The sequence below is a fragment of the Thermobia domestica genome, chromosome 5, assembly GCF_964235325.1.
Source record: "Thermobia domestica chromosome 5, izTheDome1.hap1.1, whole genome shotgun sequence".
Taxonomy (NCBI): Eukaryota; Metazoa; Arthropoda; class Insecta; order Zygentoma; family Lepismatidae; genus Thermobia; species Thermobia domestica.
The window spans coordinates 264,697,444-264,841,622 of record NC_137458.1 but is presented as its reverse complement, the minus strand read 5'-3'; the positions used below and the strand labels follow the sequence as shown (position 1 = coordinate 264,841,622).

At 35.4% G+C, this 144,179-nt stretch overlaps 1 protein-coding gene across 1 annotated transcript; it reads right to left on the bottom strand.

Annotated features, from left to right (window-relative positions):
* Positions 1–51,726: 51,726 nt before the first annotated feature.
* On the bottom strand, positions 51,727–127,590 carry Polr3B (RNA polymerase III subunit RpIII128). The gene is made up of 21 exons (XM_081760011.1): positions 127,372–127,590; positions 123,252–123,406; positions 116,898–117,074; positions 111,482–111,605; positions 104,101–104,268; positions 100,303–100,460; positions 98,944–99,055; positions 95,813–95,998; positions 93,319–93,432; positions 91,902–92,102; positions 88,125–88,287; positions 87,211–87,364; positions 80,858–81,159; positions 78,939–79,148; positions 77,308–77,489; positions 72,626–72,866; positions 71,073–71,237; positions 69,626–69,756; positions 62,547–62,710; positions 54,725–54,814; positions 51,727–51,973 (listed from the first exon to the last, which is right to left on the bottom strand). Exons 1-21 carry the CDS (start codon positions 127,456–127,458, stop codon positions 51,844–51,846), a joined length of 3,414 nt encoding a protein of 1,137 aa, XP_081616137.1. The 5' UTR covers positions 127,459–127,590; the 3' UTR covers positions 51,727–51,843.
* Positions 127,591–144,179: the final 16,589 nt, after the last annotated feature.

Here is a 144,179-nt window from a genome sequence, read left to right as displayed (position 1 = left end):
CCCTATACTACGAACGATACGCGATGACGGGTTTGCAACACATGTGTGAATACACGGAACTGTGGGACGCTCCGTTCGTTGCGCCATCTCTTGTCCACCCGCACGCATTAATTCCTAGACCAAATATATATATATATATATATATATATATATATATATATATTAAAAGAAGTATTAAAAGACAATTTTAAAAGAGACCAAGCACCTACATTTTATTCCTACCATTTTCTAACAGTTTGCATGGTCGAAGGAAGTGTGTCTTAAACTGTGTTCCACAGACCATATGTGGTCCTCGAGATTTTCCCTTTTGGTCCTTAAGTGATTGAACCGCAGGGGATGTAGATGCGTTTATGTGAAAATTATTCGACAGAGAACGTAAGAAGCTATAAGATCATTGTATAGAATGGAAGATGGAAGCTTTCAGCAGCAGAAACTTTTTTTTAAAATCATGGAGCACAGAAGTTAGAAAATTTTGTTACAAACACAACTATTGAACGCACTCCGAGTATGTGTAAAAGGGAGAAGGGTTACTCTTAGTACCTAAGCCTGGAAAGAATTTGGGTGGTTGGTACATTGTGATGTCGCGCACAATAAATTATCTTCGAACTGTGTTCTCTCTGCTCACAGCTGAATGCGAAATTATAATCACAATGCGGAGTATATTGAGAAGTTTTGAAAATATTTAGCGCGTTTAAACACGAACGAATCTTTGTCAACGCTCTTCTGTAGCAAGCCTAGTTTTCAGTACTAGCATGTGCTCGTTCAAATTACTAGGCTTGGGTTGTAAATAACCATAATAGAAAATCAATAGATGCAGTCATATGGAACTTTATTATTCTTGGAATAAAACCGAATATTTCTAATCTGAATTTTTATCGCGTCTCTCTACGAAAGAGTTGTTCGAAATCCATTGTTTTAGTTTAAAATAAATGAATACCTTTCATACTGTTGTTCTATGGGGAATGAGTGCGGAGCTTGGAACAGCTAGTGTGTTGTTCTGGTAACAAGGAGGAAATTGATCTTGTCTAATAACTATATTACAATGTCTTCTTTCTCATTTCAACCGTAGGTTGGTGGGCAACATGGAAATATAGAACTTTTCTCTCTCTTTAGAGAGCTGTTTTATACTTTGATAAGGTATGTTTCAGCGATAAGATATTTCGCTCTGTCTTTCTAGTTACACTGATGCCACTCATAGCGCTCCATAGCCTCCATCTTCTCGAGTGTCATGAGATACACTTTGAACCTATACTACTCTACCAGAAGCACATAAATAATGTAATCCCACAACAGACTTCACCAACAGGTTTTTGCGTCTATGTACGTTCAAACTGATGCATCGCATGACCCTCTTCTCATTTACACCAATCGTACCAGCTTCAACATGGCCTCTTTCAAGATGGCGGATGTTCTTTTCATCACTTTTAACAGATCGTATCTACCATCTCGTATTCATATGCCTCATTTCGTGTCGTTACAATAATAATTTTAAAGAAAAACGTGCATTTTCTCAGCATGTCCTTAATGTACTGACTTAATGTAATGCCCTAGTGTACCAACGCCTTGGACACTGCAGCTACAATTTTGGCTGTGCTAGTTTCCCGAGGCACTATATATACAAAATTTCATGAACATCGGGCTCTAATAGATACCTAGGGTTTCTGGTTAGTGTTGCACTCAGTTAAAATGTTAAATCAGGGCAAGAAGGACTTCGGTAATATACACGTCGTATCAGTACAGTTTGTTGTATGCTGCGGTTGCTAGAGGGTGATCATAAGTTCTACACATATTTCCAGTCAGTCTAATAGCTCTTCAAAACACTTATATGGGAAGGGAGTGTGGGAACTTTCAACCAATAACAGTGTTGCGGTTATATCATGGAAGAGGGGGCGCACCCATGTGGAGTGCAGCGGGTCTGGATCCCATCAAAAAACTTCCTAACTCAACACACATTTTTTACACTTTCTCAATAAAATTATACTTGTTTAACAGGGAAATGATTATTATTATGGCATGAGAATTTGACCTTTCATTTCATCTATACTCTTTCTCTTATAAAAACAATTTAGTTCTACCATTCTTTTTTCCGAAAATATAGGTGAAAGCAGTGGCGTATTTAGGGGGGTGGATTCCGGGCTTAAGCCCCCCCCGAAATCTTACTTACTATAGTAAAGTATATGAAATATCTTGCAGAATTTTCACATTTTCAGGCAAAGCCCCCCCCGAAAGTTAGCAAAGCCCCTCCCGAAACAAAATCGTAAATACGCCACTGGGTGAAAGTATTTCTCAATTACTTATCGTCTTTTCCTAGATACAAACTAATACCCGTTCAATACTACATAGATGTAGTGGCATGTAATATTGGACGCTCCCCAAAGCTTAGACTCCTCCCAACAAAAATTTTCGGATGCGCGTTTGCATGGAAGGATCAAAAGACGTTATTAAAACAGCGAAATGTACACTACATAATTACTTGTTTTTAATTTATCTTCATAAAGAAACAGTGACTCAAGTGATAGTGAACGAAAATCTAAATTAATAGAAGTGAGATATAATTAGGCTGTTAATAGAAAAGCTTGTTGAGATTATACAGTATATATATGGGGTGGGGGTGTTTATCTTTTAAATGTGATGAAAGTGTATGGTGATAACAACGTGCGAAGTATTCCAAGTGTCAAAAGATCTACATACTTTTCTTTCTTTTTTTCTTTCGCTTCCTTCCTCTAAATATTACTTACTGTTAATTTATGGAGTTTTTAAGTCTTCTTTCTTCATTGTCCATTATAATGGTAAGTTAACATCATCTGATTGTTTTGTCTCTCTCTTTCAGGACGTTCAGTGAATGAATGTTCCCTGTGCTTTGACATCTTGAGTGCTGAGGGTCGAAGGCAAAATAGTGTTGGCTTTATATTTTACAAGTTCTGTGACCAGAACCCTTAATACGGCATAGGGTGTATAAAAATCTCGAAATCCATGAGAACTGGATAATTTGTATGTATCGCAAGTTGAGGGAGATAACGTTTTCTTTGAAAAGTCTCATTTGCCCTAATTAAAACATCATTTTTGGACTAGATACATGTTTCGTTGTTATTGTTGAATATGCAAATCTCTCCCACACTCCCTTGTATTTATTTGGGGTTGTTCACCTTTTGAGCACTTTCTCTGTACGTATTTGATGTCCCATCCAGGGACATTTCATAATATTTGGCTCACCAACAGGGGCCATATGCAAATGAGTCCCAACAAGCCATAAGCAGTTCACACACCGGCCTGTTGTCGTCCTACTGTGCCCATCTCGAGCAGCTGTTCTATGAAAGACGACGGATTCGTACCCAGCCATTGATGGGATGAAGGCAGTATCGTAATTAATCGTTTTGTCATTGCTTGGTGGTCTAATGACCATGGCTACGTGCCCATTCTAAACGTAATCGACGATGCCGTCGCGGTTAACATTGGTACATGGTACTAGTGGTAGTGGTTTTACATCCTGCAGTTATGCCCTGAAGGCTAAAATAGGCAGGTGATTAATCGAAATAAACAATTATAAAATAATTCGTAACATGTAAATGTGGGATTAAACGAAAAAAAAAAAAACTAGACAACTCAAGGATACGATGTTGTCTACACAAACTCTCATGACCCGGAATTAAACTAGTGACTTCTTGCATCATCGGTAAGTGCTCTACTACGGAACCACTGTGCTCTCAGTAGTAGTAGTAGTATTAGTAATAGTAGAAGTTATTTTACTCGCTGGCGCTGTGGGATTAATACGATATGATTGCTCACTTGTAATACGTTAATTGCAATTTCGGACACCTCCCTTGGCGAAATGTTGCTAGAAAGGAAAACAAATCTTTGGACGTAATGCAGGCAAAGTTCATTCAAACATAATTGCTTTGATCTAATCCAAAGATAAGAGTCGTTAGAAGAATCTTCGCTGCTGGAGATAGTATTTAAAAAAAGTAGGCTTTTAAATCACAATCAAGCTGGAATACGTAGATCACAATTAAGCAAGTTAAGCATGGGCGTACAAGTGATCAACATTCATTTTGGATAAGGATGGAGTCAATGTGGTATTCTTTAGAAAGAAGCAACCAAAATAATTCTTTTGATACGTAAATTGCAGATACTAAAATGCTGAAGTTGTAAATCTCCAACATTTAAACTTGTTCCTGTTTTTCTAATTTTCATGGTGACACACCCAGTGTGTTCTCTTTTTCGGGACTCAACATACTGATCAGAAGGAAAGTCACTTACATTCTTCCTTGAGGAAGGTACTGTGTATATTACGTATTCATTTGAACAAGAAAAACAGTACACGAAATATAACCATAAACCATCAACTTACTACAAATGTTTCCTAAATATATACTAAGTAATTGCTTTTGGTTGAATTACTGTAAATGTTACTTATCTATTTTCATATGTTTCAATTTTGAGGTTTTCCAACCTCATTCCATGCAAGTTTTATTAGTTCCAGCGTTAGAACAAAATTTATTAGTGAGGAACAAGAGTTGCCAACTATTTACTTTAATATTACCGTAGGAAAAGTAACAAAATGGTTGACTCTATTGCCTTCCTAGTACATTTTAGTAAGTGTAATGAGTTAATAATAATAATACTTAGACTCTTTGTATTGAGGTTAGTTGACAAGAACATTCAGCTAACATTTGCTCCAGTTTATATGTGTATTTCTCTGCTGTTGTTTTAAAAAACTGGCTACTCATTTCTAATATATAAAAAGCCTGCTCCTCTAGAAAAACTTGCTTGCTACACCCCTAAATGACTATGTATTGATATTTGCATATGTATTGTGTTGCATATTACATTAGTATTTTAGCGTTATTTGTTGATTTTTTTGGCTTATACATATGAACTCTCCTACACTGTAAAATGTAGTAATTGTATTGCATAATAGATGTTCTTTGAATTTTAAATTTACTGCGTTCTTAATGTATACAGTGGGTATTTAATGTTTACACGCGAAATATCTAGTGGGCTTTTGTCCTAATTAAGTAAATTTTGATGGGCTTTTGTCCTACCTTAGGAAGTTGGAGTGTTTTTTTTTTTCTTAATAAAGTATACTCCAGAGTATATATATATTGTAGTTGTGAATGCTTGCTTGGTTTCAGAAAAGTCTGGTAAAATATGACTTTTAAACATTTTTTCTTTTTCTTTTCTTTTCTTTCTTTTAGGAATTTGTCATGAGATTCTCGTATCTCTTTGAGTGAACGAATTTCTTAACCAACTATTCAATTAATTCTCACAATGAAATATATTATAGTATGTAATTCAAAACTGAAGAACAGATAATAATAATAATAATAATAATAATAATAATAATAATAATAATAATAATAATAATAATAATAATAATAATAATAATAATAATAATAATAATAATTTTAATATTACAAATATAGCTGTTACCGTTGGAATTAGCTACGTTCGTAACATTATTGCCAACTAGTTACTGCATCATCACAGTTTCATGAGGTGGTGGCGAATTTCAGAATTAAGGCAAGTGAATGAAAAATGCACAAGATCTAAAATTTAAGTCTAGTGCTTATATTTTTAGTTCTTATTCCGCTTAGATCTTGTGCTGTTTAGATGTTATGAACGTTATCCAAACAACGACTTTTGGGGCATTTAGAGCACCAGAAAATCAAGTGTATTTACCAAAGATAAGAAAAAGAGACATAATGTTAGTAAGGTACGCGTAAGTATATGAAAAAGTTAACACTGTTTTTTTTTTGTTTTTTTTTTACATTATAGATAATAATTATTTACAAAAGATGAACATGAATCTTTTAAGCTGTGAAAAGAGCTTCAGATAGAGATATTAAAGATGAATTATGTCCAAAGTGACTGAAAGTGGACTTGATCCTCTTGTGCACTGAACGTACCAATTTTATTCATCAAACGGGAATCAATCTAGGGACCACGTATACTAAAAGTAACTGTGATGATCGTACGACTATGCGAGACGATTTTTTATATTAAAACACTAATAATAACACAAAATAAGAGATACACAAGTTTCGCAACTGATATTTAACAAGTTGGTAACACTGCTTCTTGCGTTAGCAGTTCAGTCGTTCGTCGAAATCTCCCGCCAACAAAGTAAGCCGATATGCTGAATATACAAGCACCTGCAGCGATCGGAAAAAGAAGAGCCGTGGAAGAAATATGGCCGCTTCACCCAAAGCAACAGGTGAAATAAATATACAAATAAAAAGGAAACTCGGAGAGTCCATCCAAGTATGTGGGCTGATGTTCAGTTTTAAGCTTCAGATAAAAACGAGCTATAGATGTCATCAGTTTGGGCACCAGACACAGAATCTATAATTAGTACTACTTCCAGTTATTAAGTGATTTTAATTATGTTGTCATCACCCGATCGCTTTAAATTACAATACACCTTTACTTAGGTTTTACATTACCGAAGACTTATGCACACTTGTTTATGATCCTGGAACTTTTAATATAAAATTCGCGATCTCGCTTCGTATGCTTATCTAATACCTAGATTATAAAAGGACAAGATTTGTAACGAAAGTGAGACTTAAACTACAATTCAGGTTTGTTACTAACAGTGGCGGAGCTAAAGAAGAGCTTGGGTAACAGGCCACCCGACCGCTATAAGAAAACCTATCACCGCTTCTTATCATAGTGGCTGTTAGTAAAAGTTGATACATACTTTGTAGTGCGATCGAACATTCAAAAATATAATTTCAATGCAATAGCAAGTACGAACAATGCCTTAGATACTAACTTTCGACTTGCCCATCTTAAAAAAAAAAAAAAAAAAAAAAAAAAAAAAAAAAAAGTTTATTAAATGACCCTGGAATGTAGTGTTCGTTATAAAACTTCATTGTAATATTTTATTCATTTCTTTTATTATTTCATGTTGGAAAGTATTATGACATTCTTTAAATGAAGTGATGATTACGATCGTTTCAGATTTTACATTTCAAGAAAAATAACTCCTCTATAAACTGGAACTTAATTATTTTCTCATTTTACCAACTCTATTTACCCTTGCAAGCAAGAAACAATTATTTTATTTCACAATTGTTTACCATCATTAGTGCGAAGGGGTCGATGATACTGAAAAAGAGTTGTCCAGGGTCTATTTTAAAGTACAATTCATACTTTTTATCTTTCAGGGCTGAGAGAAAACCCTGCAAAAATCGTATTGAAAATGATGCCCGTTGCGTGACTATCGCGGTCATGACTGCCCATCGTGGTTTTTGCCCTAATGATTTTCTATTCACGATTATTCCGCAAAAGTTATGAATCCGAGTCTACGTTGAAGAGTTCCTTGGCTGTATCTGACCCGTGAGCAAAAACCACAAAACAAAACAAAAGCAGAATAAACTCGAAAAAGCTTTTGAATTTGCGTTTTCTTCATCTTCAACTGAAACAAAACGACACACCGTATTCGAAAAACCAAAGATCTGTATATTTTAAATATTATATGTGAGACGAGAGAAAAACAAGTTTTATAACTGTTGATGCTTATATCATTAGTAGTTTATTTCTTGTTTTTTAGATAGTACAGTGAAACCTGTCTTCAGCGGAATCGAGCGGGACTCGCAAAAATTTCCGTTAAAGACAGGTTTCCGCTTAATGGAGATAGACCTTTCCGTTAAAAAAATATATATGCTTATAACGGACATAATGAGAAAATATATTGATGTACGCAACTTGTTCAATTACAGTACTTTTTCCTTCTACGGATGAATACCCAAAAAAACTTAAAATAAACACAAAATATACTGTGCACACTTTCCTTTATTTTTCCCAATAGTCAAGCAGGATTTTTTGCATACATTGCTACTACTTGGCTGCGGTATACTTCAGGACACAGAAAAGCTTTCTCTGGAATTTTGAAAGTCCTCTGAACTCTTTCCTCCTTGTTTTCATGACACGTGATGGAGATATATAACTTCTGCTTTATCTCAATTCCTTTTCTCCAGGACTTTGTTTTGTCAGTTTTCTTCTCATTTTTGTTGGCTGTCGCTAGTTGCTACACAAGTGGAACAGAAGTACGCCTACAAAGAAGACTGACAGCTGATATGCTACGTAGGAATAGCGAAAAATTGAGGGAGCTGAATATGAGTAGTGATTGACGAAGGTCAACACTGCCCATAAAGATTTAAAAAAGAACGAAGTATTTATCGCAGACAGTATATGTTTACCCTCTCACAGGATGTTTAAAAATTTTCTAAACGATGCAGTCTGAAACTCAGAATCCGCATAACACAGTTTCCTTTTAATGAAGGGACTTTTACATGTCTTTTACTCCAAAATCCATGGGACCATGAAATATTTCCCTTTAAGACAGTTTTCCGTTTAATAAAGGGTCCGTTGAAGGCAGGTTTTACTGTAAAGCATATATTACCCGCTTCGCTGGGTTGAAATAAATAATTTAAATGCACACTGATATTGCCCATTTTTGATCATTTTAATGTATGTCATCTCTCCTCATCCCCAAGTGACAGGGCTGAAAATGGACTTAAACAGCATCAGAAGTGTCACTGTTCATTTCGGCTACCGCAAGAACTATAGATTCAACAGTAGTATCTGTCATTTTTGACCATATATATATATATATATATATATATATATATATATATATATATATATATATATATATATATATATTTCCCCTACCCCGTGTTGCGGGACATGGCATCGGAAGTGTCACCGTTCATCTCAGCGACCTCAAAAATGTGAATTCAGCACTAATATCGGTTATTTTCGATGATTTTCGATGACTTCCTCCCACTCCCCTCCCCCAAGCTGTGGGTTTGAATTTGGATTTAAACGGGATCAAAAGTACCACTGTTCATCTAAGAGATCCAGAAAACTATAAATTCTTCTCTCTCTCCCCCTCCCCTAGTTTGCACCGTAAAAGTGAAATGACGAAAACATCCCAGGCCCGAACCCTATCTATGTTGAAAATTAGATCAAGATCGGTAGGGTGGTTGAAGAGTTATTAAGTTTTATTCATTTTCATACATTTGAGTTTGAGTGGTATTGAGTTTGGACCCCCCGAAATAAATTCCTCCGTACGCTACTGGGTAGTACCTCAATCTTTCGGAAGTTTTCACAGATATTGATGACACATTAGAGACAATAAATATTTTAGTACAGGTATGGAACAAAAATTGACTCTCCTCGATATCTCTCCATGCAAAAAATACCTAATTTCATAAAGCCTTTTAATATGAAATTCCGCGGGAACCCAGCCCTGTTTGAAAAATATTGGTTTGGTACGACAACTAAAATGCCTGATTTTACGTATGGTGCAAAACTACCCTACATAACCAATGGATAGACCGCGTACAACATCACCAAATTCTGTATATGTTCAAACAAAAGGCTGGGATGCCCATTCAGTCAGAAGGCAGTGTATTGTTGAATAAGGCCACGTGAAAATGGATCATGGAGCACACAAAATTAGGAGTTACTATCCTCTATGAGTTCAAACTGGAACAGTTTGCACATTTAACCACAGAAAACATCAAAAGTAGGTTTTGAACACAAGTGGTAAATGAACGCATTATAAACTGTTGGTTTGTAAACTTCCGTACCGAAGACATAACGTTGAAAAATGAGCCTCCTGACCACCGATCAACAGGTTCTTTTTAGCTAGTCAGAAACACAGTTGTAAAAGCGGGCCCTCGGAAAATGTTTCCTAAATTAATAATTTTACGTACTGCATTATGACATATAAGCTAAAGGGCATGAGTGATAAATGAAAGTTAATTGTTTTTTTTTTAAAGAATTTATGAATTAAGAATGTGGGACAAAATAAGAGAATCGCAAGAAAACCCATGGATACGATGTAGTCCACCACCAACTCATGTAACCTGGGATCAAATCAACAATCCCTATCACCAGAGGTGAACGTTCTACCACTGTGCCACGTGTTTCCAAGGGAAAGTGTTTGTGCAAACCAGTTACGCACAGACCATATTACTGTCGTTCGGAGGCTTTGCACAATCAACAAGATGAAACAGTTATCTCACGGGTGCCACACGAACTGACTCCGACCAACAAAAATCGTATCTAGAAGTGTAATACTTTCCGAGTGCACCGAATACTCGGGAAAGTTTCCTCATCGGATTTCTGCAGTTGACGGGGAAAAAAAATGTTCTGCTAAAAGAATCGTAAAAGCTCAGGAGAGTAGTTGAATCCTGATCAACAACCAAACTAGATTTCAAAACTCCATTGACATCCGCAGAAGGTGTTGTATTTGTTATGACGTCTGTCATGTTGTTCCATAATGCCTTTCATTCGAATCGAAATCTTATTGTGAATCGTTAATAATACGCTGAACACCATGAAATACTCTACAAACTTTTCCGTAAGCATCCAGCAATGGTCAACAAACATAGTGTCCTCATAGTGCACGACAATAAATACTTACATGTCGCCTGAAATTACATTATAGACTCTCCGTGAGTTCCAATATGAAACTCGTCTTCACTCGTCCTACTTTTTCTCACATCTTTCTCTACGTTTACAATTTCTTCTGGCAATTCAATAAATTCTTGGTTAGGTAAGAACTTCCTTGATAAATGAACGGTGCAATGTACGGTTGCTTACTTCTTTACTTCTTTCGTCTTAGAACCCGACTGTTGGCTAAAGAATGCTAAACGTATATGACTGTAGCTGGAACCTAGTTCAACTAACCATATATTGTAGTTTTCATTTTTCTGACATTCAAAGTAACGCACGACAAAATCGGACATTTCAATCGCATTACTCCTTTACCGTAAACTTTTCTTCGACTCTTCAGTTATTTTTTCAATGCTTCAATTGTAGAATTAAAATCAAATACTCCCTTTGGGATAACAGGTAGGCGTAGCAAACTATCTTCTTTCGGGGTTATAAGTATATTGTTAAGAATGAATATATATGGCCAAACCTACCGGTCAATCAAAGCGCATATAGTATCACACTCATCAGGCAATTCAAGGTTTGAAAATGGTGAATTTTCTACATATTGCAGAGAATTAAATAATTTCATTCACCACCAATCTTGCCCTTCACAGTTTATTTTGATTAAATTGTAAAGTTTACTAAGTAAATCATACAAAATAATAGTCAGTTTTATGAATTAAGGAACACAATAACTGACATACATAATCAAATTGAACATGGGTATAAAATTGCACTTAAGAAAAAACATGTTCTTGTGAAATACGAGCAAAATTATGAGGTGTTTTCGGAAATCTTCGAATAAATAAAATCCACCCCTCATAAGCTACTCTTTGTAGATTTTTGCATAAGAAATTACTTACACTATATATTAGGATTAGGCCTATTACTGAAATATTTATTTATAAAATATCAACAAAATCGCTTAAGTTGTATTTCGAATAATTGTCAAAAAACTCATCCCAAGAATAAACCATCTCTTGTAGATATTGTCATAGAAGCGATTTATGTATCATTATACGAAGTTATGAAATATTTATTTATGAAATATAAATAAAAATCGCCCAAGTCGTTTTCGAGAAAATCCTCCGAAAAATCTTATCCTAAGAATAAATTAATTCTCGTAGATTCTTTCAGGTCAAATAAGATGTGTCATACTATCGGGATATTAATGAAACATTTATTTACGTAATATGATTAAAATAGCCTGAATCGTCTTTGAGAAAATCATCCGAAAAAGATATTCTCAAGAATAAACTACCTTTCATAGTTTTTTTTAAAAATAAATGAATTATGTCATATTGTTAACTTGTTAATAAAATATTTATTTGTAAAATATCAACAAAATCGCCTGTCATTTTTAAAAAAATCATCCAGAAAAACTTACCCCAAGAGTATCCTACACTACCCCTTCCTGACTTTTCGCAGGGAAACTACTTATACTACAGCATGGGGCTGTTATTGAAAAAAAAAATGATTTATGAAGTAAAAACAAAATCATTAAGAGCCGGTTTTGAGAAAATCACTATTTTTTATTTTCACCCTTCAGTAAACTACCCTTATTTTTAGGGGTAGAAAGAAAATTCGAGAAACCCCATTGGTGAATTACATAAAAACCTTAACTTTAAAATTTGATTCTGATACGTTAAACGGTATGGCCTCGGGGCAGTGTACATCAGGACGAACAGACGTAGAAAATAACTTTTTCAGTATCTATAGGCCATGAGACGTATAAATCCGTTGAAGTGTCGAAGTAGACTATTTTTTTTCACGATCACCATACTTTCTTCTCTTCTTTTGGTCGCTCGAAAGTAAAAAAGGAAAAAGCTAATAGACAAAAGTGATGGAATGATTCATTACAATGCATTAATGTTAAAATTTCATTTTCCTTCAGTTAGTAATAAATTATCAAGGACACCTTTCATGTCGTTTCTGTTTTATTTTCTAATTCTATGCATAATGGATCATAATTTTAAAGTAATAACCCTCTGCAATACATATGCATGCAGATAAATTACACGTAATTAAGATTGCAGATAGACACGAGTTATATAGTGATTAAGCTACTGAGACAAGAAAAGGCGCTACCTTTAATCATAACAAAAACAACTGCAGAAGCTTCTGGTTCCTACAATACATCTACTTTGACACTTCCACATGTGAAGATTTTGTATTCATAAACATGTCCAATTATGTATCCGTATATGTTTATACATACAGTATTTAACCGTTTTTTTTTTACCCTACTTGCAAATATTCATTTATTTTGTACGTAGAAAAAGAAACTAATGATGAAAAATTATATCTTCGAACATACACAAGTAAAAAAAAAGTGAAGAAACGTATTTGCAAGTAACACTATGATTAATTATTTTTTGATGAAGCATGGTGCAGAATGAATAACGCAGAGTTGAATTCAAATTCACTCTTATTTTCTCTCAATTTTTGTTTTAAACAATTGTTGCTTTTCTAAGTAGGTCCTTATTTGTTTTGTTTCAGCCTGCAAATTCTCTAGGAATCATTGTCTACAGAGTCCATTAACAATAGTTTTTATATTTCTCTACCTTAACCAGATTTATTTCAATATGTCCATAGGGGGTATATAACTTCCTTCATTAATCTCTGTAATAATGACAAATGAGTATTTAACAGATTTTCCTTCCTCTGTAATATATAGCCCTATACGATATATATATATATATATATATATATATATATATATATATATATATATATATATATAGTTTGTTTTATTGTGTCTAAAATAGACAATTGATAATAGCTACCGCACCAATCTTAAATTGTACGAAAAAAAAACTTTCTACATACGAACATACGAACAAGAAACAAAAATAGAGTTTGGTATTTGTGTAAGAGGATAACATCACAAAAGTTGTCAATTAACCGTGTTCTAAGCAATATTTCACCCTTGAGTTAATGAAGACTCGTGGGCTGATATCTAATTATCACTGCGGCGTGACTAGAAACGAAAGAGTGCTTAGCAAACCGAGTCCGCTATCTTAGAAGTATTTAGTCACTTCTGCTTTGCATTTCTGTATATATATATATATATATATATATATATATATATATATATATATATATATATATATATATATATATATATATATATATTTGCATGCACTTGTTGAAAGAGTAGTTACAACTGTGCATTGATTGTAACCATAGATACTACACACAACCTACAACAATCTCCTTCTTTCTCATTTATTTATAATGTTGATTAGAGAAATAAACAAACTTCTTTACTGAAGAAAAAAGGGGGAAAAGCTTTGTGTAGTATCTATGCAAAAGCAGTTCTGTGTTACAAACTTTCTTTTTCTTTTTTTTTTTTTTTTTTTGCTTATTTAATTATTCCCTTAGTAGCGCACTTTATAGGCTTAAAGTTGGCGAACGATCGGTATGGTAGTAGTTACAAATATAAAGTTGAAAAATATGTTGGCCAAATATAGTTTCAAGCAGAAGTTTTTTTGATCGGAACGCACTGGAACGACGTTTCGATACCTTTTGTCAAGATCGAAAACTTTTTTCCAATTTAGTATTTTCTTTCAGAGTTGGTAACTTCTCCACAAAAAAGAAACTCCTTCGTAATATAAAATTTTCCATTGTGTCTGAATGAATTCCCTAGTAGTGATTCAAGCTTACTAAGCGTAAATTTTCGAAAGTAAAATAGTAGATTTCAATTTGGTCAGTTTAGCAGCCTTTTTAAGTTTAAATATGCATACAGTCACTGCGTTTTACAGTCTTACCAACGATCACTAATATACTATATTTCACAAAGTGTCTGTACATATAGCTTTCTGAAGATACAAGAGACTATATTTTCAACCCTTAAGCATTGCTTGAGAAATGCAGGAGGCAATGATAAATAATCATAGAATTTGCATTGCAAAGCTCTGTACTATGTGTGTGTGTATGAAACGGGAGGGCTTCACAAAACTTTGAAAGTTCTTACAGAAAGTTTTTCTTTGTATTTCAGTACTTCTAGTAGCTTTCACACTGAAATTCATTAGCCATATATGCTAATTCTATTATGCATGTTCTTTTTGCAGGAATGCTTGAAGGAATTTATTCTATGTTTGTAACCGCTGACTACACTATGACAAGTTTTTTTCTGAAGTTGCATGGGAAGAGTTCCCGTATTTGTGTGTGTGTGTGTGTAGAAAAAAGCCCTGGTTTAAAGGCCAACCAAAAATTTGCAGTCATTTATCCAACGTAGATTCAAGTGTACGTTGGCCAACCAACAATTTGCCTTCATTTATCTAAATTAGATTAAAGTGTGCGTTGGCCAACTAGCAATTTATCGTCACTTATCCAGCAGTTTAACCTCACTCGAACAACCGTAATTTTACTTTTTTTTTCATAGGAACTGTGTTATCAATTGAGCTGGTTGACAAGTACTTAGCAAGTAAACTTATGATGCCACATAGCATAGGAGTTTAAATGATGTATTAAAACAAAAGAAACAATTAAACAAATATCATACGGGGAAAAGCCCTAGTGAGATCCGTATTTTTAAAATTTTCTATTTTTTTCTTGATGTCTCTCCTAATTGTAGATTACGTCTGGCTAATGACTTCTTTGGGGTCCAAACACAAGAAACACGGATCTGTTCAACATTTTCAGAAGTTCTCGGTCTACCTGGTGATTTTGCTTTTAAAACACTACCGGTTTCCTTGAAAGACTTTAGCCAATGACGGATAGTTTTTGGTGTAGGTGGTTCACCACCTTACTGACGTCTAAAAATACGTTGCTCAGTTTTCATAAGCCAAATAACACACTGCGCTTTCTATTGCGGAGTACACAATATTGCTGAGTTGCTCTGCACTGCACGCCTGCCTGGACTGAACTGAGGAAACAGAAAAACAGCACTGGTGCCGTCTCAAGGTTAAGCAGACCTGCCAACTGCAGGGGAGCCAAACTTGGAGAGTTGATGAATCAAACACCACAAACTAGAGTAGTGTATGTCACTTTGTACAGATTCTAGGGCACATTAAAACTAGGGAGATCTTTTTCAAACACACTGTACTTAAGCGAACCGTACAAACTTTGTCTTTTTCTCCAGCTTTGGAAATTAGACCTGATTCTTTTGTATTCTGACGACCCATTTTACAATCGTCCCTCATTTCACCATGGGTTTTCTTGTTTAAAACTTAACGAGCACAGATGAGTTAAAACATTATGAAATTTTTGTTAAACATAGTCATGCGCGCAAATCGTACTTGTTTATTCATTATTTACATAGGCAAGCTACTTTACGATGTCAATCTGACAGTTTATAAAATAGTTGAGTTGATTTTGAGTTTAACGCCACGCTCAGTAGTGAGGCTATATGAGACGTGAACCTACTGATTAACGTGGAAACCGAAGTACATGAGCTCCCGCCGGGATTCGAACCCGGGTCTCCAACGCCTAAGGTGCGTATGTTATTCTGATTGGCTAAAAGAAATTAATTGTCTTTCCACATTCAAGATCAAATTGTTTCATCTTATTATACTTGAAGGTGAGTACGAATAGAATTCCAATTCTCCCCGGACACACAGTTTCAACTTCAACTAAATTAGCAAACGAGTTGCTAAAATGATATTTATTATTCATTCCGCATAACTTAGACTTAATTACAATTTAACCCATGATCTTTTTAGTAAAACATACTTTTTATGTTGGTAGATTATTTTGTTTGTTTTGTTTCTTAGCTACACTATAATGTATATTTATTCAGAAGAAAAAAAAACAGAATTAATTATCATCTGGTGTTATCAAAAAAAATCTGCATAAGTTTCGCGTGTTTCTGTTGGGAGATGGAGGTCTTAAAACTATCTTTTGTCTGGAGCTAAAAAAAATACCTTGTCGAAAAAAAACGTGATCATTTTGTATAAAAGTTATAAACAATTTTTCGCCTCACTAATTACCACACAAACACTCTCTGAATACATTTATATTTCAGTCTTCACTTTGTTATGAATAAATTCTTTGTCAGATGGATCTACCTAGATACAAGGCAGTGGCTTTCACATTTAGTAACTTTTCAAGAACTCAACCATGCTCAGTACATGACTTTTTTAATTTTCTCGTTGGGCCTTATCAACATCAACTGACAAATAAAGGTGTTGCCCTGTTTATAACGTTTTAGGTTATATAATAGCCCTGAGCTCGTTATATTAAAATTATGGAAATGTTTAAAAAATAATCCGTATATCAACTGTTCAAATAATAACACAAGAAATCGAATTTATTTGAACTACTGTATTTTTTATGAATTTCCTGCATTTTTTCATTAAATTGCTTTTGTGTATAGTATAATTGGTTACATCTACATAATTACATGAATGAGAAAATAATAGACATTATGGAAAATTTCAAAACGTAATACCAAAATGTAAGAATATAAAGTGATTACATTAGTATGTAATGAAGCATACATTTACATTGTAGTTAGCAATATCTGAGAAAATCTTCATAAAATCCTTTTGCTTCTTCTGGCATTTCAAAAAATTACATGAGTTTCTTTACGTCCTTCTTCTCACTATGCTCATCTTCTGTAGGCATGAGAACCTCAGAATTTCTTTGTAGCATATTTTTAATCCAAGATTTGAAAATGGAAACCACAGGTAACCCAGTGTGCAGTGTGCAGGTACAGGTTTTCGGTACGCTTACAAAAACAGTACATACTTCTGTAGAAGACTTTTTGTACGATATGATACGTAGCATCCCTATGTGAAATTGGATCTTTGCTTACAAAATCTTCTGAGAAGTCTCCTTCAGTGTTTTGATTTGCCAGTCTCTGTTGAGAACTTTGACAACTCCATGGGATTGCAGGATTCTTTAGTATTCATTGCGTGACAAAATAACTTCCTTTCTTCTGTACTCCTGCTCAACCGTACCGAACACACGATCAGGGCCCATGTAGCTGTGTCCTCTGATGGAAAAGAAATAACGTATAAACGTAAATTTTGTACTTCTTTCCAAAAAGGCAATAAGCATGGACATTACTACGCTGTTCTTATTTTGACCTGGACATGAATCTGAGAAAAGATGAACAATGGATGGACATGTTTCCAATTTTCTTTCAACGTCTAACAGAAAATGCAACAAAGCAGATACAACCCTGTACGTTCATCCATGACTTTAGTTGAGTTTGCGAGAGACTGATTCATTCTATGTAACAGTAGTGACACAGATGTAGACGTGAAGAGAGACTTTGTTGTCGAGTCGGTGTTTCGACTATGTGCTGTAGCAAATTTTGAGAAATCAATGTGTATCCGTTCTATCGAATTCTGACAAAACGCTCATGATTCAGTATGCTATACACACGGCACATATTGATATTTGCAAATTCTGATTTCACAGCTTGATTGAGAGAATAAAAAGCACACATTCCATATATACCTCCGTTTCTCAAAATTTGTGCTCTATCGAGTTTTGAAAAAAACGCTCCTCAATTGGTTAGCCTTATTTTAGAATTAGGAACACAGTTGTTTGGACTTACAGTGCTTGATGTTCGTCGTTTAGCGTATCGAGCAAAATCCTCATTTCCCAAAACCATTTAAGGTGGATCACTAGGTGTTCCCAGTGCCATGCTAAACGCTACTTTAATAGTGTGGCGTTGCCAGATAGTAGAGACCCGCACGGGCCGAATGTTTCGGCCCGAGCCCAATCCAGCCCGAACGTACCTAGGCCCGGCCCAGCCCGGGCCCGAAAAGTTTTGGAGATTTTCGGCCCGAGCCCGGCCCGCCCGATAAGTTTTAAAAATTTCTTGGCCCAAGCCCGGCCCGGGCCCGATAAATTTTAAAAGTTTTTGGCCCGACCCCGGCCCGATATTTTTTTTTAAATTAGCTCGAGCCCGAATCTTTCTCAAAATTTAGTACTAAATTTGACCTAACCCCCAGAAACATTTTCTAAACTGGTTCACAACATGATGCTTGCCACCTGAATGGTACCGTTGCCTCCTAGAACTTTGCCTGTCATCGAGAGAACAAAAACTTCATTTCCTGTAACAAAAATCTAACTTAATTGACTTTTAGTATAAAGTGTAGATGGTAATATTGTTTAGCGATAGGCAAAACATTCCCACCCCTTCCTGTCATATTTCGGGTTCAGTGAATGTCAAGGTCAGAGCTCAATTTACCGCATAATGCCTGCAATCCTCTATAGTGAAAGTGGAGCCGCTAAGCAACACAAACTGTAAATCGCTATTGCATTCTTTGTAACATTTTTCACGGACACACTTCTTCAACGTTTGGCTTTATTCCAATTATCGTTTAACGAAAGTCAATAATTATTAAAGAATTGCAATTGATCGGAACCAGCCCGGCCCGACCTGAAGAGAAATCAGTGTCGGCCAGCCCAAGCCCGGCCCGGCCCAAAGAAATAACAGTGTCGGCCCGCCCAAGCCCGGCCCAGCATTAAGAAATAACAGAATCGGCCCGCGGGCCGGGCCGGGCTTCGGGCCTCGGGCCGAGCCCGGCCCATGCAGGTCTCTACCAGATAGTGTCGAGTGTTTACTGATGCCAGATAATAAAGGGAGTAATCATGGAATTCTGCTTGGATTCTTACTAGAGAAATTAGTTTTCGACCCTTACCGCAATTCCGCTTCTCGAACTGCAACGCTAGAATCTAAGAATTTTCTTATTGTGACTACTACAGTAAACGTACAGATTTGATATGGCGTTCTGCGCAAGTTTCGTCTCAAAATATATTTCCTTAAGTGTAAATTAATATTTAAATAAAATATTAAACATAACACGAAAAACGGTCAAACAATATATCTATTTCGTGAGAAGATCGTTACTTTAAAATACTTTACACATACAAATAAACATTTCATAAAACGGACCACGTCTAGTAAGATCTAACAGCAAGTGCCATCTTGTGTGCTCAGTGTAAAACGAATCAAATATTTTCTTTTATTTGTTACACTTTTCGATATCTGAAGATACAACCAAATGAATCAGTGTCTTGTGCTGTAGCTGAAACATTACTCTATCTTATAATACAATCTTTATAATATGTAACATTTCATTGCGCAGTAGTTAAGGCAATGAGCTAAAATATGTACTGATTTCCGCGTGGTGATCTACCTTAACACTGAAAAACAGATAGCAAGAAGAAATTATATTATGCGTTTATGAAGCGACAGCCACAACTTAGTTTATGCCAGCCAGAAAATGTGTCTGTAAATCGTGCGAAAGGATTTAACAAAATTAATGTGTGTCATTTCTTTGATGTTCTTGAAAATCTAGTGGACGAACATGAACTCAACGGACTTCGAATGTATAATGTAGATGAAATTGGTTTCCAAACCGTACAGAAGAAAAATCCAAAAATAGTGTCAATGCAAGGAAAGAAAGAAGCGTGTTGGGTGTTTGAGAAGTGCGGAAAGAGGTGTGAATACTACAGTCGTCTGTTGTACAAACGCAGTTGGTTCATATGTTTCCCTATGATCTTCTTCAAACGAGTGTGTATGGATTGTTCACTGGCAAGTGGAGCGCCAGCAGGAAGCATTGTAGAGATTTCGGAAAGATGTTACATCAATAGCGAACATTTTCTGAAGTGGTTCAAAAACTTTGTTGTGCATGTTAAACTGTCTGAGGAAGAGAAGGTTCTTCTCTTATTAGATGGGCACACCACGCACTCAGAAAATTGGAAGTCATCAATCGGCCCAGAAAAACTAGCGTCTTTTTGCTGCTGTAGTTGCCAGGTCATACGATACATTGTCTCCAGCCGCTGGACGTTTCTGTGTTCAAAACATTCCAACATTACTACGCTGAAGCATTGGCAAAATGGTACAGAACCAATTCTCCTCCGTTTAGACAATGTCACGTGAGTAGTAATTGCCCCACCTGATCGAACTATTGATTATCCAATTCGGGATCCCCATGGACCATAGCTAATGAATCAGGGATGCTTTGGCCCGGGATTGCGTCACCTATTGAAATTTTGCTTTATGCTTATTCAGGGGCCATGCACTGTGGTGCGAATGAGTCAGAGGTACCTTGGAACGGCTATGACGTCATTGAATTGGGAGTATTGGATTAGAGGATATGATGATTCTTTAAATTTACTAAAAAATATGGTCTTGGTGATTGATTACATAATGAATTAGTACAGGTTTATGAATGCTTTTTATTTTTCGTTCCCTTTTATGGCATAAAATTTGGAGATTGTTATCCCTTTGATGAGATGGACTAACACTGGATGAATGAGAAATGAATGAATTGATGGGAGAAAAATGGAGCATAATGTTGCTCACCACAAAAATACTTTCGCGGGGTTTGAACCAGGGACCCCATACAGCAGAGGTGAACGCTCTACCATTGAGCCACTGCGCTCTCTACTGGTGAGAATGAAGTAGAGGTATTTGGTTTGAGCTAATGTGTTTGTTTAACGTCGGGGTGACCCTATTTCACTCTTGATTATACAATTTAGGACCCCACATGGACCATAGCGAATGATTTAGAGATGCTTTGGCCCGGGATTGCATTACCTATTGAAATTTTGCTTATGTTTACTCAGGGATTAGGGTTCACTCAGGACACATAAGATCACCTTGATTTACATCAGGAGTTGGGGGGTTATAGGACCTCGTTCCCTTTGATGAGTATAAAAATATTAGAATTTGGACTTTTTTTAGCTTATCCTATTATTTTGATGAGACATTTTCGTTATATAATAAAGTACAATGGTTTACTTTTTAAATTTGGGAGTATTTGATGAGTATTGATTTTGGAGCCTTATTATGTTGGAGGCGTATTTAAAATTATTCCCTTAAATTTGATAAGTACTTTGTAGTGATCCATTTTGTTCCGCTTCAGGTGGTGAACATGGATACCTTACATGTGTTGCAATCGTCCCGAGTTCGATTCTTGGTGCTAGTTTAGGAAATGTTGAATTTAACGTCCCCGCGAAAACGATGGTGAGAAATGATAGGACGAAACAGGGGAAACATGAACTTACTTGACTGAGAATTGAAGCAGGGACTTCACACATTAGAGACAAGCGTTGGGCCACCGTGCCCCATTGAGAAATTTTAATTTGTTGATTACTACGTTATAGACAATGCAATGGTCCAGAGTTTGATTCTTGGTGCTAGTGTTAGGAAATTTTAACGTCCCCTCGATCCCTTAAATGTGATAAGTACTTTGTGATCCATTTTGTTTCGCTTCAGGGGTGAACATGGATACCTTACATATGTTGCAATCGTCCCGAGTTCGATTCTTGGTGCTAGTTTAGGAAATGTTGAATTTAACGTCCCCGCGGAAACGATGGTGAGAAATGATAGGACGAAACAGGGGAAACATGAACTTACTTGACTGAGAATTGAAGCAGGGACTTCACACATTAGAGACAAGCGTTGGGCCACCGTGCCCCATTGAGAAATTTTAATTTGTTGATTACTACGTTATAGACAATGCAATGGTCCAGAGTTTGATTCTTGGTGCTAGTGTTAGGAAATTTTAACGTCCCCTCGATCCCTTAAATGTGATAAGTACTTTGTGATCCATTTTGTTTCGCTTCAGGTGGTGAACATGGATACCTTACATATGTTGCAATCGTCCCGAGTTCGATTCTTGGTGCTAGTTTAGGAAATGTTGAATTTAACGTCCCCGCGGAAACGATGGTGAGAAATGATAGGACGAAACAGGGGAAACATGAACTTACTTGACTGAGGATTGAAGCAGGGACCTCACACATTAGAGACAAGCGTTGGGCCACCGTGCCCCATTGAGAAATTTTAATTTGTTGATTACTACGTTATAGACAATGCAATGGTCCAGAGTTTGATTCTTGGTGCTAGTGTTAGGAATTTTAACGCCCCCCTTGAAATGATAATGAAATGAGAAAACATCATAAACTTACTTGCTTGCGGAATGAAGAAGAGACCTTACACATCAGAAATAAATGCTGAGCCACCATGCCACCTTCGGTGCGAGCAATTTCACGTATGAAAAGAACATGGACAGGTTATGTTACATTACATAATTCGGTGTTAGCAGTTTTTTCACACTAGGTTTATGTTTCATATAGAAAGATAAAAGGTCTGTGTTGTCATCTTTTTTACTTCGTGTACGACTTTGACCTTGAAGGAAACCTTGCTGACTCAGTGCTAAGCATTGGCATTAAAACGTATAAACATAATCTTATTGTTTAGTTGGCTGAATTTAGAGATGAATCAGACGTTTAGGGTTGTTGGTTCGAATGTAATTGTGTTCGCTGTAACTCAATGCCTGAACGATACTTAGCGAGATTTTCCAGTGTTGCCAACACTATCAGAATGAATCGATTCATTTAGACGGAGCAGTTTCGTGACGAAAAGTGATTTTTGTTTTGTACACAAAAAAAATTTCTGAAACAGAATTTTGTTTGTACATAAACATTTTTCTGAAACAGTTTTTGTTTTATACACAAAAAATTCTGAAACAGAATTTTGTTTCGTACACAAAATTTTTTCTGAAACAAATTTAGTTTGATTTTTTCCGCAAAACATTGATTTCAGAAAATTTATTTTACCGGTAAACTGATTCAGAAAAAAGAAATTGAAATCGCAGTACAGGAAAAGAATTTGATTTAGGATGTGAAATAAAACACAGAATTACTTTTTTTTTCATGTTTCTGTACATTTATTTTTAGCATGTGAAATAGAATACAGAATTTGTTTCTCTCTATCTTTGTGTGAATTTTTTTTCTTCAAAGAAAGACATGTCCGTGACGGGTACAAATTCTGTAAAGAGAAAATGAAACATATGAATATACATGGTAATATTTATTTTGTTTCCTGTGAAAGAAGAAAAACATTATTAACAACGAACAAGAACATAAACTAACTGATCAAGAGAGAGTGAGGTGAGAAAAAGAAAAGCAAATGTGACGTACCTGAATTCCTTTTTTTCTCCACTGGTTTCTGCAAGGTGATATCATGATGTCACCTGATTTGTCTCCGCTGTGGCATCAAAAGGAACTCGTGCATCGTTGAAGCATGTCTCGTGTTGCGGTTGATTCTTTGCCCATCTTTGGGAGGTGATGTTGGTGGGATTAGGGGAAAATATGGCTGTTATTCTGTTTTGGCTTTTTTTATACCCATAGGGCAATGTCTCGTATGTATCTGGTATTAATCGCCGTTTTTTATAGTTGAAAGTGTACTTCTTTTCTTCAGGTTTTGACAAGCTGATGATCGTGGGTTCTGTAAATTTTGTGTGGCGAGCTAATAGAGATTTTTTCACTGGATTGATTTACGATCATTTGCTCCAGACTATTGAAATTTAACTTTTGACTTGCAGTATAATTGAGTGTGAATCCACGAATTTTGCATACATAACTGGTTGATTTCGTGTCGGGGTCGTAGATTTCTAAAGGATACTGTTTTGAGCCACCAGACACGATTTTTTTAATGTATGCTTTTGGTCCAATTGATTCCAGCTCATTTGACATTGAACCAAGAAATACTTCTGGTTCTATTGTGGGCTCTGATAGTCGCTGCGTGAATATTACGGAATCTGTATCGAAATATAGTACTCTTTCTTGAGCAATTCTAAATATTTGTAAAGTTCCAGACGAGCTTGACACGTTGTAAATGTTCCAAGGACAACATTAGCATTGTGATTTTGTACTGGAACATCATCTTCATACTGTCAATAAAGGTATAACAACGAATCATTAACAGGTAAAATTTGGTTGACTTTTATATCTGGAGCAGTTAATTTCTGATACAGTTCTTTGGGGTCGTTAATGATGGTCGTTTGTCTGAAATTATCTCTTATAGCGAGTCGTCCCCAGAAGGCATTCAAACAGTTTTGCAAGACTACGACGTGCTGAATTTGTCATTATATTTGCTGAATCCAAAGTTATGCCTTTACGTTGTTGTACCATTTGAATATACTGCTGCTTTTCTTCATCGGTGTCGCAATTGGCGGGCCATCCAGAAGCTTCCAGCTTAGATTTAAAAAATGTGTTAATGTATTCGCTGAATAATCCGCCAGTCTTGGTTTCTGGATCGTATACGGTGATGTCGTAATTCCAAATTTCGTAAATTTCAATGATTTGATACCCAAGTTCAATGGCTTTTTGAATTTCATAGGACACCCACGTTCCTGTTAGACTTCGTTGATTGTCGGAATGTGTACATTCAGAATCTTGATTTAATGCTGTGGCACAGGCAGCACAAAGTGGAAACAACAATTTCTTATTTGAGCGAAATGGAAGTACTGGATGAAACACATTTTTGCTAGGCAAAATCTTTAACTTGACTAATCCGTTGACATCTTGAATGGAGGGCATTTCTGGATCTTCCTGTAGATATATTCGTGGGTGCCCTATTGGATACCGTCCACATTTATTCACATAAGGATACAGTGAAACGATATCCAAAAATTTAATTTCTTAGCCTTCATTTTCATTTGCGACGTGATACAATTTAATGGCATTAACACGGCCACCATAGAAGCTGTCTCTTGGATTTAATGGTGTCTTATTAGTATAAGGATGTGTGCTTAAAGAAGAGGCCAATGCTGGATTGGATTTTAACACTTGACGAAATTCACATTCCCACATTTCATGTACTTTATATCCCATGGATCGTAATAATTTCATTTTACGCTGTGTTCTCTCGTAACGATAGTTCATCGTTTCTTCGGAGTTCTCATAAATGGGCTGATCACGGCCTGTAGGGACGCATAGAATACAGGCATGGAATCTACAGCCTTCAAATTCATACACGTGTTCCTCTTTAGTGTCGGGATGTTTGTAGTAACCGTCCAGATGAAAACCAGCCACATAAACTTCTTTTCCTCTTGCAGCATGTAGAATTAGATGGGCCTCTTTTTCTTCCATGTAGGCAAGCCACTGCAAAGCAATCCGTGGCTGATTATTCCTGTGACGATATCCTCGTGCAGGAAGAATGCTAATATAAGTGAAAAAGTTTGTAAACAGAACGCTGCAGCCTAGTTGTTGCGCATCTAATCCTACATTTCCCCACTCCCTTCTCCGCGACGATGATGTTTTGCAGTGTTGCAATCTGGAGGGAGCGGAATGGTCTGAGGATTTTCTACGACATTTGAGTGTAAATGCTGTATATTGATTGCACTAAATTTTTAATGCATTTTAATATTTTCTCTTTGAATATTAAATGAATTAAGTAGGATTAGGGGTATTCCTTACCAACGTAATATATGAATTAAAAGGTGGAAAAGTTCGCAATGAATCTTAATGAAAAATAAATAAATAAATGATAACAGAAATCACCTTCTAAATATTTTCCATTTCTCCTTCAGTTTCACTCTCCCACTCATCTGAATCTGTATCGGCCGATGAGTCTGAGTCTGAATCGGTTTCACCAAATCTAGTTATCAGTTCATCTACACGCTCATCCATAAGTCCGTCTCTTTCAAAGTAAGAATCTTCAATTTTTTTCACGTGTTCAGAACATTTTACCCATTTCTGTGGTGAATATTCATTAAATAACTTTCCCAGTAATTCTTTCTTTTCATCCAGTGAATCGGAAATGCATTGCCTTGCTTTGCTCTTTATTCCCCCTTCCCCCCACAAGTTCAGTAGGATTTAAGTCTGCGTGGTAAGGTGGAAGTCTTATTATAGTGTGCCTCGCGTTTATAAATTTCTTGTCAATCGCGTATTGTTTCACATAAGGTACATTTTGAATTCTTAAGAAAAATTGTCTTTTGTTCATTCTCCACAATGTATTTACTCTATTCTCCGCTTCAATTTCGGTTTCGTTTATAGGTTTGTCTGTCGCTGATAGCCACTGTATCATGTCGCTTTTAAGTGAAGACATAGATAGTCTTTTATTGATTTGAACATTGTGATAACTGGCATTATCAACGACAACAACGCTGTTTTCGGGAAGATTAGGAAGTAGTTTTTCATCGATCCATTTTGAAAAAATTCTACTGTTCATCTCATCATGATAATCTCCACTTTTTCTGCTTAGATTTGGACAATAATAGAGCATTATCAACAAACCCAAATTCCCCTCCTGCATGGACCATAATAAGACGTGGCCCTTTTCCAACAGTCTCTGTTGCACCTATTTCACTCTTACTTTGCCAACACGCCAGTACTGAATGTGATGCGTGAATGTAGGTTTCATCTCAGGCCGGGCCCGTGAATTATTAATGTGAGGCCCGACTCGAGTTAGCATTTAGGCCCGACCCAAGGGCTCCGATTTCTCTGTAAAGTTGGGGGCATTCAGATGCAGAAGGTATATACATGAGGATTTTAAAGCAAATTGCATTCAAATTATGCCAAATAATGTATATTCATAAATACAATACACCTACATGACCTTTGGGACCTCGAACATATAACTAGGGTGATAATTAAATCAAATATTTTAATTGCAACTATACCAAATATTTTGATCCGCACTTCTGGAAGAGGAACTAGCTGAAATAAAAGAAATCGTTGGACGAAGTTTTCTCTACTAGTTATAAGTTGTTATAGTTTTTTTTTTTACACAAGTTGTATCTTCGGCCTTGGAAGTTGAATAATTATTCATTCTTACTCAGAAGGATGGGGGGCGCAAAATATTAAACATTATAACACTTGAGACATAGTTTGTACTAACAATAGACTGAAAGCAGCTTATTTGTTGTCTTATATTGACAAAAATACTTTTGTCAACTCGTCTCATTGAAGTAAGACAGAAATATTTCCCTTTCAGAAAGGTGCGCCCCCCGTTCTGTATTCGCCCCTGGTTCAGTATCGTAATGTTCTAGTAGGCTCGGCTGTCAGTTCAGTCTTTAATGTGGAATCCAGAAAATTAAGCCATTCGCCTTTTGGTTTCTCTTCGTTTTAAAGCTTAATAACGAACATACGCAGAATATACTACCGTAGAATACGAAGAGCTACCACCGCAACGCATTTTCGAAAGCGGGATTAAATGAAATGGACCACTGATATGAGAATTACGAGTCGATACTGTAGGTATAACGCTACACGGTAATATTTGTCATTTATTTTAGCAGGTGATATTTGTTGTAGCATAAGTTTGCTGAGTTAGTATCACTGGTACTTTCAAGGCCAGATCAGTGGATGGAAGAGTAGTGGGGAGGGTGGTGGAATACGAAGTGCTCCGCAGCGGTCTGCGCATCTTGGTTTGAAACTTGTCCAGTTATAGTATTGGGTTTTAAGAAATTTCGTCGAAATACTAAATTGCACGCACTCGCCAAAGTGATAGCCTCCAGGAAAGGATTGACGTGATTTTCTCGTTCAAAAATGGTCATGAAAGATATACAAGCCATTCGAAGTACGTTGACGTCCTGGACACAATAGTTCACCAATTCTTCTTGGAAAATAAACGTATCGTTCTGGTGTTCGTTGTACCATGTCATGAATTTCTCCCGTTCATCCACTTTCATTTCATCTGCACCATAATAATGGATGTCCGGTAATTTTCCCACATACGATTGATTTGCAGCAGTATTAAAAAAAGTGTAGAAAATATCCTTTGGTCGCTGGTAAATTAAATGCCTTGGATAATTTACTTAAAACCATTGGCATGAAATTTAAGGAGTCAATAAACGATAAGTGATTCACTTTCATGCTTAAAATTTTTGCTCCGTTCAAGATCAAAGTAGGTTTCAATTCATGTTCTTCCACTAAAGATTTAAGAATAAAATGACCATCATATCCCTTAGAGTTATGTGCCAAAGATACAATAAGCTTGATGTTGGGTCGTGGTTGACGTAAATACGCAAGAAAGGCATTGATCGGATCATCTTGAAAAATATGTTCCCACTGTCCACAAACTTCACACGGATGATGCATATCTTCATCTTGAACACAGTTGTAACATACTTGTTGGGCCACCAGTAAATTGGGCTTATGAATGAACGTGTCTTCATCGAAAAAAGTATCCTGTGTGGATTCGATATCATAGAAAACAATCATAGCCTTCTTGGCATGTAACACTGATGGAACTCCAGGTTTTAATTGAGTCGTATCAGGCTTCATGCAGCATTGGTGGGTAGACATAACGTGTTTATGACACACATTACAAAAATAATCTGTACAATAATGTTCTCTTTCCCTTGTATGGACAAACGAATAAATGCGTAAACATTTGACACACTGTTTCACCATCTTGCATATTGGCTGGCCTTTATGATATGGTACAGTCAGATGATTTCTATAGCATGTTTCACCATAAAATTCACGATTGCATTCTGGACACTGCTTCTCCGTATTGGTTTTACTGTATGGCGGTTTCTGCAAACATTTCTCACACATGGCCGAACAGTTCTTGACGTGTGCAATACGATGATCATATTTTTTGTGGCATGCAGCACAATAGTACTTAGTAGAAAAAACAGACGTTAATGATGTGATGATGTCATAATGTGAATTGATGCACATTAAATTGATTGGAATTTTGTCTTCGCCACCAGGCCATTCATACAGAATATCTTCCATTCATGCAGAATATCTTCTCCGGAAAAGCTGGTGTATACGGTAAGTTTATAATTGGTCGAGTAGCGTTGCAATTGTCGCAATTCTTCCACGGATCCCCCATGATCTAAATTCACTGAAGATCTGGACAAAAGTTCATGTACATCAGGGAGAACAACACACTTGCTCTGGTCCTGATATTGTCTGTACAGCTTCTTGTTCGTCTCTTTATACTTTTTCAATCCAATAGCAATCACAATCGCATAAGCCAAACATTTCTTGTCGGTGTTTTTTACACGTAAAATGCCATTCTTGCGTTTTAGTAACTCGTCGTTTGATAAAAAGACCTCGACGCACCAATCCAAATCCACGAGGCACATCCACATGATGAAAATGTACAATGAACGGTTCGTTCATGAGAAAACTATCGTTACTTTGAAGGATACGATCGAAGGAAGCCCATAAAGTCTCCAGTGTCAAATTAAGTGCACACCGAAAAGATAAATAAAACAGTTTGTTCTTCTCATCATGAGATAAAATCGATAATCCAACCATCGATGATTCGTCAACATTTTCCAATAAGTAATTCAACATCTGCTGAAAGGAGGTCTGAACCCACTCAACAATATCAGTGTCACTGGTCGGAGCATTAATTTTAATTTTCAACATTCGTCCTTCAAGATTAAAACGCCGATAATGTCTATTAATTTCTCGCAAGACAGTAAAGCCAGAAGTAGCCATATTCAAACAGGAAAAAGGTAAGGTAAGCAAAAAGGAATAGGCAAAGAAAACAAATATCTAAAACGAGAAAAAAAAGCACGAATTAAAATTGAATTCCCAAATCAGAGATCGCTAACACGTTTAACGGTATCAAAATGACTACACAATCAATCCTAAAAAGAATTATCATATCTCAAATAGTTCTACTGTTAAAACTTTTATTGTCGTCATACTGGAAATCAAACCCGGAACTAACATGTAACTGACCTAACTTTCTGTAGTGATAAAAAGAATGAATGAAATTGTTTTTCTAACTGTGCTGAGAGAATCATTGTAGCAAGCATTTTCCCCTCACACTGAACTTTAAACGTATGACGAACATGAAACGAAAACAAAATCCCATGCGCTTGCTTTTTTCGAGCTAAGACAAGAAAGACTCGAATTCGCTTCTCGGCGGGAGATCAGATCCTACATTAAACTGTAGGTCCACGTCTCACTGTTAAAAGGCACGCTGTAGGGAAACAAATTTGTGCGTAGTTTTTTGAAAAACTAAAATTTTGTATACGTTAATGGTAACTTTCAGAAACTGAGCTAAGTGGTTAGCGTTACGCACCTCTGGTCCGGATTCAACGCCCAGTATGCGCTCAGATTCAACATTAAGCTGTATTCCTAGCCCCACTACTGAAGGGACGCTAAACCAAATTCAAAAAATTTCTCGTGCTTACTTCTAATGTGTGGGATTCCTAATTCGATCCCCAGTCAAATAAATGAGGGTACCCCCACTTATTCTTCCATTTGCTAAATATTTCATGCTAAAAATAAAACAGTAACAACAATGTTATCCTCATGCGTAATACATTTCAAAAGCACTCCATTGATATTAAGAAACGCAGTTGATAAAACTCTTAATAAACTTACCTCAAATTCAAGGAACGGAGTAAAGTCACGCTGACACAAGAAGTACACCTACGTTCATTCACGATCTTCGTGGAAGTAGGACTTGAAAACTGAAATTAAGACTTTTATTTAGGCCTGAAACGTGTTCAACTATAAAGTGACATCACTATCAGCCAATCAGAAAAGAGGAAATTAAAAAATGAAATCACGGAGAACCAATGAAAACAGTTTTCATATGTATCATGAGCCGAAACGTGATGTAAGAAATGAATCTGATTGATTCTGACATTATTCACGTTTTTCTCCTTACACATCAATCGTTACGACATCTAGTATCGCAATTTTGATCGTGACATCATAAAGTTTACTCGTTAGTTTCTTACGACATTCAAATTAACACATCTAAAATGTGATTCATTTTCCTTAAACTTGATTGAAAAAATGTAACACTCATCGATATGTTACGAAACTGTTTTTGACATAAATGTAAAGTTGAGCTTTAAAACTCCGTCAGCTGAGAAAAAAATGCTGATGTAGTATAAGCAGATTCTGCAATTTCACAATAACAAACTTCTATGCGTAACAACGAGCAGAAATGTGTAATGTAACATAATTTGTTCACGTTCTTTTCATACGCAAAATTGCTCGCACCGAAGAGGCATGGTGACTCAGCACTTATTTCTAATGTGTGAGGTCTCTGCTTCATTCCGCAAGCAAGTAAGTTTATGATGTTTTCTCATTTCATCATTTCTCATCATCGTTTCAAGGGAGGCGTTAAAATTTTCCTAACACTAACACCAAGAATCAAACTCTGGACCATTGCATTGTCTATAACGTAGTAATCAACAAATTAAAATTTCTCAATGGAGCACGGTGGCCCAACGCTTGTCTCTAATGTGTGAGGTCCCTGCTTCAATCCTCAGTCAATTAAGTTCATGTTTCCCCTGTTTCGTCCTATCATTTCTCACCATCGTTTTCGCGGGGACGTTAAATTCAACATTTCCTAAACTAGCACCAAGAATCGAACTCGGGACGATTGCAACATATGTAAAGTATCCATGTTCACCCCTGAAGCGGAACAAAATGGATCACAAAGTACTTATCAAATTTAAGGGATCGAGGGGACGTTAAAATTTAATAACACTAGCACCAAGAATCAAACTCTGGACCATTGCATTGTCTATAACGTAGTAATCAACAAATTAAAATTTCTCAATGGGGCACGGTGGCTCAACGCTTGTCTCTAATGTGTGATGTCTCTGCTTCAATTCTCAGTCAAGTAAGTTCATGTTTCCCCTGTTTCGTCCTATCATTTCTCACCATCGTTTTCGCGGGAAGGTTAAATTCAACATTTCCTAAACTAGCACCAAGAATCGAACTCGGGACGATTGCAACACATGTAAGGTATCCATGTTCACCCCCTGAAGCGGAACAAAATGGATCACTACAAAGTACTTATCAAATTTAAAGGAATAATTTTAAATACGCCTCTAACATAATAAGGCTCCAAAATCAATACTCATCAAATACTCCCAAATTTAAAAAGTAAACCATTGTACTTTATTATATAACGAAAATGTCTCATCAAAATAATAGGATAAGCTAAAAAAAAGTCCAAATTCTAATATTTTTATACTCATCAAAGGGAACGAGGTCCTATAACCCCCCAACTCCTGATGTAAATCAAGGTGATCTTATGTGTCCTGAGTGAACCCTAATCCCTGAGTAAACATAAGCAAAATTTCAATAGGTAATGCAATTCCGGGCCAAAGCATCTCTAAATCATTCGCTATGGTCCATGTGGGGTCCTAAATTGTATAATCAAGAGTGAAATAGGGTCACCCCGACGTTAAACAAACACATTAGCTCAAACCAAATACCTCTACTTCATTCTCACCAGTAGAGAGCGCAGTGGCTCAATGGTAGAGCGTTCACCTCTGCTGTATGGGGTCCCTGGTTCAAACCCCGCGAAAGTATTTTTGTGGTGAGCAACATTATGCTCCATTTTTCTCCCATCAATTCATTCATTTCTCATTCATCCAGTGTTAGTCCATCTCATCAAAGGGATAACAATCTCCAAATTTTATGCCATAAAAGGGAACGAAAAATAAAAAGCATTCATAAACTTGTACTAATTCATAATGTAATCAATCACCAAGACCATATTTTTAGTAAATTTAAAGAATCATCATATCCTCTAATCCAATACTCCCAATTCAATGACGTCATAGCCAGGCCAAGGTACCTCTGACTCATTCGCACCACAGTGCATGGCCCCTGAATAAGCATAAAGCAAAATTTCAATAGGTGACGCAATCTCGGGCCAAAGCATCCCTGATTCATTCGCTATGGTCCATGGGGATCCCGAATTGGATAATCAATAGTTCGATCAGGTGGGGCATTTACTACTCACGTGTCTAGTATATTCTCTGAAGCCCTTCCTAGAACAGCAATAATGACCAATGCTATGAATTGTTTCAAAGCTACTGGTATATGACCAGTGGATCGACATGCATTCCGAGACTGATTTTGTAGTACCTACATTGATGCCAATGTTAGACAATCAGGTAGAAAAGGCAAAAGAGGCAAACGGCATAATAACTATGCACATTACAACAAATGTAACGTCAATGTCTACCACTAGTGAAAACCGGGAAAACGGAAAATCCCCAAAGCTACTAAAACGGTTCATTAAATCATTACCCTGCAAAGTCCAATAGCAGGAGGAAGTAGGCCTACCAACAGGCAACCACAGAGAACAGAATTTCTCTCATCAAGTCCTTACAAAAAACATCTTGAAGAACGGCAAAGACAATCAAGAATATCCAAACGTGTGGAGAGACCTAATCTTTCTGAACCGTGACTAGGTCTGCATGTGCTTCAGGAAACCTTAACAGAAAAAAGTAACTCGAAAAGTAGATACATCCAAATCACGATGCTCCGATCTACATATTCGTAGTGTTTCAAATGTGGCTATTGAAATCAATTAACAAGATTGGTTTCGCATTCTTTGTCAACAAAATTTAGTCGAAGATATGGTACAGTGTGTTTTGTGTAAAGTCTGGATACATGAGTCTTGTGCGAGTGTTTCAGGAGATGAACGTACATTCCAATGTGCACATAAGGTGTAGCTATCCATAAATACGGATACTTTACGTTTCATAATATTATGAACAACATTGCTCATGGATTATTGCCATTGGGTCAACAATATGGACATTTTTAATGATATATTCTTTCTCATATTAATAACACTCAGTAGGGATGCGCTCGAGTCGAGACACACTTTGTAAAATTCGAGACGAGTCGAGACAAACGTATTTCTCGACTCGAATTTTCGAGTCGAGACACGAGTCGAGTCGAGACGGCTCTTAAAAATCTCGACTCGACTCGAATGTCTCGAAAATTTTTCTATAATTTTTAATATTATTTTGAAGAAAGTATTCACTCAGAAACAGCCTTGAAACCAATTCCAGCTTGTATTCCTTCAGAAAGGTACAGAACGCATAAAATTAATAATTAATCTTTAAAGATCAAGATTTAATTTTCAGCTCAATTCAGTTAATTAGAACTAATAGTTAATGTTGTTGTATTTGGTTGTACTGCAAATATAATGATAATAATAATAATTGATTATCTAGTTTGTATAAAACTATTATCCGTAGTTTAAATCTAGTTTGTATAAAACTATTGCGATAAAGTGAACTTCATAAATTCTCTGAATGAGCAGTTGATAGTCTATAGTAATTTAGCATAGTTATAATTATTGTTTTTGTTCCCATGAACGTAATAGGGTTACGTAACTTCTGGATTATTCGCTTGCCCAACTATTTTGAGGCTTTAATATGTTGCAGCATATCAAGAGCTACGGATAATATATAATGAAACATTTGTTGTACATCACATATATATCTGATATATTTTACATAGTATATCTTATCTAATATAAATAAAATAAAGAGTTTGTTTGTGAGTTTGTCTGTCTGTTTGTGTGCGACCTGGGGACCAGACGAGTGGACCGAGAGTTCCCAAAATTTGGTCACGGGTACCTTGGTCCAGGCCCCAGATCAAGACGAAGCGTTTATTTTTAAATTTCGAACCAGGGGGGTCTCGGAGGGGACGTTTACTGGGACCGACCTGAGGACCAGACAAGTTGACCGAGAGTTGCCAAATTTTGGTCACGGATACCTTGGTCCAGGTCCCAGTCTAAGGCAAAGCGTTTTTGTCAAAATTGTAACCAGGGGGGTCTCAGGGGCGCGTTTACCGAGACATGTAGTAAAAGTAATCCAAATTGATCGACATTAGTGTCAAATCCATAGTTTTCACGGTCGCTGAGATCAATGGTGACACTTGCATCAGCGATGACTTGCAAATTCAGCTACCACTGTACGCGGGCCGGGTGTCAGCGGGTGAGGAATACCGAGACATGTATAAATTGCCCATATTGATTGATACTAGTGTCAAATGCATAGTTTTCGAGGTCGCTGAAATGAATGGTGATACTTCCACAGGTGTTGACTTCCAAATACAGCCCCCATGCTAAGAATGGGTATATTAAGCTAGTATTACAGTAAATGGACTCCTTGGATGCCAAGAACTAGTACAGATAAGTACCTTTCACTTCTGTGAATAGGTATTTTTTTAAAGGATTTTTGTAAACACTAAATTATAAAACAATGAACTACATACAGTATTTATGGTTTTGGTTCCCAACATAAAAGAAATATGAATTGTTCATGAGATATTGAAGTTTAACTTTCACTCCTGGAAAATTTCAATTTTGGAGTTAGGCCACTTGGCATCGAAGCAGTTCACTGTAAGATAAATACATTCCGCACATTAGTAACATAGGTGTTCAGGAGCCTTCGATTTCCATCCTCTCAAATGAAAGCTGAACGATTGCTTGGTACATGCTGACTATATAGGAGAAATAGTGTATTAAGTTTTCGAGCTTTGGTGCGTATCCGTATTTACACTCTGATATAACTTTAAGTTCACACTCAAATCGAGCTAATTGTTTAATACATTTCGAAAGCTTTTGTTTATATGCAGCTCATTAAGGAAAATCTATTTCATAATCGTAACATTTATGTACTAAGAAACTATGAACGTAAAGTGTACTCGACCTAGCCTCGTGGCTGCTGTGACTCAGTGGCACAGCTTTTACCCTTGGTGTGTGAGGACTCTGATTCTGTGTGTGTGTGTGTGAACTCCGTGGCTAGTGTACGCGTCTTTGTCGTGGAAGACTCGGGTTCAATTCCCGGCGCGAGCTCATGTAGTTCGGATTCCACGTTAATCAGTAGGTCTACACTTCATATATCCTCGCTGCTGAAAGAGACGGTAAAGTCAAAATCAACTCAACAATATATATGTGTGTGTGCTTATGTGAATTTCCTCGTGGCTGTATGGTTAACACATACACCTTGATCGCGGGAGACTCTGGTTCGATTTACGGTGGAAGCTCATGAAGTTGTTACCGGTATTCCACTTTAAACTGTAGATCCATGCCTCATATAACCATACATATAATATATATGCCTTTGATACACTTATTTTCCGACTTGGAAGCCATCAAAAATTTCCGAACACAGAGTCCCGTAGACCGAAAATGAGAAACATGGCTACAGAGTAAAACTGCCATAAAAATTTAAGCTTTTTAGGCTAACTTAATCCTTATATATAATGCAACTAGCTTGGCCAAGCTATAATGAAGGAAATGCTATCATTTGCAACACTCTGAGAATAGAAAATGTGCGCCAGGTATTACTATCCTCCCCTCTCCTGCAGAATGAAAACCCTGACTAAAACTCAATATTATATATATATATATATATATATATATATATATATATATATATACAGTGGCGGATCTAAGGGGGGGCTATAGGGGCTATAGCCCCCCCCCCTTGACGCTCGGGTATACACTGGATAAAATGGACTTCAGTCCTGCTTTACACTGGATAAAACGGAAAAATATGGTTTAGCCCCTCCCTTGATCATATCCTGGATCCGCCCCTGTATATATATAACTATTTTGTGTAATGTAACAAACAGTGGCGGATAGTATTCATGTTTTCTTGCAGAGGTCCTTACGAGGGTTCGCTTCCATCTTCCTCTCCCCAAGAACTAATAAATTAAAATATTGCGATTACTTGTTAATCTTGTAAAATTGCGATTACTTGTCAATCTTGTACAAAGGACGCAATTAAAGTCCCAGTGTAACACCCCTTCACATTTAGATTTTTGCCCTGGAAGAAAACCAGTTATTATTGTTTCTTGATTTCTCAGTCTCACCTACATAAACATACGAATAGAATTAAAGGATAGGACATGTTTAGAGTGCTTGCACGTGACATCTAACTATATTTCTCATCAAATGTGTCACAGATGAAAATGTCCGTCTGTACTGCCTCTATTTTCTGGTACACATGTTTCATTTATGTTATGTTGCTAAAATACGTTAGGAAACAAGTACAGACTGCGCCTGTGTGCCTGACAAAACGTAAATGTACTGGATAATTATTTCTTCACTTTCTTAGAAAAAAAGTAACACATCTCATGTCGGCTAACAAAAGGAGGTAGCGGACCAAAGATAGCCGTTGTTTACCTAAGGTCGTTACACAGCAGGGGTTTCACTCAGTCAGAGAGAGAAAAAAAATAATTTAAAGTTTCTACATTTGTTTTGAACTGCAATATACTTCTTCCTTTTATTTTAAGAACCATTTCCTTGTCATTTGTCTGCATCAGAAAAAAATGCAAAAAAATCACTAGAATGTGCCTATTTACCCAAAGTACGTACTAGATCACTAGTTCAATAGTAAAATCACTAAATCTAGTATACGAAATCATAAATGTGGCATCCCTGGGTTGGAGCGAAAGTAATGGTTGAAGTAAAAACTAGTCCGTATTTCTACTGCGTTCTGTTGTTGAATTCACAGAAATGTTCAAACATAAATTCAAGAAGTAAAACACGATCCTACAAAAGACTGTTTACTTGCTCACTGGTTTTAGTATTGTGAACTGAAACTCAAGTCGCAGTCATGTTGAATACTTCTGTCCCTTTCTAGTAGTTTCTACTTTACAACTTGAGGTAGGATGAGGGTCGAGTCAGAAGCGGTATGTATTGTTTATACTACTTACAATGTTACCCCCCCCCCATAAAATATAAATTCACCCTTTCTCCCTTCCCTTTTTCGAATACAATGAACCGACTCTTTTGCTGAAGAAAGATGCTAAGAGAAAATTGAAACATCTGTGTCTAAACTTTCTTTGAAGCGCATTCTTTTGTATTTGTAGGGTTTTGCGAGTGTTTTCACGTCAATATGAAGAGATAGTTAGCCAAATCTTTTACCATGGACTCCTGCTGCGAACTGACCGTGAGTAAACATAAACACCCGATCTCGCTGTGCTCAATTTCTCTCGCACACGTGAAATGGGTGTTGTTGTTTCCAAAACAAATAGGAAGTTATCTTGTGCTTTTGCATTTCTGCACGCACACAGGTACCATTGCTATATTTTAATGATCAGAAGAAATATCAAAACCATCCAATATATATGATACGAAACAGCTAACAGAGGGAGGCAAAGATTATAGTATACCAAGTTTTCCGCGTGGTACCATTATGGAGAATAAATATTTGATAAAGTCACGTAGATGCGCTTAAACCTATTCCATCTGTCCTTATAATTTTTCTGGTCTCATCAATTTCTCAGGAAAATACGTACAACATATGTCCAAATTCCATATATACTATTTCTAAACTAATGAGTAAACTCATTAAGAACACCAACTGATATCAATAAACAGGAAAGAAAACAATACTTTATACTTCTATCATTTGGTACACATCTCTATGAAGCACAGCTTGTTTCTTTTCGAAATAGCTCCTTCGTGTCACAGCTGTGGTTAGTTTTGTTTTGTGTTAGGATGAAAGAGAGAAATGCAACATTTGCTTCGCGGTGAAGTTATATATAGTCTATATTATTAAGATGAGCGGTGATAAGCGAGGTTTAACAAAGAGTGCCTTTCGGATGCACAATTTAACGGGTAGTTGCAGTCCGTGTTGAGAATTGAACCAAAGCTATGTAAGACATGTCAATATTGAGCTCTTTTGTGGTAAAAGTGAACTTCAGAAACACACAAAAGACTTAAAACATCAAACTAATGTAAAGCAATTGAAAAATAGCCTACCTATCGCTGCATCTTTTCTGTGGCTAGGAACATGCAGTGTGTAGCAGCAAGAATCGTGTTAAGGACTTTTTTTTTTTTCGAACATAACATTGCCTTCCACACCATAAAAGACAATATAATGTTTGTTAAAAGAAAGTGCACATAATATTTTTAAATTTTGTTTGTGATCCTATCATGCATAATTATAAATAATGCCTTTCATACTACAAGAATGAGTTCAACTATACGTCATGGCCCCTCTAAAGCGGGGCCGCGGTGGCTCAGTGGTAGATCGTTCACCTCTGGTGCTTGGGGACCCTGGTTCGATCCTAGCTCGCACCAAGTGAACTTCGTAGTGGACAAACACCGTGTGCATGGGTTTCCTCGGGGTTCTTCCGTTCCTCCCACTTTCTTCATTCCACGATTTCACTAATTTCTCATCATCACCCCTCTCCTTTAGCCTAACCGGCATAACCGTGGGACGTAAAACTCAAAGATTTCACTTCATTTTTTCCCTCGAAAGCGATATCTTTCAAAATCATTTATTGTTAGATATTGTAAATTTACGGTATCTATTTTAGTGGACGGGAAATTTTGCATCTAATCGGATAATTTCATGGCTTCTAACAGGAATTCGCAGTTACGAAATTTGCATCACTGTCTTTTGAAAGGATGCCTAGAAAAAATACTACTAGAAAATAACTGAAAACACAAAATGGATTTGATAGCCAAATTCACGTCATCTTGGTTCGTCATCATTTTTCTTTAAATATTTGTATTTAGTATTAGATTAGAGTTTAGTGTCCCTTTCAGCATCAAGGCTATATGAGACGTGAACTTACAAATTAACGTGGGTTCAGAACCATAGGAGTTCCCATCGGAAATCGAACCTAGGTCTCCCGCACCAAAGACGCGTACGCTAATCATATGAACAAGGGTGTTCGATATTTAGTAATGTGTACATAAAGTTGTGAAATTGCGCTTGTATAATGGAATGCAATTCCTTCTATTGACATAAACCTTCACAATACTTAGCTGGACAAAGTATCTTTAAAAAGAAAATGTCACTCTTTATGTTTCAGTTCCTGGTTCGACTGAAGGATGGAACAAATTGCAATGAGCGTTTTTGGATCCTACGTTGTGTAGTTGATTCATCATAAACTTGGTATTTGATACGGATATGAACTATTACACTTATTTGGTGTTTATTTCTAAATAAGTCCTAATACAATTTCATAAAGTTGTAATTCTTCTTTAGTTTGTATCACTTTACACAATGACAAATCCAAAAGGTGTGTTGTATCGGTGCAGTACCAGTTTTTCACGTTTTTCAAAATGTTCCAAAACCCAAAGAATAATCTTTAATTTCTGATATTTTAGTCGTCACAAATTACAATTTTATAATGTAGTCAATGTAACGTCTCGTTCAGCAGCGAGGCTATGTGAGACGTGGACCTACTGATTAACGTGGAATCCGAACCACATGAACTCCCACCGGGAATCAAGCCCAGGTTTCCCACGCCAAAGGCAAGTATACTAACCGTTAGCCACGAAGGAGCTCCACCATAATTTTAGTGGGCGATAAGAAATATTTCGCCAGTGCTTTTACAATAAATAAAATTTTATAAGTATTAAAGAATAGTGGTAAGAGATTTTATAATAGCTCTTTTATTTATGAGATATGAGTATTTAAAAAAAACAACTAAAGAATAGGTTGGCGGAACCACAAAAGACTCGTAAAATAAACTTTCTTATAAATACATACGCACCTTACTCACCTTTTATAATTGCTATGCTTACGTTCTCCATAAAAACAGAAATTCTCTTTTAATGATACTTTACACAAGATTGTGAAGTGGGTTCAAATTTAATTAAAGGCAAAATACAATACAATAATCCACAAATATTGCCTCAAGTGAGTTTAAAGATTTCTAAACACTAGTGCGAAATCGGGCTCTGCCGTTGCGATCGATTTACAGGTCTTGAGACGAAAGTAAGAAGGGACTTACGCACACAGTAAGTAAAAACAATTAATATGCCTGTAACTTTCCCCCAAATGGGTGTATCTTAAAACTAACCTCGCCATTATTTTTCTAATTAAATTCTAGCCCGAAATTATGTATCATATTACCCTATTCCCATTTTGAAAACTTGACCTTAATTCAAAATGGCGGATTTCAAGATGGCTGCCATCAAGGTCATATCTACCATACGACTTCCCCCAGGACTTATATGTATCCACATGGTTTTTCTTCACTTTTCTTCATTAACGCTCCGTTTACAAAGGGTAGTAAGGGACTTCTGTAGTAATCTCTAATAACCACATCACAACTCTTAAAAGTTATTTAAAAAAATAGAAAACATGCACCATGGCAAAAATTTGTCATCACAAGTAATGATGCATACATGCCTTCTATCAGCAAAAAAAGTTTCATTGAAATTGGAGCCGTACATTTGAGTGATGTCCCTTGTGGGATGTAATTGAACGTGACGTCAGAACACATCGCCCCCCTTCCCGGAATTTACGGGAATTAGGTGACCTGAGTGAGCACATGTGGTGCCAGCTCTCTCCAGCGACCTATCAAGGATCATTGCGTGTATGCCAAGACGTGTCGTCGTTTTTATCCATGCCAAAAGTCGACATACTGACAATTAGGTAGGTAGTCATGATGGTCTGGCTGATGTGTGCGTATATTTTAACTCGTACATTTTGTCTCGACTCGAATTTCGAGACGTCTCGACTCGAATTCGAGTCGAGTCGAGACAGAGACTGTCGAGTCGAGACAGAAACATATTTTCGAGTCGAGACAACATTTTCTCGAGACGAGTCGAGACAGGCTTAAATCTCGACTCGACTCGACTCGAATGCATCCCTAACACTCAGAAAAATGTATGTGATATATCGTAGAAATATTAATTTGTTTTATGCATAGGTTGCACTTCTATTTAGCTTATTTCTAAGGTGTTATTTCTGTGCTCGGTTATGTACACTCATGTCCAAACAGGGGCGGATCCAGGGGGGGGGCGATCGCCCCCCCCCCAGAAGAGAAAACTTTCTGATTTTATATATATATAAGTAAAATCCATCCCAAAGTTTGGAGCCCTTAAAAGTAGCAGTATGACAACCCATCGCCCCCCCCCCAGAAGTCGGTCCTGGATCCGCCCCTTTGTCCAAAATTATTGTCGCATATCTGTAACTAACTTCTTGTAAGAATATAATTTGATAATGATTTTGCAGGGTACTTTTAATACAGATACTATGTGTATAATCGGGAAATTTATATTTGTAGTAAATTTCATAGGAAAAGAATTATAAATACGACAATTAGAATGAATAAAACAAAATGTTGCTAAATGGTCAAGAAAGGTTTACTTTCGTTTAATTGTTCTTATTTACTGCTCTTTTGACATGAAATTTGCCACATACATGTCTTTGCCGATTATACACATACTAACATTATAAGAAATATCGGGCGAATTCGTTATCAAATTATATTCCTACAACAACATATTTATAGACATGCGACAAAAAATTTTGGACATGAGTGTACATTGTAATATTTTTTCTCTTTAAAGATGTATTATTATTCCTCACCTTAATAAAACATGAATAAAATAATGTGATATTCCATGGAAATGATAATTTATCTATATGCTTTACTATAAAATTTGCATGTACTCAAATGGCGGTGCGATTTTGGCTTCCCATAGTGCGACTTGAGAATCTATTGCGTAAATCGCACCAATCGCAGGCTTGTAAAATATTGTCATTTTTATCATGATAATGATAAGATATTGTTATGGAATCACTGTGATAGAATCGGAAAACTATAAAGTTCAATATGATCAAAAACGTCATTTTAAATTTCTTCAAAAGTTTCGAATTAAAACTATTTTTGTAAAAAGTGGTGCGATTTTGGCTACTCTCCCCGACTATTATTGACTGTCTCAAATTCAAGTGAGCGGAAGGGACGTGCATATAAGTGGTATCAAGCTTGTTAATGGTAACGGAAACGAAAAAGTTTTAGGTTCTGGGTACGGAACCTAAATGTTTTAATTCGGGTGCATCGAAAAGAGAGTTGAAATACATTTTGATACATCAGTTCTGTTCAGGGAACCAAAAAACCACAATTCAGGTTGTTTCAGGAGAATCGAAATACACTTGAGACATAATTTATAGGTTCTGTTCACAAAACCGAAGACGATAATTTGATGTGTTTCGAGAAAATAACTGAAATACACTTTGAGATCATTATTGGTAACCATGATCATCGTTAGCTAACCATGTTGACCAACTGTGTGGGTAAATTAATAACTCGTGGGTACCATATGCAGCGGTTTTGTTTTGAAACGTATTTGTCTTTTCTCTGTATTTTCGCTTCCACTTCAGTAATTATCGGTTTCGGTTCCAGAATTAGAGCTGGTTTTCTCAAACTCATTTCGGTTCAGCGCTGGAGCAGTTTTTTCTTTTTCTTTTTTCTTTCTTCAGGGAAATCGGTTCCAGTCCCGGAACCAAAACAAGCAGAACGCGTTTACACCTGTCGTTTCTGTTACCATCAGCCAATGACTTCAAAATATTTTCTCGGAAGGGGGAAGATTTTCTCAGGCAAATCCTCCCCAGGCCACCTCATTAAATATCACTGCCATTAACAACCCTCAATCGGATCCCACGTTCGTGTAGCATCGGTGTTCACAAAAAACTAACAATATCGGTAGAGCAAAAAAAATCAACAAGGTCATTAAATAAAAGGGGATAATAGAAAGGTTTTACATTGACAGATAAACGTTAGAAAGAAGTACAAAATCCTACCAAGGAAACTGGTTTTAAATAGAACTTACAAGTATTCAGTATTCTTATAATTATATATTCCCTAACGTTTGATTCACACCATATGCTAAGATTTTCAAACGCCACTTTTGTAAATAACCGTCGGCTTCGCTTTAGATATTCAAATCCACGTAGTGACTGTGAGCAATTCCGGAAAGAAATCAATTGCTCTCCAATGGTGGTCCTATCAATATTACCATCGTTTGATTGATCATCAGAAAGCAGAGATTGATTTCAATTTTCTATACTTGAAATCTCACGCAGATGCGATGAACGTGTTTCATTTGTTTATAGAAAAGAGGTATTTATTCATTCATGCATTACAAAAAAAAAAAAAATATATATATATATATTTTGTTTCCTGTCACCAGTGTAAGCATTCTGCCATCATTACAGTTCAGCTATCTCAAATTGAGAAACTTCCATATCCTGATGTTTTTATAAGAATTACCCATTCTTCTTGATCTTCTTCGTGACTAAATGATTATAGAGTACCTTTCCTTGTTGAAGATGACTCTAAGTTAGAGCTCATATAACTTGGGCTAAAAAGTCTTTCAAATGGCATCAGTGCTGGAGATGGTTGTTAATTTCTAAATTAGCAACTTTCTTATTCTACAGTACAAACTGTCACATCGTTTAGAATAAAGTTTCTCCTCAATATCACAACCAGTTCCTTTCCATTGAAAAGCTCCTCCGTGGCTAAGCGGTTAGCGTACGCGCCTTTGGCGTGGGAGACCCGGGTTCGATTCCCGGTGGGAGCTCATGTGGTTCGGATTCCACGTTAAACAGTAGGTCCACGTCTCACATAGCCTCGCTGCTGAAAGGGACGCTAAACTAAAATAAACTCAACTCCTTTCCATTGAAGTTATTTCCAATCTTGTTTTCCCCTTCTTCTCAATATCCATATTTACATTTTTTCGGTCTTTTCGTAATGTACACGTACTGGTCCATACACCATAACGCTTAATGCAATATATTTGATAAGTTCCCATTTTATGTGCTCAAAAACACACAATAAATAAGGCGTCTCTAAAGCATTCATCTGATTTGCGAAGTAGCATCACTTGGAAACGGATACACGCATTTAGATGAAATGCTTAGAGTTCGAAAAACGGAGTCTTCAGGTTCATTCACGTACACACATAGCATCCGATTGCATTAGCTTGCAAAAAAAAGTTATATAGATAGTACGGACCAGTGCACCAAATTTTTAAACTAAATAGTATTATGTTGCAGTTATTACTGGAAAAATTGTTAGGGAAATACGCCCGAAGAAAATATAAAGCGCCTTCGAAAAACTTCGAAGAAAACTTACCCCCGAAAGTAAACTATCCCACTTTTTTTTTTAATTGAGAAATGACTTATGCCATATATTGGTGTTATTTATGAAATATAAACAAAATCGCATCAGTCGTATTTGCGAAAATATAAGCCTTCAACCCTAAGAAGAAACTATTTATTGTGGTTATTTTAATTAGAAATGATTTACATAACATTATAAGGTTATTAACGTACTATTTATCAAAAATGAAGAAAATCAGCTGATTAATTTTTGAAGTAAAAAAAAAAAAAGCCCTCTAAGAGTAAACTACTCTTTGTGGATTTTTAAAGAACAAATAACATCTCATATAGTGAAGTTACTACTGAAACAACGAATCAAACAAATGGAGGGCATACCGGCTTGTTGGACACATGAGCAATGTGTACAATTTAAAGGTAAATACTCTTGGTTATTTTATAACAGTGGGGCATTAGGATGCATGACGTGTAAGGAAGTACAGACTCTAGGCGTGTTTTTTTCTGAGCAGGGTATTCATATTGCACCAGAATGGGCAAAAGCCTTGATTCATATTAAAGGGGAACGTTGTAAAGCTGATCAGCAAAAGCAGCTCAGAAAGAAAATTTATGAGCATTGAGATTCAAAAGCACACACAAAAGCGGAAGAAATTCTTAAAAGTAGGAGTGATTATCCACTGCGGAAAGGTATGGAGAAAAAGAATACAGCCGCACAGGAAGTCTCACGTCGCGTGTTTCGCACTGCTTATCACATTGCAAAACACAATCGTGCTTTTTTTAGATCATCCGAAATTGATCGATCTACAAATGCTTAACGGGTTAGATATTGGGAGCACTTTGCAGAGTAATGTCAGTTGTCTGTAAGTGATTCACTTGCAATCACTTACTTAATTTCTTTTTCCTTCTACCACCTTTTTGCGTCATGTCTCCCAGAATGAAATTTCCTTTCAAATGTCTAAACTATTATCGAATTCCTCTTCATACAATGTTTTAATTAGGTTACTTTTTTGTGTCAAAGCTTACAACTATGATTTCGCACACTTTCATGGGACTTCCTAACTAATGTTCGGAAATTTTATACGGATACGTAAACTCGATTATATTATTTTCACATAGTTTTCGGTGTAGTTATCGTTTAGCTGTTAAAAGTGTTGTAAAATTTCCGGAAATTTTGAAGCGGCTGGTAAAAAACCATTTTTTCCGGAAAAATTGGGAAAATAACAAAAATTATCGTATTAGGTTAGTTTTACTAGTAATGGAACTGTTTATTTTTTTATTTTTTTTTTGAACGCGTCAAAAATGTAAATTGAGAAATTTCAATATTGTGAATATTAAAAAAAAAAAAAAAATTCCAAAATAAAACTGTTGTAATTATTATTGAAAATTAATAGTCTGCACTCATTTCCTTTAAGTGCCTTTTAGTCGTTTACTAATGGTTGTGCATTAATTACAGAACTTTTACAATTACATACACATCTACAATCATGAAGCGTTTCTGTTGCAACAAATGAATGAAACTGAGTTCTTAATGTGCTCTTTTATCTGGTGAAATTTTGTTGATTTTAACCAAATTACTTCTTAAAAGAAAAAGCGGTAGCCAAATTTCACTAACCCTCATGCATTAAGACGTATAATTAGACATTAATATAAACTTTATGTACAAAATTTTGTATGTAAGCAAATACCTGTTTGCTAGTGCGACAAATTATCTACATATATAAAAATAAAAGTGACTATATTTGTAACTTAACAATTCTTGAAGCACCAGACTGATCTCGATAAAAATTTTCAGTGTAGATGAGGTTCGGGCCTGGGATAGATTTTATCATTTCACTTTGAAAGTGCAACTTGGAGGAAGGAAGTGCGGATATATATTGAAAATGACCGATCTTAGTGACGAACCCATAGTTATCTGAGATGAACAGTGACACTTCCGATGAAGCTTAAATTCAAATTAAGCACTGCAAACTGGGGGAGGAGGGATATATATATATATATATATATATATATATATATATATATATATATATATATATATATATATATATACGTAAAAATGATACAAAATGATCGATATTACTGTGAATCCATAGTTTTCAGGGCCGCTGAGGTGAACAGTGACACTTCCGATGCAGTTTAAATTCAAATTCTTCCACGAAACTTAGGGTCGGGGAGATATATAAATATGATCGAAAATGACCGATATTAGTGTCGAATCCATAGTTTTGGGGATCGCTGAAATGAATAGTAACACTTCCAATGCCGTTTAAATCAAAATTCTTTTTCATAACTTGAGAGTGGGGGAGAGGGGAAATGTATATATATAAAAATGATCGAAAATGGCCGATATTAGTGTCGAATTCATGGGTTTTTGGGATCCTGAGATGAACATTAACACTTCCGATGCTGTTTAAATCCAAATTTAGCGCCGCAACTTGGGGGACGGAGAAGGAGTGGATATATAAAGATGATGATCGAAAATGGCCGATATTAGTGTCGAATCCATAGTTTTCGGGGTGACTGAGATGAACAGGGACACTTCCGATGCCGTTTAAATACAAATTCAGCCCCCATTAGTTGCTCCTAAAGGGTGACATGCAAAAGTAATTGATAATGACTGATACCTGTGTCGAATTCGTAGTTTTTGGGGTCCCTACGTTGACAGTTTTGGTGCCCTTTATATCCAAAATGAAACGTATTCTAAACGTGGGAAGAACGGATATTCTGCCAGTCTTTAATAATAACTAACGGAAATTTCACATGGTAAAATCTTTAATATATTTGTCACTGCTCAAATTTATGCACTTGTGCGATGTATGGGTGTATATGTAGATAAGATCATCTCTCTTTTTGAGTTGTTCGAAAAATATAATTACAAACAATAAAGAGGGATTTTTATCAGAAATCAGAAAACTAAAAAGCAAGATTAAAAGCTGTTGCTTTAAGTATTTTTCCTGCTAGTGAAATACGTTGTATATATGCTGCAGACGCGTTACAGCAAATAAGGTTAGTATCAGTCGAAGAAATAGCTTTTAAATTATATTTTCCGGGTTTTGCCAATGTTTCCAAACAAAAGATTTTTTCTAATGGGTTCGAAATTTCCGGAAATTTTACACAGCACAAGGAAGATACTTATCTCCATAAAATATATATTTGATTTTAACATACTGGTATTAACTAAAATGATTTTGGCCCTGTTATTTTAACACTTCCCTGGCATAAAACGGTAACTTGATAATATTATTTAAGATAATTTAAATGTGTCTATATTAATCAATCTACCTAGGATTATATTTTAGGATCTTTTGTAACCATAACTCAATTCTATCACGGTGCTAACTTTAAAGGAGTGGTACAAATATATTTCTTGCCACAAAATTTATCTATTCTAATACAAGAAACATAACTACTCAATGATCTTAACTGTAAACTAGTAAATATAAAATAGTTTTCATTTTAAAAGCATAATGTAGTAAAATGTTTGCACATTTCAATTTTTCCAATTTTTCCGTTTTCTTCCAAACTCGGGAAAAAACGGTAAAAAACTTTTTTTTTTACCCAAAATTTTGTTTTTTTCCAGGCCTTTACAACACTAGCTGTAACACGAATTAAGTTTGTAGATTACATACTTCCGTAGACAACATCAGTTAGATAAGCATTACTTCAATACAGGGCAAAATTGTTCAAGATTATGTGGTATCTCTAACAGAAAAGTTAGAAATAATTGTATTACATAATCCACTAAAAAATTAAAAAAATAAATAAAGTTTCTTTCATCCAATCACTAAATTGTAAAACACAAAATATGGGTTTATTAATTAGTATGAACTACTACAACATTCCTCCTTATGATATATATATATATATATATATATATATATATATATATATAAAGCGAAAATAATTAAAAAAGCTTTCCATGTGATTCTCCAAGGGTTTTTCGTATTTTCTTCCTACCCCTAAAATTAATAGTTTACTAAAGAATGAAAAAAATGCAATTGTTTCAAAACCGGCTTTAACGATTTTGTTTATATTTCATATATCATTTTTCAATAACAACCTCATACTGTAGTGGAAGTCATTTATCTGGAAAAAATTGAGAAGGGCAGGGTATTTTGTTTCGGGCAATTTTCCCAAAAACGACTCAAGGAAATTTGACCGAATTTCACAAATAAACATTTCATTAATAACGTGACAATATTGAATTACTCGCCTCTCTTAAAAAAATATACGAGGGATAGTTTGTTCTTAGGGGCGTTTTTTAATCGATTTTCTCAAAAACGACTTGGGTGATTTTGTTCATGGTTTATAAATAAATATTTCATTAGTAATTTCATAATATAGATAATATAGTGTAACTCACTTGTCCTGAAAAATATACGAGGGGCAGTTTACTTCTGGAGTGAGTTTTTTCGGACTATTTTCTTTATTAAGAAAAAAAAAACAGACGATTTTGTTTATATTTCATAAATGTATATTTCCTTTACAACCTGACAAAATTACAATTAATTTATCCTGAAAAAATGTACGGGGTGCAGTTTATTACTGGGGGTGAGATTTTTTCGGATGATTTTCTCAAATGTTTTACGCGATTTTATAAATATTTCATTAATAACCTGACAATATGGCATAACTCATTTGTCCTGAAAAGATATACAAGGGCTGGTTTATTATTGGTGGTGAGCTTTTCGAACGATTTTCTCAAAAACGACTCAAGTGAATCTGTTCACTTCATAAATAAATATTGCAAAGTAACAATATGGCATAACTCATTTGTTCTGAAATAATACACGAGAGGTAGTTTATTCTTTGGGACGAGATCTTTCTGGACAATTTTCTCAAAAGCGACTCGTGATTTTGTTCATCATTTGATAAATAAATATTTTGTTATTAACCTGACAATATAGTATAATTTATTTGGTAATACAGTTTAACTTATTTAATAATCTCAATAATATGCTTTCTTTCGTAATATTCTTTTTTCACATTATGTCCATTTTAATTTTGTTTAATTAACTAACTGATCTTATAGGTTACATTATAGGCCCGTTATTATAGGCTATAGATTATCCTTAACTTGTTTCTAGTTTTCCTTTTTATTTTTAACTGTGGTTGATTTTTATAACTTGATACCTTTGTTTTACGAGTTTGAATAACAAAAGTACTTTATTACACTATGAGCTCGTTTTTTCATTTTCGTAGTATGTAGTGCTTCAGATCTTTGCTCTTGTATAGATAAAGGACATAAATTGCTAGTTAAAAAATGCGCTATATAGAATATAGATATGTATATAAAAACAATCAGTTTTTTGTCGTCTGATAGCCATGTTGCATCCTTGCAAGGTCAGATAATTCGGCGGGTGAGATATTTCGATATATTATTTAAGAACGTTATGCTTTCTTTTTATGGTTTATCAACCTAAAATTTGAGTATTTGAGAAATATTATTTTTTTTATAAAACTACCATTTTCGTTTTCCCGCAAAACATTAGAAAAAATGATTTTTCACTTTTTTCATAACGATATATTATACTTGTATTTTTTTTTTATCCATTTTATCTTAAAGGTGATTTTTTTTAACCACTTGTATTTCCTCCTTGTAGAGGTTGATTCATTTATATTGATCCGCATTTGAATGTGCCACTTACGTAGGAAATGCCTTGTTTCCACCACCGGTTGTGTTTGATCTGCAGACCACCTCCACTGACTATTGTCCGGCATCTGATTTCCATTGCAGGAGACTATATTGCAGCTAGACCTGTGTATTGCATCGTACTCCTCTTTACAGGCTTTTCATAGACCGGAGACTGTGCGGACTCGATGATGGGACAGATGCCGTTTGAGAAGTCGGAAATCAAATAGTCCATTGGGATGACATCTGAACTCTTGACAGGGACGTCACAGAAGGGAATAGCCGAAATTCCAATTTCCTGTTTCATACGGCGATAGAATTCCAACGATGTTTCGCCGTGTGGTTGGATGTCTTCCTGGTGTAGTTCAACCTGATTCACGTCTTGTCCGTACAATACTGGTATATTTCCACCAGGGTATGAGTCTGGTAGTACGCAGAATTGATTTTGACGTTTTGCTCCACCTTTTAGAGAGACACGTTTGTCTCTGCACGAGAAACCGGCCACAATCATTAATCTTTTGGAAAACTCTGTGCATTAGTGGAAGAACATGTCTCAGCCCTTGGTGTCAACAAGTCTGTATGTAATGGTATAAACTTTACCACAGTCTGTGAGGTAAATCCACGCCTCATCAGGGGTAATAAACTTCCACTGATCACCCGCAAGATGACGTTCATACAGCCTCCTGCTATGCCTTTTTCTCTCAGCCACGTGACACGGTTTCAGAGCTCCACACTGCTCTTGCGAATGGAGTAAATCACTGTGAATTGCGCAGTTGATTGTCGCCTGCAATGTGTGGCATAGGCTGGCCATCGCACGCTGTGTGGGGGGAATTTTTGGAGCACGCCATACCTCGAAACACACGCAACAGCGGAGGAGTTATCTTCACGGAAGGCCGGTTTCTAGCTGTTCATGTTGGTATTCTAGTCCAGGACTGTGCCGTATATTTCCGTATAATACGATTCACAGGAGGCAATTACAGAATCCATACAAGCCATAGAGGAAATTTCAAATCATTGTAACATTATACGAAGAAATGCCTAGGTCAAGAAAAACTTACTTAGGTACGAGAAAGAACTAACTGAAAAGTTTGTTCAATTGCTGACGTTATTTCATCCATTAATAGATCTAAGAAACCAATAACATAGAGAAAAAATGTTAACTGTTAACTGCAAATACATGGTCTACAAAATCTTTCAAACTGGTGGGAGCTTACCGACCTCGTTTCGCTACTGATATTGTTGTTTGGTCATTTGTTGATCCTTTTCTATACTACAATACAACAAACACAGAAATAAAAACGGAAAAAATTGGTTCTTGACTTTAATCTTTCGTATATACAAACAGAAACTTTTTCTTTTTTTTAAAAAATCACTTCATATTATCACACAGTGCACTTGCATACGCACATGATAACACAATTATAATTAATCACAATACTTGTCCAACTTCAACCTAGGTATAATGTTCATGGATTGCAGTTCCTGAAACAGTAGCTTGCACGCGTACGGAATTCGTATGGAAGATACGGAAGCACTTGAACGGCAATTGTGACACCTGAAAAAAGAAGAACAAATGTAAAAAGAAGCCCATTTTATTGAAAGACAAATATCGTTAGCTAACGTTTACTATTTTCAAAATAACAGGTGAATACGGATGGCATGGTTCCGGCTCCGATTCCCAGTGGAGACAGAATTTTTGGTGTGGACCCATTACGGAATTAGGAGGCTACTTGAGTTAAAGGATTCAAAATTCAATCTACAAATCCAGAAACAACAGTGATGTGTTGATCACATACGAGGTGCATTCAAATAATAGCACCTCCATTTTTTTCTCAGGACTGATAACAGATAGAAACGTGCTGCTCGTTCTCAATGCGTGACAGAGATGGCAACACTATACAGCATACAGAACGCTAGCAGCAGCGGTGGAAATTATGACTAGTTTTAATACTTACGATAATCGTAAAATGATAATGTACAACAGCGTGTAATCACTAGTTTTCTTCATTTGCGTGATGTGACACCGCTTGAAATTCATCGCCAGTTGAATGAGACATATGATGATGGTGTCATGGATGTCTAATTTGCGTTCGTCGGTGCGACAGTTCAAAGAAGGCAGAACGTCGTGTCACAAACTAAAACAATCTCGGCCTCACACAAGCCAGTCTAACGATAGTATGTACACATCCCACGGAAATGCCGACTTTGGAGGTGATGTGTTCCACACTTATTCGACGATCCTCCTAAACAACTTTCTTCATTCGTTCGATCATGACGTCAAACCGGCCTTTGAGACGCCGAGATTGTCTTGGTTTGTTGTCACATGACATTCTGCTTTCTTTGAAGTGTCGTACTCACGAACGCACATTACACCCTGGCCGGTGAACAATGATTTCTGACAGCTCAGCTCGCGAGGACGACTGAGAAGTGCGATGTTGTCATGTGCTTCTCGCGCAAGGGGAGAATCGTCTGCTTCCTCGTTGAGGGTGAGAGCCGGCAAGAGAAAGTTTGGCAATGTGCGGTGGTTACCATGGAGACGCGATAGGTTCTGAGCCTAAAAGGTTGGTTGACCTGCTGTCTTCTGCTCGTTCGCCGTGAGCTTGTGCAAAGCTGTCAGAAATCATCGTTCACCGGCCAGGGTATAGACACATTCATGACACTATCATCACATGTCTCACTCAACTGGCGATGAATTTCAAGCACTGTCACACCACGCAAATGGGAAAATGACGAGTATCGTATCAAAAACAAACACTACTCTCATTGCTGCCACTAAAGTTGTGTGTGCAGTACGGTGTTGCCATCTCTGTCAGGCAATGACAACGAGTGCTCGCGTTTTTATAACAAACAGCATGTTTCTATGTCACCAATCATGAGAAAAAAAATGGCGGTGTTATAACTTGAATGCACCTGGTATTTCTAAGAGCTGGCCGATCTAGAATTTCCTGAGTAACAAAGTCATTTATATATTTTTATTGTTCAATGTTTCAGCCAAAACTCTTCTAATGTCGTCAAAAGTGTTAAGAACAAGAACTAATGAGAAAAGGCAAGTATGAATGATATAGTGTAACCTCCCTTAACAAACATTTTAACAATGGACACTTATTTGTTCAGGCAAAAATGTATGTAAAATTATGGGACATAACTCTCTCTTTTACGGATACCTTCCGATACGAACAGTTTCTCCCCTCCCCCCCCTCCACGAAAATTAAGTAAAATCTATACAAAGGGCAGGAAATTATTCCTAGTCCACAATACACTCTATACTGTATTTAGCGTAGATAAACCATTTCCCATAAACTACTATACGGAACAAATGCAAACTGAATTTATAATTCCTTTTTCTGTCCACAATAACTTTTCTTTATTTAACAGTAATATTGCATCTTCATACTGCGTTACTTGTACATTTAGTAATCTGGATGTGGATTAAAGGATTTTACAAAGGGTATGTCATATACCTGAGAAGAAAATTACACATTCCTTATTGCATATTTTGCATTCCTTATAAACCGATACGAAGGTGAGCATACCTAAATCATTCGAACATTTCGAAGTTGCAACTAATGCCTTTACTACATACTGTATACAATTAACTCATGAACTGTGAGCAATCGAAATTTGTGTAGCCTCTGTGATGAATACATCTCACTGACAAATAATCATTCATCGGTGTTTGTTATTCAGAGACTTCGAGGTATTTATATTTCTTAATAAACCAAACAATCGAGATTTAGAAATCAAAACGGAGAAAGAAGTTGAATCAAAATGTTGTTAGATAAGGAGACAATAGGAATATTTTTATGTAGGGCAGGAATGTTTTTAACCGAGTTCACATTTTTCATTTTGTTGAAATTAAACAAAAACGTTACGTCCTTTTATCTAATTTTAACTTAAAAGAATCTATAGAATTTGTGTACTCTGCAATAAAGTACATTACACTTAATAGATATATTATATATTGCAAAAGTATATTCAAATATTAATATTAAACTTGGCAATACAGTACTACACGTAGTGCTTTCGTAGCAGGATCCACACGTACAAACCTGACTGAAGTTTAAATACCTATTGTTTCCACATCTTCTGATAGGACACTTTCTACTAAATTAACAGCATATTTCTTATAAACCATGACCCGAATATCAAGGTCTCATGCCGCTTCGTTACTTCCCCACTCCTTTCTTTCTTTCCCGCTCCTCCGGATTGACGGGCTAAAATGGCCACAGATGCCGAAAGCCCAGAAAAATAATAACTAATTTAGACTGTAAATACAATATATGGATAGAGAAATCCGGTAACTTACCATCCTGAATATCCTAACAATCCACATTGATTGCAGACATCAACGTCAAAAGCGTCACTGGAAATCATCAGTCTTTCAAGTAGTAACATACTGTGAAAGAAATAAGAAAGAACATCATATTCGGAAAATGAAAGCCTAACAAGTGTTAAAATCAATGAATGTATTTACACTTCGCGGAAAGTCTGTTCCTAATTTCTATGTCTTTCTAGTAAACGTACGCTCAAGTCATGGATCTTTCATCGTTCACGTGGGAGACAGAAATCTCAAATCAATTTAAAATCTGATTTTACAATGGTATTTGCAATTTTAGCACACAATCAAAGCTTTCGGCATGAGAAGTCAAGACGTGTGTAGATACAGAAAGTTTTACTGCTGGAAAAATCAAGACCCAAAAGATTCAACTGGTTAGAATTCATACTAAAAATGCGAAGTTTTCCAAATGACTGAAAAGAAAGAGAATGAAAGCGATAATAATAAGGGCAAAGCCTGTAGTTGCAACGCGGCTAATCATTCGTGACAACGTAAAGAAAGTACATGAAGAACGTACAAAATATTTTAGACGGAAGAAAAAGGAAGTATGATTCGATAAATAACATACCAACACGAAAGAAGCTATTTCTTCATCATCACCATCTTTATCTTTTACCCTTTAGGGTGTTGAGTCCTAAGTCCATCATTTGTATTTTACTCGTATCTGCAGCTAATTTCTTCAATTCTTTTAGTATCTTCCCCTTCTTATTTGCTATCTGCTCGATGTTGTTTATCCACATTTTTCTTGGTCGTCCCCTCGTTCTTCGACCTTCTGTTCTGGCTTCTAAGATTCTTCTGGGTATTCCGTTCGCTTCCATTCTATTTACACGTCATATTCACTTCAGTTGTTTGTTTTCGATATTGCTATTCAGGAGTGTTTGTTCCAACTCTTCTCTGATTTTTGTATATCTAATTTTATCCCTCTTTGTCTTTCCCGCAACCCTTCTTAAGTATTTCATTTCTGTTGGCTGTATTTTTGATTTGTGTCTATTTGTCATAGTCCAATTTTCTGCTTCATATTCTATAATTGGTTTGTATCCTGTCTTATAAATCTGCAGTTTTGTTTTTCTTTCCACTCCTCTTTAATTGGTGACAGTTGGGTATAACTGGTAAAATGTATTTGTTGCTTTATTTATTCTATTCAATATCTTTTGATCTATCTTCCCTTCTTTGTGCATGATTGTTCCCAAGTATTCGTAGCTTTCCACCCATTCAAGTTTTTACCCTCATGTGTGATCCTATTCCCTGCTGTTTCTCCGCTCTTGTTTATCCTTATCAGTTTACTGTTCTTATGATTTATCTTCATTTCATTTCTCTGCAATTCTTCGCTCCATATATTTATTCCTTCTTGTAGTTTTCTAGGAAATTCAGTTATCAAGACTATATTGTCGGCAAAGACGAGGGACTGTAAATTCCAATTTTCGTTCTTGATTGTTTATTTTTACATTTCCACAATAAAAGTAATGAAAGAAGCTACTAACATTTTAAACATTGAAATTTATAAAGATTGAAAACACAAATTTACTTTTATTTTTAGGCGTAAGCATAAACAATGTAAAAGGTTAGAATAAGTAACAACAATCAAAGTATAATATTAGCATAAGGGAGTCAAATGAAGGAGTAGCTAGGTTCAGAAAAGGGATATCAACCCAACTGAATGTAGTGATGAAAGAGGAGAGGAACATAATAGAAATCCTGGGAATGTTCTAGAGACGGAAAGGATTTTCAATAAACTCACAAATAATATGTACGGGAAAAAATAGTATGAAGTATAATCTTTAATTCAACTCAAAAAATACTCGCCTTGATCTTGCAAGGGGGGGGGGGGCACTTTATACGAAGATCTTATATGAGCAATGCAAGACCTTCAGTCGAGAAATCGTACCTTTTAGAAATTAAAACAGTGATTAAAAAGCTAAAGAACAATGAATTGCCGGGAACATATCAGATTTTATCTGAAATATTTAAAGGTAAGAGAAATTCCTCTAATGAAACAGCTATGAAGACTAATTTGGCAGAAATAAGAAAATTTTAGAGAATGGAATGAGTATCTACAGTGCTTATATTTAGGACAGAGAGAAAATAGACTCCAGTAATTAAGAGAAAATTTTACTATTCCCAATCTGCTATAAAATTTCAACAAATATTCTTGCAGCTTGTTGTTCACTTTGTTGAAAGTGCCATTTTTCAATCACATCATATATTAAAGTGTGTTTTTTCGTTCAACGTGCAGAAAATTTTACAGAAGTGCATATTTAGTTTTAAATTACTTACAAAATGCACAATATATGTGGAACAGTCAAGTGAAAACCGAACACCCTCTATAAAACATTCCTCGCAAAAGTTGGCAAAACTGCTGTTACTTATCGATACTGCCATCTCTCTGGAGGAGAAATACATAGTGACAACTAACAGGTACACACAGTTGTTCTTTATTGCTCTACAGGTGAGCGCAGTGAAAAGTGTGTTCGTCAAGCATTAGAAATGGAGGTAAGCAAAGGAGAGCAGAGAGGAGTGGTTCCTTTTTTTTTTTTTTTTTTTTTTTTTTTTTTTTTTTTTTTTTTTTTTGTTTGTTTGTTTGTTTGTTTGTTTGTTTGTTTGTTTGTTTGAGGAACACCCGAAACTCATCGTCGCATGTCTGGATGGTGAACACTGCATGTCACTGGTAAGTGTACAAAAATGGCATACCAAGTCGAATGAGTGGAGAATCCCATCGAGCCATTATCCCGATGTCTTATCCGGGAAAACCGACGAATCAAACAGGAAGAAATTCGATGTTGGAATTAGCCATGGCTCCGTGCATGCCATTATCAAAGAACACCTGCAGTTCCGAAAATTTTGCGCGAAGTGGATTCCGCATCAACTGACGGAGGGGCAAAAGATTGAGAGAATAGCTTTACGTCTGATACATTTGCAGCGGTACCACGAGAAAGAGTATGCGTTTTTGTTCCGTATTGTCACAGGAAACGAAAAGTGGTGCCACCTTATTGAGCCCGAGAGCAAACGGCAAAGCTAACAATGGAAATACCCCAATTATCCCCCCAAAGAAATTCAAAGCTATCCACACAAGTTCCGGTGAAGTCATGATGACCTCCTTCGACTGCAGGCGCCCTTTGGTTTCTGATTTCCTCGAGCGTCGGTTACAGTAAAGGCGAAGCGCTATGAAGACTGTTTGCAGAAACTGAGACGTTCCATAAAGTCAAAGCGCCTGGAATGCTTTCGGACGGAATCATTCTTTTGCATGATAATGCCTGTCCCTATACTGCCAATCTGGTGAGGGATACACTTCAGATCTTTGCCTGGGAAACACTTCAACGTTCTCTGTACAATCCAAATCGTTTCCCTTGTGATTTTCAATTTTTGGCGACCTGAAGGAAGACATTCGTGGACGTCCGTTTCAGTCGGACGAGGAAGTGCAAGAGTGGATGAGGTTGTGGATCCGTCAGCGACCTAACTCCTTCTACAAGACTGGAATTGATCGTATCAACTCTCAGTGGGATAAATGTATTAACGCGTCTGGCAATTACTTTTGAATAAAAAAAATATTCTGTTGGTACTTTCTCGCGTGAATTCGGTTTCCGTTTGACTGCTCCCCGTACATTAAACGAAGTTAGGAAAAATAAATTGCATCATTCAACTAGTAGTGCCACAACATTCTTCATCCGAGTAATACTGGTACTATTTTATCATAGGATGTTAGATTTATACTAACTTCAAGTCGCCGAGGAAGACAAGAGGACTTGTTGAAATTTCACTCACATTTTAGAAGTACGATATTTAGAAGCATATTTTTAAATGTTAAATTTCAATTTCGTCATTGTGTATTTAAGACTGACACTTCCATGGTATTTCTACTACAAATTAATTTTATTATATGTACATATTTTAAAATGTTTCGTTTCAAACACGTTATGCATACTCGTATATTTCACTTGGTAATGTAGCAAGTACAGTTAACTGTATCTAGTATAGACAGAATTTAGTTCTAAGACTACATTATACTATATGAATACCAGTAAATATAAAGGGTGACTATAATCTGGAACCACGTTAAAAAAAAAAACATGAACAGCGCTAGTGACAACGCTAAACGCGGAGAGCAAGGGGAGAGGTCCCTACTGGCTACTACTACTTCTCTCAACATATTGCATTGTAATGTAGGTCAAGTAATATAAAATTATCCTTTTCAGTATAGAAAAAAAAAGCTCCCCCAAAACTTCTCTGCCCCTCTGTCTGCCCCCTAAGAAACTAAAGTTAGTGTCGTCACTGAACAGCACATTAACTATCTTAACAAAAATCATGTTCAACATGTCTGTTATCACTGACAGCACATTTCCTCAAACGTTCCATCGTATTTCTTTGAATTATCCATTCTGAAAAAGATACTAATTGTAAACTTTCAAAGTATCACCTCAGATTCAAAAATGTCTTAAAGTCCATGAGCTTTAAAGTCACGAGCCCTGTCTTCCTTCTCCAAATCCAGCGTTTGAAGAATGTCATTTAACCTGTAGATACTATTTCGGCATAACGAGATGATGCTTCCTTAGATCTTTTAAAACTATGGCCGGCCGTCGATCACATAGTGTTGGTATCTTTTCTCAGTTTTCAACAAATTGAGGTAAATTTCTGAAAAAGCTATCCGAAGACGAACAAACTATGTGCATGTTCCACAAACTATACACACTATCGACATTTTCTTTATTGCCTGTTTCCTTTTGCCAACAGGCCTTATTATAACATGTAAACACAGATTTCAAATTTTGAAAGATTTGCGACTTAATGTTGCGAACTAATGAGGGTTGATAATTAAAGGAGCAGTTCGAGTTAAAAACAAGTTTGGTGAAATAGAAAGTGTAACAAAAAATAAGAGACCCATATTTATTTAAATCTTGATAGGCAGTCTCGTTCGGCTTCTCTAGGCATTTGTTTTTGATGAATCGCAAATGCTGACGTCACTCGTGGGCTACGCAAGGAACTCAATGTTAGTCAGCAACCACTCCCTTGTACGCAGCTGATAAAACCTTTAATAGTGCAATGGATTTAATAGATTGTGTTTTGGGTTCGTTAGCAGTCTTGCTTTGTGTTGAATTCTTGAGGGACGTTTTTGTTAGTTGTTTTTCCTACAGCATTAGTATAAAAAAGAATAGAGAGACAGAGCAGTAATTACGTAGTGTTGTGCGAAGTAGTGTTTCTTCCACACATGTTTTTTGGTGGTGGCACTGTCTCCCGGAGCTCTGAGAGTGCCCCCAAAAGACATCAAAATAATACGTCTATAATATAATAAATACAATAGTATTGTGTGAAAATCATGTGCCCCTCCGAATATTAACACTCTCTCCCTGGAACTCAAGTGTTAGAACAGCGCGTGCTATGTCTGTGAATTGAGGTAGAAATGCCTAACACGTGCTGTTTTCAGTTGTAATTCTTGTGCGATTAAAGCTGAGATTTTTTTTCCAAGTCGTGAGAAATCACCAGATCGATATAAATTATGGCTCAAGAAAATCAATAGGAAAAATTTTGTGCCAAATGAAAACACTCATGTTTGTTCCAAACATCTTGAAGAGTCCAACTTTGAGCAGTCATGTTTACTGAAAGAAAAGCTAATGTCAGGAGAATTATTTACACGCAAACTGAGAAAGAATGCTGTTCCAGGTATATTATTGAAAGGTATAGAATCCGAGCCATTGAATAAGCGCCGATCTATGTCCAGTTACCAAAGTAAAAATATAGTACAAGACGCAATTGACGGTTGTAGTCGAGACGAGGCATTAGGGGGTAATAGCAACGGTGTCACTCATGATTATGACGGTACTGCTTTAGAAATAAATGTAAATACAACTGCTATACAATGTGAATTGGGGAGTGAAATATACCAGTTCGTAGAAAGAATCAGTGACGACGACAGTGTTCCTCAGGACATTGATTTCGTTTAATTTTTCTGTAAGTGACAATGATGCGACAAGTGTAACTAAGTGGCAATGACGAAACGGATGACGAGAGTTGTTTCGCGGAGAGCGATGCGAATAAAACAAATTTAACCGGTAAAGTATTTTTCGTATTCTGACAAACTTTACAGATGTTATTTCATGTTTGGGAATCGGAAGCATGATTAAAGAAAAGGTAATTAGGTGTTGCAGCAATCTCGTCCGCCATCTATTTACATTGTATTGGTTTCGAAATTTTAGTTTCTTTTATCAAACGCTGAACTTAAGACTTTCTAGGAAAAAAATACGTTTTATAATATTGTAAACTTTTCTGCAGCCCACCATCACATGTTATCATTTTCTACATGCAGATGACATTTCTTTGCAATCAGTTCTGGGAAAGGAAACTGCACCTTAGAACGTGCTACTGCACCTCTCTCAAACGAAATGCTTGGCACTGTGTATGGAAGCCTGCTCTCGCTGCTTGACCACGTATGACGTCATCACAAAATCTTTTTCCCTCTGTTACTCGTTAACGACTGAACTTATCGCGATAAAACAAACACCATTCCTTTTGTAATTTTCAACTCTACAAATGGAAATAATTTGTAAAAAATGCATTTCTAAGTCGAACTGCTCCTCTAAACAGCACCTGAAATCCTATAGGTTTATCTCATTGGCAATAGAAAAAGAAAATGCCTTGTCAGAGAACAGGTGGAGTTCTCTGAACTTGGAGCAAGAACGTTTAGTTTCAAAATCGTTCTCTATTAGAATATGCAGAATTCTGCAATTTATGCTTTAAAATAATAATAATAAAAAAAAAAAGTTTTCATATTTCAAACTTTTCAGCATCATACTCCACAGAAGCATGACTTCCTCACGAATTACAACAATGCAGGTAAGCCCAGTTCACTTATCAGTGGTCTATTATAACGCTATTTATTGTGAACGGATCCTGTTCTATAATTTATTTATTTTGTTTTTAACCCAGAAGAATTCAAGAATTTTTGTTCGTAATTGGACTAAAGAGTGTCGCTATGACACCTTTGATGCACTGAACCTTTGAAGATATCTACTCTGGCTTTAAACCAATGAGCCTACATTTACAAAGAAAACAACAACACTTGTCCAGTTAGATGTCATGCAAGATAATCCCTTAAGCTTTTCATATCTTGTTGGTACATTCGAACCATAACTATATAGAGTTAATCACAAAAATAACATACATAATTTTTGTTACGATAAAAGGATAATCTAACTGAACGTCATGGAAAAAATGAAATTATATCTTACAGTTTAACGTCTCACGATCATGCCCTTAGGCTAATGGAGACGACGATTACAGCAAGTGAATAATAATGGAAGAACTGGGGGAATGAGAAAGTAGGAGGAAACAGGAGTACCCCGAGAAAACCCACGAACACGTTGTTGTTCACCACAAACTTATTTAGCCGGGAATCGAACCACGGATCCCAAGCACCAGAGGTAAGAACTCTACCACTGCGCCACCGTCCTTCCCCCAAAACACGTCATGGAGAGAATGTAAATTGTTACGAGGGAGCAATGGGATCTGGACCCATAATTTCCTGATGTTAGTCGACGACTCAAGGGCGTCCGTCGGAACTTTTCGTTTTCCACCAAGATGAGGAAATACATGAAGGAGAACGCTAAACTATTAATAATGCAATGGTAAATAATGCGGCGCCGGTGGTGTGGTGGTGGGTTTTCTTGGATCTTTCATCAACGCCATGGTTTGGTCGTTTCCGACAAGGCTACAGACTGATTACCTGTAATCAAAAATTAATACCACAATTGTCTTCAAAATGTATAACTAGTCTCTATTTATGACAAACTAGAATCTAAATTACCTGGCACCGTAGCCAATTAAGCAGTCCCTTTCCATCTCACCCAGCCGAAGACCACCTTCTCGAGATCTTCCTTCTGTAGGTTGCCGCGTCAGTACTGCACGCGGACCTCTAGCTCTGGCATGCATCTTGTCCAACACCATATGTTTCAGTTTCTGGTAATACACCTGAAAATATTACGTGAACTAATGAATAAATAACGTAAAAAGTGATAAAAAAAAAGTACATATTTCGATGTTGGCTTCGTACTCTGCACTAACTACGAATAAATTCCAGTAATCTGGGCGCTCAAACTGAGTGAAATGTGTGTGGCAAAAAGCATCAGTACGACAAAAGCACGGAAAGATGTCGACATCCTGACAAAATTACTTTCTATTTCGAATGTGAAGACGAACAATTCATGTCATGATTAGTAAATATTGATTATGTCACTACGATCCAGGATCCAAAGACGACTCAATAACCATTGGAATAGAAGCACTCATGCTCTCCTTACCTCAAGAAGATAAATTTGTATTCTGCTAGGAAGGACTTTGCGTCCTTTTTCTCGGATAAGGATTAATCATAAATTATATGTTCAAGGACCAGACAGCTAATGCAAAGTATTATACATTAATATTCACCCATCAGAAGAACGTTTTGTAGCAACGTAGCATAAAACTTCATAAAGAACTTTTCAGTCTTCAGGGCTATATTCTTCCCAAACACTGCATATACAAGTTAAATCATTGATTTGGACTTTCAATATCTTGATGATTCTACTATCATCCCAACCTGATTTAGATCTGTTTCCCCAAACACATACTATAAAAATACATGACCTGCAGAACAGATGTAGTTTAGTATGAAATCAAATACGTATGTATTTGACTCTCACAACAAGACAAAAATCTCTAACTATTTACTTAAGTAATCTAGAAGTTTTTTACAATAACTGGAATAATCTGTCCAGTTTATTTGTCCTTCCTTCAAATGAAATTCACTTGAAAGCAGCAGGAATAAAACATGAAATACCCATCTAGAACATACATTCTTTCTCATGTTAATTTCATCAATTAAATCAGTTTTAAATGTTTATTTCAATTAAATTAAGCAAAGAGTAATTTCAGTGTCAACAAATAAATGAAACCTTTTAAGTTTTATGTCCCACGGTTATGCCGGCTAGGTTAAAGGAGACGGTGAGGATGAGAAATAAATGAAATGATGAAATGAAGAACGCGGGATGAAACTGGAGAACCTCGAGAAAACCCAAGCACATGGTGTTTGTCTACTACAAAACTTACTTGGCGCAAGCTGGGTTCGAACCACAAACCCCGTGCACCAGAGATGAACGCTCTACCACTGAGCCACAGCGGCCCTTGAATGTCAACAAAGGGCAGGTTGTTGAATAGAAATGCATCTGTTGACAACATAAGCAGTGTGTCTTTTTAAGTCGAAGTAATTCTAATCACCAATTGCTAAGAAATTTGCAAATTCAAATCTCAGAAATTTAACAATTGAAGTAGGTATATTCCTACATCACAAGTAGCTACGAGTAGTTAGAACATGTACAGCAATATTTTACATTAACAAACGCGCTGATGATAGACTGAATCAAAGAATTTCAATTATTAAATATTATTTGTTACATTATTTATATAATTATATACTAAACATAATTTGTTACGTTATAGTAGTTATTAAATATAATTTTTCTTCGCGCTGTTCCTCCTTTTATCTGCAAATATATTTAATAAATATTAAAAGTTAAAAACCTGGAAACTCTGAAATAAAATATTAGATTAGTGAAAGATCTTAATCCTATCTTTACCAAAATAAACCTCTCTTTATTTATTATCACAACAACGGTAGACCTGCCTACAAAACGCAAGAAAAATAATCTTACGAAAAGAAACAGCCTCGATATAGATTAAATATTGAGTTCGTGAATTAAAAGCAGCGAAATTACTTTTAGAATCGACAACATAGGAAGTTAATAATAATAATAATAATAATAATAATAATAATAATAATAATAATAATAATAATAATAATGCACGACTAGATTGCAAATTCAACGTGTTATCGTGTCCATGCTTAACCACTACACTACCCAGCCCGTTCTCTGAGCAGCTGTACATTCTAACACTCTTACAGTCGATACTCAACCACTTAGACTACATGATCTGAAACACTACTCTTGTTAGGCTTCGACAACCCAGTGTCTACAAAACAATACATCTTTAACGGTTGAATCACATATTATACATGCTACATGGTGGAAATAACAAATCTTATATTACACCAGTTCCCCTATAGTTGCGAACTGAACGACATATTGAAGAGAGTTCTGGTACACTTAATGTGATCTAAGTGTCTCAGTACAGATTTCAAGAGCAAAAGTACGTATGGCTGGGGTAGTAGTTGTGCATCGGCATGGGTAAGCTGGAAACCCGGATTTGATTCTCAGATCCTCAGTCCCGTTGGGCATTTTTTAGAACTCTTATATCGTTGAATTTGCCCTGGAATTAGTATGATATAAAATCGATTATTTTGTCCATTTAACCCACAAATCCCCAGTGTATCACAGGTGTTACATTGATTTCCCGTTGACTTTATAAAGTTAGTTTCAAACGTTTTACACAAATACCCATTGCACTTTACAAGTCACACATAAACCTTTGTAGCAAGCTTTGTTTCGCTTCTTTTCTTCAGGTTTTAGCAATTTTATTCACCTTTTCTTGTTAGTAGGTGCATGTGGCTCGTGGAGTTCTCGAGCGCCTTTCAGCTTCCGGAGATATATATATATATATATATATATATATATATATATTCTTATGATAAGTAATTTTTTAAATCCCTAATAATTTATTTCTCCTGTATCTAGAAGGGTCAGCAATTACTCTCGTAAAATAGTAATTGTTCATGTACTAAATTAAGGGTATAAACTACGTTTGTTTCTCGCTGAGTTACAGGTGTCACATTCGGTTTCCAATTCATTCGAAAACATTTTTTTCGATATTTCTGTCATCTAAGGTCTTCACTTAGTGAACCATGAAAGTTTTGTTCAAAAATTCTTACTTGACCTATGTTTGGGTTAATATATCCTATTAAATTTATTTATTTATTTATTTATTGAACGAATTCCCACATACAGCATAACTTTGCCATTTTACACAGGAAAACAATTCTGTGATTGTATATTTTGTGATTTCGTTTTTTATTAATTTATGCTCATCATTCTTGTAAATACTGCCATTATTAGCAGGTTACTTGCTTCAATTTAGACCCTTCTATTCATTACAGTCCTTCGCTAATCTCTTTGTCCTGATCCAAGAATTGCCTTGTTTAACGTAGTCCATTAGGTGTAGTATTTTCCCCTCTCTCTTTTACCATTTACGACACTTCAAATTTACTATTTTTATTTTGTTTTATTTTATTACTATTATTTTTTGCCAAATTATGTCTTATCCAGACTTATTTTTTTGTAAGTGAACTACACTAGATTAACGATTATCCGAGCTAATGTGGACTTGACTAAACCCAGGATAATGGGGCTCGAATAATATAGACTTTCTCCAGAATGAAGGGCTGTATTGTACACACAGTAGTAAATACATGAGATACAGTATAATAAATAGGTCTACTTTAATTGCTGCTGTACAGCACATTCGATCGTCCTAGTGCAAGTTAAAATAATACACAACAAAACTGAAAATTGAAGAAAAAATAAAATACTCATATTACAATAGTTTTCATACATAAAACAGTTCTAAAGCTTCAAACATGATTGTTCACAGCAGTACACACGATTGCAGAGCTGTTCCATTACTACACTCAGAGGCGCGACGGTTTATAAAGGACCAAACTAGACAAGGAACGAAAACAACAAGAACGGCTTGAAAGCCGTGCGCGTATAATTTATGCTAGTGATTCCGGGGTCGGGCGTTCGAAGTTTCTTCATATATAAATATATATTTTAAATAGCACCTTAGTTAGCCCAAACTCGGTTAGTCGGGGCTCGGATAATCGATGCTCCACTGAATTGCTCTTCTTATCCCAATACACTTTCACTGTTTTGCATTCCACTTAGTTATTAAAAAGCCAACGATGTTACATATTAAATTTTATTATATATCAATATTGTAACAATAATTTGTAGTAAACAGTGTCTTTAAAATACTATTAAATTATTTATATTGAAACCTTATGTTTAGAATTTGGCTTCGATACGCTGAACACTATTGGCCTCTCGGCGAGTGTACGTCACGACGAATAGGTGGACAGATACTGAAAAATGACTTTTACGGCATGTAGGGCTATGAAGCCTGTAAATCCGTTAAAATCTCGTTTATTTTTTTTTTTATGATGATGATGATCTGAAAGCCATAGTTGGAAGACTTGTATTAAATGTGAATAAAATAAACTTCAATTGGGGGGAAAAAAATTGAAATCTTTCAGTTAAGTTCTACGATTATGCTCGTTTGGCTAAAGGAGACTCATGATTTAGGCAAATGAATGATGGAAAAATTGACGGAATGAGAATGTGGGAGAAACCATAAGTATGTCGAGTAATCCCACAGACACGATGCTGGGATGCTGGTCTGTTCACAAACTTAAGATTGGGCCGGAGATCGAACCAATGACACTATGCACCAGAGGTGAGCGCTCTACCACTTAGCCACCGTGCTCCCTGGGACAAAATCAAATATGAAAAAAAAAAAAAAAAAAAAAAAAGGAATTCCTATTTCAATATAAGTTATTTTATTTCGAGAAACAGTGAAAGTGTTCTAGTGTATAAATTATATGCGTTTCAAACTTAAAGGAAATGCACATGATTCTTTGCAGTTTTCTGAGTGAGTTGTCATGGTAGGTAATAGCTGAATCCACAATCACAACATTATTGAAGGAGTTTAAATTACTAGAAAAGATCGGACACAAATGATTCTTGCGAAGAGTTCAGCTCATGAAAGTGTTTGGACACAAAAATTTGTGTGGGTTGAGTAGAACTGATATAGATGTTCCCGGAATACTTAGTACCTATCTTTCCATTTGCATGGTATTTGAGAAAGAAGACTATATCTAATATAAATATAAGATATTATGGCTCACGTTACTCCTGCGAGTAAATATGGTTCCAGAGAAAACTGAGATACAACTAAATAAAGTCCTAAACAGGTGTAGCTGTGTGGGTACAAGGTAAGATTTTTAGCCCTAAATATACATCGTTTGATTTTTACCTAGAAAAGCACTCACTTCATTCACACAATCGCTTTTCTCAACCTAAGTCTTTATTCTGTCTTAAATGTATTCTTTCTGCTGTATTCTTTCGGATCTATACTGAAATTTTCATATTTATTTCCCTTGCTTTCCCTCAATTTCCATGACTAATTTTTTTTTCTGATCCACGACATCCAACACTATCATTTATGGTCAAGTTTAGGGGAAAAAAATTAAAAAAACAAGTAATTAAAAAAGTAAATAAATAAATACATTAATTAATCAAATAAATAATCTACATTAACCGCATAGCAGTTCAACGATATCCTTACCTTTTAAACACATTATATATCTTATAATAAATAGTTATAAATCAAACTTCCTGTATTTCGAATACAATAAAATACTAGTACCAAACGATATCTAATATCTCGCCATTTTGAACATTCACGAACACAAGCAAGTAAACATATGTAATAATTTGATCTCTCTCTTTGATTATCTACAAACAACAAACAAAACTAATTTTTTTCTTCTGTAGCGTTTGAATTTTTTGTTTAATTTGCTCTTGAGTTTTAATACATTTTCGTGGTCCTTAAGAGTCTATATTTCTAAAGCTAATTTCCTCTTCTTAGCCTTTTTCTTATCATTATCTTTCTGAATCTGTCTTAATTCTTTGAGGCGTTCTTCATACCTTGTGCGGGCAGTTACTAAAATTCCCCTGATTCTTCTGTGAAATATAAGAGATTTTCATGTCTTTACGCATATTATGAAGCATTTCCCTGACTTTTAAGGTCAGTGCGAACCTTGTCAAGTTCCTAAAAACCTACTAAAATACTTGGTATGTCACAATTTTCTCTTAACACCAGAGCTATTGAAGGAAGTGATACATTGTAATGTTAACTATTCTTCCTTATACTCAATTTTGAATTCTGCACGTCTACAGGTCTTTGGATAGCTGGAGTGCACGGTATTTGCTGGCTTAATGTCTCGCACTTCTCATATTCCTAACTTATCTCTAATCTTAAGGGGCTACCTCCAATTTTTTTTTCTTTCTACGGGAAACGTCAAGAACTAATTAAACATGTCTCTACTCTTAAGGGCTTTCGAATGGCCATATTATTTTAACAATTACAAGCCCCACCCGTTTTCCTCGCCCTTCCAAGAAAGAAAGAAAAAAATAACTCTGAAACACGTCTTTATTTATTTTAAATTAAAAACCTAAACACCAATTTTTTATGCTTCTAACCGTAAGGGATTTCCAGATATGGGGCATCTTATTTTAACAATTGCAAACCCGATTTTTTTTTCTCCCCTGGGAGGGGAAATATCAAAAAACGCTGACACACGGCTATAATTCTTTTATATGAAAAATCTAAATATCAAATTTCATGTCTCTAACCTAAATGAATTCAAGATATGGTCATCCAATTATAACAACTGTAACCCCAAAACAAGGGTCTAATTATCTTAAATGAGAAGTCCACATATATACCACATTTTATGTCCCTAACATTCAGAGATTCCGAAATATGAACATTTTAAGATCACAACTGCCACCCTCTTTCCCGCTTCTCCTCGTTGAAGTACCAAAAACCCTTCATTAGGGAGACCTTGCATTACAAATCCTATACCCTGTCCAAATTTCAAGCTTCTAGCTTAAGCGATTTGGTCTGGGGGTTCATCAGTCAGTTAATGAGTCAGGACTTCTTATACATAGAACATTACTAACTTAAGCAAAATATGTAGAACAATACTAAATCAATCCACCTTTCTAAAAGTTAAATAATATTTATTACTTTTAAATATGATTTCTAAATACACTTGAATTCTTTCATGAATAAAAGTCAGCAATATAAAAATACAAAAGCAACTAAGCTTACCGGACCGAAATAGATATATGCAGTCAGAGGCTCTCCTGTGATTCCTGAATACAACATGTCCTTTCCTTGGTAGTTGAAACCATTGCGGATAAGTTCTTCAGACACATCCCTCACTTTGGAACCTCCAAAGGCTGAAAATCACACAGTAAAATTAAATATATATGAACTTTAATAATAATAGCAATAATAAATACGAAAACTGTTAAAATAGGAAAACTAATACCAAACATAATGTAGATAAAAGTGAATTAAGTAGAAATAATTCCTTGTCAATGCTGTAAAAATTGTCAATCTCTCTGTCTGAAACAAACAAACAAACAAACAAAAAAAAAAAAAAAGCTAAGTACAGTAGTTTTAAAATAACAATCTACTTTAATTTTGTCACAGTTATTGCTTAAAAGCATCAGTCAGATCTATAAAATTTTCACTTACTTAATACAATAAGTCTAAATTTATATATTTAAAGAACTCGTCGGTCTCTTTTAAAATTTCACATTTCCAATATAGAGGAACTAAAATCGTGCTATTCCTTATGCTATGGTTTGGTACTTAAAACCTATGTTTTGTAAACTGTATTCACTGATAAATACATTATCTAGTATGCATACTTTATCAAAATCTTTTTTAGAATTTTTTTCTACTCTCTGCAAGATCATGTGATTGTATAATAGTGAAATCAAATGCCCATCCATCTGTTTCAAAAGCCGTATTTTCACAACACATACGACAGTTTGGTATTTTGTCTTGAATTAAAGACCTCAGACAAAGAAAATTCACATTTGTTTCACTTCCACTTACGGATAAGAGTGCAACTTTTTATAGAGATATTTATACCTTCTATACAGGAATTCGTGTACAAGATTGTACATGTTACGAATATCATAGGGATTGGGAAACGAACTTTTAGAATGAGTGGAACTTTGTCATTCTTAAGGAAATAGAGCATCTTTAAATCTATTATAAATTTCAATTCCAGCATCCTGCTAGGTCTGGGCGTGTACAAGGCCCGTCAAATGGCATTTCATTTTTCACTCTACCATTTTTCATCCTGGGAATTTTCCAATCAAAATTGAACTCTATATTTCTATGGTGGCAGAATGCAAATCCCGTAAAGGAAGCTAATGAGGCAAGGAATTCTTTACATTTGGCTAGCAAACCAGCAGGGGATTGACATCGAACTGGTTTCAAACCGACAGTGTATCCTCGGATAAAGAACTATTGGAAACAACCTGGTACGAAAATGAATCATCTTATCTCTTACAGATAAAGGAGATCTGATATACGTTAAATGGCAAATACGTATAGTACACAAATGAACAACGGTGTTATTAACAATATAGGATTAGCACGGAACAATTTTCAACCATCCGCTAACAAAATAAAGTTTTATCATAAGTTAATATATTTATTAAATGAAGCTAAATATATAGTATAAAAGAGACCTTACCTGTACCATAATGAAACTTTCCTTCCAGAACTCCTGCTTTACCAGCTAACAATTCAATCAATTTACCAACTGTCATACGAGACGGAAAGCCATGAGGATTCATGATCATGTCTGGACATATGCCCTGGTCATTAAAAGGCATATCTTCCTGTTCAACTATCAGACCTGGAAATAAAAATAATTTAACTCATGCGATAGTGAAATCCGTCTATGTTGGACAGCATCGGCACCACTGAAGAGAGGTCAACTTACAGATATAAATGTATTTTGAAATAAAAACTATTATAGACTGTAATGTAAGCGCTTCTAATGCAGTAACTAATTATTGTCAGCGTATTAGTCTGAATTTTATAAATAATATTTAGTAAAAATTTATACACTATAAAAACATTGTGTATATATAATAAACATGAATATTAGTTTGTCATCCGCATACTATGTTTTAAATGTTGTCATTTAAGAAGGCTAATTAGCTATAAAACGTTACGGCACTCTTTAATCTTTCCTCTCTTTCATCTATGACGGTGGATCCATATAAGATCGTCAGTTCCAGAAAATACTTAAAACATCCATACTATCTCAATCATCTTCGCAGTAGCGAAACATCAAAAGTAACCTTGTTTTTTATTTGGAAACAACTTCTAATGTGTGTTGACAGCAAGTAGCGCAACGAAAAAGAAAGAAGAATCTTTTTTTTTATTATTCTTTTTAACACCTGGCAAAATTAATCCGATCGTCAATTGTCAGTTTCTTACAGATCCTCTAGAAGGAAAGGGATTCAAATACGTGACGAAAACAAAGGAGACCTAAAGCTCAATAAATCCACCTGGATATTAAATATCTCACAGATGTGAATTGTACGTGTAAATATCAATAAAAGACAATATCTTGACACAAATTAAACTGCTTTTAAAAAGTTAAGTAAATGATCACCTAGAAAATCTGTAACTTTTTTCTATGATTTCCGTTTCAGAATAGAAGCTAAAATACACAGTCTAGCACACAACTTAAAAGTTTGTACTATATTCTCTATAAAGAAAGCTGGTTCACTGTTTTCAACCGGTTTTAATAGTATAACGACCATTAAATGTGTATAACTACGGAAAACACCAGTTTGTAACGAGCTTAACGCTTGTTTTGCATATTTTATATGTCGTTATAATCTACAGTTTGTATATTTATATAATCTAGGTTACTGTTTTATTAAAATCCATATAAACACTTCATTTCGATATTACCCTTTTTTATTGTAGTACGTAATAAGTTAAACATTTACACTCATCGTACATGTAAATTTCACAAGATGGATTCTCTATATATTATCTTACACGTTTTTCGTTGCTATGACGACTTACAAAACATGTCATATCACTATCACAACAGAACATCAATCATAATAATAGAAAAAAATTACATCTATTACTCTTTATATTCTCTTCTTCTTCCTTTTTGAACAGCTTGTGCATATTTTAAAAGCACATTTTGCCCGTAAATACAAGTTATATTATAAAAATTACACAATACCGTAACAATAGTGTTAACCACTTATTTACCTGTTACTCCTTTCTGTCCGTGTCTACTGCTAAACTTATCACCCAGTTCAGGCCTTCTAGTTTGCCTTAGTAACAACTTAATTAAGAAGGCATCTTCATTGTTTGATGAAACCATAACCTTTTCCACATAGGAAGGAATAGGTCCCTTGTAAGTAATAGGTACATCACGATATTCTGGGGGTCCTCCCATTGGGTTAATTGGATTCAATGTCACTGTTGGCATTGATTTGTTTACAAGAACCTAGAACAACCATCAATTTATAAAGTAATTCTTATTAAATTATGCATTACATTTTGTAAATGCTCAACATTCGAAGTAATTATTTACCTCAGATATTGAATTACATTTTAAATACTCAGCATAAATCTTACAAGCGCGTTAAAAATTTCGAAGTGCATAGTGACTGTTATGCATATTCGTGACAGCAATACTTATTGTTTGGAGAATACTCAATATTGTATTGTATCAAGCACTGTGTCAATCTATCCGAAACTAGTTGCACGATGAAAGAGTACAATATTTGAGAACTTTTTTCAAGGGACAGTTTTCTAAGCAAAACTTTCTTAGAAAAAATAAAAATAACAAAAATAAGTTGTGGAAAATCTTGATTACTACAGATTTCACTGCAAATATTTACCAATTATTATGGACAAAATTACCTACGTGTAAGGTGTAAGAAATGTGACTTACCTTTATTTAACTTACGGTTTTAAATTGTGTTATATTCAGAGCATTCGTAGATTCCACTGAGTGTTCAATGAACACAGAGTCAATCCATTGTAAGTGATCGAGCATGTGCCTCTCGACCATCTCCAAAAATATCTAATTTTTCAATGAATATTTATCCTATATCAGGGTACTTCAAAACCACAATTCATTATTTTTTACAACATTCCATAGCGACGCAGCGGTTACCGCCATTTTGCTTTTTTCTATTTCAGGCATTTACGTTGTTTTGAATAACTCAGCATGTATTTGTCCTACCAAATTGAACATTGCTGGACGTCTCCAACTCGTGCAGAGCTAACATTTTTGCCTAAAACCATTTGAAGGGGGTGAAATCAGGGCCTACAGTAGCAACATTTTTGGACATTGAAGACATGTTTGGGAAGAGGAAACAACTGATGTAGAGGTCTAAATTTGTGTGTGCATGTAGTCCGGGATCATAAGTTAACACAGAAAAATTTACAGACCTGTAGCTGCTCTCAAAGGCCTGAAAAAAATCGTAAATTTGGGGAATTATGCCAATTTAGCATATTTCACTGTCCAATATCTTCAATGGGTCTGGATAAACAAAATCTGAAATTTTGGGAAAAGTTAGTCCTTTAGTATACCATAACACACACAACAAAAGCGCGTTTTGTATTCTTGAGCAGAAGGGGGTCAAAGTATTAAATAATGACGTCATATTCTAGGAGGGGTTTTGTTCACAAATTCAACTAGGAATTCGTTGTTGTGAAGTAAAATAAAGTAGGATGAATGGATAGCCCAGCCAAGGATCTCAAGCTCGTTTCTTTCCTCTAGTTATAACATTGTCTTATCACATCCACAGCAGCACTGGTGAAGAATGCCGCTATCGACAGAAGGCGAGGAAAGTCAAAATGCACAATTGACAAAAAGTCCATAAGTACTCGTTGTTCTTGCTGTTTGCTATATCAATGATATTCAATCCTATTCATTCTTGTTTTAACTGTCAACTCATGTACGAGACTGTTGTCCTTTCGTTTGATCTTCATTCTGCAGTCAGTGTTTACAGTGAGTAAGTGTTCACTGACTTGGGAATGTAGATCAAACTAAAGGACAAAAGTCTCCTACATGAGGTAACCTGAAATATGACGTCATTATTTAATAATTTGACCCCTTTTTGCTCAAAAGCACAACGCGCTTTTTTGTGTGTTATGGTATACTAAAGGACTAACTATTCTCAAAATTTCAGATTTTTTTTATCCAGGCCATTGAAGATATTGGACAGTGAAACATGCTAAATTGGCGTAATTCCCCAAATTTACGATTTTTTTCAGGCCTTTGGGAGCAGCTACAGGTCTGTAAATTTTAGTGTATTAACTTATGACCCCGGACTACATGCACACACAAATTTAGACCTCCACGCCAGTTGTTTCCTCTTCCCAAACATGTCTTCAATGTCCAAAAATGTTGCTACTGTAGGCCCTGATTTCACCTCCTTCAAGTGGTTTTAGGCAAAAAAAAAAAAAAAAAAAAAAAAAAAAAGTTAGCTCTGCACGAGTTGGAGACGTCCAGCAATGTTCAATTTGGTAGGACAAATACATGCTGAGTTATTCAAAACAACGTAAATGTCTGAAATAGAAAAAACGCAAAATGGCGGTAACCGCTGCGTCGCCATGGGATGTTGTAAAAAATAATGAATTGTGGTTTTGAAGTACCCTGATATAGGATAAACATTCATGAAAGAGTTAGATTATTTTTGAAAAGGTTGAGCGGCAATTTTTCTTTTTTCTCGATCACTTAGCATGGAGTGACACCATATACTTAGTAATTTTATACAGTTGGGAGTTCAACATACTAATACACCTAGTTTCCTTTTTCGTTTCCTTTAATCAACTTTCTAATTTAAGAAAGAAAATTCTAAATAAGAGATGGAATGAAATTTTTAGTTTAACTCCTCACGATTATGTTCTGAGGCTATGGAAAACGGTGATAATGATAATGAATAAAACGGGGACGGAGAAAGTGGGAGGAAACAAGAGAACACCAAGAAAATCCACGTACAAGATAAAATGAAGAGAAGAGAAAACAGAGAAATTAGGTAATTTTTCAACAATTCATAAAGTCTGATTTTTTCCTTTTCATTTTCAAGGGACGAAAGGATTGAAGAAATTATGGTGATCGAGAAAAAATCGAATTCGAGATTTCGACAGTCCTTGAAAATAAAAAAGTAGTATACATCAGAAACATAAAAAAAAAAGACTTTTCGACATTGTCCGTCTGTTCGTCCAATCGTTCTGATGTACACTCCCCAAGACGCCATACCGTTCAACGTAACTCAACCAAGTTTCATACTTTAAGCATTTATGTGATTCTCCAGGAGAAAAGGTCGAATTTCCTTCTTACCTCTAAAAATAAGGGTAGTTTATTTGAGAGTAAAAATAAAATATTGTGATTTTCTCAAAAACGGCTCTACGATTTTGTTTATATTTTATAAATCAGTTTTTCAAGAACAACCCCATCATGTGATATAAGTAGGAAAAAACGAGAAGGATGAGTTTTTCGAACGTTTTCTCAAAAACGAGTCACGCAATTTTATTTATATATTTCATTAATAACGTGACAATATGGTCTAACTCGTTTGTCCTGAAAACAATCTTTGAGTGGTACTTTATTCTTGAGTACTTTTCGGACGAGTTTTCAAAAATGACTCACGATTTTGTTCATATTTCATTAATAAATGTTTTATTAATAACCTGACAATTAGAACGGTTCTTTTAAATTATTGAGCCATTAAAATGCCAACCTCGTTGAATAAAAATCCATTTATTTATTCTTGTTGTCCTGACAACGACATTCTAAAATCCTATTATTTAAAACATATAAAACATATGAATATCTTTTTATATCGATATTATAATTAACATATTTCTTTTTCTTCTTCGAATTACATAATCAGCTTAGTACATATTTTAAAATATCTTATGCCCTAATAAAATAAGGATTTACAAGTAGTAAAAATATACAAATATACAACGTACTGTTGTACAATATGGTATAACTCATTTGTACTGAAAATATTTACGAGGAGGTAGTTTATAATTGGAGGTGAGTTTTATCGGACCATTTTCGCAAAAATGACTCAGGCAATTTGTTCGTATTTCACAAATACATAGTCCATTAATAACTCTATAATGGTGTGTAAATTATTCCTTACGAAAACAGATAGTTTACTCTTGAGGATGAGTTTCTTTTCAGACTACTTTCTTAAAAACAGCTCAGATGATTTTGGTCATATTCCATAAATAAACATTTCATTATTATTCCAATAATGTTGCATAAATCATTTCCATGAGTTTATCTACAAGGGGTAGTTTACCCTTGAGACTTTAACAATTTTGTAAAATCCCACTCATGTAATTTTATTATTATTTTATAAACAAATATTTCCTTAATAGCTCTAACATATAGCATAAGTTATTTCTTACAGAAAAATCTCAAGGAGTAGTTTACTTTTAGAGATGAATTTTCTTTCTCTGGAGTTTTCCGAAAACGTCCTATAATTTTGATCGTATTTCACAATAATGTTTCATTAATAACTGTAGGAAAACATGATTTAATTTAAGGATTTGAAACGAGAAAGCTTAGTGCGGTGACCCGTACCTTTTATTTAAACGAAACTCTTATTTATCCTTTCAAGTAAGTAACCCGTCTAAACACCTACAAGATATAAACGGTTTGCACCTTAAGCCGTCCAAAGATGCAAGTTATTTTTGTGCCACTATTGCGAATGAAAGTTCCCGTCTAAAGACGCTAATACATTTCTTAAACGTTGGAAACTTTGGTTGAACTTTTTAGGTTTTTTTTTTTTTAATTTTTTTTTTCCTGGCAACTTTTTCATATGATATGAGAATTTGCATTTGGAGTAAAATGGCGTAAAACACGAAAATTAATATTTTACCATCTTGAATAAATTATAAAGCAACTCGTAAAATACCTGTCTATTCTCCACTTTCTCTCCAGGCGCAGCTATTCCATCGAGATCCAAAATATCATGTCTCCAAACAGGTTTCTTCGTGTCTGAGTCAATCAATGGTCCCATTACTCTGTCGAAAGTTTGATTTGCGTAGCGCTTTAATGTACATTTTGCATTACGATAGACCAAACACCTACCATACCCTACAAACAAAATAAAACGCTTCAGTACCATAGGAAGCAAAAAATATTTCAATTTTAAATCCATAATATTTAGGTTTTTTTTTTTTTTTTTTTTTTTTTTAAATACGCATTTAATTCAGATAAGCTGGCACCATAAATGTTCAGGAGTCCAAGTTTTTGTGTTTTTCATCGTTATGCAACTCCAAGATTATGGAAGATTGAACCTACTATTAAACTGTTTACTGTTGATATATTTGAAGACTACCAAACACTCAGCTCATTGTACTTGTTTCCAATCTCTGATAGTTGCCAGAACATGAAGATTCAAAACCATGTTCAAAACTTATAATCTATGTCATAAAAGCCACCTTTCTAGTATATTGCAGCTTGCTCTCAACGCGACAGCTGCTGCAATTATGGCACTGAATTTTGCATCTGTCACTGTAGCGGCCGCAGCAGTGGTAGAAGGCTATGAACTATGATGGCGGCTTGAATGCAATGCAATTGGCAGATGCCCTCCTAGTATATACCGGTCACTATCTCGCCTTCAACAGAGACCTCCCCACATTTCCCAGCACAAATGTTTCAATTGGCTTTAAAATATTAATTTCATGAAGTAAGAATGCAACGATAAGCTGAACTCTAATTCACCTTCAGCTTATAAATATATTTTATATGCTTGTATGGCTATCCTGAAAAAAACACAATTAATTCCAGGCCATGAGTGGATCATCACCAGAGCACAGAGAAGATGTGAAAGAAAAATTCAAGCGGTCCATAGCAATAACGCACATAATACAAAGGGAACTTGTATTAAGTCAAGGTACTCAGCTAAGTATCTCACGTACATATAAAGACACTTTGAGGCCAAGATTATCTAAAACATTAAAACCTGAATAACGATGTATCTATACAAAAGTCACTTCCTGGTAAGTGATTGTACCTCAGGAAATCACGTAGATAGCAATATGGAACTTAAGGCAATTTGTAGCAAACACACCGCGTTTCTGCAACCTTTATCAGTATACCTCTACGTCAGTATCTTTTGTAACATGAAGAACCTGTACGTTAAATTCAGTTTCTGCTCATGTATTATGAAGTCAATGGCCAGACTGTCCACGATAGATTACACATGCTTTCAGTCTGTCAGTCTAATTGGTATTTTAATATAATTACTCAATGCTTTGTATCTTAGGGATCTCTAGTGAATCTGGAATTTTCTCTGATCACTTTCATCTCATATGATACCATAAAAAATTATGCTTTTTATTTTAAACAAGTCTGTTTACAAGTCACATCAACAGGGCTGTCATATCAACATATTACAAGTCATATAAAAAAAGAAACTTACTGAAATTTATTACAAATTACCTCAAACCCCATATCATTACCTATAAAACACCTTAAGCTACAGTCATTTGTTGGATGAGAAAGTTTTTATAACTGTAAAATAAAAAGGAAAAAACCTACCTCTATCAACAGAAGCTTTGTTAAGGATCAAAGCATCTTCAATGTCGTAACCGCTATAACTCATGACAGCTACAGTGGCATTTTGGCCGGCAGGCAACTTCTCAAAATTGATTAACTCAATAGTTCGGGATTTTACCATTGGTGCTTGAGGATACACCAAATTATACATCAACGTGTCAATTCGGTTTCTCTGATTATAAGCAATTGTCCCTGAAATCAGATTATGACATTTAGTTTCTTCTTCCTCTACTTTTTTTTTAATATATTACACACTCATTCCTTGAGAAAGAGAGAGAGAGAGAGAGAGAGAAATCATTCGCTAAAAAACAAAGAACAAGCTTAAAATTAACATTATTTCCCTCCTACGACTCATTCAAACTTGTTTAAACACAAGGAAAAGGAAGAACTAGTAATAATTTAAGAATGATGCAGAAGGATGCTGGATTTATTATACAGCTTGCTTATACTATTGACAAAAATATAAAAGGTCACCTACCATTTTTTAACTGAAGTATTGTTTCATTAGTGGAGATATTTTATTTAAAAAAATCCGTTGAGTATTTCACATAGAATGTCGCTTTTACCCGTTAAAATTATCCATAGTGAGCAGAAACGATTCCCTGGTGCACTTATTATTATTATTATTTGAACATGAAAGCTCCGAGGAAAGATAATCATATGTTGACATTGGTCAAATAGTAGAATGCTGAAGTTAGTTGCTAACATTGAGTACTGATGGCAACTTCTTGTATATTTTGGTATGAAACTTGTTCCTTTTCCTGTGTATTTGATTTTTGTTTGTTTGTTTGTTTTGTTTTGTTTTCTTTTTTGTTTTGTTTTACAGATTTGGGTGGATTAAGTTTATTTTCCAATGAAATGAACATTATAGTCAGAGTGAAAAATGAAAATGATTAAATAAACTTGATATTTTTTTTATTTTGCGATATACAAAAACATTTCTATACTAAAGTATGAAGGAAATTGACATCAGGTCCTTGCACTTTAGTTCAGCTTAACCCTATTTCACCAAGAGAAATATACGACAACTTTTCCCGCTAACTTTCTAGCTTGCATTGAAATAAAATAAATGTATGCACTAGAAATATACTTTATTTTCACTCTAGGCAAAAATTTATATCGAAAGTAGATATGTCTCTCTTTTATATTGGAACTAGCAGCGTTCACCCCGCTTCGCTGCGGTCACCCCGGAACGCAATAAACTTTGTTACTTAGATAATTTTTACTTTTTCGCTTTCAAGTGATATGATAAAAACCATAGAAGATTGCAGTAAATGTTAACATTATATCGCCTGTCATTTATGTTAACCCGCCCCGCTTCGCTGCGGTCACCCCGGAAGTTTTCGCTTTCAAGTGATATGATAAAAACCATAGTAGATTGCAGTAAATGTTAACATTATATCGCCTGTCATTTATGTTAACCCGCCGAGTGACACGGTCATGCGGGTTGCATATAAATACGTTTATTTTTACCTATGATGAACTAACAAAGGATTTGTACGTTATGGACACTTGAATGGTCAATTATCTCAAGACACTGGTAATTAAAAATTAAAGTGATATGATAAAAACCATCTAGGGTCCAAATCCTAATAACCCCCCAAAAATAAAAGAAATTGGTTCAGCCGTATTAGCGTGATGAGGTAACAAAGGATTTGTGCGTTCTCTTTTATATATATAGATTATCAATAAGTGTGTTGAATGGTATGGTATTCTCTTCCATCCAACCATCAACAAATTCTATTTCTGTTTTGGCGGTCATAGAAGACCTTTCAATGTCTGGGAGAGACTTCATCCAACTGTATAACGCGATTTTTCCATATCGCAACTAATTCTAGACTATAGCCACCTTGCATATTCTTAACGAAACTAATTAATTATAGTTAGAAATTTGAACTTACCCATCGCTTGTTTCCCCATAGCACATTGGTAAGTATTCCTGGGGCTCTGATTGTGATGTGGATATGGTACTAACCCAGCACACACACCCAACAAAGTAAATGGTTCTATTTCCAAATGTGTTGTTTCTTCTGTGATATCCGATTCATACAATGCAATATTGCTGTCGTTTTCTTCATTTACATCCAAATACTCGATCAGGCCATCATGTAAAAAGTCCTCAAAGGATTTGAACCCCTGATTCAGATGCCTAATATCTTCATCCGTCACCATGGGTTTCATATTGTGAACGATTATATACGGCCTGGAAGGGAAAAAATACAATTACTTGAATGCTTACGTACATGCAAAATCTTTCTCAACTTGCCATTATTTTATTTATTTATTTATTTATTGTAAACAACACGTCATTACAATTATCATAGGTATTTTGCCATTACTGGGACTCTACATGCTGCAACTGAGAAGAAATACCAGTAAGTGAAGCAATATTTCAAGTTTGGGAAGTATTCTTTCTCCTAATATTATGTATACATATCCAAAATATAATTGTGTCTGAGTTTTTCTAAGTTCCTTAAAATAAATCACTAGGATTTCCCCCATCAATAAGCAAAATGGGAAGAATAAACCTTTAACCCACTTTAGTAACAATTTAATAGCATCTACATATCCTTAAAGAAAGAAAAAAAAAAAAAAAAAAGGGAAAAATGCTCAGATTATTCATTTCCTTGGTGCTTGGGAAATCGTCGGATACAAACGGCAATCAGCGACTTTCTAAAGCATGACTTCTCCTGAAGGAAGAAAGAAGGAAATGAATCAGAAACTGTAAACGAAGAACAGCCGAGAAGTTAAACAACATAAAAAAATAAAAGCAGCCAGTGGGATTCGAACCAGGTTCAAAAGATTTGAATTCCAACAGAAAGAGAGAACTAAACTTGCACGGCTATCGAAACATAATATAAAACCACCTTTGAGTTGCACTGAAAGCGAGGGAACTCTTTAAATCTTTTTTGTAAAATTTTCTTTGAGCAATAAGCGTGTTTTCTTTAACTAAACGAATACTATCATGCTCCGAAACTAACACTGCATTAAGTAATGGAATAGGACCTGAATATTTAAGAACAGCAAAGAAGAGGCTGTGTTGGAAAAGTTTCACTATTCTCTTTTTCTTATGACTTCCCCTCCTATTACTTCGAGTGCGTTGTTGCCAAACTCACATTTTTAAGGGACTTAGAAAAAATCAGGCGCGCAATTATGTAAAGGTGACCAAGAAAGTTGTGTCGCTTTCCATCCACCACCTTCGAACATTGATATGTCATCTAAGACGTACCTCGAAAATCAAAAATAGTCCCCAAGAGCATCGACGACCTTTTGCCAACGTTCTGGAAGGCTATGGATTCCATCGCGGTAGAACTTGGTAGATCGTGAAGAGAACAAGTTATCAAGTGCATTTTGCACCTCTACTAGGGATCTGAACTGGCGTCTTCTAAGGTGATTGTCCAAGGAATGGAACATGTGATAATCGGACGGTGCAATGTCCGGGAAGTAATGCAATGCAACAGTGTTTCCCATCCAGTGTGTAGAACGGTGCCCCGGGTCATCCTAACCACATGGGGCTTAGTGTTGTCCTGTAACAGGAGGACCCCTTTGCGATTCAGAAGTGCTGGCTCCAGATATCTGAGTTTTTTTTTAAACACGGCTCAACTGCTGACACAGATGCATTAATACCCTGACCAGGTGGTAACATCAATGCCGCGAACAGTCCACCAAACGAATAGGAGGACCTTCTGGTACAGTGCTGATTTCGGCTGATTTGGAACCGGCGCCGTGGAGCTTCGTACAAGACTCACTTCTCATCACATGTCCAGAAATGGCTCCTTCCTTGAAGACAGCAAAGAAACACAGGTGTCTGATCGCGTTGCCTTCTGGTCTGGAGTCAAATCATGTGGGACCCATCGATCCACCTTGAAGTGCTTCCCAAGTTGATGGAGGTGCTGCCGAATGGTTTCTCCACTCTCACTGAATTGTAGTCCCAGTTCCTCACTTGTCTGGCCACTGTTCGCCTCAATTGCTGCCTGAAGATCTTCATTATGTACATGTGTTGATCTTCCGGCATGTAGTGCGTCTTCGAGTGTTTCGTCACTTCCTTAACTTGTTAAACCACCGCTGCACTGTCCGCGTAGTCACGACATCCTTACAAAAGGCCTCGTTTATCTTCCGCCCCGCTACAACGGCGTTTGACCCCAGTTTGAACTCGTACAGCACACACGCCCTTATGACGCTCTGTGGAGGTCCCATGTTCACTCTGTCGTTACGAAAGTTCACGGTGTAACTGAACTGCCACAACCAGTAATATGTTGGATATACACACACCAACAACTGACTTTCGCCTTATCTCCATTCGCATTCGACTTACGGTGTAAGGCCCAACTGAACACAGACTTCCACAAAAAGCGACAGAACTTTCTTGGTTACCGTTATTTTTCGGAGAAGTGCACAAAAAATAATAAAATACAATTGAAATTAGTTTAAAATTCGCAATAATTCTGAAAGTTTATAATTTAATCTTTATATAAGTGTTTTATTTATTTGTTAACTTTTAAGGTGCAATTCAGTTTTGTGCTGAAAAAGAACAAAATTACGATACATAACAGGACTAATGTTTTACGACCTACATAGTTTTACTAATTTTTTTTAAAAATGAAGAAAAACAAACGATACCTTTCATCTAGGTATGTATCACAGGTGAAATAGCAACGACTTCATAATATCTTCAACTGTTATGAATCACCCTTACAAGATTAAGTATCAAAATACCAGGCTGTTTAAAAAATATTGAGCCTTGGTGTTAAGTGTCCCAAATCACAGGGTACATGGGTCGCAGCGGGTCGAGCCCAATGTCAGTTAATAGCTGACAGTTGGAGCTAGTAGATGTGAAAGTGATGGAATTATTGCAATTAGACGTACGGTATTGTGCTGTGAAAATAAGTGAAATTTACACGAAACTGTGCTACATTTTAAACTTCTATTTCGATAAAATCGTAAATTCTGTGCAAGGCCGGGAAGAAAAATGTGATGTTATGGGCAAGATATGTTATCAAAAAGAACAGCCAAAATGGTTCAGTCGCTTTCGTTCTGGAAATTTCAATGTCCAAAATGCTTCTTCCAGTGGGCGACCATTCACAGCAAAAGTGGATATTTTGCAAAAGTCGAGTAAGAGTGGTAAGTAAGCGGTCATGTCATCGCCAATGCCCTAAATATTTATCACCAAGAATGTTAAACCATGTGGAGAAAAAAGCTGGCTACAAAAACAAGGTACACGTTAGGATGGCACATGACCTCATTCAAAACACTTACTAGTTCAAATTTCCATCTACTAAAACGTAACGAACTCGAGCAATTTCTAAAACGGTTGATCACGAGTAATCAGCAGTGGATAATCTATGACAACAATATGCGAGAAAAATCGTGGTCGAAGCTAGTACACGCTCCACAGTATGTGGTAAAGCCCATACTGACGCCCAGGGTGGTTATATTGTGCGTTTGGTGGGATTGGAAGGGCATCGTGCATCACGAGCTACTGCCACTGGGCAGAACGTTAAATCTGGCCCTTTTATTGTCGATAATTAGCGCAAGTGCACCTCTCAATTCAAAAGAAACGGCCGTAACTGGCCAAGAGAAAGGATGTCATATACTACACTGACAACGCCAGACCACATACATCTTGAACGACCCGTCAGAAATTGGGAGATTTTGACAAGGAGGTTTCAACGCACCCACCGTAGAGACTAGACGTGGCACCATCAAGACCATCATTCGTTTCGGTCTCTGCAGAATTCACTGAATGGTATGAAGTTAATTTTAAAAGAGGCCTGGGAAAGCCAGGTACCACATTTTGACCGAAAACCACTGGTTAAATTGACTACTGCTACTATGGTATATTAATTGAGGGGCTAAAAGTGTTATTTACGAGCAAGCTCCAGCTAGAAAATGGGTGAAGGATGTTTCTACATTTCATAATTATCTATTTCTTAGTCTTCTATAGCTTTATAAGATGCTACTACAGGGAATAAAATACTAGTGGTAGTAATGAGCACATTATTATTATTATTATTATTATTATTATTATTATTATTATTATTATTATTATTATTATTATTATTATTATTAGACCCAGAACCTGTCGAAAGGCAAAATAATTAATACTTGATGATAATAATAAGTAGAATATTTACTTTGTTAACTCCATCTATAAGTTTTCATGAACTATATTCTATGGGCTTGTTCACGAAGTAGTCACTTACATGAAGATCGTATCACGTTATAAAAATATTTTGAATTTTCAGTGCAAGGGATCTAAAATTGAGAGAAGACTTCTTGATATACTGGTTGTTTATGTAGAAAAAAACATTGCGACGACTTCTTTATGAAAGAACTGTAGATTTAACATTTCTTCTGTATACACTAACAACTGAAAGTGTCTCATAGGCACGACTTCATCTCTTGCTGTGTTGTATACACTTATATCAGAGTGTCTACTAAATTCCAAAATAAAATTTCGTGACTTTTTCGCGACCTTTTCTTTACCAAATCATAAAATTTCGTAACACTCTCAAGAGCGAATTTGGGTGCGAATTAGGCCGAATTTTCATCCATGCGATATAAGAGTGGTTTGCTTGCGATTTGCTAATGTCTAAAGCCGACCACAGACATTTTTGGTGGTGAATTTTGACGTATAGAACAAAATTTTCCAATTTGTACTTATATTTGTTCAGATAAAGAAAATCGTAACCCAAAAGCCAAATTTCGTTACTTTTTCTTAACTTTCATGACCGTTTTGTAATTTCGTGACTTTTTCGTGACATTCGTGTCTTTTGTGACCGGTAGACACCCACTGGAATGCCCCTTCTTCGCACGAGGAGAATAGGTTTGTCGAAAGTATTTGAACCTCTCACCTCTTGGGATATGCATTTCCCTTCTTCGCGCGAGTGGAATAGGTTTATGGAACGTATCTGAACCCCTCCCCCTTTAGAATATGCATTTCAATGATACTGTAGTAACAAACATCCGTAATGTCACCCCGTTCCCTTCCCCCTCATCCTTATTCTCTATGGGACTAAACTTGTACTCAAACAGCACTGAAAGTGTCACTATTCATCTCAGCGATCCCGAAAATTAGGGACTGGAGAATAGTAACAGTAACATACAAAGAGTGAAAAAGTGAATGATTGGACCGAGGCTCAAACCCAGGATTTTCGTCGTGCCGTGCCGTGCCGATGCGTTAACCAGTACGCTACTCAGTCAGCTTCCCAGAACTCATACACTCTCATTCTTGAAGTTAGTGCTCTTTACTTAGAACACATGGCTTGTTCCACAACCTAGCTTGTTGTGCTTGGACAGTTCAGTGTCCATATTCAGAACACCTTTGACAGTTGTATTATCACTATATTAATGAAAAGGGAAAATAACCGTATTTTTTACACACCAAATCCTTTGCAGTTGCGAATTCAATGATATACAGGCGAAAATGTGGATGACTGCATCGGAACTCGAACCCTGGATCTTCGGCTTGGCGTGCCAATGTGTTAACCATTACGCTACCCAGTCCGCTTCAAAGAACAGCTATATACTCTCTCACTCTTAAAGTCGGCGTTCTTTACTTAGATCACATGCACTCCTCCTCACCATGTCAATGAATTTCGAATTAAACGGCAGCGTGAGTGTCATTATTCATCTTAATGACCCCGGAAACTATGGATTGGATACTAATATCAATCATTTTCGACTATTTTTAGATGTCACTCATCCCATCCGTGTGAAAATTGTTAGTAATATAAGATTCTAGGGAGGATTAAGGTTGATAATCATGCTACATATCATTTTAATTGATAAATCACGCCAAGTACTTATTGCGTGATTTGATCACATACAAACTCACACACTGTTTTATATAGAGAGAGAAACGGAGTATGTAACCATTATAACACTTTAAACCGCAAGTTAACACGTTGTATGTGGACGCTGAACTACTGAAAAAGAAAATGTCGTAATTGTCGCATTTTCTATATAAACAACCAGTTTATTAAAAAAAAAGCCTGATCTAAATTTTAGAACCTTTGCACTAAAAATACAAAATGTATTCGTAAAGTGATTCTTCATATGAGTAACAAGCTGTAAACTAAAGCACAAAATAAGTGTCGAAACTGTTTACGAAAACTCATGTAGATGTAATCAATGAAGTTACAGGTTTCGCTTATCTCTCTAAGAATAAGATTAAGAATGTTTCAAACAAAATATAGGGTCATAGGGTTGTGCATATAGAGTCAAGAAAGTGAAGTTTAAAAAGGACATTTACCTGCAGAGTCTTCCACTATCTGAGCTAATGTATACACATCGATGTTTGTGATTCAGATAGATTGATACAAACCAGTTGATAAAACCTCGCCGTCTCATTAAGCGGAATATTCTCACCAATCTGTTGAAATTTCTCACTACTCCAAGGATGTTACCTATAAAAAAGTACACATTATATTAATAATCACATTATGAGAATTCCAAAGTAACAAGATCAATATTTATAATACTTTTCATTCGTACATATGGTTAGGATTACTTTGTTCCACACGGAAATAATTCACGTAGATGCAAAGTTATACGCACACACACGTACATACAATCAGTTAATGTTAAGAATTTTTCATTAAAATACTACTATCACATCTTTTCTGCTAAGTTTATAAATTTTAATGAATCAAATGTAGCCAACACTGGAGGATTGCGTTGTACTTAGAATATGAGATTATCCGAAATTATAAGACCTATTTGACATGGAAACATTTACATCATGATTTAATGTGGCAAATATACCGCGAGAAAAGCTAAGTGATATTCTATAGCACTAAAAAACAGCGGGACATTTACACGGTAGCATTTTAATTAGCATTACTCATGACGTATAAGAAACAAAACACTAAGTAAGAACACAATCATAGTTCACAGACTGATTGTATTTCTTTCCAGTTTAGCATCCCACGATTATGCAACCCAACCATACGGTGTTTGTCCACCACAATGCCCATTTGCCAGGGAGCTCGTATCGAACCAGGGACACCACATACCATAGATGAGCGCTCTACTACTGAGTCGTAACAGACAAATGTGAATTAGTGAAGGCTACTGTGGCTGTTACAACAACAGAATAATCTGCTACATGAACTGCCTTCACAAATTCAAATTAATATTTTACAATATATTTTTTTCTACGCTTACCATTGAGGAAAACCATGTATATGTTTGGGCTGCTGAGTTCTTCGCCGCTGAGTAGGTTTATATCCTCCACTCCTATGTTAAAAGCAAGTCGAATAATCGGTCCTTCTTCGACTTCAACCGTAATGTGGGTCATAAGCGCCAGATTCTTTACTAAACCACACGACTGGAATAAAAATCATTGTCATTTCATTCACAATAGTCGAATAAGAAGTCTGTCATGTCATAAAAAGTAAAATTTAAACCAAACAGTAGATATAGTTACTTACCTCATAAATTTCTCTACGAGTACTATTATTATAGATTTTAGCCTAAATCCTAATCTTCAGCCAAGGCCGTTGGAAAATAGCAATTTTAATGAAATGTTAAAAATGAAGGAATTCTTAAAATACTAGCCGCGCCCTGCCGCGGTGCAAAAATGACAGAAGCAAGAACTTAAAAACTAAAACGTTATGTAGTAATAAAAATACATGAAAATTCAATTTTTAAAAATTAAAAAGAAGAAAAAAAAACTACGTTCTTCATTTGTTTGTACTCTTCTTCCATGCGGTTAAATTTCCTTCAAATTCTTTCTTGATGCACTCTAGAAAGTGCGAGGTGCAACTGACCGTATCTAATGAAATAACATCGAGCTTTAGTAATTTCAAAAGACAAAAGAAATACTTAAAATGCTTCAATTGATGACAGCTCAAAAATACACACATCTTATCAATATAAACGCTTTCTAAGTGACACAGCGTTCAGGAAGACGACCATTAAAACTGAATATATATATATATTTATATTTTAGTTCAACTGTTGACAATTAACAAAGAAATCGAAAGAATTTGCAAAATAAATTTTAAAAAATGCGTTGTTGTATATGAACAGGTAAAAAGAAACACGGGGAGGATTCAACGAACCACTACAAATATAGCTGTCAGACTTTAAATTATTATTATTATTATTATTATTATTAAAATTACATACCGTGTTCGCTCAAGAAGTATTTTTCATGATTTACCAATGATTTACTATATTTTTCTACAACAAATCGTAAGAACACAATAGATATATGACTATTAATTTTAACATTATCTTTTTATAAGAGGAAAACAAGAATTAATGTTGACGAATTGTATTTATTCTTTTCTATTTTAAATGTTTTTTATTCTAAAAATGTTCTCTTTTCAACGTTTTGCCATACTTCGGTATTATCTTTGTTCCTTTTATGTTTTCTTTTTATTTGCTACTGTTGACGATGTAATTGTGTCTTAGACCGAGTGGAAGATACGGCACGAGCCTTAACTCAGTCTTTAATAAATTGAAATTAAACTGTGAAAAGTTTTTAGTTAATGGCAAATATGGGCAAGTGATTAATCGCTATATTATTTGTTATAATGTGTGTTAGTTGAAAGAATAATAAGTACACAGAGTTTTAGGTTTACGTAACGGTTATAAATAGCATTAACTAGTGTCAGTTATATTGAGCAATGAACTATTAGCAGTCATCTGTGGTTGCAGCTTGTTTCAAGAATAAAGCGAGAATGGTATTTATTAGTAACTCTGTTTCTATGAAGCATACAATAATTTCTGTGCATTTCATTCTGAGTATTAGATACGTAAATTTTTAACATTGGTTTTTCTTTGTACATCTTGACCTATGAAGAGAACAGAAGAGCGCTTGAATTTTTTACACAAGGTAAATACGCAGATATAAGGACAATTTTAGGATTGCATTTGGGATTTAGATTTCTGGGCTTTCGGCATATATGGACATGTTAGCTCATCATGTATGAGGGATGTTGTCCCTCGGCGATCACACTACCCGGGGAAGGAAAGGAAAGAAGGAAGCGGACTGGGACCTATATGTTAGGCACTACCCCGGCATTTGTTGGTGTGAGGAAAACATCATTCAGGATGGTTAGCTTGAAAAAGCTTTTTACACTTTTTCGACCGAGTGTTCCCACCGAAAATCGAACTCGGGACCGCTCGCACCGAAAACAAGAGCATTTGCGACTATGCTACGCGGGGCCACCACAAGGACAGTTTTATTAAGTTAATAGTAATGTGTCAGACATTCTTCTTATTACATTTAAAATTAACAATAATTCAACATACTGATATTTAACAAGGATATATTATTGATATATTAATTGTTTGTAATTTCAAGAATGAAAATTAGTTGCTAGGTGTTTACTTAATGGATTCTTAACTTTTTTCTCTTCAGGCACCTATATCACCGAAAATAATATCAGTCGCCTTGCTATTTTACTTTCTACACCACAAAGCAACTGCTGTTTAAAAACAGATTATATTATACGGAATCGTTTATCGAGTTACTTTCTACAAGTTTCTGGATTGATTTTACATCATCATCTTGGAACATTTCAAACAAAGCTCAACGCGACGTACTCCAAAAGAAATTAAGATTTCGTCTCTGAACAAAATCAGGTAATTTTCAAGTTCTAAGGTCTGGTCTCAAAGTTTCATTCGCTATTTTCTATAAGATTTGTCATTGAGAACGGCATCTTGCTCCACGTTCCTTCTCTACAGAAAAAAACACATTTTATTCTTTTTTAAAAAAAAGAAAGACTAAAAGCGCTCTAGTCATGTTCATGACGACTTTTGAACAAAGAAAACATCACAAGTGATCAGACTAAATCCGTGTAGGTATTAATTGGAAAGCTGTAATGTGATATGACGCGGAATATGGATGAAAATTACGTTCTGTGAGAATCTTTGGTGTATGTGGTCCAAGATTCGATTCGATGGCGACACAACCATCATGAGATAATTTAGAAGTAATGAACTCCGGTTGGACAAGCAGAAATACGGCGATGGAAGCGGATGTACTAGTTACACACTTATCTAAGCCGCATTCACAACTCTATCCTTCATACCTGTCATGCTAGCGGCTTTGAATTTAGCGTCTTGATGAAAATTACACAACTACATGAAAAAGATTATTATAGCAAACTCGTTAGCATAATACCTAGGCGTCAAAAATTCAAGATACCTAGAAATTTAAGGAATAAAATTTAAGCCAAACCAAAGCAAGGAAATATTTCAAAATTGATTATCCAAACCTAAATTAAGTGTATTTCCACTATATCTATTTTTTAATTAAAGAACTTTATATTTTTCTTGAAACAATCATAAGTATTTCTTATTAGCAGCGATCATGTTGATTAGTTTTATAACTCGAATTCTACTTTTTATTTTTGGTGTCTTGAACACAATTACTATTTTTTAAAACCATTTAAAAAAACTTAAAATGATTATTTTAAATTTAAAATAAGAATTTTTGATAGTAAGCTGCTCCTCAGTTTATTCCACTATTTTTCAAAGTGATGATGGTAGTACAACGGCAACCAGTAATCAGGCCGCAATAAAAAAAAAAAATCTTCCAATGAAGAAAATGAAGGAGTTTGGTAAAACATTCTCATTGAAGAATTTATCCTTAAAGAATAGTCCAACGTAAGAATAGAAATGTGTGTCCAAATCAAAAAACCATAGCTGCTGAAAAACTGGTTTTGATAAGAAAAAAGCTGCAAACTTACGAACACGGTAAGACTTATACCTATAATATCGCCAATATTGTAGATACGGCTTTCCGCTTTTATCACTTGATCATGATTTGTCACTTTATCATGATTTGTCAACTGTTAATAAATTCCTACCAGCCCCGCAGATACGATTTTATATGCCTTTGGACGGCAGAAATACTATAAGAAACTATGGCTTTGCAATAGTCAGTATATATTGCTTTCTACTTAAATAATCAAATTCTGTACCAACCTCTCCTTCAGGAGTGTCAGAGGGACACAACATTCCCCACTGAGATGGCTGCAATGACCTTGGACCTGACACCTTCCTCGTCTTTTCAAACTGAGAATTCACTCTGGTCATCATTCCAAGAGCAGAAATAAAAGACAGGCGTGATAACACTTGCGTTACTCCCAGTCTTTCCATCTTGAATCTTTTTATAGTCCAATTACCCTACAAGAATAGATTTACTTGGGTTAAAAAATCACACAAAGAAGTAATAAAGTAACAAACTTGACATTTTATACTTGTGACTCATTTGCCCTTATTGAATTACTTGTTGAATCGTCGAAAATTTGCTATGACGTAAAAGGATAAAATTATATTTTAATTGGTTACTAAACTTGGGTACAAAGTTTAAAGATCAAAATCTACAATGTGAGATTTTGATTTTTATACTTTGATTGATTGGTCTGCAGTTCAACGTCTCTTTTCAGCACCAAGGCTACAGGAGACCTACAGCTACAGCATAACGTAGGATCAGAATAATCACGAATCGAATCTGGATCTCCCACAACAGATACAGCTGTGGTAACCGTGAAATTCGATAAAAGGCTCATATAAGGTAACGAAAATAAACTCTTTTATTCAACGTCCCACGATTACTTATTCGACTAGAGGACAACGACCAATGAAAGTGAATGATCAGGAAAGAACTAGTAAAAGATACAGTGGGAGGAAACAGGAGAACCCCGAGAAAGAAAAACACCAAACTTGTCCGTCATAAGCTCACATGGCTTAGGACTGAACCAGGGAATCCTCACACATGAGGCGAGCGCTCTACCAACTGTACCCTTCCTGTAGAAGATAATAGCAGTCACTTTTCTTAATAGCGCTACACATCATTACATTGTGCACAAATACATTTGTCGTAAAATTTTCTGAACTTATAATGGACATCGAATAATTACTGCAGTTGGCTTCTGTATTTTCTAATGACAACAACGAACGAAAAAGCCTTTTCTCCGATATACATTTATGAAGGTATCAAGACAAGTCAAATCCATCTGTACACAATAGTTTAAAAAAGGACAACTTTATTTTTTATGAACCTTTTATCCAATGTCATCTTATTTCTAAATCTTAAAAATGTTACCACAGTCAGTAAAACTGACAATTCAAGATGAGAGGACTAATGAATCAATTTACCTGCCTTTATACGTTAAAATAATTATTTGATAATCATGCTTTATTTAAATCCAATTCAAATATTGAAGTCATACCAACATAAACAAAACGATCTACTAGAAAAAGACACAGTATTTTGATTACGTCAAACACATTTTACTTATGATGTTTTAAAGGATATGTAAAGGATTAGATGGACTGTAAGCGACATACTACATCATCTTGTATTAACATACTGAAAAAAAGATAACAGAAAACTTACTGTTGAAATGGCATTTTCAAGGCCCATTGATATCTGATCCTGCCTCATATGTTTTACAATATCAAACTGAGCAGCCTTATTTTTCGGAATGTTTTTATCAGCAATCATCTTCAACTGAAAGAATAAAAAGCAATTAAATATCTTGAACCACTCCATTTTTTAAAAAAAATTAAATTTCGGCATTTTAATATTTTGCCGAAAGTTGCACGTGACAAATCGCTTGTATCGTGGCCCAGGATTATTATTATTATTATTATTATTATTATTATTATTATTTAATAGTTTTTCACTTTGTCCTGAATTTTAACATATGTTAAATTCAATAACATCTGAGACTATCAAAATCATTCGCCTGCTTGAATTAATATGGACTATGCCAGCATTTACCTTGTTAATTATGTCTATAGTAGCTTTCCTGAACAGTTTCAACAACTTATTCTGTGACCTTTTTCACCAGGTTACGTCACTCACATGTAGATTCTGTTACATGTATGAATTAAAATGAGAAATAATGATTCAAAATTCCATCCGAATCCAAAAATTGATTCATACACTGTTTGACTCTACTGTAATTTCCAGTACTTTTATCAAGAAATGTCCATAGCATTTTTCTACAAAAACTATTACGAAGTCTTATTTAAATTTAAGAACACTTGTACCAAAAGTGAGTGATTCAATCTACATGTGAATGACTTAATCCTGATGTATAAGACCACGCAATAAGGATTGAAACTTCAGGGAAACTATTATATACACAATGAACAAGGTAAGGGCTATGTTTATCCCCTCAAAAAGAAGTCGTGACATGTTCGTCCTATGATATTAGTTTGAAGCCGGTTAGCATGATTTTAGCCTGTTTACCAACACCTTTTTTTTAATACAGAATATGGAGTTAATTGATGAAGAAAATAATATGTTAAAACAAATGAATGAAAATTAATACCGGTGATATGAACAAACGAATAAATTTAGAAAGCTCCACAATCTTTTCGGGCCCAATCGAAAACTTTGCGTAATATCTGCGTGTGAGCGACAAACTTTATGCATCCTACCCTACAAATGCCGGGTGGGGTCACCCCAATTTTAGGTAGAGGTGGATCCCATTAAACCTCAGAGAGTAGACCAGCATGAAAAATATTTCTAGCTAACTTATATTCCATTTCCTTGTGCCCGCATATTCTTCTTCTTATTATTATTATTATTATTATTATTATTAGTATTATTATTATTATTATTATTATTATTATTATTATTATTATTATTATTATTATTATTATTAATAATAATAATTTTAAAACAAAACTCTTCTTTACGTTTATCAACATTACAATATTCCATAGACGATCGAGCCCTCGAACAGGGTTTTGCGCAACAGTTGCGAGGCAGGCCCATTGTCAACACACTCAGATGTCATAGACGACTGGGCACCGATGAGGCAAGAAATTTCAATTCTCCATCGTACTTTTGAGATAAACGTTTTCAATGTTCTTTTCAATATGGCAATTCAGCGATCAAATTATCGATTTATCTGCAAAGAAACACTGATAAAGGATATTCATTGGCTAGATCTTTATCAATTCTATGAGATTAGTTCGCTAGAAGAATTTCCTAGTTGTGTTCTCAATATCCTAGCTAATTACTGTCAAGTGGGAAGAGAACAAACCCGAGAGGAGCTGTTTCAATTTGCTCGTCATAATAGAAACTAGAATCAACCAATATGTAAAGATCAGGTATTGTAAGTAAAAGTTGACAACGAGAAATATGAGAAGTAAAAGAGAGGAACTCGGAAAATAATGAAAAGTGAGGAAGACAAATTGAAATGAAAAGCTGGTAAACAATGTAAAGAATGTTCGAAATAATAAGTTAGATTTTTGGTTGGCGTATGTACAGTATATTATTTATAAGTAAATCTTAGTCGATTTGAAATAAGATCTGATTTATAAGGAAATAAACTATTACTCGAACTGTTTTCATTATTTATTATTTCATAGCTGATTGCAGATTAGGTTTTACTTAGTGCAAATGTTTTCTAATGAGACTAATCTTTCAGTTTTTAAAAATATGAGAAAACAGTAACTAAAAGCACCAATTCCAGTGTTGTGTGTATTTACAATTTAAAAAGATGATACCAACTATACATTGTATGCTTAGTATGAAAATGTTCCTTTTTAAGCTTTCTGAAAACTTTTGTAACTAATCTTTTGCTTTTATATTAATATATAATGTGACACTATTTATAGGTTAGAAGATAAATTAATATTTGATAAAGCATATAAACCAAGTTACAATTATTTTTAACATAATAAAGTGGGCCCTTATTTTAGTCTAGCAGGGTGGGCCGCATAGTTATCAGTGCCCTCTTTCCTTTGTTTCGTTCTTATTCGTTAGCGCTATACTAAACAACAACAGACCACACTAATCGAATTCTCAATTTACACGATTCACTAAATAATACAGCTATGACTACTGCAATCAACATTCAACTGGTGCTTACCTCCCAATTGAATTTCTTGAATAAATCCTCAAAAAGCAAGGACAAAAGAGATCCCGCTAATTCCAATCTTTTGTTCCCGTAATAATCTCTGTCGTCAATTACTTTTGTATCACTTTGGGCTTGAATCACACGACGTATCATTAAAGCTGTATACATGGCCTTCATTTTAAAATTGAAGTTCTCTACCTACAAATACACGCAGTTATATTTTACATATAAATCTACACATTCACTGAACATAATATTACAGTATAGAAAGTAGTTTCTTTCAAACGAAAACAGAGATAAGCAAAACAACAGAAAGCAATACAATCCTTCATAGTTTTTTTCTTTCAAGTTTTAAACATAAATTAAAAGAAGGGGAAGGGGAAAAAACAAGTCATATCCAAGTATGTGCTTTTTCCGGTGCTTTGTCCTATCTGTTGGTGGCTCTTGGTACTATTTGACTATATATACCATGCATGCGTAGATGTAGAAATGTTCATGTAAAAAGGGGCGAAAGATTTAACTAACCCTATTCCTCTTACGCGGTTTTCAATATTAAAACATCGTTTTCTCGAAAATGCCGTTTTGTGACATTCCTTCTTTTTTTACTTTACCCTTCAAATACAAAATTTGTTTCAAGCCTCAAAACGACAAAGTTATTTGATTACCGAATATTTAACATTTAATAATTAATGGTTCACCCCATTTTTGTTAGAACACTAAATTCATTGCAGAAACTTACATCATATATATTCCAGTTTTACATCCCTCTTAAACTGTAAATCTTATATGTTTCAACTCACTATATGAGCCGTATTCAGAGACTGCTGAGGAAAGAAATACAAGTGGTCGAAAATGTGAGTGGTAAAATTAATACGTACCAGGAAGGCAACCGTTCCTTTGTTACTTACCACACTAATTTACCAACAGTTGACGAATGCTACTCCGTTATTACTATTCATTGAAGTTCGTACAATAATCATACTGGAGTTTTATTACTGAATTACTAATAGGGTATGAAATCAATGTGCTAAGTAACAGAAGAACGAGTTTTGTACAATTTCCACAATATTCGAGTAAAACTTTCAAGTGGATATCAAATATTGTTCCCAAGACCTGTATCAAGCTATTATTTCTATCGTTAATATAAATACTACAAGCGTTCAGTTCAATTTCTAACATTGTCGATATGTACTTGTTCAATCTATTAAACATAACCACAAACAAGTTAATATTTTATTAACAAAAGTAACTCTCCAATTACAGAATGGAAGAAATATACAAGATAGTGGGCAAGTTTGATTTTTTTTTTTTTTTTTTAAAGTTCGAAGAGAAAATGAAATGAAATCTTTAAGTTTTACGTCCCACGGTTATGCCGGTTAGGTCAAAGGAGACGGTGATGATGAGTAATGAATGAAATGGTGGAATGAAGAAAGTGAGAGGAAACGGGAGAACCCGAGAAAACCCACGAGCACGGTGTTTGTCCACCACAAAGTCCACACGGCGCAAGCTGGGATCGAACCAGGGGCTCCAAGCACCGGAGGTGAACGCTCTACCACTGAGCCACCGCGTCCCCTTTAGTTCGAAGAGAGTTCTTACCCCGCACACTGAGGAACTTCAACATCCTTCTTACTTACTTTTATTTATTTGCTTATTTATTTTTACCAATAATTGTGTGATCAGTATCAGTCAACTATCTTAAAAGACTACAAACAGTGCTTTTTTAAGTTATTATTGCTACATCGACGATTCATTAAAAAGAAAGAAAAAAGAAAGTGAAATTAACTTACTTTATAGCAACGTAATTTGAACCTTATAATTATAATACACAATGGAAATAGAAAAGAACAGTTGTCATTGTTTTCTTCAGCTCACCACTTATGAGGAAAGAAAAGAAGTCTACACTAAAGTTTAGCTTAAACCATTTGAAATTGTGAAACAATTATATTGATACGACAAAAGTCACATAAGTAAACAATTTTACAAATAAATAAATAAATAAATAAATAAATATACTAGAAGTAAAAATGCCAAAATTTTTAGGTTATCAAACATTTTAGGAATAGTTCCAAGATCAATAACGTAAAGTTATTATAGAAAACTGACATCTAACAACAACTATTAAAAAAAAATCAGAATTAAATCTTAACAGATTTGATTGATTTGATGATAGCAGCAAAAATAGCTCCACTTTCATTTGACATTAACAGTTGATGAACCGAATATTCCCATTTTTATTCTACCATCAACGACTGTGTGCTTTTATAGACTTGAAACCAATGTTTATTTTTTTTTTTAGTTTAGTTTTATTTTTTGATTTGTCTTAATTTTTACTTGATTCTTTATTCCATTACCTGTTATTCCTTGCCCTTCACCTTCTCTTAAAAAAAACAGTCATAAATGGGTTGAAAGATTTATAACACTTTATTCAACTTTGGAAAGCACTGATGCATTTCTGCTTAAACTACTTTATCTCCCTGGCGTTCTAATACTACTATGAACATTAGATGCGAATGGAGAGAATTACACGCAAGTAACAATAGCAATGAACTTCAAAGTGTCCATTCTGTTACTTTGAAAATTACACAAGGAAAAACTCATTAACTGAATCAAATGAGGAGAATTTTCTTGAGTCCAAACACATTCTGTATATTTTCCTCTAACTTAAGAAGAAAGTCAGACCTATAAGCGTGGACCGTATATTTCGTTAAGTGTGTGGTAGATCAGCCCTATTATGGTGGTTAGTACTTTGATCTCTCTTTTCTGCTCCCAAGCAAACAATTAATTCATTAATTTTCCTCTAGTTAGAATACGGCCAATATTAAAGGTACAAAAATACGAAGTCGTACAAGAAAATGGTGAAAATACAATTAAATTTATTTGATACCTTAAGTATCATAAATGTAGCAGTAAAGAAACACGATACAGCATTCGTATGTATTGTTGCAGCGGTCAAAATTCTAGTAGCTAGTTATGATTATTCACTCCATAATTTTAAACTAGAAACGAATTTAATATAAGATTATTTCAACATTAATGTGACAAGGAACATACGTACATACAATAATTTCATTAAATTATTTTATAAATGGTATTGATTAAACTATTTAGATTTGAAAGCATTACACATTCCAAACAAAACTTACCGGGACATGGGCTAGCACAGTGGTAGCCAAAAGATCTCTAGCTTCATCCGCAGGCGATTTTTTTGGACCTCCACCGAAAAATCTTTTTTGCCGCACTTTCGAACCCAAATACCTTAAAATTAGATAACAGTACAATAACCTTATAATTTATTTAATTATTAAACTCTAATAACAAAGAACAAACGCACATGCATGATAAAAACTAAATTTGTTCAACATTACTTTATATCTTCTTTTGCGTGTCACATACTCCCAGAGTTTCCAATACCACGTGGAAAACTTTTCTACGCGTCATCCTTTGCTCAGCTTATCATAATGTTTTAAATTTTATCAATTATTGAGTTTCAATGAAAAAGTGCTACGTTAAAATTAACCTACAGTTTAATTTGCTATGAATTCACATGTGCGTGTCAAAGTCGGATGGATGAGAAAGGCTTACACGCATTAAGTTGCATCAAAAGTGGAGGGAGAATTTCACGTCACAGTGAATTAAATCAAATAATAAAACGAACCCTCACCAGTATAGACTGTCCTAACATTTTAGAGCCACCAGGAATGTATCGGAATGACAATAAGCGGCCAGATGGAATTACTTTGACACCTTGGAAAAGGGGTCAATGTCTAGTATGGGATGTAACATGTGTAGATACTTTTGCCCCATCTTACTTAACGTCAACTAGTGAAGAAGCGGGAAGTGCAGCAGAGACAGCGTGTATGCGGAAACATTCTAAATATTCAAAACTTAAAGAAGATCACATTTTTATTGCGTTTGCCACGGAAACAATGGGCGTTTTTAGCAAAGAAGCCAGAATGTTTTTAAAGGAATTAGGATCAAAATTAATTAATAAATCAGGAGATCCTAGAAGTGGTTACTTTTTGACACAAAGGATAAGCCTAGCCATACAAAGAGGCAATGCCATTAGCATATTAAACTCCTTCCCATCTTCACCCAAGCTAGACGAAATTTTTTATCTAAAATAAATATAAACATTTTCTGAATGTTAATAAATACCTACAGTTCAGTTCTGTTCGAAGTAACATTAAAATATTACATATTACTCGATGTTTCTATTATTTTGTTAACTATATACATACATACTAATCAGAAAATATAATTGCATTAAATATACAACTGCTTCTAGTTGAAGACCTCGAAAAGACAAAATTGGAAAACAGATCATGACAATGAAAACAGCTGGTTATATCGGAAGTACTGATTCAGAATGTGTAGAGCATTTATCCATAGTTCTTTTTGTTTTCAAAATATAGAACAATGCCAATGCTATAAAGTACAGACTATGCGAATATAAAAAGGTTTTTTTCTTAGGATACGGTGTCACAGCAAGTACCACAGCATACCTGAGAGCTTGATTCTGCGTTAGAATTCCAGCCTTGGAACATTCTTCGAGTGACGGTGAGAAGGATGTCATAATGTTATCCTCTGTCCCTATCATCTGCATTATCTCCTGGTCACTTAGAACGCCCATAGCTTTAAATACAATTGCAATTGGTACATCCTACAAAAATTAAATAACAAAATATATTAACATTACAAAAAGAAATTAATCACATTTAAATATAAAGATAGAAATGAACAAACTGTGCGTAAATTTATTTTTTTAAGTTGACTTATAAAATTAAATGCTACATTAAGATTTGGGAGTGTATTTTTACATTATGTTTCCAGAGACTGAAGAAAAATACACAAGGATATACAAAAACTTCAGGATATATAAAAACACTTAAATAATTAGCGACTACAAGCTATTATAAGAAGAGCAAATACTTCTAATTTACTCTAAGAGCTTATACGTATCAAATAGAACTTGCAAGTACATTATCATTATAAAAATGAAGAAAGGAATAGCCGAGTAAGCAGGAGATAAAATACGTGTGCATGGATTTGACCTTTTCTACCTGCTTTCATTCTGTTAGTGATTTATTTCTACGTAGCTGAAGGCGTGTCAAACCTTAGCTTCAGAAGTTCTCATTTTCCGAGAAAAATATTTAGGATTTTTAGATTTCTCGGTTTTCGGCATCTAAGGCCATTTAGCCCTTCACGATTTGAGGGATGACGTCCCTCGGCGAGCACAGAACCGGGGAAAGGGAAGGGAGAAAGGATTGGGGACGGAAGGAATCGGCCTGAGATCTATAAGTTAGGCACCACCCCGGCATTTGCCTGGTGTGAATAAGGAAAACAAAGGAAAACCTCATTCAGGGTGGCTGGCCTGAAAAAGCGTGTTACAGTTTTTCGACCGAGCGACCTCACCGGGAATCGAACCCGGGACCGCTTGCACAAAAATATTTAAGTTTATTTACTTATTTATTATTATGATTGTATCTTTGACACTGTTGTTCCGAATTTAGTAATATATGGCTATGTTATAAATTTCAAATAGGCCTACTCATTTGTGGTCATTTTTCATGACATTTGACGCAAAGCAAGTGAGAAAAATATGTATATGAAAACATATTTTACAAATTAAGAAAATGAACCCTATACTGGAGCAACAGCGCCCATTTTCTCATCAAATCTTCTCATATGTATTCCTATAACCCTTATTAAAAAGCAAGACGACACAGTCTGTTAGTCACACTAATAGTTCCCAGACATGCTGATAATTGTTGCTAGCTGGACTGCCTCTTACCTGACGTCAAGAGATGTCGCTAGTGTGCAGGTAATTTACAAGCGAACCACAATATGTATCTATCTTGCTTTTATCCAAAGAATACAATACATACATACTTCAGAAAGTTCACGTTTGGACTCTTAATCTTGTAGATTCCAAGTACATGCGAAATGATGGTCTCACGTAACACAGTATACTAGCCGATTCTCAAATGCAGCACTGAAACTACGCCATTGCGCTTAAGAATAAAACGTGATGGACTACCATTATTACGATGGATGTGCGAAGTTTGCCAAGTCAGCTCAAAGATAAAATAATAATAATAATAATAATAATAATAATAATAATAATAATAATAATAATAATAATAATAAAAGCTTGTCTTACTAAAAACTTCTACATACATTTACTCGTCTGTCCGTGTGTCCGTTCGAGAAACACAAAATCTCAAGAACTAATTGATGGATACACCATTAATTTTGGTCAAGGTGTAAAGGATTAAAAGCTAAGAAATAAGTTCGTTGATGGACGTAATCCATTCATCGGAAGTGGTAGAAATCAACCGCTTCCACTTTTAACGTTCATCGCTTAGAGTAAAAGCGGTAATAGACAACGAGAAATAGTTCTGTAAAATCAATTAACTGTTCCAAGAATATATTTCATGTCGACTCAACCTCTCTACTAAAACCAAAAAATAGGTCATACAAACAAAAACTTCTTCACGCAGTGTACACATGCCACTGCTATTTATTACATTTAAGCAGTCATACTGAGTGCAAACCATAAAGAATAAGACTGTAGCATCTCATGTGTCAGACTGTCAATAAGGACAATTATTATTTTATTTATAATAATAATAATTGTTAATTTTATATATTGCACCCTTTGGATAAATTTGAGACTTTTAAACATCGTAGCCATATATATTTGATGAAATATTTAGTTTATTTATTATTAGTATTTATTTATTTTCTTATACTTTTCTCAACTTGTCTTGCACAAAAATCGCCAAAAACTTACATCTAATGAGTCCTCACAAACTTTGTAGTATAGATATTTACGATTAGAAAGTCGTTTTTAAATTTCAAATTTTCTTTTCTTGGAAAAAAAATTGCAGACTAATATCTAACTTGGTTTTAAATTTATATAGGAACAAATAAAATAAATAAATTAAAAAAAGATCCATACAAAGGCATTTTATTCGTTCCTTATCTGGCTATGATCTTAATTAGTTTGGAAAGAGGTTTTACTGTGGGAAGTCCTCAAAACATCAGTTCAATCAGTTTTTATTAAATATTAAGTTATCCAGTATTCCGGAAACAGTAACTAGATAATGGGATTTCAAATGCAAAACGTAAGATTACTTTCTTATTTTTATTTTATGGTTGAATTCCGTTATACAAACGACACGATCATGTATTGCGGGGTGCCTGTATATAACTGTAGCAATGTGAGTTTCACTGTTAACCAAATGAAAATGATATGGAGGCACTATTTTCCAAAAATATGGTTCTCTTTATACCGTAAATCTTTTCATCAATGACCATTATCCTTCAAATATTTGGTCATTATCAGTTTTTCGGTTCTCAGGTTATAAACATTCAACACAACATGCAGTAAATGAACTGAAATCTTTCAGTTTAACGTACCACGATTACGCCTTTTAGGCTAAGAGACACGTGATTAAGGCAAGTGGATGATGATGGAAGAATTGGTGGAATAAGGATGTGGGAGGAAACAGGAATATCCCGAGAAAAACCACGGACACGAACTTGTCCACCATAAACTTACTTGGGCTGGATCGAATAAGAAATCCTACACATCAGAGGAAGTGCTCTACCACTGAGTCACGGTGCCCCCCTCCCCCTTCCACGTCACAATATGAAATAAACACAATAGAACCCCGTATAGTACCATAATTATTGAGCTGTCCGAAACAAGTTTAAACTTATTTAAAATGTAAAAGTTTATATTTTATCGCATTCATTTATAATAAACATCAAAACAGTTATTACCTATGAGAGTATTGGCAAGTTGAAAACTCCTACGTTAATTAGCTCCTGTTAATTTGTTCACGTAGAATCTTCCTCCGAATTACTTAAAATGCTATCTAAGTCATCCTTATTTTTCTTCTGGTGTGTTGGCAATAAGGATCTTCTCACTAGATGATACGAATAAGTGACTTGTAAGCCTGTAGACACGCTTAAGTAGGGGAACTGAACTGTTGAACCACTAGATATCAACATACGGTAGCTGCTATCTTTAATTTAGTGTTTTTACAGTACAGCTCCTCCAGGAGAGCGTCTCTACAGTTATAAAATTTACTTACTCTTACCATCTAATTATATTTTCATAAAAGCTACTTACCGAAATATTGTAATGTCTTTTTCACTCAAAGCTTAATAATTATTTTGATATTTATTTACTTTGTTACATAACTCATTTTATTCTAGCATCTCAAACACAATCATGTACTTAGAACTGTCACTGAATAAGCAGCCTCTTACACAAATTAAGCCTTACTTACATCTTGCAACGTATTGTGTTTGAGGTAATATTTGCCATTCTTCATGACAATATTGGTTCTTGACTTTTTCTCATGAGTGCTGCTGGTAACTTGACAGGTAATTCCACCTTTTCTATCTTCTTCTACAATCATCCTGTTCTTTGACAGCTGCTCTTGAATCAGAATAACCTGTTTCAAAAAAGGAAAAAGAGCTGTGGTAAGCCAATGAAATAATAAATAAGTAAAATTTAAATTTTTGTACAATATAAAAAGAAGCGAATTTAAGTATGTAATTCCATACTATTAAAAGCGATTAACGGAGAAAATAGGACAAAAAATCAGACAAACGCCAATCGATAAATCTCACTCAGTAGAAGAAAATGATATGCATCAGTGTAAAAACTCATGCGTAGTTTTCGAGAAAATTGAGAAAAGCAAATTATTTTGTAAACCTAAGAAACTGACACTGAACGAAAACCACACCACCCATTAAGGTGAAAAATACTGAAATATATTATTAGTAAGCTCTTCATTATGACACCACCAAAATGACGGTACGTAGTATGGATAATGAGGTATAGCTTAAGTCTTAAACTTTATTTCACACTAGCACAATACCTGCTCTACGCACACGGAGAGAATACGTTTCATTTTGGCCATAAACTTGGATTTAAACGGCGTTGTAAGTGTCATTTTTATATATCTCCTCCTCCCCAAAGTCGCACCGTCAAAGTGAAATAATAAAAACCATCCCAGGCCCGAACCTCATCTATGTTGAAAAATTAATCGAGAACGATCGGATGGTTCAAGAGGTATGAAGACACACACATACAGTCACTTTCATGCTTAAGGGTAAATTCTGATGCGTAGGTTCTGAGATATCAATTTTGTGGCGCTCCAATAGTAATTAAGTGTTCTGACACATTCTTTATAGATATATTAATGTACTGAATATGTTAAAAACTATATTGTTAAATGTCAGGTCAATCTTCTTCTAGCAGTGGCTCACATACTCCTAACAATTATGAACATAATATTTTAATATCTTGCAATATTTGATTATTTTAATTCGATTTTCATTAATGTCATAGTGGCGAAGCGTAATCCCACAAGTACGGTAGGCCCTACACACTAATAACACAGATAGCATTTAATGTATCATAAAATGTTTAAAATTACACCCAGAAGTCTATTTTTCTTATTGACTTAAAAAAAACTACCAAATCTATTTATTTTAAAGAACTTTCTTAGCTGTATCTCTAACACTGTTTACAGTTGAATTTATGTGCATGTATACATAGTAGTTTTGTTCTTGTTTAATTTAACACGAAAGAATGAATATATAAGCAAAAGTAGACGGAAAGTAGTCTATTATTATTATTATTATTCAACAAATATTTACATGAGCAAAACACGCAATATATATTAATGGAATATTCCCATTTAGCTCCACTACAAATATTTTGTAGTGCAATTCATACTTTCTTCTGTCTGGGATTTGCAAGGGGGATGAGAGGATTTCCTCCTCACTTGCTGTTTCCATTTCCTGCATATTTCAAAATGGAGAGAGAGAAAAAAAGAAAGTATATTCTTACAGTTAGCTGTCAAATTTCTTGGATAAGCGTTTGTTATTTGCGTAAGTACAATACTGCGTTTAATTAATGCATCACGTGATAATGACTTCACTAGAAATGTTAAAACTCAGAAGGAACTTTATTTGAATCAGCGCAAGATATTTAATATTGTATTCTATGGAGTGACATATTTACGGGGGTGGCTTCCGGGCTTAAATACTCACAGAAATTTTATTGCAATGTTTTATTGTTTTATACATACTACACAATTTTCACATTTCCAGGAATAAAGTTAGCAAAACTTCTCGAAACAAAATCGTAAATACTCCACTGATTCTATAAAAGCAGCTACTCTGAATAAATGCTGTGAGTACATACCTAAATTAAACAAGTTATCACTAATAGAAATACACAATTCTACACAGAAACTTCTTACTCTGTGTTAAGGATATCATTTTATAACATATTAGCATTGAAAGATGCCTTCAACGTTAAAATTAAACTCCCAGAGGCGAGCCTTCGCACCTTCCCAACAATGCGTGCAATCCCAAGCGACAATAGCTTCGCTCCCTGAGCAGCATAGCTCGCAAACCTGTCTACCGAGCTGGTGAGGCTCAGACGGAAGGGACTCGGAGTATTTCCAACCTACTATTTTGTTACCGAAAAAACCGAAATGTTGAAGTATTGACTTTATTTTATAAGAAACCAAAGATAAAGAAAATATAAGGTAGGAAACGGGGTAAGCCCGGCCTCAGAGCCTCATAATACACTTCGCCACTATATATATAAAACTACATAAACTAACATAAATTAAAGGGTACTTCCGGTTGACGTGGAAAGTTGAAATTTGGCGTGATTGTAGCTTTCCGGGATTAACCGACGGGAAAATTACTAAAAGTTAATATTTTTAATTTTTAGGAGGTCTAAAGGGGAGATGAAGAATTTCCCCATATTATTTAAATGGGTCCTTTTTTGGAGCTATAATCTCGTGTTTTGTTCGATTTCGTTAGCATTACCTAAATAAATCAGCAAAAATAAAAGTTTCCAACTTTAGAATGGTTTTATGGGGATCTGAAAAATCTTTCCCATGCTATTTATATGGGACATCTTTTACACCCCAAAATTATTGGCCACTTCCTGTAGGACTACAATGATTAAATTTCTCGTGATTTTAGCTTTTCGAGACTAACCGACAGAAAAATAGCAAAGTAAATATTTTAAATTTTTAGGGAGTCTAAAGGGAAGATGAAGAAATTCCCCATATATATATATATATATATATATATATATATATATATATATTTACTTATAATCTCATATTTTACATACTTGGAATTGGAATACAAACGTGAAATTCGGTATGCTTGTACGTTTATGTGACCGTTACCCAAGGAAACCGGTACAAATAAAAATTTCCAATTTTAGGGTAGTTCTATTGGAACTGAAAAATCTTTCCCATGTTATTTATATGGGACGTCTTCTACACTCCAAAATGTTTAGGCACTTCCGGCAGGATTAGAATGATGAAATTTGGCATGATTGTAGCCTTCTGGGACTAACCTACAGGAAAATTGCCAAAAGTGAATATTTTTTATTTTTAAGAGGTCTAAAGGGGAGATGAAGAAATCTCCATGTTATTTAAATAGGCGTTCTTGGGATACAAAATCTTATTTTTTTAGATAGTTTAAATATGGAAAGAAACTTGAAACTCGGCATAATTGCAGGTTTAAGAGGTGCGAGGCCGTAGGCCAAGCAAAGGTGGGGATGCGGGGGCGAAGCCCCGAGCTGGACAAAATCAGAAAAAATGAAGAGCAAATGCACGAAATTCACTGTTGATGCAAAGGCTAATACGTAGAGATGCGAGGCCGTAGGCCGAGCAAACGTGGGGGACTGGGGGGCGGAGCCCCAGCTAGCTAAGAGCTAGTCTTTTATAAAACTAGAAATTATGGGTAAAAATTTAGAGTAATCAGAATTTTGTAATGCACGTAGTTAGAATTCCACAATATACACCATTAGGTCAAAAGTAGATAGTTTGAAAGGCAATATACATCTGTTAGTAATATGATAACATAAATACATAAACAGAGTATTCAAAGCAATTATATTAGAACCATCTGCAGAATAACACAATTGAGCACAAATAAATATGTAACATGGAATATATCAACTTTAAATAGCATTAACAAGATAGAATAGCATATCGCCTGGGAGGCAGCACCTCAGGAAATGAGAATGAAACGAAATCTTTTGAGTTTTACGTTCCATAGTTATGTCGTGTGGGCTAAAGTAAACGGTGATGATGAGAAATGAACGAAATAGCGGAATGAAGAAAATGGGATAACCCCGAGAACCCTCCCCACACAAACACACGGTGTTTGTCCACCACAAAGCTCACTTGGCGCGAGTTGGGATCGAACCAGGAAACCCACGCACGAGAGGTGAACCATCTACTACTGAAATATCTACTACCCGAGAGAAATCTTCTGCAACTGAATGTGCTGTTACAAATGTAATATTCAGATTCTTCTTTCTGATAACTGATCACGAGAAACTTCTATTTTGTGTAAAAATAAGAAATTAGACGCTTTACAGTGTATTTTTCTGCAATTACTATATTTCAATTTCTGAGTCGTACTGTAGAAATATGGTTTTATTTTTACATCTGATTTACGAGGATCAGAATCGATGACACATACGAGGGAAGTTAACGATGAAGTGGTTTTAAGAAGTAATTGTATCTTCAGGATAATGACAAAATGAGCTTAAGACTTTAATTATTTCGTACATTTAAGATCAAAGGAGATTTCTGTATCCATGAAACCATCGCACAGTAAGTACCGGATTTTCAATAATATTATTAGCGTTTAAGGAAAAAATGTCCAAAGGTGAAACATAAAACAATCAATAGATCTAATTCAGCTGAACAAAATGAAAAATGAAATGAAATCTTTGAGTTTTACGTCCCACGATAATGCCGCTTAGGCTAAAGGAGACGGTGATGATGAGAGATGAGTGAAATGGTGGCATGAAGAAAGTGGGAGGAAACGGGAGAACCCCGAGAAAATCCACGAGCACGGTGTTTGTCCACCACGAAGTCCACACAGCGCGAGCTGGGATCGAACCAGGGACCCCAAGCACCGGAAGTGAACGCTCTACCACTGAGCCACCGCCCCTTCCCCCCTGAACAAAATGATATGGTCAATGTAAATCCTAATGCACAGTTTTCGAGAAAATCGATAGAAACCAGTTTCTCTTTGTTGTAAATCTAAAAATGTATACTGTACGATAAGCATGCCAACTACTAAGAAACTGATCTTAAAATATACACTAGTCAAGTATTTCATTATGATACTAGCCAGAGGACAGTACACACGATGCTAGTTGTCTACTAGTCCACGCTTAATTGCATGCATGGACAGCATTCCCGCGACCGTTCGGTCTATTTGATGGACGGGTTCCGCCAAACAAGGCACCCCGCCCGCAGTTGCTCGTGCCTGGAACTGAGTCCTCGTGCACGATGTGCACCGTCAAGATTTGTCCCCTAACCTTGACGCCTTAGCGTGTAACCCCCATTCACTGAGGGAGTGGAATACGCCCACTGCGATGCCAGACCGAAGACCTGAGTGCCTACCAGTTAACCTACTGGTGGAGCGGTCCTGCTAGCGAGTCAGGCCCTACCATACTCTGCAGGCATGGTGCAGCGTTATAAGGCAAGCTCACCTCCCGCACATGTTCACCGTTACCCAGGCTCCTGGGATAAGTTTCCATATGCTACCGAATCCCACGGTATGACCACAGCCCGGTAGAGTCCAACCCAATCCGGGAACCCCAAGCAATGCCCGAGGGGGCTTGCATCCCGGCCCTGCCTACCTCTATCGTTCAACTGGCAACCGCCGTGTGTAGAGGTACCACACACACGTTGAGGTGCTGTACGTGTTAAGTCACCATTTCAGTTTGGTGCCGGCCCATGTCCTACAGGGTTTCCTCCCTTCCGCGGAATTAGAGCCGTTACAAATGTGTCTGGGATTGGACCTTTCCCGCTTTCGTTTGGTCCTCCTAGCTGGCAGGAATCAGACACTCCCCTCCCGGTAGGATCGTCCAAGCAATACGGGACTACCTCTCTTTAACGTGTTGAGGTACTACGTACACGCTGAGATACTCGGTATCTCTTCCCAGACCCAACAGCACGTGTAAGTCGCCATTTTGCCACTGCTCTCCCCCGGTAATGGTTAATGACATATAGCCCAAAATTATGATCAACTATTAAGTTTTAATTTCTGTTTAACTGCGATATTCAGTAAAAGATACGCCATTCAGACGATAGCTCACTTCGAGTCCACATGAACAAACTGGCTTGCTTGAAGCTTCATGAGTACTTTCCAAGAAAATGGAGAGAAACTAATTCAAATGGCGCTAAAACGCATGTCGTTCGTTGCCAATCTGATGTAGTTTATGATTTTCATTTTGCTAAACACTTTCTTATTCTGCTAATACACTATATTATTTTATTATTAATTTATGTACGATATAAAAAAATATGAACCGTTTACTAGCACGTTGCATCCATTGCAAGGTTCTACGCGTGCTTCCAACACCACGTGCTGGCTGAAAATAACTTCAGACGACAACTACGAAGAAAACATCGTCAACCATACTCAATGATCGTCAACGAAGATTAATGAAATCAGCAACATTACTGGATAAAAGGAGCCCACACACCGAAGAAGGCACCAATCTCCACCGATTTATCATCAGCTCCACTCTCTAGGATGCCTGGTCTCTGAGAGCTCCTTTATCTTTACCTCTCTACGACGCCTGGTCTCTGAGAGCTCCTTTATCCTTACCACTCTCTAGGACGCCTGGTATCTGAGAGGTATTTATACACATTCCTTGACTGGAAGAGCCTTGGATCTCGTCACCCTAGGACACCTGTTCTCTGGGTTCCTACAAGCTCACCAACAAAACACCGAATATCCAAGAGGAATTTAATATTTGAACTGTAATTAGTTATTATTACTGTACATAAGAGGAATTTTCCAACAAAAGGTGATTGGCAAAATCCAAAAGATCCCGTGTACCATTTTTAGCTCTACCCCCAAAAGACAGAATTTTACACTATAGTTGTTTTTATTTCTGTAACACTATACTACCTGGAACGTGAAAAAGGTCGGCTGTACGTTACAGACAACGGAATAAAAAAAACTAAGCTATCAAATTTTATTCGATACACTAGTTTCAAAACTTTTCTAATAAACCACGCAAACTACAGAAATTGTAGGCTACGTCAAGTATGTTTTGTCTGACAACATAACTGAAATTACTTCAACTCAACTATCAAATTGAACACTAAGCTAGAAATTCTTCGTAAAATTTATCTTGAAAATAGGCAAAATGATTTTCACAAAATAAAGTACATATACAGTTTTCGGGCGCAAGAAAGCCATTTAGCCAGATTTTAACTTCAGGGAAAGATATTAAGAGCAAAATAGGAGAATTCCGATATGGACATAAAATTGTCCATCATGATTTTACATGACCTGGGATTAGATCAAAAGATTTCTGCACCACAGTAAAAGTTTTAAAGATGAGCTATCGTGATTCTTTCCCTTATTTTTATTCAACACGAAAAAAGCGTATGAAAAGGGATCAAAATGACCTCTACACTTACGTAGAAGTTACATGTTACAATAGGTGCACTTTTGTTAATGCGAAAAAAGTGCATTAACTTAGAGTAAATGATACTACATTCCAAGTTCTTTTCAAACTCTCTCTTTCTTACAGTCCCTCTTGACTAGTTTAAATCTAGAAAATGACGAGTATATTATTACCTTTTCTTGTCCTTTAACTACAAAATAACCGCCTGGATCATAAGGACATTCATTCATCTTAGCCAATTCGGCTGGAGACTTTCCAGTGAGAACGCAGTTGGAACTTCTCAGCATTATTGGCATTCTACAAAAGGAAAAACAAAAAACAAACAAAATTACAAAAATTTCATATAACTAACGAATCGTCTAAAGCTAACGTTGACGATAATTTTAATTTTCTTGTTAACTGAACAAATAAAGGAAAAGAGAAGTACATAATTTCAATGTTTTAGGCTACAAAATAAGTTTATTCCGCAAAACAAACATATTCTTTATTGTATACAATACAATGGTAAATTTTAATTTATTTTTTTCAGATTATATAATCAGTCAAAGTATAAGCTACAGTCATACGTATTTTCTGAAGAAAGAAGTCAATATATACCAAATTTAGACACTACATAACGCATATTCATCATTTAACCCTCCGTCGGGCGCGTACAATTTGTGGAATGAAGAGCCAACACTTTTATTTGCCAAACTTACAAGTAAAGGATCTAAATGGATGAATCGAGTTGCTAGAGGAGACATAGTGCGCCTGATAGAGGATGTGGAAATATCTATATGTGCAAAGTTATAGCGGCTGAGCGCCATTAGAAACGCGGGGAGGAGGTCAAAGTTGGTGGGAGAAGGTCTATTCTGTTATAGACTGAAATACATCAAATAAACTGTTGAATCATAAAAATACTCAAAGATAGACAATGCAAACTGTGGTAGTTTCACATATTGACAAAAGAAGAACGGGCAGAATAGATCACAAACCTCCTCCGCCATATTGAAATCTGTTATATTTTTTGAAATGGAAAGGTAGTCATGTGATATATCAATTAAGGCCAGAATGTTCTCAAAAAGTCAATTATGAACTTGAGTGATCGTTATCTGTACTTAATTTGAAGATTTAGGATAATCTATATAGTTGTTTACGAAACTGATACTCGTATGTTGAAAGTTTGGATTATCACGGAAACACATGTAGACCCAAGTTAAACATATTGTATGGTTCTACATGTCTCCATAACATGCGATAACCATGTGTGTACTACACGTGTTAATAGTAAACAAAAACAACGCAGACGACGGACCCGAAGAGGAGTCGCCTACATTCGCCAGCAGTCGGCAAGACGAAGATCACCAAGGGTAGCCGACACTCCAGGATAAAAGAGGAGCACGCATCAACAAGCATCGATCTATCCAGGTTGATCAAACCACCAAATCCCTAAGGCGCCCGGCCATTGGATTTACCTTACCCTCTCACGACGCTTGGTCAATTGAAAGATACCTATCCTTAAGCCCTAAGACACACGGTCATTGGGTTCCCTTTCCTCTCTCACGACGCCCGGTGAAGGGAATGTCCAAATTCCCGTGTACAGTAATTGCTCTACCTTACATAAACTGAGAGGATTTTACAATATCTACAAGCCAAGAAAACTAACAGTGAAATTTGATATCCAAGTTATATATTATTACATTGTTATTTATGACATTACTTCCAATTTGCTTCACATAGTGTGCCGAAGAGATCTGTTCCGGTCTAAAAGAACAGTTTCCGCTTTTTTTTTTTTTTTTTTTTTTTTTTTTTTTTTTTTTTTTTTTGTCATTTTGAGCATGTGTTTCGATAGTATCCAAAAGGATAAAACAGGTCATAATTCATCATCGGTTAGTGATACGACACAACAGACAGCAGCATTGCATTACTGATCAAAACAGTCTGAAAGACATGTGTCGCATGACCTCTCCATTTTAAAAAACATCAGATTTCAAGATGGCGGATTTCAAGATGGCGGCAGAGGTTCGTGATACTCTGTCCATTCTTCTTTTGCCAATATGTGAAACTATCACGGTTTGCATTGTCTATCTTTCAATATTTTTATGATTCAACAGTTTATTTGATGTATTTCTATAATATAGAATAGTCCTTCTCCCACCAACTTTGACCCCTCCCCCTCCGTTTCTTATGGAGCTCAGCCGCTATAACTTTGCACGTACACATATTTTCACATCCTCTATCAGGCACACTGTCTCATCCCGTAACTCGATTCATCCATTTGGACCCTTTACTTGTTAGAGTTTCCCTGTGAATGTCACTGGCTCCATTCAAGCTTCCAATTTTTCCGCCATCTATACGATAACTCCATTGTTGTTACTCGAAGTTTAATATAGTCTGCAGTACTGAGTTTGTCACCTGTAACCTTGACAGCCAGTGCTTACACCCTTTTGTGACAAACAATCTCAGATACCAAGTGTGTGTGATTAAATACTAAAGATGTTATTTAATGATATTGCCCCCCCCCCTTTTTTTTTTGACACCATCGGGCACAACTCATTTGTGAAATTAACAACAAATATTTTTTAAGTTTATAGTAATGGAGTGAAAAAGTACTAAAACAATTAGAGGGTGTATGAAAAGTCCGGGGCCAAAGACCAACTTTGTTATGAGTAAAAATAAGAAAAAAATGAGAAAAAAGTTGTTGGAAATAAACGGTTTCTACCGTAAAATGATGGAATTTTTTCAGTCGCATCAGCTGTTTGCGCTCCACACTATTAAGGACCCCTATGTTCAATGATAAAGTAACTTTTCCAGTATAGCAGTCTAGGAACTAAAACTGAAGAACATTCATAAGACAACAAAACTAATTTTTTCTTCTTCTGAAATTAGGTTTCTCAGAAACAAAATTAAAATTGCTTGAAATTGGTAAAATTATGAAAGATGAAATTTTAGAAAAAAATATAAAGTTTTGTCATTATAATGGATGTTTTACTCTTCAAATTTCGTTTGAAATACATAATTAAGAAAAAAAATGTTTTAACAGCCTTTCAGTCTATTAGAGTGAAATTGGCAAATTATTAAGGTTAGTCTAACAGATCAGTTGTGCCCGATGGTGTTACAATTCACATTGTGTCCGACCGAAGGTTAAAAAGACGAAGACATTTTACCTTAACATTCTTGTGTTAATTGTAACCCAAACAATTTCAAAGCATCTCTCGCCCTTTCTTAAGGAGCAGTATACAGATACGCCACTAAACTAATGATGTGGTGAATAGATTTTTCACTCTTTGGAGGCTCATAACACGAATTAAATGGAAAGTGAGCTATAATCTTACTCTCCACTCTTCTAAGTTGTGTAGGACCAAATTGATGAAATGTTCGTAAAGAAAAATTGTTACTAGGTAGAAAAGTATTGTTTGGAGTCCTCAAAATATGCTCCAGTGATTATAAAGTATTTAAATTATAGAAATACTAGGCCTAGCATCACACACTACTAAATCAATATAGCGGAGTACTACTATTCACTAACGAAGGGGCCAGGCTAGAGAAATCTAGAACCGTTTCTGTTAAAATTAACACAACGGTGTTAAAATGTCTTTTAAATGACTGGCGTGACAGTCCTATATGAATCTGAGCCGCTCCAACGTCATCTGTTTGAGGCCATCTAAACTACGTCCACCCTAATGATGAACACATGATCAATGCGTTGCGTCTCACTATCTCTAACAGGCGTATCACAAGCTTTCTAGATTTAGTGGCCGTCACCTTCATGAAACAATAGGTTCATGAGACTATACAATGTTTCCACTTATCTCTAACAGGCATGTCACAAGCTTTCTAGATTTAGTGGCCGTCACCTTCATGAGACAATAGGTTCATGAGACTATACAATGTTTCCACTTATCTCTAACAGGCATGTCACAAGCTTTCTAGAATTAGTGGCCGTCACCTTCATGAAACAATAGGTTTATGAGACTATACAATGTTTCCACTTATCTCTAACAGACGTGTCACAAGCTTTCTACATTTAGTGGCCGTCACCTTCATGAGACAATAGGTTCATGAGACTATACAATGTTTCCACTTATCTCTAACAGGCGTGTCACAAGCTTTCTAGATTTAGTGGCCGTCACCTTCATGAAACAATAGGTTCATGAGACTATACAATGTTTCCACTTATCTCTAACAGGCGTGTCACAAGCTTTCTAGATTTAGTGGCCGTCACCTTCATGAAACAATAGGTTCATGAGACTATACAATGTTTCCACTTATCTCTAACAGGCGTGTCACAAGCTTTCTAGAATTAGTGGCCGTCACCTTCATGAGACAATAGGTTCATGAGACTATACAATGTTTCCACTTATCTCTAACAGGCGTGTCACAAGCTTTCTAGAATTAGTGGCCGTCACCTTCATGAAACAATAGGTTCATGAGACTATACAATGTTTCCACTTACCTCTAACAGGCGTGTCACAAGCTTTCTAGATTTAGTGGCCGTCACCTTCATGAAACAATAGGTTCATGAGACTATACAATGTTTCCACTTATCTCTAACAGGCGTGTCACAAGCTTTCTAGAATTAGTGGCCGTCACCTTCATGAGACAATAGGTTCATGAGACTATACAATGTTTCCACTTATCTCTAACAGGCGTGTCACAAGCTTTCTACATTTAGTGGCCGTCACCTTCATGAAACAATAGGTTCATGAGACTATACAATATTTCCACTTATCTCTAACAGGCGTGTCACAAGCTTTCTAGATTTAGTGGCCGTCACCTTCATGAAACAATAGGTTCATGAGACTATACAATGTTTCCACTTATCTCTAACAGGCGTGTCACAAGCTTTCTAGAATTAGTGGCCGTCACCTTCATGAAACAATAGGTTTATGAGACTATACAATGTTTCCACTTATCTCTAACAGGCGTGTCACAAGCTTTCTACATTTAGTTGCCGTCACCTTCATGAGACAATAGGTTTATGAGACTATACAATGTTTCCACTTATCTCTAACAGGCGTGTCACAAGCTTTCTAGATTTAGTGGCCGTCACCTTCATGAGACAATAGGTTCATGAGACTATACAATGTTTCCACTTATCTCTAACAGGCGTGTCACAAGCTTTCTAGAATTAGTGGCCGTCACCTTCATGAAACAATAGGTTCATGAGACTATACAATGTTTCCACTTATCTCTAACAGGCGTGTCACAAGCTTTCTAGATTTAGTGGCCGTCACCTTCATGAGACAATAGGTTCATGAGACTATACAATGTTTCCACTTATCTCTAACAGGCGTGTCACAAGCTTTCTACATTTAGTGGCCGTCACCTTCATGAGACAATAGGTTCATGAGACTACAATGTTTCCACTTATCTCTAACAGGCGTGTCACAAGCTTTCTAGATTTAGTGGCCGTCACCTTCATGAGACAATAGGTTCATAAGACTATACAATGTTTCTACTAAGAAAAAAAATTCTATTTTAAGGATTCCGTTTATTACATTTATTTTAAAATAAAGTGAAAAATGTCTAATTCATTAGATAAATGTAAGGAATTTTTATTAGTTATAATCCAGAAGTAATACCATCAATAATTAAACAAGTACCTACCGCCCGATTGGCAAATTATTTCTGATAATCCTTTGGTTTCCTCTTGTGTATTCTATGTCGACGGTGATAGGAGCGGAATAAGTAATGTCTCGTAGACGACACTCATGAGGGGTGGTTGATTTGGTGATGTTGAAGCCTTCCTCAACATCAGGCATCCCAACATACACATTAAGGTACCTGCAAGAAAGAAAGAAACAAAAGTAGCAACTTAAGCGAATTATTTCTGAAGTCTCCAATTTTATTAATTCATTTGTAAAATTTAAGGTATGGCCTTCATTTTTATACTCAAACGTCTTATATTTATGTCAAACACTTACTCAAACATTCACTACATCCGATGTCTGGTGTATGTTAACATAACAAGCGAAATATTATATATCCTACCGTATCTTACCTAACGTCCCGTATTCTTCTATCTTTTAAAAGAATTACAATATCAACTATATACTTGCCATTAATTCCAAATTATTTAATCATTAGCCGCTCTTGAAATACAGCGATATTGAACGGGTGACTATGTTATATTATCTTTCGTAGTTTGACGAATTTTCAATTCTAAAAATTCTGACGCCAAATAAAAATGAAAGATTGTCTAAACACTTCCTGCTAGAATCACAGACGGTACTTGTAACCAGTACTCCTTGAAGACTGTGGCACACTCATTCCACCTTTCCAAAAATCCTGAACAAACAAACAAACAAAAACTCTTCACACCGATTGTCACTAGCAATTTCAACTACATCAAAATATTTTGTGTCTCGACGTCATCTTCCTTTATCCCAACGAGTGCTTTATTTACTTTTCTTCCAGTGTGATCATGTAAACAAAAGCATATATACTAATGCATATACAGGATGGCCCAAAATATGTATACAGTCCCGTACCGATCTGCACACTGTATTTCATATCATTTCTTATTGTTATCAAACAGGCAGACCTAGCTTCTTTATTATTTGTTCTTAATGTCTTTTTACTTATACCTTAAGCCCGGAACAGCCGAAGCAAATAAATCCATAAGCTAGAATGTTATGCTTGATCAGTGCAGGGGTATATACCTACTTTTGGGCCACTCTGTATAATAACAGATCTCTTATTAGAAAATAAACAGAAAAATTGTAGCACAGACAACCTAAATAGGAATTGTAACAAACAAACACAAACAAACAAACAAACAAACAAACAAACAAACAAACAAAAACACACACACACACAAATACAAGTAATTGTTTCATTTTATTTTATTCAACTTGTATTAGAGTACGTTTGTTTTTTCTTGGCACGCTTCCCGTCTAAAGGATGCATCTGTCTGCAACGTGTTGTTGCCACGGCACGAAGTTGAGAGTTACAATACGCTAGGAAACATAGCAAAACGCCATACCATTCACAAATCACTGTAACATATTTGTTCACGTTTGGCAACTAAGCATTTCAAATACTCGCCAAACAGCAATGACTTCATTTGATGGGCTGGCTGACAACTAACGTCACCTACACGACAAAACCAATACGACATCTATTAGATTAAAAAAAATCACGTGAGTGCTACCAGAAAATACTTTAAAGACCAACCAAGTTCACTGGCGGGAAGATAAAACCAACGTACCTTAACATAATGAAACTAGTAAATTACATATAACTTCAAACGACAAGTACATTTAAGTATTAACCTATGAACAAATAATCTTAGCTCCGCAGTTTTTAATGGGAATACGAGGTATTTTTAATAAGAAAATGATTAAATAAGGAGTAAAATTTCACACACGCCTGTTACTTGAAACTGTATTTACCATAAATTCACAGCAGTTATAATGGGTATAGAAAGAAACTAAACTGGTTATAAAGAGGAACAGAACACGTAACATAACGTAAAACAGTTATTGTCGAGGACATAAACGAAGAAAGAAATAATACAGGGAAGAGCTGTAGCTCAGAAAGGTCAGGACCAGAGCTGCACTGTGAGTAAAACACTAAGCCATATAGTACTAAATATGACTCATCAAATACCACTCTTATCTGTAATATTTCTTACTTCTTCTTCTTCTCCTTTGCATCTGATGAAATATTCTTTGTCTCCTTGTTAGAGTGACTATCTGATTTATATACGGACTCTGAAATTTCACTTTCTCACTACATTATGTTAGTATATACTAAAAGTTCCCTTGATAATGTGAGCGATAATTAGCTAACTCTATGACCTGCGAACCTCGGAGGTTCAATACTGCATTCACAAAAGTTCTCCATTAACTTCTGTTCTTAGCCAACTGGGTCCAGTTTCTACTTTCTGTTCCCATTTCTCTGAGATCCACCATAATGCTGTCCTCCCATCTACGACTCCTGGACTTAATTACTTTAACAATGTTAGGTAAACGTTATTAAATATGCAGTTCCTCATTATGAAGTTTTTGCCATTCCTCGTTCCAGTCCCTCTTGAATCCGAATATTCGCCTCAGGATCTTATTGATCTTACTTTCAAATACCTTCTTCCCGCACTCTAAGCGACCATGTTTGGCCACAAGTGTTTTTCGGAGAGCTAGTCTCTACTATAAGGTGATTTCGAACTGGAAGAAGGTGGTATCTTTGCAGTGTTATTAGGTTCACAAGTAACATTCTGGACTTTCGTAATATCCCTTACGATGTTGTTCCAGGTTTTTCTGTTTCGTCTTGTACTAAAAGATTCTTGACCAAATTGCTGAATTTGCTCTTTGCGTTGTGGTTGCTGGATATCTTGCCCTAAGAGTTCGACAAGTTTACGTAATTAATATAGTTTTCCATTAAATTTTAAAATAGCCTCAACTAAAACTGATAGCTTACTAAGATGACTGTCATTTGTTTTTTCCACATCTACTATATGACGAGCTAGACCAGCTTAAAACATTGGAACTTCTATCAACTGCACTGCATTTACCGAAATGAACTATTCCATGCATCTTTCACACTTAATTGCCGCTTTACAGTATCTTTTCTTACACTTACTGCAATTCGTATTAACTGCAAGATTACCTGAGATATGAAAACCGTTAACACTGTCGAACTCACTTCCCGTCATATTAACAATTTAACATTTAGTAACCATACTTGGTTAGTTAGTTGAAGTAGAGTTCACAGCGAGTTTATGTGAGACGCGAGCCACAAGAGCTCTCACCAGAAATCGAATCCGGGTCTTCCGCACCAAAAACATGTATACTAGTTATACAGCCCCGAGGGAATTAAGTAACAACCTTTATTTTCACAATGAACAAGTGGATTAGATTACAGTCTTGGACCTAAGCAACCGTGGTTTCTGCGTATAGATTTAAGGTTCGAATCTCCTTGCTTTCTTTCTCCTACAATGAGGACATGAAGAGTTTTTCTGTAAACTTGTGACTGAAGATCATACGCTGAGCTTGGACAAAACAGAGTTATTTATAGGGAGAATCTGCTTGAACTTAATTTCAAAGGAAAGAAAAAAGATTCTACCCTTCCCGCTCTCTAGTAGCTAGCACACGTAACCTTTAGAGCACGTTGGTGATATATTTTTTATGTATCGCCCAAAAGAGGGAGCGCGCTTCGTTAAGATTTTATGGAAGTGAGACTATACATTGAACTCTACAAGCACTGTGAATTTCATCGCACTCGTACCTACGGAACAGGGTAACAAATCGGGTCAAAGTCAGCGGACGTACCATCTCCGATGCTCAGACTAGCTTGGTATGAGGTAAACACCTTTCTTGTTCGTGCACCCGCACATATCCATTTAAGGCACAGTAATCGGTTAAAGTACTGCACTTTCGTTTTATACGATCTTGCTCGGGAAGGGGACTGGCTGCATTATAGAATATTTTTGTTAATGTCCAAATGGAGCACGGACAGTTGGGTGTTGTGTCCATGTCATGCTCATTATTTGGTACTTAGGAATAGACAAAGACATTACACCACGTACGAAGACATCGGCATTCTCTGATGATTTATTTTATTCACAAGAAGACAAATGTAGGCTCTTGGATGATAACGATGAACCCATTCCTGTCTCAGGACGAGAAAATCGACAATTGAATTATGTATTACACATTGCATCGTACATAATAATCCCCTCAACTGCCTGAGCGGTACTGAGAGTAAGGGTAACCTTGTAGTGCAGCTCAGGTAACACATCAATCATTTTGTACCTTTCAATACCACGTATTACACTAGTGCAATTATTATTATTTCTGCAAACATTCCTGTTCTTTTTATATCGAGCACAATGTGCGAAATCCTAACTACCATCCAATTCCACTTATTTCATCTATATCAATACCACTCAGCAGAAATACGACACACGGTTACAGCATTCTTTTCTGAGAGGTTTGCCTCATATCAAGCGAGTCTGAGCATCGGAGATGTTACGTCTTCTGACTTAGACCCGATTTATTTCCCTGTTCCGCAGGCTCGAGTGCGATGAAATTCACAGTGCTTGTAGAGTTCAATGCGTAGTCACTTCCATAAATCCTCAATTGAGCGCGCCTCCTCTTTTGGGCGATATACAAAACACATGTCAAAACCATGCGCGCCTTATGGGCATTCCCACTATATTGTTGACCCATTTTTGACCATGTTCCCGCTGAACTATTACCTCCATTAGTTATATGTGAAGGTCTTAGGCTACAACCTCTTCCCACACCAAATTGTATGCGCGCGACGCAAACGGGAAAATTGGGCAATTTTGGAACAGTTCCTTTTGCCTCAATGCGACTAATTATTATTAATACTTCGATAATATACGTAAGAGCGGGTTGCAGGAAGACAATTTTCTAGCTCTTACTTCAACTTGAAAAGACAGTTCCATATTCCCATTCAAAACAATGAAATGACATACCAAAAAAAAGTTGCCCTGCCATATTTAGGTAAAATTCCGAACTTTCTACAGGGTGTCTACTAAGTTTCAATTTCAAAATTCCAGTATAATCAGTATAACTATCAGCAAAATTCCATTACCTAATACAATGATTTTTTTTTTTTTTTTGAATAATCACACTCTTGATGATTTCACGTTTATAATTGTTCTACCATCAAATGAATATTTTATTTTTAATAAATTTAGTTAGTTTTGATTTCTTTGAAATACAAATGATTAGGCACATGTAGCACATGAAAGCACTGAAATCTGCAAGCAATGTGCCACATTTAAATACCAAGCATTAAAACTGGCACTCAGTTTCCCATCATTGGGCATTCTTTCACTGACTAGTTTGCACCCTGTATACTGTATTTGAAATATTGCATATAAAATAATGCATCCATTGTTATTATACGTGAGGTATTGACAAAAAAAAAAAAAAAAAAAAAAAGCGGAAACTGAAAACATTATTAGCAGAAAGGGAAAAGTTAGTGACTATCTGCAACCCCAAAAGAGATGGCGTCACCTCTTAACGCCGGATCATTAGGGAAAATCAAAATTTATTATTTCAGTGACTGTACTGTATTACATTAGTATTGTTGTTCTATAAAATCACCTTTTTTCACGATCTGAAGATTAATTTCACTACTTTTCTTTGATCGAAAACCTCAATTCATCGACTTTGATGGCTTGTAGAGCTCGGAGGCCTGATATAGTGAGCACGGAGCATTATTTGTTTTATATAAATGTATTATTATTTTATATTATAAATTGTATAAATAATTGTGTATTATTCTATTCTAGTTATAATGCAAGATTGTTATTACCCTGGACTTTTAGAGTTCCAAAATACAGGGTAGATTATAAAGAATAATATTTGTATATTTCATAATTTTTCCAGCATATGGCTCAAAATTCAATTATATTTTCAGTACTTCCAGTATCAAAATTAAATCCCAGTATAATTCCAGTATTTCAAGTATTCCCAGTATCAGTAGACACCCTCATCTAAATACTGTTTTGTAGTCCGATCCCAACCCATTCCACCTAATAATTAAATTTCGCTGAAAGCGGTGCTTACCGGCGTCTTCCCCTAAGCCGCCCATATATGCACATATAAAGTGTAAAGCCATGACACGCTTTACTATAGAGAAAATTATCTCTTACGAAAGAAAGAAAAAAAAAAAACTAGATTTTTGGCTAGAAATAAGAAAAAAAGAAAGGATGGATCTTAGTACTGTGAGTTTCAGGACATGGTTCTGTGCAGTACTGCATATTATACACGACTTCGTACTTAAAAAAAACTATCAGAACTGAAGGAAATTCCTCACAACACTGATTTTTTCCTGGGAATTCGATCTTTTCTTAACCTTCTACTTTCGTTTCTACTAACCGTAATCAAGTTCTCAAATCAGAGCTGAAAACTATTAAGAACTAGAGCAAATTGTAAAGAAAATTATTATTAATAATATGTATTAATACAAAAATAATATACTTACTTGACATAAAACAATGGATCAGCATCGCTGATTACTTTTTCATTCGCCTTCACAATTTTCTTAATCTCTACATTTACAAAATAATTGAATGAGTCAATATGTTGCTTAACAAGCCCTTTAACCTTCAAGAACGCAGGTAGTAACTTCCATTTTTCCTAAAAATTAGAGAAAAAAAATCATTAAACTTTAATTTATTTTTATAAAAGGAGATAACCCATCGTTTCACTTCATCTCATATATTAACCTCATTTATTCTATGGCTTAAATAAAACATAGATTGTTAGCCACAGGAAAAACCTTTTCATTGGACCGTATCCTACATTAAGCCAACCCAGTCTGGATTGTTGTTTACAAACATATTTAAGATACTCTTTATATTATTCTCTCTATTTTCTCCTGAACCAAACAAACACAAAGGTCATGAACGACTAGTAACAATAGTTAAAAACAGAAGAATAGGAAATATATCTACTGCAGTATTATCTCCATTTTTCCTATTCTATTTTTTTCTTTCTCTGCGTGATGATGACTAACTGTATGTAAACCAGGGTTGGTTGGTTTAAACCTTTTTTTATGGTTTAAACCAAAACACGAAAAATGTTCGTAAAATTTTGATGAACGCACATTTGTGGGTTATCACGTTTCACTCCCGTATATTATTCGTATCATATTCAGACCTAAATTCCCCATTTATTATTCAAAGAGATTATACTACAAAGTAACTTTTTTTTAATGTTTCTGAATGTTTCGTTTGTGATTTTTTTTACAGTTTATTATTATTATTGTTATGCAATTGCAATCAAAGAAAAATTCTAAATGTTGTTTCGTTTTAGTAATGTTTACTATTGATAAAATACAGCGAAACTACTTTTTTTGGGGGGGGAATGGGGAGGGGGGTCATACAAACCCTACGAGAGGCATTTATTGAAATCAGAAGTATCTTTTGCATTTATTTATGTATAAATGAGTCAGAGCTAAAGTGGACTCAAATAATAATTCGTATCTTTATTCACTTTTCTTACTGATATGCACATTAACTTAGGTCGTTGTATTTCTTTAACTTGGAATAATAAAAGTCATAGTGAACAAACTTGGACTAAATTAGTTCTTTTGTACTCTGCAGTATTTTTAAATTGTCCATATGTAATTCTGTATAATGGTTTCACTTGTGCATTCCTAGCTTACTAACTTTCCCGTAGTAGTAGTAGTAGTAGTAGTAATAGTAGTAGTAGTAATAGTAGCACTAATAGTAGGAATGGATTAGAAGTCCCGCATGGGTTGTAAGCGTGCGTCCTCCCACACTCCCATTCCATTTGTTTAAATTCCCTAGTCAGTCCCATCTGAAGTGGAATAAGGCTCTTTGCACAATACGTTGACGCAAACCTTATATTATGGTCCTGTCTTTTTCAACGTGTTGGCAATTCTTTGCCGTGGTGAGTTGCATTACGTGCTCGAGAAATAAAGAGCTGTGAAGTGGCTAAGCTGTTTTAAAAAGTAGTTCAGTGAAACTCAATGCAATCGACGTTTATTCTTACTGTTTTTGGTGCTTTGATTGCGTTATTTAAATGGCAAACAAGTATAAAACTTGTTAGTGTGCATATTATGTACAAAAGAACGTCCTCTAATAATATTTTAATGTTACGCAACGTCATGAATAGGCGTAGGAAGACGAATACTTTGTATCGAACGCGCGAAAAGTTGGCAATACGACGCCATTGTATGACACAAAAGAAAAGATGTGAATGAAGTATCAAAAAAAAAAAAAAAAAAAAAAATCTGCGATCAAATCAGTAATCGCCCATGATGTTGTGATACTAAGTATATCAATGTTTTTAATACCCAACGTAGTTTCATGATATGTACGTTAAGGTGAAAATTAGTGAGTATATACCAAAATAATACGACTTGCCAAAAATCGTGATAATCCATTGTGAACATGTCGGATAGACAAGAAAAATTAATCTTCGTAGTGAATTATGTCCATAATTATGGCAAAATGGTAAAAGTATGGTAAAAGTCAAATCCGTTTCTTGGACTATTAATTTATCGTACATTAAGTGAATTTACCGCAAACTTTTCAATGGGAAAATGTAAGTCGAAGTGCTTCGGCCAGAGCCTTAAATTCATCATAGTAAGAATGAGAAGACAAAGCTGCAAGGAATTCTTCTACATGGAACTACTCCAAGTTCCCCCCCCCCCCTGAATCCCCTGTAATTGAAGTGTAGTGCTGTAATGTGTTCAGTGAACCAACGTGTGCTAGATGGTCATGTATCACCAATCTTAAAATAAGCCGGCAATAATATATCATACCATTTCAAATTAATCCTTCGTCATTTTTTTTATTTTTTTTACTATACATATTAAAATGGGCTAAAAGGTTTTGAAAATATATCGAAATAAGTTTATCAATAGAAATATATTTAAAAATGTGCACGTAAGTAAATATAATATGTGAATTACTTTTGATCAAATAAAATTTATCTTATGTATTTGTTTTGTTTTCAGTTATCTTTTCTGCATCTCTTGCATGAATCACTACAGGAATTGTTAGTATTATGTATAGGTATTTGTGTACACTCTGCAAATATAAAGATTGGCGTGCGAAGGATGGTGGGTACGCGCGAGCGCAACTTCAGCTTGAGCTTGTTTTGGTTTGTGATTTAGTTGAGACACACGCATGAGTTTTACTTTAATTACTACCACCGGCAGAGTGAAGTACTTGTTTCTTCTAACCACTAAGTTCGCTTTAAATACAAAACCGAACATGGAAAACCGAACCCGGCCGGTCATAGGTTTTGTTGGATTCTGTTCTCGATATAAGAAGCAGTAGTAGTATGATGATGATGTACGTATGGAGATTCCATATCGTTGTGCTATTTGTATTCTTGGTTACTTATTTTGTGAGAGGTGGTCACTTGGTACAGTCATGTCCAAAATGATTGTCGCATATATATAAATATGTTTTTGTAGGGATATAATTTGATAACGATTTCGCCCGGTATTTCTTATAATCGGTAAAGACATGTCTGCTGCAAATATCATGTCAAAAGAGCAGTAAATAAGAACAATAAAACGAAAAAAACTTTCTTGTCCATTTAGCAACATTTTGTTTTACTTATTCTAATTTTCGTATTTATAATCCTTTTCCTATGAAATTTACCGAAAACATAAATTTCCCGATTATACACATAGTAACAGTATTAGAAGTATCCTGCAAAATCACTATAAAATTATATTTCTACAACAAGACTGTTATAGGTATGTGACAATCATTTTGGACATGAGTGTACATTGTTGATTGTTAACATGTCAAGTTACCACTTTTTCAGGCCTATGTTTAGCAGAAGGTGCCCAACTCTTTTCTCTATAAAAAAAAAAAGTTACAATTTTGGTAATTTCTATTCACATTTGGTTAGTTTATGTTATATTAGTGTGGCGGCCCGCATAATTTTCCAAAAAAAAAAAAATCATATAATTTCGCTTATTTCTACTAATATTAGGTTAGTGTATGTTAGATTCGGTTACGTTATGTCACGTCTAAGTACTTGCATCATTCATTTCTTCTGTAAATTTTGTTTTTTACGTGCTTCTGGACCCCTTGTACTAAACATACTCCCTTTTTCATAAGGTATCGATAATACCGTGTGCCACGATGATATGGGATCTCCACATATGCTACAATAGCCACACCAGCGTTGTAAAGTATTACTTTCACGCCCTTTTCTTTTAAAAGGTGAGAACTTTACAATGCACGTTCCAACTGTGCTTCGATAAGAACAACGGACATCATGGTAGGGATAAGTAGAGTCGAATCGGTTTAGCGGACCCATTTTGTTAAAATTCATCTGCATTTCTTGTATCAGCGTAAGTATACCAGGAGTGAGAATTCTAAAGTTCATCCGAAGTGTTTCGTCTGGCTTTAGTAAGACATACACTGGGAAAATTTAAATCTGAATTACGGTAGCTGCTGAATCAATTTCTACATCGTAAGAAATGAAAACTATATGACTAACAGAACTTTTCAACATGAAATAAAATGTCAGTCACATCAAATTGTATCACCTGGAATACTAAAATGACAAGTCTCTAAATTTTAATATACTGAGAGCACTATAATTACCTGTATTGGCTTAATAGGTTCTCCCAGTTTTCGTGGGTCAACATCTGCCCAATCACCATACAAACCAGGTCTCTTCACTTCTCCCATGTTTTATTTTTGATTTAATGCTTTTCTTTCATATTTTACCTCACATCTATGAAAGTTAAACACGACATGCTCTCGTCCATACCAGTGGTACGCCTACGAGCACACCAGCTTACGACATTCTTCTTCTTCTTCCTTTACATAGCGCTTTTAACATTTCAATTGTTTTTCAATGTTATCAACTACATGTTTAGGATGTCCCAAAATTCTCGTAAGAAGTTTTGATATTTAAAAAGGCAGATTTACATGTATATTATTGATTCATAAAATATGTAGTATATGATTTTATATGGAAGAGTATATCGGATAAATGGCTGCCATGGCTTTGCTGACACATATACACACACACATATGAAATTTCCATATTCATTTTGCATGAAAATTGATTCAGCCTCCCTAAGTTTTAAAATTAATCTCATCAGAGTTGATGAAACTAAATCACTATTCGACCACATTTTGTACGAAAATAGCGACCTGTAACTGGCAATTCTTCATTACTTTGCTGGCAATTCTTCATTACTTCTTCAAAAATTGCTCAACAATGAAAACATGTTGTTCTATCGTGCTCTACATCAGTGCTTCTCATTACTTGTACCAAGCGACGGAAACGAACATTCCGAAGACAAAGTATTATGGAACATATATACTGATAAAAATATACCGCCTTATGCATAGTCGTTTCGAGGTATGATTAGCATCATACTAAAACACTGACTACTGTAGTAGACTTATGTTAGTTTAACTCTTTAGTATGGCACTAATCGCGCTTCAAAACGAAAAATGAAATGAAATGAAATCTTTGAGTTTTACGTCCCACGATTATGCCGGTTAGGCTAAAGGAGACGGTGATGATGAGTAATGAATGAAAATGGTGGAATGAAGAAAGTGGGAGGAAACGGGAGAACCCCGAGAAAAGCCACGCACACGGTGTTTCTCCACCACAAAGTTCACTTGACGGGGCTGGGATCGTCCCGGGACCCCAAGCACCAGAGGTGAACGCTCTACCACTGAGCAACCGCGAGCCCACCAGAGGTCCCCTAGACGAACTGTACCTGTGGGATGCCTTAACCTTCTTGTCTGTGCAATGCATTAATGCCAGGTTGATTCCTTTCTTTATTAAAGCTCAATACTCAATCCATATAGTAATGCCGAACGAGTGATAGCGACTGAATTCTGGCTAGTAGCCAGGTTGATTGTTTTCTTTATTACGACTCAGTTGAGATGCGGACCAGTGTTCTAGAACTCTGCCCAATAAGGACAGAAACACTCACTTATCTAAGAGAGTGATGATTACACTACTTGCTTTATCCATATTTTCTTAATCTCTATTGCACTTATTGCTGCCATGTTACTCAACAGTTTTCAACAAATGCAATTAATCACTGCACGTTAATTATAAAGCTCTTGTACTGTTTCTTGCAAATGTTTAGGATTGTGAGTATAATCTTACAAGTAATGTTCAATTCGCACGGGATTGAAAGTCGCCCTACAATGGAAACTACCTAGAGTTGGCATTTGTAGTGATAGCCTTAGTGCTCTGCAAGGAATATGTAGAACCCCATGAATATCAGCAAGTATATGGCTATACATTAATATTCGTCAACAGCTTCGAATATTAGGCAGCAAGTTATTATGCTAATTCATATGCCTTCCACTGTGACATCCTAGGGAACGAAATCAGTGATATCCTTAGCAGATATACAACGCCTAATGATCTCTGTCTTCCAGCATAACCCTTCTCCGAGCTGTTGCTACAAAAACGGCAAACCGAATAATTCATTTACCAATATCAACAACGATCAGGACTTAGGATATATTACTTGCAAATAGAACCTTTTCACACAACGAGAAAATGGACGGCCATCATAATTGTACAAGGAAATATTCTATCGACCACCTGATCTTTCAGTGTTCTTCAGTGCCTGCTTACCATCCAATACAAAACACACTCATTCACTACTTCGTTAATCCAGTAACAGTAGCCTTCTTAGTAGCTAACAAAAACCATCTCGTACTTTATCACCTGTTGCAATATTACATAGTGAACTTCTACGATTTATAATATGGTCAAAGTGTACAACAGTGTAGTGCTCTCTTCATTCATAGTAGCATGTGGTATATAGCAGTGGCGGCCGGTGGATTGTGGTATCGGGTGTTGCAGTAAGAACGATCGGAGACAGAAAATATAAAGTGGACTCATTGACTAATCAGCATAATTTTAGATGCAAATTCTATGTGACATATGAAATTAAATAAAATTCTATTTTTTAAAAATAAAAAATGCAGAACATTTTATCTGATTAATCAACTTGGGACATTCAATTCCTTGAAAGTGTCAATTCTTTTTGATGTGGAAAAAAAAACTTTTCGTCTTTTGTTGATACCATAAGTACAGTTAATATTAATTTCAGAAGCTTTGTAGATTCACTAAATATTTTTTCTAGATTATTGCGAACGATTCATTCTAGCAAACTCAGTCCCTGACAGTGATCCGAATTGCTCTTCAGCGTTGACTGAAGAGAGTTCGTAGCAGAGATTAGTGTTATAAAAAAAAATTGAGTTGAGTTGAGTTGAATTTCAGTTTAGCGTCCCTTTCAGCAGCGAGGCTATATGAGACGTGGACCTACTGATTAACGTGGAATCCGAACCACATGAGCTCCCGCCGGGAATCGAACCCGGGTCTCCCGCGCCAAAGGTGCGTACGCTAACCGCTTAGCCACGGAGGAGCTCATAAAAAAAATTACATTGAACACACTTTATTCATAGTTTATCTAGGAAAATTTAAAATAAATTGAGGAAATGTATCTAGTACAAACAACATTACTGCCATAAGATATTCTGTAAATTCAGACTGGATTTTTTTTTTTCGAACACTCTCTTGAATTGCCCTTTGCTTGTTTTGTCTAAGCCTTAATTGTAAGTTTTTCCTCAGTTGAAAGCTGGGCATTTTTTTTATTTTGTAAGTTATTTACAGAATTAAAGCACACATAATAAAATTACATCTAATAATTAAAAGCCAAAACAGCTGATAGAAAAGAGGTTCTGGTATATGAATTCCGAATGTCACATATTCATACATCAACACACACACATTTGCGTAAAAGATAAAACAACTACATTCCCAATTATCCGTCTTGGTTGTTACGCAACGTACGATGAACACAATATACTTCCACATGAGGCGAAACAATGCTTATGAATGTGATACGTTCTGGAAAGGAAATCTTGAAACCCGCCAGATGTAGGATCAGCATGTAACAGAAGCCAAAAATCAAAGGACATCAAAACAGCACTGCCAGTTCTACACCCAGAAATGTTAATTGGGAGGGCTCCAAAGCATTTGAGTCAGGTCCAATACGTCTACGTAATACCGAATCTGTCTTATACTTCACCCGAAAGGACGATAAGTAATTCTTGATTACTGTCACCTATATTTTTTTTAAAAAAATGATAAAACGATTAATTTTATAAGAAAAGAAAGAGTACATGATGAGGCGTAAAATAAAATATTTAGCCTACATTAATCGTTTCTCTGTTAAACAAGTATAATTCGTTAGGAAAGTCTACAAATGTTAGTCAATTTTCGAAATTTTTGGGATGTCCGGACCCAGTGGACCTCTCTCGTGGCTACGCTCTTGAACATTGCTAACTAGTCCCAAATTCAATGTGGCGTTCCCCATCATACAGTTTTATGTGGAAATTATCAAGAGTGTAAATATACTATTTTATAAAAGAAATATGTATATACTAAAATACTATCCACAAAGAAGGGGGGGGGGCGATTCTACATACTGACTTTTTAATATTTGATTCACAAATTACTATAGAAGAAGCCTTCATTATCAGTATAAGCTAAGAATTAACTTATACATGCGGGTCTACTTTCATTTGTTTCCTGCTATACTGCTGATATTTGCATGGATATTTTGTTTCTTATTTTGTAATTCTGTAATAATTTTTTTAATTGTCATTATATTGATTTGCTTCAGTATGATTCCGTAATTTAAAAATATGAATGCTTAAAAACAAATTCCATTTGTTAATTGCTAGTGAAATAAAATTCAAAAATCATATTTAACGTGAAAAACCTTCTCGTTCACTGGAAACCGTGCTGTGTTGCAGAAGCACTCCCTTTAACGCAGTCCCTTTAACTTCTGAGATAGGGGAAAGGAGACTTAACATTCGCTCCAATTCCCGCGCTGAAGGAATTTGGTCGTTGTATGCTCGCTTTAACACGATATAAATTAGACTCTGTGACGGATTATTTTTCGCTTTTTAAAACGGATTAAAGGAACAAACAGTTACAGAAGCAAAAAATATGTTATTTAAAGTGTATATATGGGAGTATTAGAAAGTATTCTTTTTCTGTTCTTTACTACTATTGATAATAACATTTTTCCCTTGAAATACTTCGGTCGTTGCTCAACTCTGCAACACTAACATTATCCGCCACTGGTATATAGTATGTCCCTCATAGTTAGTGTTCCACCTGAAGGGATTGGTTCTGTTGTGCGTTTTCATTTCATTTCATTTCATTTATTTGCCTGCTTCATTAGCTTACAAAGCATGAGAAATTCTCATATAAGCATTACAGTTGTCAGAAAAAAAAAACAATATTTTCAAGTACCAGAGGTATATATATCATGCATCTTTCAAAATACAAAACCACATAATAGGATATATTAAGTATAAAAACATGACAGTTTACATCGTAATTAGGTAACTGTTTGTACCACACCAGGCATGTACTCACAAGTAAGTATCTGTTACCAACTCTTCACTTAATAAGTCATTTAAATATTCTTTAATAGTGTAATAGCACTTTCAGCGAGTATACTATATAACGTCTTACCTTGTCTTGTATTATGGCTACGAACATTTTTGTTAAAAAGATGCTTGTTTTTCACAGTAAAAATTTTTGCTTCTATGAAAACCTCTTTACATGTTGATTTTGTGGGTAATCCAAAAATTATTCTAATCTCTTTCTTTTGCAATCGGAAAGTACTTAAACCATTTTCAGCAGATCCTCAGTGTATCATCCCAAAGTTAATGAATTAAACTTGGCGTAGTAAAAGCTAAGAAGTGCTTCTCTCGACACATTTCGTTCCCGGTTGATACTGGACAATTCATCTTTAAATGTATACGCAATTTACCAATTGGATTGCTCATGGACATCTTCCTTGAGCATCAAAATATTGAGACAGAGAGATAGATGAGAGAAGGAAGACATGAGGAACTGGATTGCACTACACTGTGTTAATTCATGGTCCACAATGATAAAACTCTTCGACGCGTAAAGCATATAATAAGTCATGAAGAACAGTCGGCCCTATGCAGAGTCGTTTCTAGCGTCATATAAAGGGCTTAACTAACGAATGATGCTAACTTCTTTATTTAGAAACAAGTTAGTGAAGTTACCAACCATTTATATCGAAGAAAGAAAGCCATCTTTTCCACAGGGTTCGCTAAATACATTAGGAGAACTCACTCTTTATCTTGATTTATCCTAATGTGCTAAGACAACCTTGCGGATAATTTGTGGATTACTATGTTGATATAACTCGTTGGTAACTTTAATACATTAGAAGAAATCAATGTACGAGAGGTACATTCTCTCTTACCTCGATTTACTAATATGCTTGGACAACCCTGCGGGAAAGTCGTACTGACCTTTTTTATTTGGAATATTCATTAAGTTGTTTCTAAATACGAAAGCTAGCATCACACTTTAGTCAAACCTTTAATACGACGCTAAAAGCTATTTTGCATAGAACCTGTATGCTTGTATTCTACTATCGTTGCTACTCGTATACTCATATACGCTGACGCGCCTATAGCAAACTGAAACAAAAATTGCTTTGAAGCAAACCATTACGGAAAAAGGTCCAGGTGTAATGAAAAATGGTAAATGTACTCTGAGCAGAGAGATGTGCGAAATATTACAGAATACAACAGTGATCAGTGTTTGGGATATACTTGATTTAAACTAGGTGAAAGCCGTATTAAAACTATAATTTATATAATTTAATTATATTTTGGCGAAAAAGTATGATTAATATGGTTCGCCTAGGATTAGAATAGTTTCTTGTAAGTATTGGACACCATACGTTTTTAACCTACAATAATCATTATTATTACAGTAAAACATATTTTTCGGTAATAGTTAAGAACAGCTACTTCTCATCTCCCGTGCACGAGGATACATCTTACTGTTGCACTACCTAAACACCCTAAGTACAAGGGCAAGAACTCAGTCTATTACCTACTTTTTAACATCCTAGATAGTCATTGAATAATTCCTGAAAGTATGGCGTTTCTCGTCCTTCCCTAAATGGGAAGTACGGCTCCTTAACTATAACCCTTCAAACGTTATTTACCAGGTAAATTTTACAATACCCGCTGGGTTAATTCTAATTGCGGGGGGAGGGATACAAACCATGAAGGTGAATACGGGTTGCATTTAGAATCTTCTGCCCCTCCAACTCGTTTCATCGCTCCAGAACCAAGTACCTTGTTTTTGGCTAAATTAAGGTTCCCTCGAGCAGACGGTTTTACCAAATTGAAAACTTACAGGTAAATTACAAGGTGAAACATTTTTTGTGAAGGAAAGAAGATTTAATATAAGTAATTACTGTCAGCGCTCAGCATATTTAAATGAATTTTGAGTGATAGTGAAAATATTGTATGTGTAAGTGTGCTCTTCCACTAACCTTCGTCCTTAATGTACCTGGTCGTTTTAGACGCATCTCTCGTTACCGCTTGGTCCCTCCTGCTCTAGCTCGTTTAGATAACATTCGAGCTTTTTGGTGACCACATAGCACAAGTTCGTTTGTGTTTAATGCACTGTAGCTTTATGTCATACGTCTACACTGTTTATACTAAGCCTTCCTGAAGTCAATCCTCAAGTAGTAATAAAGCTGCTCAGTTAGTGCATACCTTACTAAAAGAAATACAAAACTAACGTAACCTGAAAATGTAAGAAATGTATCATAGTTTGCTAGAACCGTCTGCTCGAATAATGCCTTAAATTGTGATAAAGGTAGAAAACAACAGAGCCGTGTGAGGCTTCTAACCCCCTTCGCTCGCTCAGCTGAAGTAAGTAATTCTGGGCCCCCGTAATTAAAATTTACCTATTCCCGCTCTAGTCTGTATCCTTCTCAGAAACAAGTAAGTGCATTTGATTAATTTTAACAAAATCGGCCCAAGCTAACCTGACCTAACCTTGGCCTACTGTGCTCTTCTATTCCTTATCCTACTCTTCTACGCTCAACGAGCTCCTTCGTGGCTAAGCGGTTAGCGTACGCGCCTTTGGCGTGGGAGACCCGGGTTCGATTCACGGCGGTAGCTCATGTGGTTCGGATTCCACGTTAATCAGTAGGTCCACGTCTCATATAGCCTCGCTGCTGAAAAGGACGTTAAAATCAATTCAACTCTTCTACGCTCAACGTATCCTAGTGTCTCTAAGTTTGTTTTTATGTCCAAGTGTGTATTGAGGGTTGGGGCAGCAATTCGGCATGATTTAGGAAACCAATATTTTATGTTTGCAAGGTTACAGATGTCAAACTGTGACAAGTGCTACATTTCGGTTAAACTGAATGAGTGTATTTGAAATACAATTGTGTAACATGCTAATTTCACCGGCAGACTATTTCTAGACATGTAGGAAAAATATTTTTATGCTTACAAATATAGGCTTAAGAGAATGAAACCATTTCAAGTGCTCAAACCCCCGATGGCAAACCTTTCTTTGTCTTTCTGCGATGAGCGTTTGTAAGTCAAAAATTTTCTACAGAAATTTTGCAAAAATTTTCTGCACAAGAAGCACTTGTGATTGTTAAAAATACGCTTTACGCAACCTAAAAGAACAGTTTAAACTATATTTATGCCAGTCGTCCATGCATTTAAGAGATCTGCAAATAGCACGCATGTTTTTATACTTTTTTGTTGGCTATTCTTTTTTCCTCAGACAATTTTTGTGCGATCACATTGCAGATCGCAGCATGTTCTGCTATGGGGCTTAAACTTATGTAATTTTGAGCGGTATTAGTTTTTTTTTTCTCACTAAACTTGTTTATTGACATCACTCCCTGTAGACCCAACCCGAGCGGACCCTCTATCTATGCTCCTAGTATCACTCGGTTGGATAGCATTCTGGCTTTTAGTGGCCACCTAGCACAATTTGGATTGTACTTTGTGCACAATCGTTTTTATGGCATACGTCGTATTTATGACCGTAAGCGTAAGTCCGCATAAAGTGAATCTGCACTTAAGAAACAACTTTTAAAATTCTGGGAGTGAATTTCGTGACAAAATAATTGCGTATATAGAATAGCGCGTTGCCATTTCCAGTCCAGATCAGTTTGCATCCATCTTACCTATCAATTTATATACCTTTTTTTGGGGGGGAAGGGGGATTACAAGAGTAATAGCAGTTCAGAACGACTTAGGGAATCACTTAAACTAAGAAAAGTGATAGGAAAATGCTTTTATTATTATTATTATTTGACGAACTATTCATAATCAGCTCCATTATTATTGCGATTATGCTATGAGTTATTTTTAATATACCTGTAAACTTACATGTTGTATGATTACTGTGGTAGGTGGTCACTGCAAGCTAATATTGCACCTATTCCTTTGCATGGCAGGGCGAAGCTGAAGAATTTGCGTGGGTATGCGTCCGTATAGACGAGGTTATGCATATGCAAATGATACAATACATTCACCAACCTGCATTCATTAACTGTGCTTAATTGTCATGACAAGTAACTTTTTCATTGTAATTGCATAGTAATGAGCCACAATTTTTAACGCTGTTTCTGTGTTTATAGATAATTCCTGTGTTCTTCCTTAAGTATTACTCTTTTCTTGGCGAAATAGATTTAATCTCCAAATTTTCATATATATCCCATTATTCTTATTCTGCGCCATTGTTGTAATGGATATTCGGAACAATTATAGTTTATGCCCCGTACCATTAAATGTTCCTATTCACTGCTTCGATTACAAGTGACATAGTTCAGGTCAGTTCAGGCAGGCAAAGAAAAAAAGTCTTACCTTGATAGTCTCAGATGTTATTAAATTTAAAGTAAGAAAAGTGATAGAAAAATGCTTTTCAAAATTCAGAACAAAATAAGGAACCATATATATTGTCCAGAAAAGATTCCTGTTCTGAGATAAAGGCCCCAAAGAGCGCCGCTGGGATGCCATTTCTCACGTGCGAATTTCGGCAAAATTATAAAATGGTCTGTCTCTAGAACGGTTCAAGATTTATTGTTTTTTGTTTTATTTGAAAGATAATAATTTACTGATTAAAATGTTATCATCCGTTTTTTTTCCTTTTTTCAAAACGACCAATACCAAAAAGTTTGAGTTGAACATGATGTACAAACAGTTGAAAATTTTGATGTACATTAAACCAGTTTCCGATACTACATTGTCTCATATTGGTCTCATAAAATCAAAATGTAGTCTTATTTGAGGTGGCATTTTAGTTCTGCATAAAGATGAAAAACAGATACAGCTTTAGGGAGCACGGTGATTTAGTGGTAGAGCGCTTACCTCTTATGCGTGGGGTCCTTGGTTCGATCCCCGGCCAAGTACGATGATGGTGGAGAACATCGTGTCCGTGAGTTTTCTCGGGGTATCGGTACTCCCGTTTCCTCCCACTTTTTCATTCCTTAGCCAAAAGGCATAATGTGGGACGTTAGATATTTAATTTAAATTTATTTTAGACACAGCTTTCAAAATATAGCCTGTATGCAAGTTCCAAAACATTTTTCAGGTTCCAAAGCATACAACTTCCGTGCACTCTGCTTAGATCTGAAATTAGCAAATTTATGAATTAAAAACGTGTTCAACTGTATCAATATCTTCTTTTGATATTGAGTAAATGCCTTCCTGTTGAACCAGTAAGAACTAGAGGTAATGTTGTTGTCTTACAGGTAGATATATTTATTTAGTAGTGGGTCCATGTGATAACACAATGTTCATGATGATTTTTTTAACTCAGAATATAGAACTGATATTTATATTCTGTAGAAGCCACCAGTCAGCCATACACACATGCCACAAACATCCCTCTTTGTAGGTTGTAAATCTGAGTATTCTTCTGATGTTTCTGAGATCTTGGTTGGACAGATAAAATTCTTCTTTCTTTCTCTTTAAAGTTAGTGTAATATAAGAAATGAAATGAAATTTTTGAGTTTTACGTCCCACGATTATGCCGGTTAGGCTAAAGGAGACGGTGATAATGAGAGATGAGTGAAAATGGTGGAATGAAGAAAGTGGGAGGAAACGGGAGTACCCCGAGAAAACCCACGAGCACGGTGTTTGTCCACCACAAAGTTCACTTGGCGGGGGCTGGGATCGAACCCGGGACCCCAAGCACTAGTGTAATATAAGTTTGCCCATCGCTGTGAGTCCAGACATGTGACTCTTAGTTGCTTTCACGTATGTAGTTCGGTTGGAGAGTAAATTCTGTGACGTTTACTTGTCACGAATACGATAGGTAAGTAAGCGGTACTAATAATCTAGTATTTCCAGTTTCAAAGATGGAGTGGAACTTACTTTAGGACGCTGAATCCTGATTTAAAAATTCATTCCTCATTGTCTCTTAATGTTCTTATTCAATGAAGATCGTATATAAAAAGCAGTAGTTGTTAAATATACCTTTTCCTATTTCAACAGAGGATGATTATGTTGGGATAATATGCTTCTATGTGTGATGCGGGTGGAAAATATCTCGCATAATTTCACATGCTGTTGATTGCGATAGGAAAGAATGTAGTTCTGCTGTGAAACAGATGGTGGTAATGTGAGATATACAGCTACATTTCTAATATTAAAGAAGAGATGTCCTAAGGACATTGCATATGGAGATTTAGGATTTATAAATGTAGTTGATGAGGTTATTCTTAAAGACGTCTAAGATATTCATGTAAAAAAGGATTATATATTAAATTAAGATTCCATGAGAATAAGTGTTTGCAGTCTATATTTGCGGAACTCGATATGAAGTAGAATTCGAATTGTTCTATATAATGGGAATAAGTACAACATTAGCCTCGTAACATAGCAAATTTGAGAAGTATTAGATTGAAGACGGAAATGAATTATTGTGACATTTCATATATATATGGGTGATTCCACGAAAAAGGGAAATTTTCATTTGGAAAATTTTTGTTCCGTTGATGGTCGCCTATTTCGAAAAAAATATCAGATGGACTTACTACTACTAAGTACATGTTAATTAGGTGTTCAGCAGAGCTGAATTGTTATTGGTGTAGTAAATAAAAAATAATAAACTTTTCAGCACCCACGGAGTTGAGACCATAGGTCATGGAGTTGGAATTAGTTAATACGGAGTTGAAAATAGCTGTGGAGTTGAGAAACGTGATACATCTGGGTGATAAGTTTTTGGTTTATAAGTGATTAAGCTTATAATTTACATAAAAATTGAAATAATTTTCCAATAATTTTTGTAAGTTAGAATTATTCTCCTTATGTTGAATAAAATTCTAACAAACGAGATGACACGTAATTTGTTAAACAAAAATACTCCAGAAAATACTGCAAATATATGAAAATATATCTAATGAAGGTTCCAAAATTGAGTACATATTATTTATATATATATATATATATATATATATATATATATATATATATATATATATATATATATATATATTTGAATATGTGATGTAAATAAGAAAAAAGAAATACACATACACTTATCGAATATTGAAAAATTACTGGGCTTTCAATATGTTGACTATCATATGGAGAGGACAGACGTTTCACATAAGCTTACGAAACAAAGGAAGTAGTCACTAAACCTGTCTATTGTTTATTTAATTTGTTTTCTGAGCTTATGTAAACCGTCTGTCTTCTCTGTGTAATCAAGTCAACACGTCGAAAGTGCAATACTTTTTCAACATTTGGTAAGTGTATTTGTATATTTGGTATATATACAAGGTGTTTCAAAACAATACACACATCGTTTGGGAGCTGATTCCTGACACCAAGATAAGACGAAAAGTATAGACAACCTGGGTGCACAAATGCTTCCTTTCGGAGTTATAGGTTGCCGAAAACATGAGAAAAAAAAAAAAACCATGAACTCTAAAGGTCCATAGCTCCAAAACTATGAGACCTACCGTAGTCGGGTCACGACTTCACTTAGGAACTAATATGTGCACTATCCAAAAATAGGTTTCAGAATCCTGAGGTACTAACGAAGCAATTTTTATAAAGGGAGTTTGGCTACGGGTGTATAATCTGAAGTACTCACCAACTACTTCTATAAAAGTTGTGGAAGTACCGCAAGATTCTGAAACATGGATATTTGGATAGCGCACATACTAGTTCCTAAGTGAAGTCTGACCCGACTGCGGTAGGTCCCATAGTTTTATGCTATGGACCTTTAAAGTTCATTTTTTTTTTTCATGTTTTCGGCAGCCTATAACTGCGAAAGGAAGCATTTGTGCACCCAGATTGGTCTATACTTTTTATCTTATCTTGGTGTTAGAAATCACCTCCCAAACGTTGTCGGTATTGTTTTGAAACGCCCTGTATAATGCACACTAAATGACAGTGTAAGGCACTCATCATTTCTGTTTTCTTTGGATAATTCGATGTTCTTTAAGTAGCCCTCATTTTCCACTCCAATGAAGGAAATGTCTTGAGGAAACAGGGAAGGGCTGTTCTAGTCTACACAGAATGACAACTGCCAACGCTTTTTAAACGTCAGGTTTAGTAGGCCAGGAGAAATCCCTCCCGATCCGCGTCATAAAATTGACTGTCCGTACATTGCCCTCAGACTCTTCGACAATCCCTGAAAAGAAAACAATTAGCTGATCATAAGAATGAGACGTCAATAGGTTAAAAGCAGATACCATCCATCTTGACTTGACTGAAGGTTTACCTCCGGCTACCTGACAGCCCCAAATCTGAACTTCCGCAAAACACTCCTTTAAATGGGCTAGGACCCACCAGCCGGCCTTTGAGTGTAAATGACACGTGGTCACGTGTCGGCTCCTACGACCGTTCCGATGGTCTGCGCGATCAGGTTTCAGTACATCTCTACTCAAATGAGTTTTTCAATTGCCTCACTGTGCGAAGTAAACACCATTAATTTTTGAGCTTCCACCGGGAAACAAACCCAGAACCACGCACGAAAGGCGAGCGTACTAGTCACTAGACCATAAATGAGCTTTATTTCTATCAATATATTGAAAGAACAAATATTTGGAAGAGCATGAGCATAACAAACACTATAGGATTATCAACTCCGTGAACTTGTCTCAACACCGTGGATTCCTTAGTTTTCAGATGGACATGGAGTTGAGAAAATCGAATATAATTTATCTTTACCGGCCCACTTTTTAACCAGTACATGTGAGTAATTGTGTACGAATTTTCTACGTTAAGGCGTAGGTTCCTCAAGGGAAAGAAGATATATACCATACAAATACATTCAGTAATAGTAATAAATACCATGGTGTTGAGTATCAATTAATATACGCACCTGCTTTCCACACATAAAAATATATTTCCTATAGCTTTTAACACTTGCACACAACTTTTTCTGTTGTTCAGTCAAACATGTCTGCCTTGTCTTCTTGTAGGTGTTGCCAATGTGGACGACCATGCTATCTGTTGAGAGCAATGATAATTTTTCTATTGCCATGGAGTTGAGACGAAATAGAGGTGACAGAAACGAAGCATAGTCAAGCTTTCGAAAATAATCGTTATAAAGGTTTACTTTCCGCAAAACCGAAACATTGAAATGTTCTCTTCCATTTAATTACCATTAAATGATGTTTGATTTGCGACTTCAGTTGTAATTTATTGATTAAAATCAGTCAACTGTACTCTGTGACAGCCCACGGTGTTGAGAAATTGAGTAATAATTAATTTTTTACGTATGTTTCGTGTTATATTTGCAAACTGTTATACATGGCATACCTACTTTGTGACGGTTACTACCAAACAAAATAAAAATGAGATTCTTTCTAGTAGTAGTTTGAAGAAATGCCCGTGACAGAAAATTTCCCTTTTTCGTGGAATCACCCATATATATATATATATATATATATATATATATATATATATATATATATATATATATATATATATATATATATATGAGATAATCAAAATTATCCGAATTCGGAAAAATTCTGGAATTTTTAAATTCCGGATTTTTTCCGAAATTCGGAATTTTTCAGATTTTACTTCCCGGATTCCGGAAACTAAAAATTCCGGAATTGGCCATACCTAATAATATATATTTTCTGTAGATCTGTGGGGGAAAGTGCATCGTTTTAGAGCTAGGACTGTCCAGAAGCGTGGAAAAGGTACATTAGGGGAGGCCGGGGTAATAAGAGACAAAAAAAAATATTCTTGAACTTGCATTGGTTTCTTAAGGAAGTAGAAAAAAAATATATGTGATTGTACTAAAAAAAATGAAACCTGCTGATGTATTAACACATTTTATCAGTTGCTTTTCACACCAGAAAAATTCACGAAAAATTTTCTTAAAATCAATGTTTCTTATTACTCCTAAGGGGTAATAAGAGACAGGGCTCTCAGTACTCATATACATAAAATAGAAAATGAGTAGTGGTTTAAGGAAAAACCTCCAGACAATTCTGAACAATTTACTTTTTTCAGCTCTGAAATATGTACATATGTTCCCGAAATATCAAGATTTAAAAAATGAAATTCAGTAGTTCGTTCGGAAAATTTATTTGCGTAAGTGTTATATCAAAAACCATTGAAACAAAGTATAGTTGCGTTATCTAGATACATCATGAATAAAACTCACACTACCAAATAAAAAAGAATACTGACAAGAAATTTTCTGGAGAATGTCGAAGATGAACTTAAAAAGTGCCTAAATTCTCAATAAATAAAAAACAAACGCATTTGAAAAATAGTTTTAGCTAACTTAAATGGATTGAAAAAGCTATTAAATTGTAATCATACAAGAAGAAAACATTGAAAATGTTGTAAACCTATTGTTGACCAAATTTTATGTAAAATATAGCCTACGTTAAAACTACATGTTCGAAAAATATATAATATGAATATTAAACCTTTACGATGTACAGTCGAAGGATCATATGAAAAATATACAAAATAGTTTGGAAATGTTATGCTAGCCTATGTAAACTCCAAGTTAACATTTAAAAACCTCATAAATGTAATTTAAACTTTATTGTAACATAATTTTAGCAGGTAGGCCTTATTAATTATCTTAGGCTGGACAAAAAGAACTGTTGGTATATAGGCATGAGTTTAACAAATATTAACAATAGTTCAACAAACACCTAGGCCTACCAAAAAAAGAGGAGTCATATTTAATCTCTCTGTTTTTGTTTCAAAAGTCCTTTTTCACTTTGCTATAAACACAACGAATTTTTTGGAGCTATCCTCTGGAAATCTGGAATGGTCCATTTCCATCCAGTTTGATAGGTCCATAAAACACAAATTTGAATGTCACTGTAGGAATTTTCTATTTATTTTCTATATACAAAAAATAGCAGGTTATACTCGTCACATGCGCTAAATAAACATAAAGGTAAACTGGGGTAATAAGAGACATGCCCTCAATTGGCCTGAAATGCACTGTTTCAGCATTTTTCAAAATTTCACAACAATCTTCATAATCTTAGTTGCAAAGTTACATAGCAGTAATTTCCACATTTGTAACTCACTTTTCACAATAAAATTTTATTTTAAAATAGTCATGAACTTTTGTGATAAGTTCAAAGTGAACTTATTTTTTCATAGCATGACAACAATATAAAAACTCATATTAGTTCATAAGTGCAAGTGGGCTAGGAAAGTAAAGGTATTGACGTTGCCATTACTTATTATATATATATATATATATATATATATATATATATATATATAAAATTTTGATTTGATGTTTAGGGTATTTTTTGGCAGTGTCGCTTATTACCCCGCCCTCCCCTGCAACACGCATTATTTCAAACGTAAGGGAACGTTGATTGGCGGTCCATATTAGCATAAGGAAAGTCACCCGTAAACATTCCAAAAATGCACATTTCAGCAATGTGTAACGGATGGCCATAAAGAATTCTTTGATAAGCTCAGAAATACCAGTAAGTGTAAAGTAGTAGAAAGAAAGTAAGTCTTTACAACAATAAACATGGAATACGTTGTAGAGAAGGCGAAAGTGTCTAGGACCTCAAGCTCCACGGTTTTTGTGTTCGGATTAACACGTGCTGCGGTGTATTTTTTCACACTTTTGAACGGCTCTAGTTCCTAAACTATGCACTTTACTTCAGATGCCAGTATGAACATTTTTTCATATTTTGATGTGAAGACTTACCTCTTACAGTTTTTCGATCTAGTTCATTAACACCCTATATATATATATATATATATATATATATATATATATATATATATATATATATATATATATATATCATTTTTGCTGTGGTATCTGTCGAGAGACGGACGGACGGACGTAGTCATTCTGTAAAACTTTCCATACTTCTGTATGCACAATTCGGAAATCTAAAATGGTAAAATGCTAATAGGACACAAGCGGCTAGTTTTGCGAACTATCGTAGCTGTAAATAATAGCAAATATCACCTGTAAAATCGCACGTGAGGTAATTGATGAATGACTTACCGTATTTCAAAAGCAACTGCTTTCTTCAGTAAAACAAGTATGTTTG

Excerpts from the sequence above, each read along its gene's own strand:
- Polr3B (XM_081760011.1), bottom strand. The coding sequence starts at position 127,458 with ATGGGAGAAGTGAAGAGACCTGGTTTGTATGGTGATTGGGCAGATGTT. Across the intron at positions 99,056-100,302 it reads ACGCAGAATCAAGCTCTCAG|GTATTTGGGTTCGAAAGTGC; the intron begins GTATGCTGTGGT and ends TCTAATTTTAAG. Across the intron at positions 51,974-54,724 it reads TTGTTAGGATATTCAGGATG|GTGTCACAATTGCCGTTCAA; the intron begins GTAAGTTACCGG and ends TTCTTTTTTCAG.